The sequence below is a fragment of the Perna viridis genome, chromosome 9, assembly GCF_037379345.1.
Source record: "Perna viridis isolate PV_CMFRI_1.1 ecotype Kerala chromosome 9, ASM3737934v1, whole genome shotgun sequence".
NCBI classification, from domain to species: Eukaryota; Metazoa; Mollusca; class Bivalvia; order Mytilida; family Mytilidae; genus Perna; species Perna viridis.
This window is the reverse complement of record NC_142453.1, coordinates 1,383,705-1,510,970: the sequence shown is the minus strand read 5'-3', so window position 1 is coordinate 1,510,970 and position 127,266 is coordinate 1,383,705. Positions and strand designations below refer to the sequence as shown.

General features: G+C 32.8%; 3 protein-coding genes and 2 long non-coding RNA genes across 12 annotated transcripts; 2 read left to right on the top strand and 3 right to left on the bottom strand.

Annotated features, from left to right (window-relative positions):
- Nucleotides 1–39,618: 39,618 nt before the first annotated feature.
- LOC148606056 (uncharacterized) lies at nucleotides 39,619–46,071 on the bottom strand. 2 transcript variants are annotated; one of them, XM_088546435.1, is made up of 7 exons: nucleotides 45,881–46,069; nucleotides 45,597–45,709; nucleotides 45,116–45,238; nucleotides 44,521–44,624; nucleotides 43,692–43,764; nucleotides 41,422–41,475; nucleotides 39,619–39,801 (listed from the first exon to the last, which is right to left on the bottom strand). In XM_088546435.1, the coding sequence occupies exons 1-6, from the start codon at nucleotides 46,033–46,035 to the stop codon at nucleotides 41,462–41,464; spliced, it is 582 nt and encodes a 193-aa protein (XP_088402561.1). In that variant the 5' UTR covers nucleotides 46,036–46,069; the 3' UTR covers nucleotides 39,619–39,801; nucleotides 41,422–41,461. The 2 variants fall into 2 exon arrangements, with proteins under 2 accessions (XP_088402561.1, XP_088402562.1); XM_088546436.1 differs by lacking the exon at nucleotides 45,116–45,238 and having other exon boundaries at nucleotides 45,881–46,071.
- A 6,065-nt stretch (nucleotides 46,072–52,136) lies between these two features.
- LOC148606055 (uncharacterized) lies at nucleotides 52,137–70,263 on the top strand. 4 transcript variants are annotated; one of them, XM_088544032.1, is made up of 4 exons: nucleotides 52,137–52,594; nucleotides 52,887–53,009; nucleotides 68,287–68,388; nucleotides 69,360–70,263. In XM_088544032.1, the coding sequence occupies exons 1-4, from the start codon at nucleotides 52,387–52,389 to the stop codon at nucleotides 69,377–69,379; spliced, it is 453 nt and encodes a 150-aa protein (XP_088400158.1). In that variant the 5' UTR covers nucleotides 52,137–52,386; the 3' UTR covers nucleotides 69,380–70,263. The 4 variants fall into 4 exon arrangements, 2 of the variants coding, with proteins under 2 accessions (XP_088400158.1, XP_088400157.1); XM_088544031.1 differs by having other exon boundaries at nucleotides 68,287–68,408; XR_015914951.1 differs by lacking the exons at nucleotides 68,287–68,388; nucleotides 69,360–70,263 and adding exons at nucleotides 64,643–64,822; nucleotides 66,531–68,272 and having other exon boundaries at nucleotides 52,137–53,009.
- Nucleotides 70,264–73,796: 3,533 nt separating this feature from the next.
- Nucleotides 73,797–78,331, top strand: LOC148606054 (uncharacterized). Of its 2 annotated transcripts, none has more exons than XM_088544029.1 (8): nucleotides 73,797–73,858; nucleotides 74,517–74,581; nucleotides 75,031–75,348; nucleotides 75,613–75,728; nucleotides 76,060–76,243; nucleotides 76,451–76,543; nucleotides 76,952–77,020; nucleotides 77,469–78,331. In XM_088544029.1, the coding sequence occupies exons 2-8, from the start codon at nucleotides 74,524–74,526 to the stop codon at nucleotides 77,543–77,545; spliced, it is 915 nt and encodes a 304-aa protein (XP_088400155.1). In that variant the 5' UTR covers nucleotides 73,797–73,858; nucleotides 74,517–74,523; the 3' UTR covers nucleotides 77,546–78,331. The 2 variants fall into 2 exon arrangements, with proteins under 2 accessions (XP_088400155.1, XP_088400156.1); XM_088544030.1 differs by lacking the exon at nucleotides 73,797–73,858 and adding an exon at nucleotides 73,876–73,897.
- A 2,822-nt stretch (nucleotides 78,332–81,153) lies between these two features.
- On the bottom strand, nucleotides 81,154–81,906 carry LOC148606053 (uncharacterized). Its single transcript, XR_015914953.1, has 2 exons — nucleotides 81,810–81,906; nucleotides 81,154–81,466 (listed from the first exon to the last, which is right to left on the bottom strand). It is a non-coding gene; the product is annotated as an uncharacterized LOC148606053 (long non-coding RNA).
- A 6,761-nt stretch (nucleotides 81,907–88,667) lies between these two features.
- LOC148606052 (uncharacterized) lies at nucleotides 88,668–100,900 on the bottom strand. Of its 3 annotated transcripts, none has more exons than XR_015915223.1 (3): nucleotides 99,704–100,900; nucleotides 95,310–95,629; nucleotides 88,668–89,191 (listed from the first exon to the last, which is right to left on the bottom strand). It is a non-coding gene; the product is annotated as an uncharacterized LOC148606052 (long non-coding RNA). The 3 variants fall into 3 exon arrangements; XR_015915222.1 differs by lacking the exon at nucleotides 88,668–89,191 and adding an exon at nucleotides 97,088–98,864 and having other exon boundaries at nucleotides 94,095–95,629; XR_015915221.1 differs by lacking the exon at nucleotides 88,668–89,191 and having other exon boundaries at nucleotides 94,095–95,629.
- Between the last annotated feature and the right edge of the window lie 26,366 nt (nucleotides 100,901–127,266).

Below are 127,266 nucleotides of genomic sequence, written 5' to 3'. Positions count from 1 at the left end.
CGTAAAAATTCTGCCGATTATCTTTCAGAAAAAAAGAAGAAAATTGAAAACATACATGCCATAAGTGTACTCTTGGTCGTGGATAATCCCTTTTTGTAATTCGGCACTATAGATATTTTTTTTTGTTTTTACCACCTCCGTCAAAACAGAAAAAAAAATTACTCATGGGCCAAATCCCTAAAACGATTAGGCTGTGGACTGAGTCTATTGTATGTTTAGTCTTTGCATATTTAGTTTTCATTGTATCTGTATGACTTATGTCATTTCAAAAATATCAAATGAAAATAAAAATTCCTACCTACCGACCCTACAAAATTTTAGAATAGTTCTCGAAAACGTAACATTATTTTTTCTGCCTTGGAAATTTCTCGTGAATTGACTGGCATGCACCAATATCAGTCTTACATGCACCGAAAAGTGCTGACTTTATCCCAAAAAAGTATTTTTGCTGGGTCAAAGATTCAGCAAATGCTACTGTAGTCTATACAACGCTGTATATAGCGTGCATATTACAGATTGAATCACCTGTTCGCCGATCGACATTAAATCACGTGATAATGCATTAATTTTCATTCTATAATAGACCCAGGCAGAAGTCGATACATCAAGGTATACTGAATTTCACCAAATTTGTACCAAATAGTACCTAAATGAAGCAAAGCTTGGGTTACATTTCATTTCTTATTCTTCTCAATAATAAGAGGCTAAAATGAGGACCATCTCTAGGTCCACCTTTTTGGCCCCTGAAATTCATCAAAATTCCTAAAAATTACATAATTTCGGCACCATTCATATTGAAATGCTCCTGTTGAAAAACAAGGTAATCAAAGGTTATAACTATATAAATGTATCAAATATCTTTATGTCTGAACAAAAATATAACTAATTTTAAGTTACACTTTAAGGGAAATAACTCTTGACGTAGGATGAATTTTCCAAATTGGAATAAAAAAAATTGAAAAACTACCAAATAGTGCCAATCTTCAAACAAAAATAAAAAAATAGAATTGACGCCTCGTTTTCATTTTCAATAGTTTCTAATTAAAAGATTTAGACTTACTTTTTACATTATATCAATGTTTTATTTGGGTTCTTAGGATTAAGTACTTTTTCGTAAATTTTAAAATTGCACATTTAATAAAAAGGATAAAAAGCACTGAACAAAGAGTTAGCTCCCTTGAAAAGCATATCTTATATAAAATGCAGTTTTATTTATATTAATGCTCATTAGCTGCCTATACGCAAATACGCAGTTGCGTACTTTCGGAAAAAGTAACAAAAATAAAAACACACATTTTAAAGATGAAATAAAGGTTTTACTCACTGGGGGCCTTGAGCGACCCCCCCCCCCCCAAGACCCCTCGCCGTAATTTTGCGTACAAATAAAACAGGCCTATCTACGCCCCTGACCACAATACAAATAAGTTAGCTTACTTAAAACGTTTAAAGTAAATGAAAAAGGGGGAATGGGTTGTTACATGTACACATATACACATGGATGAATTTCAATTTCTACTTAATGCATAACAAGAACATTTGGATTGAAAATAGCTCAAGATTTTATTTCTGTCTTGTTGATAACTCCTCTAAACTTCAGTGAAATTAGGTCTTCTCTCTTTCAAAGGGTAGACAATTTGAATAAAAATGTATTGTAACCATAAGTTTTCACATATATCTTAATTTAAAACTACTTTTCAAGAAATTAGCAAATCTTTCTGCCTAAAACACAACAAACAGTAAAATATAATAACTTACATGAATGTGACTGAATTTTTTTGTATGTATTTTGTTTTTTTTCTTAAATAATCTCATACACGTTCATGTTGTACATGCATTATATATGGCCTGCATCAATAAAGAAGTTTTCACAATTGAAACATTGTTTTTTCCCATTTATAGTAGAGTAACCCTCATTATGAAAATTATTTAGGTTTTTGAGTTGATAAAAATCATACTCCTATTACATGTATTACATGCCATACTACAGACTAGTAATACCTTGAGAATAGCTCACTTATTGGTGGAAATGCAAAATGAAACATTCAAATATGACGAAGAATTTGTGGAAACTTCATTAATTCCATTTATTAGTTTTCTGGGGAGTAGCAAATGAACCGACACACAGAATGATCAATATTTATGTACATGTATACTATGCTTTTCAAAGGGGGGATAATAAAACAGACCTACACTGTCCGTAACGCTGCCTGTTGTTGATGTATTATTTACATTCTAAACTTCCATGTTTAAAGCTGATTTTGCAAGTTTGGATAAATACACAAATATCAATTTTCAAAACTGTTTACATTTTGATTTTAATTTTCTTTCAAGTCACTCATACAAATTCTGTTAGCATATTTTTAGTTACATAATAAATATGAATATACAGTGTAGTATGCTAGTTCACAAATCTCACTCGGTTCTTCATTTTTCTTGGTTTTCATAGACAGTCCCACTCCGTTTGTTTTGGACTTTACTGGAAGTCTCCATCATCTTTAAAAGGGCAATGAGCTAAGAGACTCTTTACTTTCTGCACAAAATCCAATCATTTGGGTAAAATATAGTCTTCCACACTAATCACAGCCATTGATAATTTGTAATAAATAATTTCACAGAATTTGCATACTACCAGAGGTTTCTCTTTCCTCAAATACATGTTCATGTATGTCACATACAGTTTGACATCTTTGTCTGATAAGGGCCCATCCAGTTATGTTTTTGTTTTCTGTGAATTGTAATTACTCTCATTAGATTGATTGTGCATTACATTTGACTGGTTACAGGTTACTGAGTCGGCACTCAGTATTTGCCAACAACTACATATGTACATTGCAACATTAGAAGTGATAGTTGCTCCAGGGTGAAAAAAAGTTTCGACTATCACTGTTTTTTTTTCAAGAGGAAACTACTTTCTGAATGACTTTTCACAGCTAGGTTCTGAGCAACTAAACCTCCATGTTCAGTAATACATTTCTCTTGAGATGTGCATTTCATACATGTAGCTGCATGTCACAGGGTTCTTTTAAAACCTCACACGTATAAACAGTACAATATGGACAATTTGTTCTGAACTTAATACACTTAACTGCATCACATTGATACACATGTTTACTATTAATATGTCTACAGTATTAATAGTAAACACGTGTATCAATGTGATGCAGTTAAGTGTATTAAGTTAAGATTCAGTAAAATACAACTTCTTCTACATTGTATGATAAGGAGGCTATTTTTTATTTAAATGTCTTCTTAATTTATTGACAGATTATAAATAATTCAAGGGATTTTAATGTGGATAACTGCTAGCTATTGTTAACACTGAGATTCATTTTTATATGCATGCATGAGAAGGGTGTAGCATAATGCCCAGTTTGCACCACTCAATGTAGACCCATATTGACATTTTCTCTCATTTATTTTTTATCATTTATGGTTGATATGCTACAGAGTATAATGCAGTGTAGCTTATCATAACAGCTAATTATAATTATATAGTACATGTATAATTAGAACCGAAAAAGATATAAATGTATGGTTTATGTCATGAGAATAAAATAAGTCAAGGGGATATGGACTTATCTTGAACTATTGTGGAATTTTAAATCAGGGACGGATTTAGGCTTGGGCATTGCGGGCATCCGCCCCCCCCCCCACTCAAAATTTGCATGTCTTTGATTCCTGGTTGAAATACACCAGAATATAAAATTGGTAGTTGTGCACTGCTTCTCTGCCTAGCCTGTGCCAATATGAGAGATAGCATTCTAAATGGTTGGCAGGGAAACAGAATAATGAGTTTGACTGCCTACCTGCAGGCTGTGACTACTGTCAGGTCAAGCACCAGGCAAGGTCAGCTTGAATGGTCAAACATTCTCGTCCTGAACTGCATGAAAAAATGGAGGATAATAAATCACAATCGACAAAAACTAGATAGAAATGGACATTATTCAAGTGACAGGTTAATATAAAAAACTAGCTATCAATTTCAATATGCCTTGAAAACACAGGCCCCCATTTCAGACAGAGCCTTGGTCTCTAAGTACTACCACTCTAGGGTGGTAATGGGGTCTGTGCTTTAATATTATGCTTTGTAGCCCACCATGGCATGACCACGTAGAATATAATTTGCTACATTGTACCTAAGACTTTGAAAGACATACCTTTTTAAACTGTAATTAATAGAGGATGACGTCCCCATAATGGTACTCAACAGCAATAGAATCAGATACCGAATACAATGTCCAGTGGACATTATGTCAATGACTTTTGTACCTGGCTCCATTGAGTGTGGTGCTCTGAATAGGTGCAAAATCATAACTACGGCCATTTTAAAAAAAAATATTTAGTAATCTGAATGGTCACAACTAGTAAGTATAAAAATATAATAAATGAGCAATGGCTACATGTTTACAGGTGGGGAATGATACAATTTTTTCAACTTACAAAGTTTTACCAAATTGTGTAATTTGTGAAGAAAAAATAATTGAAGATGATGTAAAGCTGTAAAAAGCATACATTTTTTAAATGTCAATTTACTCTACTTCATGCTCTTACAGGTTACATCTGCCTCTTAGTATAAATGTATTTGTAATTTTTATTTACCAGAATCAACTAGTACAATATGCCAGTGCCCGGCACTGGCGGCAGTGGTTGCACAAGTTCTTCCCTGGTCTGATTTCTGAAGACCGGTCTGCATTTTATTGTTCACTTCCGGGAAATTAAAACACTGTATCGCTATGCAAAAGCTTCTATTTTATGCTTTTCTTAACATTTTTATCCAGTAGAACTAGATATTTGTCATTTTTGTCAGTATTTTATTTCACAAAAAGATATCTTGCTTTTAACATTGAACTAAATGCTATGTTAATGACGAATCTCAATGCATTTGAATGGGAGATGAGGGCCCATTCTCATGAAATCATGGAGTCACGTGACGAGACTTACATACCCTAATTGCAAACTGAAAAATAACAAAGCTTTGGGTGAAAATCAAATTGTGAACGAGTGCATTAAAAGTACCTCCCAATATCTTATGGAAGTGTATGAACTTTTATTCTATGTAATTCTTGATACAGGTATAATGCCAAACTTGGCTTGTTGGCAATATCATTCCAATATATATTGTATAAGAATAAGGATGAGATTGATTACACTAAAAACGTTTGGCCGACCACAATTGTGAGCTGCATTGGCAAACTTTTTACTGCTATTTTGAGCGAACGCCTTAACAATTATTCGGAATATCTTTCATTACTGAAAAAATAACAGGATGGTTTTTCCTAGGGATATTCAGCTGTACATAATTTATTTACACTATATTCATTTTTTGAAACTCTGAAACAGAAAAAAGAGAAATTAAGTTATACTGTGTCTTTGTAGATCTTGAGAAGGCGTTTGATAGTTTGAAGAGATGGGCTATGGCATGAATGTATTATAATCAGTACATGTATCAATGACAAAATGTTCAGTGTTATACAAAATATGTAAACGGATTGTTTATGATAAATGTACACCAGAATATCAGAATATTTCCCCTCGTGAAATTGGAGTTAGACCAAGTGAAAAACCTTTCACCTTTCTTGTTTGCATTGTTATTAAATGATTTAGAAGACTTTATGAACAAGTACGATATCTTAGATTATAACTTCGTTATCAGATGAAATAGAAAATGAATTAAGTTTATTTATGAAAATATTTAAATTGCCATAATCACGCAGATGATACTGTACTTATGACGGAAACACCAAAAGATTAACACAGATGGTTTTCATCAGTATTGTGTAACGTGGAGACTTAAAGTTGATGTAAAGAAAACAAAAGTGTTGTGTTTTTGTAATGTCAGAATAACAAATAATCCAAGATTATTGTTTAATAACAGAAATATTGACATTGTGAATGAGTTTTAGGATACTTCTATCAAGTTTGCAAAAGCAATACAATTGCAAGCAGATAGAGGGCGAAGGGTCATGTAAATTGCAAGCAGATAGAGGGCGAAGGGTCATGTATGAAATTTCTAAAAAGGGGTAAATATCACAATTTATCAAATTGAATCTTCTGTCAATTACAAAATGTAGATATATTTGATAAGACTATAAAACCCATTCTTCTATATGACTCGGAGGTACGGAGCTTTAGTAATATTGACTGTACTGAAAGAGTGCATCTTAAATTTTGTAAAATATTACTGAATTTGAGAATGACAACATAAAATTGTATGGTATACTGTGAACTTGGACGATATCCGCTTATTTTAGATGTGAAGCAGAGAATGATTTCTCATTGGACTAAACTTTTAACAGGAATACAATCAAAGATATGTTCTGTTGTGTATACGTTAATGCACGTTTTGCATTCACAAAATCATCACATTTCCTTAGTTAATTCGTCTAATAAAAGAAGATACTAGGTTGTCATATATATTGATTTTCCAAACATTTGTAAGTGATATACGGCTGAAACTGACAATCAATCTACGTGATCAGTTCCAACGAGAGTGGAACAATGCGATTAATGAAAATTGGAAAGCATTTCAACTTCGACATTTAATGATAAAGATTTTTTGGTTTTGTTGTTATAGATTTTGAACAACAAACCATCGTTTACCTATTGGGCATGATAGATGGACTAACGTTCAAGGAGAATATAGATACTGTACTCTCTGCAATTTGAATGAGATTGGTGAAGAGTTTCACTATATAATGATATGTCCTTTTTTAAATCAATCTAGGAAGATGTTTATTAGCAGGAATGTTTATCAACGTCCCAGTATTATTAATTTCAAATATGCCACGAACCTAAATGATAAACTTGAACTTTTGAGACTACATTTGTATGTAAATTTGTCAGAATTATAAAGAAATATGTTGAGCCTCCTGGTTAACCCTGTTGATAAATTACGTTATTATGTATATAGTTGAAGTACCATTCTGTGTAAGAATGGATGACACATAATTTTTTCTCAATTTGGTCTTATTTTCCTCAAATATATTCAATACATCTAGTTATTTAGATTTATTCTGAAGCATCTGTTACATTGATATTTTTACTGGCTATACAGGGGAAAGGGCCGGACAATTTTCCTGCCATCTTTCCATAGTGCATTTCAACTGAATTTGACCTACCAATTTCTTAAAAAGACAAACTTTATTTCATATTCCTATACTTCATCCATTGCATCCAAAATTTTCAATTATAAAAGGCTATTGCAGAACCTCGACATTGAGGACTTCAAATCTAAACCACCTGACTGTTCTTGCAAAAACTCTCCATTCAAAAATTGTCCTTTCGATCACGTCGTTACGGGAGATTTGTCCATCATCGAAAACGAATCTCTGCGTAGTATTCTTTCTAAAGGTCCCAAGTACCGTGAACCACGCTCCATAAATTGGAATTATAACTTTAAAGTTCTTATGGATGCCGTAGAGGACTACGCAAGAAAATGGATAAAACGAGAACAAGAAGATATTGATTCTCTGTCAGAGTGGTTAAAGGCTGTGAGGTCTTTAATTTGGAAACAAATAAAAGTTTTAAGTAGGTCAATTAGTGCCAATGCTACATCAGTTTCAAAGACCCCGATGTAGCAAAAACATTGTCTACTGTACATGACAAGTATGTTGTACCAGCAGACAAAGCCCAAAACAACATTGTTTTTGTCTGCAAAACGTCTTACATCCAACATTTATTATCAGAGGTAGGCGTAGAAAATAACAGCAGTGCTAAGACCTATACTGCTACCACACTCTCCAAAGAAGAAATTGTGGAAAACCATAAATGTGTGCTATTCTCTTTTGGTCTCTCTACCAAAGACGATGACTGTGATTTACCGTCTATGTACTGGATTCCTAAACTCCGCAAGAATCCATACAAACAACGTTACATAGCTGGATCTGCAAAATGTACCACCAAACTTCTTTCAAAACTTTTAACTTCTATACTCATAACTGTCAAAGAGGGTCTGCAGTCCTACCACAAAATTTGTTACTCCCGTAGTGGTATTAATTCAATGTGGATCCTGAAAAATTCTTTTGGAGACAATCAGTTCAAGACTATTATCAGAATGTAATAGCATTAAAACCTATAATTTTTCAACACTGTACACTTCTATTCCACATACTCAGTTAAAATCCCGACTTAAAAACATTATACATCGTTGTTTTTCCAAAAACGATGGTACACCTAGATACAAATATATAGTTCTTGGTAGGGATTCCTCACACTTTGTAAGAAATAATTCCAAATCATCTTCCAAATATACAGAGGATGTTTACAAAATGTTGGAATTTTTAATCGACAACATATTTGTCCAGTGTGGTGGACGCGTTTCTCAACAAACGGTCGGCATTCCAATGGGAACTAATCGTGCTCCTCTACTTGCTGATCTATTCCTTCACTCTTATGAGGCTGACTTTATAGCTGATCTGATCCGAAAGAAAGAATATCGTTTGGCTAGATCCTTTGATCTCAGTTTTCGCTATATAGATGACGTATTATCTTTAAACAATCCTAATTTTGGGGATTTAATACATCGCATCTACCCAAGAGAACTTGAGATAAAGGATACTACATACACTGTGAAGTAAGCCTCATAACTTGACCTACACTTAGAAATCGGTGGTAAAGGAGAACTATTGACTAAACTTTACGACAAATGTGATGACTTTTCATTCAAAATTGTCAACTGTCTTTTCATTTGTGGCAACATCCCTTCAGTACCTGCGTATGGAGTGTATCACAACTCATACGTTATGACAGAGCTTGCCGAGACTACGCAGACTTTTTGTATCGCGCTAGAATTCTAACAAATAGGCTTCTGGAGCTGGGTTATGTTGCTACAAGATTAAAGTTATCACTACAAAAGTTTCATGGTGGTCATCATGAACTCGTTGATTGTTACGGTGTATCCATCTGCCCCATGAAAACTGATTTGTTCAACGGGTTATAGTTTTCCTTTCCTCTTTCGTCTACCCCGGACTTGACTTTTCATGGGCAACTCGGCGGGTGTTTCTCGAAAAGCTGAGGACGCTTACTCTACCGGTGCACCTGGTCCATGTTCCCAGTTTTTAGTGCAGTCCGAGTTGCTCATTTGCTTTTGTTACTTTGTATGTGTGATTTTAGTTACTTTATGTTCTTTGTTGTGTATGTCTGTTTTCCATGTCTGGTCTTTGTCCCTGGATTACATTCTTTTGATTACCGCTATAACCTTGGTTCCCTTGATTACGCTTACAAACACTTTCCTGTTTGGTGGTTATTTCTGAAGGTTATAAGGTATAAATACTTTACTGAATAAAAATAAAAATATCTGCGTTTTATTTCTTTAAGTGCCACACCTTATATACATTATTTGTCTGATTCTAAAACTACCGAAGTACTTGAATATGTTAGCAGTAATCTCTGTACCTGTACATGGTGGCGATGAAAATAAAGATATATATTTTTATATAGCGTAGCTGGCCGAGGTGTCTAGGGCGCTGGACTTCGTGCAGGCGGTGTTCCCAGCTAGCACAAAAACGTAATAAAAATGTTTCCTTAAAAGACTGAAAACATTTTTCAGAAATGTTTTTAAAACGTAAAAATGTATGGTTGTAGAAATGTTATAACAATATTTTCAACAACCATTCACTATAATGTTATTATAATGTTTTTCAATAACATTTTTTTTTCAAAACAAATTGTATTATGAATATTTTTATGCAAAATTTGCATACACATACAACAGGTTTAACATGAGATAAGAAATTTGTAGAGTTCTCTATGTTTTGTAGATGTAGCAACAAACTAAACGAAATTTCAAAGATAGGTTTTGTCAGTTCACTTATTCATCTTCAGGCATTTCAAGCAGTGTCCATTTCCGTTCTTTGGTTTCCTTCAAACAGGAAGTGGATATCTATGGAACCAAACTTCATACATGTGTTCTATAATTAAAACTTTACTTAAGTTCAGCAAAAACAGAGTTGGATCCAAGAGGGGCCCAGGGACCCCTCATATTTGAAAAAAAAAAGATTTTTTTAGAAAATTAATGATACTACCCATAGTGAGCCCCCTCAAAGGCCATACTTCCCCACCTTTTGGAGTTTCTGGATCCGCTACTGATTTATGTAAAACAGTTATTTTATATTGCGGTCAAATGAATGAACGGATACACGGAAAGACTAACAAATGCCATGAGCACTAGTCATGGTCCAATCAGATTCTCACCTCTATATAAAACTGATCTTGAAAAAAATTAATCATCTTGGTTTATTAGGAATATATAACCATTAGGTATGAGCTTCTTTTGTAATCCTTATTCCCTGCAAAAGAGAGAGATCATGTGTATTTCTTATAAAGAAATAAATTAAAATGACAAGCATTATATATAATCAAAACTGTGAACTTATTAGCTCGATCAAAATCCTCGGAGAGGGTAAAATCCTACAATAAACAACAACAACAAAAACCAAAGAATTTTCAAAAAAGGAAGAAAAAAAACATTCTACATTTTCATCTTTTCGGACCATTATTCTAAAATAGTAAGGGCCAAAATTACTGTCCTGAACGAGCCCGATTTAGATTTTTTTGGACCTGGTTTCGATGACGCAAGATGGCGGACGGGCACTCTGACGAAAGGTAGGTATCTTATACATCTTTCTGAATTGACCTTATGCAGACTTGTAACTGCTTAAAATTTTAACGTACAAATAGCAACTATCTTCAGTATTATTAACAATACTCGTATACGGGCGATAATATATTTAATCTCAGCATAACATCGATTGAAATCTTGGTTAATGTGAAAAAAAAACGAAATCAACCAGAGTGTCGAGCATTCTTTCCATCATTTCATATTATATGCTTATATCTTATTTTTGAATAAAACCGTTGTCTATAATAATTTTATTCAGGCAAAAATCATTCCCGTATAAAAAATTAACAGGTAATTAAATGTAACTGCAGATTTATGGTGTTTACAAAATAGCCAATGACCTGGTTTAGATTAATCAATCATTCAGTGACCTTGAGCACTTTTCATTCGAAAAGCTCCCGGTTTAGATAAAAAAGAGACCCGGTTTAGACCTTCCAGGTTCTGAGGACCCGATTCAAATCATTGAAAACTTTCATTTAGCTGTCTTTACAATGTACTGCAAGTGCGATTGATAGCGAAGAAGCTGATAAACATTTTAATTTTTGTTGTCGTGCCGATTCGGAAAGTACCCCGTCACACTTAAAACACTGAATAGAAATCAACAAAAAATCTATTGTCGTTGTACAGAGTATATATTTCAATCGATGTTCTATGAAGTTAAAAGCATTTTCGTCCGTATACGGGACTCAAGGATAATGGGGTCAACAAATTTTGATTTCAACAAGAAAAAGAAAGGAATGGAGCATACAACCCAGTTGCTCTGTTGGCAGAGCACCTTGCCCCCGGCTAGGTTTCTGAGCTCTATTTAATCGCCTTTTACGACAAGCTTAGCGGTGCTGCAGGCCCAATCTTTTGACACTAGACCTGCACGGGGCATTTGAGAAATTAATGTGTCACACATATGATGATTATTTTGACAGAAGTTACTTTGAAATATATGTATTAAAACCATCAACATAATACTGATTGAAAATTTTAACATTTTTAACAATAATTTTAGACTAATAGGTACATTAAAAGTGTTCGCACACATACACTTTGCAAAAATATGTCATTTTGAAATTGTTAGAAGTTAGTTGATATTGAATTTAAACATTTTTTTTTTATTTTGTGGTACTGGGACTGAATATGTATAGATTTGGAAAAGTGTTTACCTATATCAAATTAGAAATAAAACAAGAATATCCATTTTAAAAATTATTTTAGAAAATTCATTCACAATTTATATATGTAATGGTCTAATAGCCAAAATATAACTTAAAATCATATAAAACAGCAAAGTACTTGAAAAGAGGGGAGAGTAACTCTGAAATAAAGTTGTATAGCAACGGAAAACAATTAAGAAAAATTCCGGATGAAGATACAACTAAATACCGACGTTACGTTATAAACGAAAATAGAAAAACAAGTTCAGACATGCAAAAAACTGATGACGTCATATTTGACGTCCCTGACGACTAGTATAAATACGACGTAAGTAACGTCAAAAATTCATAATTCAAAATTAGATGGGAGAAAGAGGACGTGAAATACGTAGATGCCTAAGAGAAATTATTCGACTGCTTTTGGAAACATACCTAGAAGCAGCAAGAGAGCTAGATACTATAGACGGAAGAGATATGCAGCAAGACGAGCATACTACAGAAAAAAAAGCGTATTACAGAAGGAGATATAGAAGGGGTACGACGGTTACGGTCTCGAAGCCAGACTATATAACTAAATACATAATGGACAAATAGACAACTACAGATCCAACATCAAGGTTTGGTGCATTTATATTCAGATTGAGTCATTGTCATTGCTATGATACATGGAGAAAGATGTATGATCAGTATAGAATTAAAAAAAGTAAAAATATATTTCTATACTCAAAATATAGAACTTGGAAATCAAGATGGATTATTGATGCTAAAAACAGATTATGACGATAATACAGGAATTCAACCAGCTAATTTGATGGCAGATCCAAAAACATGTATATATAGATTAAATGAATAAAGATTTGTAAACAATACATGCTATCCAAGAGCATCAAAAATGTTTATGGAGCAACAAATGATCAACATGGTATACAACCAAGACAAACATGGCTGGATTGTGGATATCCAGGAGTAGTACATTATGGAGTAAAATGGGCAGTAGATAATGAAACACCAGCGAATACAAAAATAACACGGAGATGCATGTACACACTTGAATTTAGAGGACAAAAATGCAGTACATAAAATGTTTGTAAATATATTATTTTAATTTTAATAAAGTTATTAAAATAATTAATTAGTTTATTATTAGTTGGACGACGGATGCAAGGATAGTGGGGTATGCAAATAGTGGACGACGGATGCAAGGATAATATAAATGAATATTAATTGAAATTTAAAATTTATTGAACAAAGAAATATTTAACACAAAATTAATTTTTGTTCATCATCAACCATATAAACAATCCATCTATCATCACTAAGTTTAGTTCTATCAGGTTCAAAGTTGGAGAAGCAGAATACTTTAGGTGGAATGAATTTCTTTCCTCTAGATTCATATTTGGTAGAAAAATATTCTTCCATCCTTTAGCATTTCCAATACACCATAATTAATAGAATCAGGAGTGTCTCTAGTATAGTTAAAGCAAACATGGGATTCATCGTTGTATGCATAGGCAACATGAGCAGTGGAACAATTGGTAAACATAATACCATTCTTATTGTCCTCAATATATCTTCCCAATTCAGTTTTTCCGGTACCTCCAGCTTCAGAATAAACCCATAATATTTGACGATTATTTTGAGTAGGTAGTACATGGTTTAAAACACCTGCTTGCCATCTACGGGGTGTCCAAGTTTCCCAATAGTTAGAGAAATGTTCCTCTTTCTTTTCATTATTGAAATGACTGAAAAATTCCTTAAATTGACGTTGCTGAGTAGGAATGAAGGAACAATATGGATATAAAGTAGGTATCAAACGAGATGTACGTTGAGAATGGAAATATGCTTTGCAAATAACAGAAAGATAGTCCTTATCAATACCATGGCATATACATTTATAGTCTTCTTTAGAAATATATCTAACAGAGTCCTTCAACTTCTTACAACGTTGTATATCAGCTATGCGGCGGGGAAAACGTTCTTTAAACTCTTTAAAAGACATTTTCTTCTTAGTAACAACAACAGCATGAGAATGTTTCTTATTTCCAATTCCAAATTCATTTCCAACACAAACACCAGAAATCCAAGGAGATAATTTCAAATGAAATACTTTTGCAAACCAGTATTTGGTAAAAACTTGAAAAGTTAAGAAAAATAATGTTCGTTTACCTTCACGTTTACGTTTCTTCTTCTTATTCTGATTTTGAGCATTATTCCTATCCCTTACACGGTCTACATAAGCTAAATCACGGGCAGCTCGCTCAGAAACAGCTCGACAAGTCCTATAATGACGTTGAAGATTATCTCTCCTCATTTCTTTATTGCAATATATGCAATTACCACGTAAATGTTGTTGCGCAGGCATAGTGCCTCAAAAGTGAGTCAATTTTAACAGCGGCGGTGTCGGTAATACCAGATACCGCCGCTTTTCAGGCACTACAACGTATATGACGTAATGTAATGGAGATGACTAAATCACAACAATGACGGGTATTTCCGGAAAATAAGGAGAGAGCAACTCTGAAATAAAGATGTACAGCCCATGGAAACGAAAATAAAAACGCCAAAAAATGTCTAAACGGTAAACAATTCCGGAAAATTCCGGAATTGGTACAACTAATAACCAAAAAATAAGTTAAAATCATATCAAAGTGCAACTGACGGATAGGGGAGAGCAACTCTGAAATAAAGATGTACAGCCCATGGAAAAGAAAATAAAAACGCCAAAAATGTACAAACGGAAAACAATTCCGGAAAATTCCGGAATTGCTCCGGCTAAAAACCAAAATATAACTTAAAATCATGTAAAACAGCAAAGTACTTGAGGAAGGGGAGAGCAACTCTGAAATAAAGATGTACAGCCCATGGAAACGAAAATAAAAACGCCAAAAATAATAAACATAAAAATAAGCTCGACAAGTCCTATAATGACGTTGAAGATATATATAAGGGTCTGAAAAATTCCTTAAATTGACGTCGTTGAGTAGGAATGAAGAAACAATATGGATATGAAGTAGGTATCAAACAAGATGTACGTTGAGAATGGAGATATGCTTTACAAATAACAGACAGATAGTCCTTATCAATAACATGGCATATACATTTATAGTCTTCTTTAGAAATACATCTAACAGAGTCCTTCAACTTCTTACAACGTTGTATATCAGCTATGCGGCGGGGAAAACGTTCTTTAAACTCCTTAAAAGACATTTTCTTCTTAGTAACAACAACAGCATGAGAATGTTTCTTATTTCCAATTCCAAATTCATTTCCAACACAAATACCAGAAATCCAAGGAGATAATTTCAAATGAAATACTTTTGCAAACCAGTATTTGGTAAAAACTTGAAAAGTTAAGAAAAATAATGTTCGTTTACCTTCACGTTTACGTTTCTTCTTCTTATTCTGATTTTGAGCATTATTCCTACCCCTTACACGGTCTACATAAGCTAAATCACGGGCAGCTCGCTCAGGAACAGCTCGACAAGTCCTATAATGATGTTGAAGATTATCTGTCCTCATTTCTTTATTGCAATATATGTAATTACCACGTAAATGTTGTTGCGCAGGCATAGTGCCTCAAAAGTGACTCAATTTGAACAACGGCGGTTCCGGAGTGAAGATATGCTTTGCAAATAACAGACAGATAGTCCTTATCAATAACATGGCATATACATCTATAGTCCTCCTTAGAAATACATCTAACAGAGTCCTTCAACATCTTACAACGTTGTAAATCAGCTATGCGGCGGGGAAAACGTTCTTTAAACTCTTTAAAAGACATTTTCTTCTTAGTAACAACAGCAGCATGAGAATTTTTCTTATTTCCAATTCCAAATTCATTTCCAACACAAACACCAGAAATCCAAGGAGATAATTTCAAATGAAATACTTTCGCACACCAGTATTTGGTAAAAACTTGAAAAGTTAAGAAAAATAATGTTCGTTTACCTTCACGTTTACGTTTCTTCTTCTCATTCTGATTTTGAGCATTATTCCTACCCCTTACACGGTCTACATAAGCTAAATCACGGGCAGCTCGCTCAGGAACAGCTCGACAAGTCCTATAATGACGTTGAAGATTATCTCTCCTCATTTCTTTATTGCAATATATGTAATTACCACGTAAATGTTGTTGCGCAGGCATAGTGCCTCAAAAGTGAGTCAATTTTAACAGCGGCGGTTTCGGTAATACTATATACCGCCGCTTTTGAGGCACTACAACGTATATGACGTAATGTAATGGAGATGACTAAATCACAACAATGACGGGTATTTCCGGAAAATAAGGAGAGAGCAACTCTGAAATAAAGATATACAGCCCATGGAAACGAAAATAAAAACGCCAAAAATGTCTAAACGGAAAACAATTCCGGAAAATTCCGGAATTGCTACGACCGAGAACCAAAATATAACTTAAAATGATATAAAAAAAGCAAAGTACTTAAGGAAAGGGGAGAGCAACTATGAAATAAAGATGTACAGCCCATGGAAACGAAAATAAAAACGCCAAAAATAATAAAAATAAAAAAAGCTCGACAAGTCCTAGATGTATATGCCATGGTATTGATAAGGACTATCTCTCTGTTATTTGCAAAGCATACCTCCATTCCGAAACCGCCGCTGTTAAAATTGACTCACTTTTGAGGCACTATGCCTGTGCAACAACATTTACGTGGTAATTGCATATATTGCAATAAAGAAATGAGGAGAGATAATCTTCAACGTCATTATAGGACTTGTCGATCTGTTCCTGAGCGAGCTGCCCGTGATTTAGCTTATGTAGACCGTGTAAGGGGTAGGAATAATGCTCAAAATCAGGATAAGAAGAAACGTAAACGTGAAGGTAAAGGAACATTATTTTTCTTAACTTTCCAAGTTTTTACCAAATACTGGTTTGCAAAAGTACTTCATTTGAAATTATCTCTTTGGATTTCTGGTGTTTGTGTTGGAAATGAATTTAAAATTGGAAATGAGAAACATTCTCATGCTGTTGTTGTTACTAAGAAGAAAATGTCTTTTAAAGAGTTTAAAGAACGTTTTTCCCACCGCATAGCTGATATACAACGTTGTAAGAAGTTGAAGGACTCTGTTAGATGTATTTCTAAAGAGGACTATAGATGTATATGCCATGGTATTGATAAGGACTATCTGTCTGTTATTTGCAAAGCGTATCTCCATTCCGAAATCGCCGTTGTTAAAATTGAGTCACTTTTGAGGCACTATGCCTGCGCAACAACATTTACGTGGTAATTGCATATATTGCAATAAAAAAATGAGGAGAGATAATCTTCAACGTCATTATAGGACTTGTCGATCTGTTCCTGAGCGAGCTGCCCGTGATTTAGCTTATGTAGACCGTGTAAGGGGTAGGAATAATGCTCAAAATCAGAATAAGAAGAAGAAACGTAAACGTGAAGGTAAAGGAACATTATTTTTCTTAACTTTTCAAGTTTTTACCAAATACTGGTTTGCAAAAGTATTTCATTTGAAAGTATCTCCTGTTACTACTACATACTAATACAGATCGTCTATCAATATTTTAAATGAACGGTGATTCCCTATCATTTTCAACATTGGATCATTATACGTTTCTCCTTTAACATATATAATCCAGATTTGAAGAATTCTCTGTATAAAAATACTGAATAATATATATTTTAGACACACAAGCCTTCTTAAGTGCTTATCCGCGTGAATTACAGTAATCTGGCATGTCTGGTCTTAATCCCTGGATTAATTCTTTTGAATCCGCTAGAATGTGGGTTCTCTTGATTACTCTTTGATGAATTCTTGCGTGAATACGTTAAAAAGATAGGTGACCGGCTAGGGGATCATTATGTAAGCACTCTAAAACTTGGTTCATATGAACATGTGGGAAAACATAATGCATACTTTACTTCCTTTTTCCACTTACGATAAGGTGTACCAACAGCAAGAACTAGTCTGTCCCACTGATTCCAGTATGCTTTGTGGAAATTACCAGGTGTGAAATATCATGCCATTTGGGTTTACATACAGTACTCTACTATTCAATTGCATTGCTTATAATAAAATCATTAATTGTTACATTTAGAAGCCATTCTCAAACTGGCCTTTAGGGTTTTAAAAGTTTTACAGCTAGGTAAGTAGTACGCCATGATCTTTTCGGTTGGTGAATGAGCACCATTTATACAATAGTTGAAATGTTTGACTGCCTGTATAATGTCTAATAGTTCTCGTCTCTGTCTCTCTCGTGTATTTGATGATTTCCTATAGTTTTTCAACTGAATGTTCTTTGCCATCATCGCCAATTTGTGTAAGAACTTCAGTAGTAACAGTACCACTGGCATCAGTTGCCAAGATAAATTCCTTTTCAAGAGAATGAGCACTAGATTTGAGGTAAGTGCTTATCTGGGAGAATTTATTACAATGATATAATCTTAGTCCCATTCGAAGATAACATTTTTCTCTTGGGACCTCTGCAGTAACTTTACTAACTTAGCAAAGTCTTTTATGAAGCGCTTATAATATGAGCAAGTTTCTTGTTAGTTTTTTATATCATTCGAACTGGTTGGGGTAGGCCGTTTCTATCGCGGAAACATTTTAAAAATCAGTGGCAATTCCATTACTTTCAACAACATGTCCCAAGAAAGCGAGCTGTTTTTGAAATGAACTTTGCTTTCAGGTGCGACCTTAAGTCTAGCCTGATGGAGAGAATCATAAATTTGAGAGAATATTGCTTGTGGGACCTTTTCATTCGAGTATACCATTTCAATAACTGCTTGTGCAGCTGCTATCTGCAAAGCATTTTGGATGTTTCTCAGACCTTTTTGATAATTTTCTTCCTTTAGAGTGATGTAGTCATTTTGCTCGACCTAAGGAAAATAACGACAGAAAATGTCATTTATACCAACAACACATGTTGAAACAAATAAATGTTATTCAATCTTCCTCATAATTGATTAAGCTCAATGTCAACCCATATTACATAAGATGTTACGCTGATGCAAAGTCTGTACCAAAGTATGTTCAAAATGTCTAAATCTGTCTCTTGTTTTTACTTGTACCTACTCAAAGAATCCGAGTTGTTTTACACCGAATCATGTGTGCCATCTCGGTTATTTTACCCCCGTTTCCGTTAGTTTCGGGTCGTTTCGCCTCTACTTTCACCCTTTGGGTTTATTATATGAAAACAAAAGCTGATAAATTCTTCCACCCTTAATTTGTCAGTTATATTACCTTGTTAAAAGGAAAACAAATCAGTTTTATATGTTGTAAATTACTCGTTTTAAATCATTCTTGTGTAAACAAATATCATTATGCCTTACCGTGAATACCCGATGCCAGGTCAATACAGTTTGACGTATCCCCAGGTGATCTTTGACTTGAACGTATAGCAGAACCTCTCTTGCTTTCCTTCGACGACTTTTCCAGTTAGTTTCTTTTGTTAAGACCAGTGTAACTCTACACGACGTATATTTGGAAGTTTCCCAATAAGCTGGTTCTTGTGTTGTATGTTTAGACTTACTAGTAATTGATAAACCGCGTCTTTGAGACTATCTGCTAATAACACGATCCTAATATCTGTAGCTGATATTGTTTTATCTGTTTATTACACAAAGCGTGTAATTTCGAAGTTATTGCGATTATCGTTACGGACCATTATCTGTAACAACGACCAAGGCCGATAATTTTACATGGATAATCTCCAATGCACAGCATATGCTTTATTTCTATAATAAAACAAATAAATGACTTAATACATAACCTACAGTCATTTAATAAGTATCTACAAACAATACATATTTTTTTCTTTTATTTTGTTTTCAAATTGAGTCATTGAAAACGAAAAATACGTTGATGTTTACTCATTTACGAAGTTTTCGTTTCTGGCACGTGAAAAATAGATTTACATAGTAACATTTTATCAAAGCTGATTTTTAGGAAGTAGTGGTATTGAAAATGGTCGGAAACACTGAATATAAGATATCTTTAGGATATTTACGGCGTTATTCAAGGAATAAGGATGTGCATTTATGTAAATTTTACAAAAACCTTTAACATTTTTTTTTCAATTTTAAGATGGTTTTAAGATGTTTTTGTTTGAAACGGAAGTGGCCACATATCTGCTGACACCAGATATTTTTTTACGCGAGGTGTAACTGACAATTATACACAAAATATTTGAAGCACGAGAGTCAACACGCATGTGACCATTGTTTAAAGAGTGAAAAAACTTTGGACAAACTTTGGTGTTTTCCAGCCTTTTTAACATATTTCCCAATCTCAGCCGCCAAGTTTGAAGGGAATACATGAGCAAATTATTACTATAAATCAATCAAATCAGCTATAAACACATTAAAAGAGCCGAAGAAACAACATAAAATTTTCTTCAAGTAGACTTTGTTTTTGAGGCTAAATTATGCCCCTACCGAACAAACTTCTTTAAAGACAAAAAAGGCACTAAGAACATGCAAGTACATAACTGAAGATATGACTTGTACAAATGTATCCAGACAATATCTGTGAACTGGAAATTGTATGTGTAGTATAAAGGTATAAAGACATCTCTTTTGAATACGAACGTTGTATTGCAAATGATATTCTTACCATTACATGTAGGTGTTTTTCTTGTACACATCTGATAAACTCAGAACCCTTTTTCTAAGTACATATGCATATGTTTCAGAAACCATCGGACATCTTCTACCTATGGATCATCACCTTCATCCCAGTATCTTAGACCTCCAGCTCAATCCAAGCATCTCTTGCAGCGTAAAAAAAAAAAAAAAAAACAGTCTTGGACATCATTTTTGGGGTCTGGTCTAAATAAGCAATCTATAATGATGGTAGGAACTGATATGCACCTGCATTAAGGCATAATTTGGATACTTTACGATTTTCTTAAATGATACCTAAATATTGCATGTCGTCAACTGTGTCCATATTTGAAGCACTTCTAAATTTTCAATTGTCAAATTATTTGCATTATTTGTTATTTTCGCGAAAATCTACCGCTTAGGTGATTTTGACTAGAATGAGTATTTTAGGCAAATTCGTATACGTAAGGTGATAGAAACAGTCTCATTCCCTGCATCTTTTCATTTTTCATGTCAAAACAGTTATTCGATTAGATATACCTTGACTAGTGTGCGAGTTATATGTATCTATGTCTTCAGAAACCGATGTTCTTTGCAGTCTCTGTCCTTTTTTTCACTAGTAACATTGTTTTTTTCAGCCTTTTGACCTGTCATTTGTAAGTATATCGAGACGAACCATTTATCTCAACAAATGGCGCTGAAGTCCGAACACTATTAATTTCTGAATGTAACCAATTTAAATTTGGGTTTATTCGTTCATGGATCGTCATCTGAAGTCAAATTAATATGGCTAGCCTTACACCTCATATTATCTGAGTTTCCCATAAAATAAAAACCTGTGTTTGTGACACGACGTGCAAAAATATATTTTACCTCGCAAAATGGTGCTAAATAACGCCAACAGCTGCATGTGTCATTGACATTGACTCGGTAATCCGGGAATCCCACAGTACTCCCGGAACAACGACCTTCAAAATATGACTTGCATATTGACTTATGAAGTTGTGTGTGATCTTTATTTTTTTCTTTTTGTAATGCAAATCCATAATGGAAGACTACGACTTTATTGATTAATTACCTTTGGAGTAAACTTTATCGCATGTCTTATGGCATCATTACCTGCACTTGCATACTTTTTACTTGTATGCCTAGAAATTAAAGTTCTAAAATGAGTCATTGTTCATGCCCTGTTTAAGCTGATTTGTCTCAACCTATTTTTATTTTAAATTGATGAACTGTCTTGCAACATCTGCCTATAGCTAATGACGTTTTGTTTACACAAACCAAATGGAATTTGGTGTTAAAACATTCTTCACTGGAAGTGAGTTTCATGGAGAAAAGTTCATTGGTCGTATGAGAGCCCATTTATGCAACTGACGATCGAGTTTGAGTATGGCATCATTAAAAAACTGCTTATGCCAGATTATTTTTGCTGTAACGTTACTTTTTGTAGATGCTCAATAATGGTGTTTGGATGCATTTTTTATGACTGCGCTTGATCTCATAACCATCTGCAAAATATGAATGTGCAAATTAGCCGGCATGAAATTTTGGAAACGAGTGTATATTATATGTGTGGCAGTCTCCTATGTGATAATTGTATTGAACAATTTAACATTTTAGTCATTAATTTTAGACTCTCATGGAAATTAAGAGTGCTCGCACTCATACATTTTGCAAATATATAACATTTTTTAAAGAATTTTGACTGAAATATATGTGTGGCAGTCACCTACATGATATTATGAAATTGAAAAAAAATAGCATTTTAGCCATTAATTTCATACTCCGAAAAGTAATAGTCCATATTGATCGGTCTAATCCACAGTGGATATTGATCGTAATAATGCACTACATTCGTATGAAAAGTTTTTTTCATACTAATGGCTGGAGGATGAGTTGTGTACGGAAAATAAAAAAAAAATACATATTTCTTTAATTTGATAGATGACTGACAGAGATGATCCTTGTGTTGCACCATTCAATGAATGTAAATTTCGAAGATTTTAGTCGTATGTGATATTGGTACATTGCATGTTATTTATTTAAGAAAAGCATACGATTAACACGGTAAGAAATAGATGAAATATAAAGAAATAAAACATTCAATTCTTATGATTAAGTTTCGCATGTCTCCCCTATATAATATTATTTCAGTTCAGATATAGATAGAACAAACGACAATACCGTAATCAATAAAAGTAACCCAATTTTTATTTTGGTATGTCATAATTGAATAATTTGAAGATGTGTTCCTACAACTTATGAAACATCACGTGTAAGGAAGATTATCCAATGTTATAAGCGTATTCTAAATGGTAGATGGTAAAGAAAAAACTATTAATAAACTTTACGACAAATCCTATCACTCTTCATTCCTTTTTGTCAACTTTTTTTCCATCTGTGGCAACATCCCTTCAGTACTTGCTTATGGTGGTTAAATATCACAACTCACGTAATGCCTTTGCCAAGTTGCAACCTTTGGGACAGGGTTTTATTGATATATCCGATCGAAATCATAACTACATGTATATAAGTTTCTTGGTCGTCGTCATTAATTCGATGATCATAACGGTGTATGGATCTGCAAAATGAAAATGCATTTGTTCAACGTGTCCTAATTTTCCTTTACTCTTTCGTCTACCATGAACTTGACTTTTTATGAGCAACTTGGAGGCTGTTTTTAGAGAAGCAATAGACGTTTACCCCGCCGATGCACCTAATTCATACACCCAGTTTTTTTTTATTCTCAAACGTTTTTTTTTTCAACTTTTGGAAATTTCCAGATGCACTTTTGCAGACTTGAATTTTTATAAGCAAATCGGCGGTTGTTTTTTAGAAAATCAGAGGACGCTTACCCAACCACTACATCTTGTCCATGCTTCAAGTTTATAGTGGAGTTTCCTTACTTTTGCGTCTTTATACGTATTATTTTCCTTATTTTACTTTCTTTGTTATATGTCTGTGTTCCTTTTCTGGTCTTGGTGCCTGGATTGCATTCTACTGATTTCCACAACAATATTGGTTCCCTTGATTACTTCTTCATAATTTTCTATATCTCAAAGGATATGTACAGTGCGTGACTGCTTTTGTTCACTCTTACAATTCTGATTGATTGAGATTTTATGTATCAAGGATGTTAAAGTTAAAATTTCGTTCTTTTGAGGGATCCACTAACTATTCTTCCTGAACTAATAGTTGTTTTCATTGTCTGCCCTTTATCATGTGAATTCCCCTGCTGTCGCTTGATTGGAAAATGTATAGACATGTCTTTCTGTGATTAAGAGCAAAGTTCAACTTAACAATTAAAACAGTCAAAAGATGATATTTTGAAAGCCTTAAGATAAACTAATAATACTATTAATATATAATTGTGCTTTATTTGTTACAAATATACTTCATTACAAAAATAAATTTATTTTAATCACACCGAAAAGTATTAAGTAAGTATTCATTGATACATATACCCGTTTAGTGTCAATTATATTGACCTGCTTGATCATAAACATAGATATATATTGGAATGTGAAAGAACGCTACATTTTTGTGTATAAATTCTTTTAAAGATACCCGCAGTGACCGGTGCACCTGGTCCATGCTCCCAGTTTTTAGTGGAGTCCGAGTTGCTCATTTGCTTTTGTTATCTTGTATGTATGATTTTAGTTACTTTTTGTTCTATGTTCTGTATGTCTGTTTTCCATGTCTGGGTTTTGTCCCTGTATTACATTCTTTTAATTACCGCTATAACCTTGGTTCTCTTGATTACTCTTTTAAATATGTAATTTGAAATCGTGGTACGCCAATCAATGTTTTATACATACATAATGTCAGGATTGTATTTAATCAAGGGTAACTATCATGAAATCTTAACAATAACAATCCATAGATAGTGTTTATAATTAATTCAACTCAAAGAAGAAAATCAGCAGTGCAGCATTTTAAATACACAGGAAATTATTCAAAAATAAGCAAGGAAAATAAGATTGAAGCAAAAATATAAAGTACACATTCCAAGGACATAGACTAGACAGGGAATCACACACACACACACACACACACACACACACACACACACATTAACAAACATTATAATGCCACATAGTTATGATAGTCATATCATTGTAATATCTTTATTTTGGAATAGATACATATGACAATCATAAAATAATCATTTGTAAACTAAGATATACGATTACCATATCATATTCCATACGTTACACATATGTGGCTCATTTGACTTAGAACGTAATTACTTGGATATGAAAACAAAAGAATGTTGTTAATAATGTAGAATAATGTGAACACATTTTAATGCTTAAATACATATATCAACCTTGTAAATAAAATAATAACAAAAACAAAATAAAATAAATGCACACCGTCCCGGTAAATCGATATTACTACAGGACAGTCATAATTTCTACATGAAACTACATTGCAAGAAATGGTCGAGTATTTCACCTTGATGATTATTGTATCATATTCTTACTAATTACAATATCCTTGTACAATGCTCGTTATTTAATATTTCAAATATCGTTGGGCCTATTCTGACATTTATACATACGTGTACATGAATAACAAACAAACATTACATGCGTTACATTTCATCTTTTCTGAAAAATGTCTTCAAGCATTCAAGAAAATTTAACTTGGTTTGTCTATTACTTCAAAGGTTAGTCATTGAAGATCATGGTCCAACATTCTTGAACTTAACAAAAATATTTGAATTGACGCGTTTGATTTTTCTAACTTTCAATATAACTCGCATTGTTATATTTTTAACGATAATAGGTATGGTGAATATGAACGAGAGACTACAACACAACTGGGATGAAAATATCAGCAAAAGGCCATCCATCGATCTTCAATAAACACCGAAGAAACCCTCTCATCACAGGGCAGGCTTATTTAATATATAAGAGAACTGCGTACTGAAAGATTTTAAAATTTTTAGACTGTCCTATCGAATAAAATACAACTCTGCCCTTGGTAATACGTTACTGACTTAACTTCACATTTTAATAGCATATGTGGTTCGAGAATGCGGAAGGGGGTCGAGTTCTTGAATTGTAAAACTGGTTCTTTGATCTTAAATATCACAAGAATGCTTACATTAACTCCGAACAATAGTTTTAATATTAAAGTAAATTTATGAAATTTATGTTGATAAGGTAATATTGAACACGCACTATTTGATTACCCATAGCCCCATTGCTCATCTTTATGTCTGAATATATATTAAAATTTTAAATGAACATTTCATGGAAACAGATTATTATATTTACAAAGTTAAAGCGGTAATCAAACCTAAAAATATTCACTGTCACATTTAAAAATCATGTGGGTTGCAACACATGATAAACAATTGATTGGAGGTCAATATAAAAATAGTATTATTATCTGGTTATCATATGATTACCAAAAAAAAAAAAAAAAAAAAAAAAAGAAAACCTCAAAACAAAACATTGAAACAAAACAATGTCAATTTAAAACTATGACCATAAAATAACATACTTACAAAAATAAATATTTTTTTTTATAAAAAAAAATTCTATTATCTATTGCGCGCCAAATATTTTTATTGCCTACCCATGTTAAATTATCGTAAAGCTCGGAATTATTTTCTTGGACATATATAGAATTTTAAATATACAAATAAACGTCATAACAATACAAAAAAGACATACAAGAGAATGATAAATAACCCGTATTATAAACCTGAAAGACTGGAACTAAATGTTGAGATCAACGGAACCATCGATATATTTACGACAAACTGGGCACTTTTTGGTGCAATATAAGCACTCTTTACAAGATGCCGCGTGGGAACATGGCAGTAACACTAAACCAACTCTTCTTCGACAACATATCTTGCATGTCAGTCTTAGCTTAAGTCTTTGGTTTTTTTCCTGTAATTCGTTCAATTCTAAAAAAGGTTATAAACTGAATATCATAATAACGAATTTCCTTTCTATAAGTCAGTAAGTTTGTACCATTGTTTGTATTTTCACTTTTACAAATTCATTGGCTGTAAATGAACTGTATATTTGCAGGTGTCGATGTATGCATTGCAGATTTTTCTGAAGGCAAAAATAAACACTACATATTCCGCAACGTTCTTAATAAAATTAGGTATCTCGGTTGTTTTAAATTAACTTTTGATAGAAAGCTTGATTGTTTTACCTCATGTGGGTAGCTTTTTATATGTTCCTGATAAAACATGAAATTTGTAACCTATGAAGTAATATTTAGTACCGTACATGTAATAAACAATTATTGGATGTACACAAAATAATAGCAGACGTAAAGTCGAGAGTGAACAGGCGTTATTATATCATTATATTATGTGAAAGGTTGTAGTGATAATGGTGTATGTCCGTTTATCCGCCGCGTGTTCTTATCTTTACTCTTCTGAAAGTGCTGAATGGCATTGATGAAACTTTCACGGATATTTTATTAAATAATGCATCTCCTATATCTCATTTTGTTTTCTATCTGAATGATTAAATCAATAATGTGGTTTTGTATATTATTTCTGAAGGATGAAAGCGGACGCATCACAGTATTTGTTTGTCTAGTTTTTTCATGTTTAAGAAACATTTTGGTTTACGGAAGTATCCAGTCAGACGGAACAATAGAACATAGACCCAGCTGCCGATTTATGTAAAGAGCCTGTATGAGATAAAATTCCCTTTTATGGGTTATTGGGAAATGGTGAATGGGGGATGAGACAATGGTGCATGACGAATAAGGAATGGGAGGTGTGGCAATAGAGAATGGGGCATTGGGAATGGGGTATATGGATAGGGCAAAGGGGAATGGAGGGGTGGGGGAATAATTCTGATTGGTCAATAAAAAAATAATTGTTCTGCCTTTTTCCGCAAACAATGTACCTATCATAATTCTATGTCAGCAATTTAAGTAGTTTTTTTTTGTTTTAAACGAAGCTTGTTTTAGAGTATTTTTGTAATGATTACAGGTGTGGCAATTCATTATCATTGACATTTTGTTTTATATTTACCTGAAGTATATTTAATCTCTGGTCATTATTGATTAAAAATGTTCGTTTTCATACGATTTCTAAACATATATCATTTTTTGAAAATTTGGATTGAAATAATTTTGTGTCGGAGGCAATCGCATGATTTTAATATCGAAAAATTAAACATATTGAGCAATAATATGAAGACCAATTTAAAAACAAAAAATAAAATATTGATATCCTTTCAATTGGCAATAATATGATATTTGTTGCAACCTGGAAAAGGATAATAATATTGCCATTTTTGAAATTTTAAACAATAATTTTGGACCATTATTGAAAATTAAAATTTTTCGCATCCTTACAATCTGCAGAAATATGTCATTTTTGAGAATTTGATTGATTGATTCGTTTAACGCCCGAGTAGCAATATTTCAGTTGTATTCAGGCGATAAACTTGAAATGGGATGATAAAATGAACATGATATGATGATGAAATGAAACAAGGGACGGGACTGAAGGATAATGGGGTCAACACATTTTGATTTCAACAAGAAAAAGGAAGGAATGGAGCATACAATCCAGTTGATCTGTTGGCAGAGCACCTTGCCCCCGGCTAGGTTTCTGAGCTTTATTTAGTCGCCTTTTACGACAAGCTTAGCGGTGCTGCAGGCCCAATCTTTTGACACTAGGACCTGCACGGGGCATTTGAGAAATTAATGTGTCACACATATGATGATTATTTTGACAGAAGTTACTTTGAAATATATGTATTAAAACCATCAACATAATACTGATTGAAAATTTTAACATTTTTAACAATAATTTTAGACTAATAGGTACGTTAAAAATGTTCGCACACATACACTTTGCAAAAATATGTCATTTTGAAATTGTTTTCCGAAATAAGAGTGTCGCAATCACCAACCGTATACTAATATTGCCATTTTTGATATAATAATTTTTTACCATTATTAAAGTTAAAATTGTTTGCATTCTGACAACCTGCCGAAATATTTCATTTTTGAGATATTGGACTGAAATTAATGTGCCACAGCCACACGTATGATGCTTACATATAGTTTTACAATTTTAACATTTTAAACAATAATGTGAGACCATAACGGTAATTTCAACTGTTCGCACTGATTTAATTTGCAAAAATATATCATTTTCAAGAAGTTAGTTGATATTGAATTTAAACATTTTTTTTATTTTGTGGTACTCGGATTGAATATGTATAGATTTGGAAAAGTGTTTACCTATATCAAATTAGAAATAAAACAAGAATATCCATTTTAAAAAATTATTTTAGAAAATTCATTCACAATTTATATATAAGGGTCTAATAACCAAAATATAACTTAAAATCATATAAAACAGCAAAGTACTTGAGAAAGGGGAGAGCAACTCTGAACTAAAGATGTACAGCCCATGGAAATGAAAATAAAAACGCCAAAAATGTCTAAACGGAAAACAATTTAGGAAAATTCCGGAATAGGTACGACTAATAACCAAAAAATAAAATAAAATTATATCAAAATGCAAAGGACGGAAAGGGGAGAGCAACTCTAAAATTAAGATGTACAGCACATGGAAACGAAAATAAAAACGCCAAAAATGTCTAAACGGAAAACAATTTAGGAAAATTACGTTATAAACGAAAATAGAAAAACATGCTCAGACATGCAAAAAACTGATGACGTCATATTTGACGTCACTGACGACTAGTATAAATACGACGTAAGTAACGTCAAAAATTCATAATTCAAAATTAGATGGGAGAAAGAGAACGTGAAATACGTAGATGCCTAGAGAAATTATTCGACTGCTTTTGGAAATATTCGTACAAGCAGCAAGAGAGCTAGATACTATAGACGGAAGAGATATGCAGCAAGAAGAGCATACTACAGAAAAAAAAGCGTATTGCAGAAGGAGATATAGAAGGGGTACGACGGTTACGGTCTCGAAGCCAGACTATATAACTAAATACATAATGGACAAATAGATGTACAAGCTACAACTACAGATCAAACATCAAGGTTTGGTGCATTTACATTCAGATTGAGTGATTGCAATTGCTATGATAGATGGAAAAAGTAGTATGATCAGTATAGAATTAAAAAAGTAAAAATATATTTCTATACTCAAAATATAGAACTTGGAAATCAAGATGGATTATTGATGCTAAAAACAGATTATGACGATAATACAGGAATTCGACCAGCTAATTTGATGGCAGATCCAAAAACATGTATATCTAGATTAAATGAACAAAGATTTGTAAACAATACATGCTATCCAAGAGCATCAACAAATGTTTATGGAGCAACAAATGATCAACATGGTATATAACCAAGACAAACATGGCTGGATTGTGGATATCCAGGAGTAGTACATTATGGAGTAAAATGGGCAGTAGATAATGAAACACCAGCGAATACAAAAATAACACGGAGATGCATGTACACACTTGAATTTAGAGGACAAAGATGCAGTACATAAAATGTTTGTAAATATATTATTTTAATTTTAATAAAGTTATTAAAATAATTAATTTGTTTATTATTAGTTAGACGACGGATGCAAGGATAGTGGGGTATGCAAATAGTGGACGACGGATGCAAGGATAGTGGGGTATGCTAATAGTGGACGACGGATGCAAGGATAGTATAAATGAATATTAATTGAAATTTAAAATTTATTGAACAAGAAAATATTTAACACAAAATTAATTTTTGTTCATCATCAACCATATAAACAATCCATCTATCATCACTAAGTTTAGTTCTATCAGGTTCAAAGTTGGAGAAGCAGAATCTTTAGGTGGAATGGATTTCTTTCCTCTAGATTCATATTTGGTAGAAAATATTCTTCCATCCTTTAGCATTTCCAATACACCATAATTAATAGAATCAGGAGTGTCTCTAGTATAGTTAAAGCAAACATGGGATTCATCGTTGTATACAAAGGCAACATGAGCAGTGGGACAATTGGTAAACATAATACCATCCTTATTGTCCTCAATATATATTCCTAATTCAGTTTTTCCGGTACTTCCAGCTTCAGAATAAACCCATAAGATTTGACGATTATTTTGAGTAGGTAGTACATGGTTTAAAACACCTGCTTGCCATCTACGGGGTGTCCAAGTTTCCCAATAGTTAGAGAAATGTTCCTCTTTCTTTTCATCATTGAAATGATTGAAAAATTCCTTAAATTGACGTTGTTGAGTAGGAATGAAGGAACAATATGGATATGAAGTAGGTATCAAACGAGATGTACGTTGAGAATGGAGATATGCTTTGCAAATAACAGACAGACAGTCCTTATCAATACCATGGCATATACATCTATAGTCCTCTTTAGAAATATATCTAACAGAGTCCTTCAACTTCTTACAACGTTGTATATCAGCTATGCAGCGGGCAAAAGGTTCTTTAAAATCTTTAAAAGACATTTTCTTCTTAGTAACAACAACAGCATGAGAATGTTTCTTATTTCCAATTCCAAATTCATTTCCAACACAAACATCAGAAATCCAAGGAGATAATTTCAAATGAAATACTTTTGCAAACCAGTATTTGTTAAAACTTGAAAAGTTAAGAAAAATAATTTTCCTTTAATTTCACGTTTACGTTTCTTCTTCTTATTCTGATTTTGAGCATTATTCCTACCCCTTACACGGTCTACATAAGCTAAATCACGGGCAGCTCGCTCAGGAACAGCTCGAAAAGTCCTATAATGACGTTGAAGATTATCTCTCCTCATTACTTTATTGCCATATATGCAACTACCACGTAAATGTTGTTGCCCAGGCATAGTGCCTCAAAAGTGACTCAATTTTAACAGCGGCGGTTACGGTAATACTAGATACCGCCGCTTTTCATGCACTACAACGCATATGACGTAACGTAAAGGAGATGACTAAATTACAACAATGACGGGTATTTCCGGACAATTAAGGGAGAACAACTCTGAAATAAAGATGTACAGCCGATGGAAACGAAAATAAAAAAGCCAAAAATATCTAAACTGAAAACAATTCCGGAAAATTCCGGAATTGGTACAACTAATAACCAAAAAATGAGTTAAAATCATATAAAATTGCAACGGACAGAAAGGGGAAAGCAACTCTGAAATAAAGATGTATAGCCCATTGAAAAGAAAATAAAAACGCCAAAAATGTATAAACGGAAAACAATTCGGAAAATTCCGGAATTGCTACGACTAATAACCAAAATATAACTTAAAATCATATAAATAGCAAAGTACTTGAGGACAGGGGAGAACAACTCTGAAATGAGGATGTAAAGCCCATGGAACCGAAAATAAAAACGCCAAAAATAATAAAAAAAAAAATAGCTCGACAAGTCCTATGATGACGTTGAAGATATATATAAGGGTCTGAAAAATTTCCAACGATGTTAGAACTCTCAATTTGATCCGATGGAGCAGTGTAGAGAATAGAGTCGTCATATTGTGAGACGTTGTATATATATATATATATATATATATATATGTATATAACGTCTTAGAATGTGACGACTATACTCGCCACACTGCTCCATCGGATCAAATTGATACAGGGGAGATAACGTAAACTTATAGAAGGGTCTGAAGAATTCCCAACGATGTTAAAACTGTCAAATTTGCCAAGCAAAGTTTTGGTCGTTCCCTCCGCGGGACTCGAACTCGTACCGCTGTGACATCTATGGCAACACCGCCCTAGACCACCCGGCCAGCTAGGCTACATAAAAAATATAGCTTTCGCTGTCCGGGTCATTCCTCCTCGTAGGATTAATCTCGGGCTGTAACTTAGTACACAATGTATGATAGTACGGGACAGTTAATCTAGGTGTTATTATGTAGGATAGAGGATCAAATTAATGATGCATGTCACAACAAATCAATATTATACAACGTCTCAGAATGCGACGACTCTATTCGCTACACTGCTCCATCGGATCAAATTGAGACAGGGAAGATAACGTAAACTTATAGAAGGGTCTGAAAAATTCCCAACGATGTTAGAACTGTCAATGAGGGAGGAATGACCCGGCCAGCGAAAGCTATATGTTTATATAGCCTAGCTGGCGGAGTGGTCCAGGGCGCTGGACTTAGTGCAGGCGGTGTTGCCATAGATGTCACAGCGGTACGAGTTCGAGTCCCGCGGAGGGAACGACCAAAAATTTGCTTGGCAAATTTGACAGTAAAACATCGTTGGGAATTTTTCAGACCCTTCTATATATATATATATATATATATATATATATATATAACAAAAACACTCAATTTGACATTACAAATAATTTTACAAAAATAATTAAAAAACAATTACGATAACAAGATTGTAGAATTTACAAAGAAAGACAAGTCATGACAAGTGATCATGTCATTTGTTAATCTTTTCGTGTGGCTGTTCATTCATTCTACCCGAATATGCAATAATTGTTTCACATAACTCCGAAAGGTTGGGGAAATATGGCCTTTGAGGGGACTATTGATAGTATCATTAATTTTCTATAAAATCAAATCATTTTTTTTCAAATATGAGTGGGGCCCTGGGATGCTCTTGGGTCCACCTCTATTTTTGATGAACTTCAAGTTTTAATTATAGAACACATGTATGAAGTTTGGTTCTATGGATATCTACTTCCTGTTTGAAGTGTATCCCGGGGAACCAAGGTTATAGGCTAAAAACCACTAATTCCACTTCTCATAGGCTTCTATGCTAATTTCACAATATTCAATGGCTTCTCTGGACTTTACCTTAACTTTAACCTGCAGATGACTATATATCAGCATGATTCTACATATGTCAGCTCACAATCCTCAGAATGGCATGTGGGGTTAGCAGACTTGCAGTGCAGTACTGGTCACCGGAAGTGAAGGGTCTATAAATAGCATGGGAAATCCCAGTGTTTTCACAAGATAGGGGTATATTTAAAAATCATTATGGAGATTAGGCTTCACATCACAAGAAGCAAAATGCACCTATAAAATGTACAGAAATGTTTTTCCTTTCAGAAACTGTTTGAATTTTTTAAATAAGATGAGAACTTTTTTCACAGCACTATGAGGAACAGGGGTAATTTCTGCGTAGGACTATTTTTGCGTACGTTCCAAATGCTCATTGGTTGAATTGGTGGTCTGTAACCTAAAGAGTCACTTTTTGTCTTAGAAAAAATAAATAACTATACAGGTATCTTCCTACACACATACTGAATGCATTTGCAAAGTTTCAGTGAAATGTGACAAGCACTTTTTTAAATATTTAATTTTTAAATATAGGGTAACCAAGTTGTGCGAGCAAAAAAGTGAAAATATTCTACCATACTGAAATGCATTAAATATTTGCAAAGAACTTTTTCTGACTTTTCAAATAAAAAATATCAATCACAACTTGTTTTTTAACAATATTAATGAAGAAATAGTTTTAAAAGTAATCATTTTCTGAGAAATTGGTCTATTTTTAAAAATTTATTTCTGACATGCCTCCCCCTTTTTCTTGATCACATGTCAAAAATCCTAAATCTTTAAATTTTCACAAAAGGTGATATAGTTGGCTTTAAATTTGTAAATACAGTGTTTTCACATTAGAACATGACCAGTAAAGGGCACCTAAAGCAAAAAAAGTGCTCAATAATGGATTTTCCATGTTGCCATAGGGGAATGCTTATATGGCCTTAACCGCAGTAATGAAAGTGAGTTTTTCCTCATTTCTAACCTAATTTTTGCTCAAATCTACACAAAACTTGATTTCAAGTGCTTATTACTACCATATTTAGGTAAATATAGCCCTCAAAGTTTAATATTTGATATTTTTACTAAATTTTCTACACTTTTTACAAGACAGGACATAAAAATCAGCCAAAAAGACCAATTTTCCATAATTTGGACCTATAACTTAAAAAAATGCATATTTTGAAGGATTTTTGTAGTGTATTCCTCTCATGGCAAAGTTAACAAGATCTTCAAGTAGTTTAAAGCTATTTCAAGAAACTTTTCATTTTGCCATGGCTTCAGCTTAAGGCTAAAAACCACTAATTCCACTTCTCATAGGCTTCTATGCTAATTTCACAATATTCAATGGCTTCTCTGGACTTTACCTTAACTTTAACCTGCAGATGACTATATATCAGCATGATTCTACATATGTCAGCTCACAATCCTCAGAATGGCATGTGGGGTTAGCAGACTTGCAGTGCAGTACTGGTCACCGGAAGTGAAGGGTCTATAAATAGCATGGGAAATCCCAGTGTTTTCACAAGATAGGGGTATATTTAAAAATCATTATGGAGATTAGGCTTCACATCACAAGAAGCAAAATGCACCTATAAAATGTACAGAAATGTTTTTCCTTTCAGAAACTGTTTGAATTTTTTAAATAAGATGAGAACTTTTTTCACAGCACTATGAGGAACAGGGGTAATTTCTGCGTAGGACTATTTTTGCGTACGTTCCAAATGCTCATTGGTTGAATTGGTGGTCTGTAACCTAAAAGCAGTAATCGAAAGGAATGTAATCCAGGTACAAAGACCCGACATGAAAAATAGATATACACCATAAAGGACATAAAGTAACTAAACTCATATATACAAAATAACAAAAGCAAATGAGCAACTTAGACTCCACTGAAAACTGGCAGCTGGTGCACCGGTAGGGTAAGTGTCCTCTGCTTTTCTAGAAACACCCGCTGAGTTGCTCATAAGAAGTCCGTGGTAGGCAAAAGAAGAAAGGAAAACTATGACACTTTAAACAATTCAGTTTTCATGGCGCAGATAACATACATTTTAAAGGGGTACAAAGATCTGCTCACCAAATTTCAGCTTTAAAACTCAATCCGTGGTTTTTCAAAGAGCAAGTAAAATCTTGATACAAAACAACATGTGTTAATCTAGCAGACAATAGTATTTCCATGATTGACACATACACATGTTTCAGAAAAAGAAAAACAAATCAAGTAATATGCAATTTACAGTACAGTGCCTATATGGGATGAATTTTCCACTTGCCCATTACCCAATCGCCCCATCCCATATTCCCCATTACCCCATATCCCATTCTCCTTTGTCCCATACCTTATTCCATATAGCCCCATTCCCCATTGCTCCATCCCCCATTGCATCGACTTATTTCCCGTTGTCATATGCCTTTCTCCATTTCGAAAGGAAAAGTAAAGTAAATGTTTTATCAAACACATATAATACATAAGGATGCAAAAGGTTTTGTGGAATCAATATTGAATTTCAAATCTCGCCGGCGAGTTCGAGAATTACCGAAATCACGCGATATTTGCATTGTTTACATGTATTATCGCCACTCCCAGCTGCATCAGAAATAATTATGCCCAATTATTTTAAATCTATAGATATATATGTATAGATTGTGAATGAATTTGATTTCTAAAATTATTCTTAAAAGGTTAAAATTGTCAAGATAAGGCCTTGTTGATTGTTGTCATACAGTATTAGTGTTCAATGTGTTTAATTTGTCAATATCAAAATCATACGAATGTCTCCAACACAAAATTATTTCAGTATGGATTTTCAAAAAATATTTACGTTTAGAAATCGTATAAGCACGAACATTGTCAATCAATAACAAATGTACTTCCGGTCAATATTTGAAAAAAAAATGTCAATGAATAATGAACAGCGACACAATGTAAAAATAAAAAAAAATATTCTAAAACATTCTTGTTTAATAATTATTTCAAATTGCTGTCATAGAATTATGATATGTACGTTGCTTGCAGAAAAAGGCAGAACAATTTTGATTGACCAATAAAAATTATTCCCTCGCCCATTCCAATAGCCCTATTCATCTACCCCATTCCCAATGCCACATTACATATTGTTCCATTCCCCACGGCCCATTGCCCCATACCCCATAAAATGGGAAGTTTATCCCATACAGGTACTGTATATATATAGTCTTTTTCTTCAGTATTTGAATTCTAACTACTGTAGATATGTATATAGTGGCTATACCACTAATCCTGGACATTTTTTTGTTTCAGGAAAGCAAAGAACCGAAATAGATGCTGCTAGAGATGTCTGAAGATGAATAGGCGAACTGACAAAACCTATCTTTCAAATTTTGTTTGTTGCTACAATGTACATCTATAAGATCTTGTTAAACCTGTTGAATGTGTATGCAATTTTTGCATTCAAGTATTCCTAATTTAGATTGTTTTGAACAAGAATGTTATTGCAAAACATTATTATTACATTTTAGTAAATGGTTGTTGTAAACGCTATTATAAAATTTCTGCAACCATATATTTGCACGTTTTTAAAACATTTTTAAAAATGTTTTCAGTCTTTTTAAGTAAACGTTATAATAACATCATAGGGAAACGTTTTTTAAAACGTTATTACAACATTTATGCAACCATATATTTTTACGTTTTAAAATCTTTTCTAAAAAATGTTTTCAGTCTGTTTATCGAAACGTTATATTGACATTGTAGTGAATGGTTATTAAAAAACGTTTATTATAATATTTATTTTTTTTCAGCAAGCATATATTTCTACGTTTTAAAAACATTTCTAAAATGATTTCTGTATTTTTAAGGAAACGTTTCTAAAACATTTTTCTACGTTTTTGTGCTAGCTGTGTAAAATATATAATCCAGGGACAAAAAACATACATGGACAACAGACATACACAACAAAGAACATAAAGTACTAAAATAGCACTTACAAAGTAACAAAAACAAGTAAGCAACTCCGATTCTATTAAAAACTGGGAGCATGGACCAGGTGCATCGGTAGGATAAGCGTCCTCTGCTTTTCTAGAAACACCCACCGAGTTGCACATACAAAATCAACATGATCAAGTTCAGGTAGACGAAAGGAAAATTATGACACGTTGAACAAATCAGTTTTTATGGCGCAGTTAGATACACTTAACGATCCATGATCTATGATGACGACCATATAACTTCTGTCGTGATGATTTCAATATTGTAGGAACATAACCCTGTTTCAGATGCCAGTTAGACGTCTAGTGCGATACAAATATCTGCGTAGTTTCATCAAGCTCTGGCATAACGCATGGCGCTTAAGGGATGGTGTGTAAGATGAACATAACCCTGTTCCAAATGCCTATTTGTTAGAGTTCTAGCGCGATACTAACAGTCTGCGTGTTTTCGGCAAGCTCTGGCATAACGTATGAGTTGTGATATGAACACTTCATACGCAGGTGCTGAAGGGATGTTGACACAGGTGAAAGGAAAGTTGACAATTTTGAATGAAAACTCATCACGTTTGTGATTATGAAACAACTTACATAACATTGTGTCTTTTATCATTTTTTAAAAGTTATTCAATACCTTGAACCCTCTTATACTTTTGGACAATATCACATAAGGGAATTTGGGTTCCAAAAACAAAATGCTTGATGTATGGCTGCAAATATCATGCTACAAGAATTGTTAATTTACTTACAATGTTCCGTATTTTATGGTACGTGTTGCTCGTTCGACGAACGATCATAGTGAAGCGGAACATATTTAGTTGTCTTCCATGCACTATTTCAATTGCACAAATCAGAAAACTAATAGTTTAAACTTGATTGGAATCAACGGGATGTTAAATAGGTTTACATTAAACCTTGCTTGTTTGGTTATCAAACAGAGAAGTAAGTAGATGTCTGACACAATGATTTTGTATTTGTATTGGGTCAGCGTTTATATTTGTTTTCCTAAAACAATGCATAAATATTTTTTTTTAATTCATCGTCGGCCAGTTTTGACTTGAAACATTTATGAGCAATTAAACTTCATTAAGTTCATATGTTTCAACTTCTGACGCTTAAATCATACTTGTGCATATGTACACATGTGAATGAAATCTGGTCATTATCAGGACTCAAAACCCCAATCAAAACATGAGAGAATTGATGAAAATGTTAAAATTCTTGAATTGTTCCTTAATTTGTAATATTGTTTTCAATCGACATGGAACATTTGCCCAACGCTTGGTCAGGTACGTGCTTCATTTTTGTTATCCATTGTCAGCAAATCTAATAATTTAAGATTTATTGTATTTTCTAAATTCTTTCCTACCAAACAATAAGTGTTGATTTACCGACTGTTGTACTACTTTAACACTTGTAAGCATTGTTACTATGCAGCTAAATGTTAAAAAAGGTATTTAATGTAGAAAAAAATTAAAAACAAAAATAATAAACCATGAAAAAAAAAAAAAAAAATACTTGCAACATTGACTCCTAATAAATCGGTAATGGTAAATTCCTATTCTTCACAAAAAACCGTTTGTAACGATAAGCTAATCTTGAACGTGTTCCTTAAGGCAATTTAGAAATAAAAATAAAGCAAGGTCGTGGTTATTTCACCCAGAACGGAAAACCATTTAGAAAAAAGATGCTGCTATTAAAATAAGTGTTACTACTTACCATCAGTATATAATACAATGAATTTTTGCCCAGAGTTGAATACTTGTAATACATATTTTTTCTTTGATCCTTTTAAATTTTCATGTGGAAGATTCATCTTATAAATGGAGGCTGGTTCGTAAAGCATTGAAAGCCTGTCGCTTGTTAGCCCTGCCTAAAACAGCCACTATTTAAGTTTGCACTTATCTCATATTAATTGTTCTGTATTTTTGTATGGACTTTTAATCATACTCATTCATTTTGTCCTATCGTCAAGATTAATTCTCTATGAGAACCAAACCAAAGGAAACAGAAACGTCCAATTTTGAAAGAGAAGTTTTCAAACCCGTTGCCATGGTATTCAATAAAATCAGTTTCACGATTTTGGTAGTAAAGTTTTCCGTATTCTTTTCAACTACATCGTTGACATGAATAATGAAATGAATTAATCGATAAATTTACTCAACATAAGCCTTTTTTTACCTGTTTTATTTCATTATTTATTTTTAATATCTATTTTCTTTCGGAAAAGGGGGGGGGGGTGACTATGAACACCAATATTGTATATTTTTTCCCTAAAATTTAATTAAAAATGTCCAATCACGGTGTAAAAATCAATAGATGAAAAAAAAAAAAAAAAAAATGCTGGTAATTTCTTTTTTTTCAAATGATTGAGGACAAACATTTCACATGTTCCGAAATCTTTTTGTTTTGGTAGTAAAACACATCTACAAGTAAATGGTGAACGACAGGCTTAGCTATTGCATGACGTCATATTCTATAATTTTATAAATCTTAACATACAGAACAGTAGTATATTTGCTTTTTTTAATTTTCATTATATTTATGGTATTTCTTTTCTCAGTCATAAACAATTCCAAAACGTACTTTCTCGTATCATTTATTATTATGCTTCAACAAACATAATATAAAATATTAAAACGCCTGCATAGTTGCAATGGGCACCTGTTATGTTCATTGGGCAGTGTATCCTCCATCCATAAGAAATGATGATCCTGTCGTGTTACTACTTTCATCTGAACACAGAAACACTACCATCGCTGATACCTAGCAAGGAAAGCAAAACCACATCTAACCGTAATTGGTGCCGATAGACTGTGATATGCACACATCTGACGTTCATAATACCTGGAATGGATTGCATGTGTTGCAATCTATGCCATTTATTTTATTTTCTAAATGCTATTATGGCTGAGATTACCATCAATTAAAACAATGCAGAGCTCTTGATTATTTTGTTTCTTTCAAACAAAATAAACTAAAATGTGTATTATTTTTATGTGTTAATTTAATACTGATTCCAGTTCTCACATACCACATAATATATTCCTAATTTTTTCAATGTCTAATTGCCTAATCCACATTACCCATTGCTACCCAAGAAGATGCGTTCAAACTGCTTGAATATTTTTTTTTATTGAAAACGTATTTGTCTAATGCGTTTGACGCGTTTTTCAACAAACGGCCGTCATTCCAATGGAAACAAACTGTACTCCTTGACATGTCCCTTCACTGTTACTAGGCTTACATTATAGCTGATCCAATCTAAAGGAAGGAACATCGTTTAGCAAGATCCTTTGATTTTCAGTTCTGTTTTAAAGATGACGTTTTATCGTTTGACAATCCTAGTTTCGGACGTTATACATCGCATCTACACCAAGGAACTTGAGACAAAGGACACTACAGACAATGTTAATGCAGCTTCATATCTTGACCTACACTTTCAGATTGATGGTAAAGGAAAACTACCCACCAAACTCTACGCAAAACGCGATGAATTTTCATTCCGCAATGTCAACTTTCCTTTCATCTTCGGCTACATTCTTTCGGTATCTGCGTATGAAGTATTCATTTTACAACTCATACATTGTGCCAGAGCGTGCAGAGCTACGCAGACTTTTTGTACCGCGCAAGACTTCTTACAATTAGGCAAATAGAACAGGGTAAATTCCTGCAATATTGATCTCACAACTACAGAAGCTTAACGCTCATCATCATGCACTCGCTAGTGGTTCATCACGGTATAACCATCTGCACCATGGTATTCGATTTGTTAAAAAAGTTTTGGTTTCCCCTTTCGTCTACCTCGGACGTACGGTTTTGTGACCTGCTTGGTGGATGTTCCTTGAAAAGCAGAGAACGCCTTCCCTACCTACGCACAAGATTCATACTCTCGGTTCCTGATGAGGTCTGATTTGCTCATTTTCTTGTGTTGTTATTTTCGTATTATTTTGGTTATCTTATATTCTTTGTTTTTTTTTGTTTGTTTTTGTTTTTTTGTGTGTGTGTTTTCCATGCTCGGTCTTCGTCATCGGACTTTCCCTTTGTTTTCATCTAAAATGTTAATTTTCTTGTTTACCTCTACATATGAATTGGATGGAGCTCTTCCCATACCGAAAAAAGTACCTTCTTCGATTCTAAAGGTAATATCCAACGAGGCAAAGATTAGAAAATTCTTAAACATCTTTTGTAACTTGGTTTTGTTTTGCGGGTTAGGCTTGAAAGATAAAGGGAAATTAACATATTGGTGTGAAATTAAGAAATTAAGTACCTATTTTAGGCTCCTTAAAATATAGACGGCACTTGATCACTCTTGGAAAGTTTTTTTATACAGAACCATAAATTTAAATAATTTGATAGAAATTAAGACTAGTCTATCATACCTACCTGACTACTAATCAATAGTTTCTTGTTTGGATGTAACTTCTCAACCACTGATTCCTAAAATATAATTATTTTACTTACTTTTTTAACTGTTGATAAATTATTATTTTTTTTAAACTTCAGGGATCTCCGACAGTTTAAATCAATTATTTGAGTAGAACATGTTTAATTGACCGTTATTTTTGTCCCTTTAAGTAGGAATTCCTAACCTTAACTATGGCTGATAGAACAAGGGACATGTATTGCATTTAGTATCATTAAACAAGGTATCGGTAATAACTATAAAATGTATCTTTGCGATGTTTGTAGCTTTGACCTTTCGCCTTAAATAACAATGTATATTTGTACAAATCACGTATTACAATGAAATGAATTAAATCGATAAATTTACTCAACATAAGCCTTTTTTTTAACTGTTTTTCATTTCATTATTTATTTTTAATATCTATTTTCTTTCGGGAAAGGGGGGGAATGACTATGAACAACAATATTGTGTATTTTTTCCCTAAAATTTAATTAGAAATGTCCAATCACGGTGTAAAAATCAATAGGTAAAATAAAAAAAAAAAAAATGCTGGTAATTTCTTTTTTTTCAAATGATTGAGGACAAACATTTCACATGTTCCGAAATCTGGTGTTTTGTATTATTGAGTTCATATAAGAACACAAAGTGCTAAAAATTCAGGCGAATATCGTATGTGTTTATGTTTTACGATATATTATCCATTTATGCATGTTGACCTATAGGTTCTTTGTCTCCAGTTTTTTTCTAGTGTCAGAAGTTAATCAAATATATCCAAGCCAATTTACGAATTATAAACATAAATAATAGGATTATAACATTCAACAATGATGCCTTTGTATTAAAGTATAAACTAAGCACCCCATCTACATCGTGGAATAAAGCAATGAAACTCCATATAGTATTACATATAAAATTAATTAGATGTAGGGGTATCAATGATTACTTTGTTACCCACAAAAGTAGTCCCTGAGACGGATTCCTTTAACACCTACCAAGTGTAATCGTACATAAACTCCATCACTCAACCCAATCAAGAAAATAAAAGCAATCTTCTTATTTTTTTTACAAAGCTGAATACATATATATATATATATATATATATATATATATATATATATATATATATATATATATATATATATATATCTTTAACTAACGGTAGACAATGCTAGATAAGTCCATAACCAGAAATGTTAAAGTAATATGAAACTATAAAAGTACCTTGGCTTCATTCAAATCAATGCTCTGCATCTTGCTTACTATTTGAAAGTAATTCGTTGCCACTGTTAACAAAATACCATGTCAATTGATTTTATTATATTTAGTACAATCAATATCGTTGCTTCGTGATAATTTGTGGACAATGAAACAAATGTGTAGATTTTTTTTAATTCATTGACCAACGACCACTTTTTAAAGTTTCAAACAGATGAAAATTGAAACCCGCCAAAAATAATGAAATCACAGTTCCTAATCAAATTTCCGTGTCTATTTCTTTTCTTTATTGTACCGACTCTTTTTCCACATCTTCAGTTTGTACATACACTTATGATTGATTTTGTTGTCTTCAAAGCGTATCCAGATGGTCGCTGTTCACGTTTTAGATACTGCCTTGTATTTTGATGTCTCGAAGATGTCCTTCCGTATATAAGTATCAGTATCTTATTTGCTGATTTATTGCATACATAATTTGCCAACATTCTAATATCTCCTATTTGGTAACAACAGATATTGTGCTCTTTGGTCGCGATAAAAAAATATAAAATAAAATAAAAAAATAAAATTTAGAAAAGGTACTTAGCGATAGTTTAATGTAAGTTCATTAAAAGTTAATGTTACTATGTATCTATAGATGTATTTGATGTTCATGGACACTTTTACAGAGGCATTTTTTCCAATATGAATATCATTTTATGGCTGCACACAGATGAACTAAATATTCGTTATTACTATAACGTAATCATGATAACAAAGAAAAATAAAATAAACACAAATGCAAATACAAAAACATAAACAAAACAAAAACTCAACCAAAAAACAAAATTAATACTATTTTCCAGATGTAAATTTGTAAACCATTTTAATCGTTGTTTATCAAAATCTAGTTTATGAAAATCTGAAAATCATATATTTTGCAATTGTATTTAATTTTCTAATCATAAATGATTTCAAAATGATAATATCTTGCCTGACCTTTTTAATCATTCACAAACTCAAACAATTAACTAAGGATGGTTCTGATAATCACTTTGGGTGTCAACTAAACCGGGACATAGAGCATTCACTGTTATACCATCAGTAGCAACTTCAAGGGCAGTTGCCTGTAACAGAACAAAAGAAATTTGAGTATTTCAAAATATAGCAGTCGACAAAAGAAACAACATTTTGATCAAAAACTTAAGTTTTCAGCTTAGTAGAAAGCAGTACTGAATATGGAAATAATTATATTTTGACGTTTTGCGTGAGACAGTAACAATACAATACGCCTCAGATCTGATCCTATAGGAACAAATACAGGTTGATTAGAACAATTCTGAATTTCCATTTTCGAACTAAGGGGGACTAAAATTAATTTGTTTCGACGATCAGTTTTTCATTAGGTATTATGCTTTGTATCTAAAGGGTGTCTCTGCAACCGTAAAAGACACATCTCGGGGCCTTGACGTTATATCGTCATACGGCGACTAGGCAATCATTTCGTGAGTCTTTGTAACAAGTTCTGATATAGTTATATGTCAATATGCTGTGGTAGAAAAGGTGATAAATATACGACCTACGTCATAGACGTATTACGCTCCTTTACGGTCATTTATGCGACTTCATAGATAAAGTTTACCCAATTTTAACGACGCCACAATAGAAGTTGATCCATAACGGTTGGCATTTCACACAACACATGGACTTCGTCATTTAAGTATAACCTTGGTTCCCTTGATTATTATTTGTAAATCTCAAATCATCTCCGGGCACTGAATGATAGACTAGGACCCATTCTCAGAAATAACAGTTTAATGACAAGACGTTCATAACCTATTGGCGACGATATACCGTTATGTGTATGTGCATTGCATGCCTACCTTGGTTAGTCCAATTAATCCATGTTTTGATGATACGTATGCTGCTAAATCAGTTTTCCCAGTCACACCAAAAATTGATGAAACATTGATAATTCTTCCCCACTCTAAAATTGAAATCAAGGGAAAAAGGAAAAATCTCAACTTTTTGACAATTTTGTTCTCAAGGAGCAGCTGGGAACACTGCAACGATCCATACAAATACAAAAAAAAAGACTGCATGTTCGTAACGCAAATTAAAATAAAAAAATACTCCAATTTTTATCCAAATTATTGCATGTTTCCAATAGAGATAGTGTAGAGGAAATAAAATATAAATTGGGAGAATAGTAAAATTGGTTGCAAAAAAGTCAATTTGTAAGAGAATTATAAGTAAAAGTTAAAATATATATATACATAATTCAAAAAGATAATGCAATAGCATATTTAACAGAAATGCAATGAGGATTCGACGGGGATCTCTTTTTTTTTTCTATTTAGAAATTGGCCGTTTTCTATGGGGAATGACGCGGATGGTTTTTGTTGTAAATTGAAAATTGATATATTCAAAAGGTATACTCATATTGCCATAGATAAAGAATTTGTGATAATCACTCACTCTTTGCCTTCATTCGTGGCAGAAAATGCCGTGTAAGGACAAACGGTGCAGTCAGATTTATTGATATGATCCTGTTCCAGATATCTTCAGTGGTGTCCCCGATGGAAAGTATTTGTCCAATTCCTAAATCAGATTTTGTTGCTTGATTTGGATCAAAAATCGATTAAGTATGCAATTGTCTGTTATGATTAGCAAAAATCAGAAACGTGAGCGGATCTGTGCATATGTTTACAAAATGCTTAAACAAGTTAAAAAAAAATGTATGTTAAATTCTAAAGTTAAATAATAAGTTATATCTCATATCAATACTATAAGTGCATTTTAGGTTACTAATAGGTTGAATTAAAATTAAACGACCTGGATACACCCTTATCATTCAAAATCGATAAAGAATGAACCAAACCCATTGTTTGAGCAATATCAGATGTTCTTGTGTCCATTTACTTATTTCAAAACGTAACGCATGGCTGTGAAATCGTACCTGCATTATTTACAAGAATATCAACACCTTCTGGAAATAAGCGGTCAACTTCAGAACACAGGAGCGTTGTATCTTTGTACAAATCACATTGTATATAGTAAGCAGCAGGACCACTGTAATTAAATACAATCTCAAAAGTATTTTATTCAAAATATTCTGGAGGAAATCAATTGTTCTATATAGATGAAAAGAGAACCGACATACTATTTATAACTTAGTGCACATTTATTCCCTATCTACGATTTTGCGCCATTCATTTTAATCTGAAAACATGTCCAACTTACATTGCATTTGCCTTTTCAATACACAATTTTGCCTCTTCTGATGTCCTTGAGCCGGTCATTACAACACTGCAGCCTCTTTTCAGCAGATCTAATGCAATAGAAAATCCTATGCCACTTGTACTCCCTGTAACAAGAGCAACCTTTCCTTTCATCATGACTGCAGTTTCTGTCGAATTATATCAAGTACAAAATACGTAATCGAAAATTAACAATAGCTGTGTACGTGCCACGTTTGAGATTTGTTGTCTATAAATAAGTTTATACATAATGCAATATTCATGTTACAAAGTATATTTTTTGTCATTTTTCCCGAAATGTTTTTACATATACATAACTATTCTTTTGACGATGTTGTATTTTGCTACTAGATACAACGATACAGTTGATTCATCCGACCCCTGTCTTTTAAACGTCATTTTTAATTAACAGCTATCCGGGCAAATTTGAAGATTCAAAGGAATTTGGTTTACATAGTTAACACTGTTTGTTATAAACATATATTAGTAACTACAACGATAAATACAACTAAACTTACTGTTTAATAAGAAAGAAAAAAATAATCTGATTTGAATACGAAAGACATGATATGACATTAATTAAGCAACGAACATGTATTGTAATTATTTGTTACTATAAAGGTATGCATGTTTATGAATACTTAGTTATTGCACAGAAAACAATGACACGTTGAACAAACAGTGTATCCATGGCGCAGAAATCCCTCTTCCAGAAGCATGTTTGTTGAAATTCTAGCGCAATACAAAAAGTCTGCCTAGTTTTGGGAAGCTCTGGCATTAATTATGAGTTGTGATATGAGCGTCCATACGCAGGTGCTGATGGGATATTGCCACAGGTGAAATAAAATTGACAATTCTGAATGAACAGTTATCACGTTTGTCGTTAAGTTTGGTCAATAGTTTCCCTTTACCATCACAGTGTATATAGTATCCCTTATCTCAAGTTCTTTGGGGTAGATGCGATGTATCAAATCCGCAAAGTTAGAATTGTTTAGAGATAATACGCCATCTATATAGCGGAAACTATCTAGCTAAACGATATTCTTTCTTTCAGAACAGATCAGCTATATAGTTAGCCTCATACACTCTTTGAGACGTTTACGTTTCCCATTTAAGCGTTTGCATCGTTTATTGTGCATTTACACATCGTTTTGCGTTCGTTAAACCACACGATAAACGCACGATAGAAGCGTTCGTTTAAACGCACGCTGGGAGCGTCCGTTTAACCGCACGATAGGAACATTTATTTAAACGCACGATACGAGCGTTCATTTAAATCCACGACAGGAACATTTGTTTATATTTGTACTTTGATTATTTCCGTGATTTAACTGTTATTTTATTCTATTTTTTGCTTTTACTAATTCATATAATTGTATTAATTTTATTTTCTAGTTTTTTTCTGTCTTCATTATATGTCAATAGTATTATTTTTCCTCGTTTGTATATCGTTCGTTTAAACGCACTATATGAGCGTTCGTCTACTGTGCATTTAAGCGCACGCTAGGAGCGTTCGTTTATCGTGCGTTGAAACGCAGGCTGGGAGTGTTCGTTTGTCTTGCGTTTAAACGTACTATAGGAGCATTAGTTTAAACGCACGATAGAAGCGTTCTTTTATCGTGCGTTTGATGAGCGTTTAGCGTGCATTTGGGTATCGTGGGTATGGGAAACCTAAACGTCTCAAAGACTAAGGGTGACGGACATGTCAGCAAGTAAAGGAGCACAATTTGTTCCCATTGGAATGCCGACCACTTGTTGAAAAAAGTGTCTACCAAACTGGGCTAATATTTTGTCGATTAAAGATTTCAGCATTTTGTAAACAACTTCCTCTGTATATTGGGAAGATGATTTGGAATTATTAATTACAAAGTATGAGGAATCTCTACCAAGAACTATATATTTGTACCTAGGTGTACCATCAAAGACCAGACATGGAAAACAGACATACACAACAAAGAACATAATATAAATAGTCATACATACAAAGTAACAAAAGCAAATGAGCAACTAGGACTCCACTAAAAAAATGGAGCATGGACTAGGCGCATCGGTAGAATAAACGCCCTTTGATTGTACTACGCATTTGTATATCAATGTTCCATTTATTTTAGAGTTTCAGTAATGTATGATGCTTTTTGGTCAGGATTTCAAGTGAGCGTGGGGAGTTAACCAACGCAACTTAAGACTTTATCACAGTAATTACATATTGGGGTGCCAGTTATTACATTGTAAAAGATAATACATAAAATGGGATCTTAAATACTTCATCAGGTGTTATTAAATGACTGAATTGCTCAAATGTAATTTAAACAAAATGATGGTAAATTCTGACAATTCAGTCAGTCATGATATAATGATAATAGATTTTTTGCGGACGTCAATAGAAGGTAATTCAGAGACAAAGACCGGACATGGAAAATAGAACGTAAAATGAACAAAGTAATACATACAAAGTAATAAACGTAGCGGAGCAACTCGGACTCAACTAAAATTGTGAACATGGACCAGATGAGCCGGTAGGGTAAACGTCCTTTCATTTTCTAAAAACACTGCCGAGTTACTCAGAAAAAGACAAGTACAGGGTAGACAAAAGAGGACAGGAAAACTATCAAAATCTGAGACAACAACCGGGATAAAAATGTCAGCTCAAGGCCACCGTGGGTTTTCACTGAACGACGAAGAAACCTTCATACCACAAGAAAGGCTGCAGATGGTACAAAAACATCATTATACAAAGATACAGAAAAGTAGTTGCCTCAATGTACTGAAGTAGCACACTAAACTTATGTTGAAAACTAATCAAGACATACAGAAGCCAGAAATTCCTGACTTGAGACAGGTGTAAATAATACGGCGGGGTTACGTACTTTGGCGTGATTAGTACAGTCCCCCATGAAATATAACCACTGTGGCAAATAAATCATATAATTCGCACACCTGAAAATCAGTTTAAAACTGTTTCCTTCTAAAAACAAATATAAAGGAACTGAATTCACACTAATGAACAAACTAAGGACTTCTAGTAGTTAACTTACATGCATACTCCAGACTAGTTTAAACGTACAAAACGTTATGTTCCCATCGTATGTAAAATCAATCCATATTCTTCCCATACGTCGTAGAGTATCATGGTAAATCAATTGACACAAATAAGGTCACAATCCATATCATGCCAAACATCGTTTTTAAACAAAGTGTTATCAACGATAAGGCTTTGAATCTAACTGAAAGTTTTACAAAACTTTATTTTCAACTGCAAACAAATTATTTGATTAATTGATTTGAACAGGATTCTATTTATGGTCGCCATCATGAAATCTTGGATCGTTACTGTGTATCCATCTGCACCATGACAACTGGTTTGTTCAGCGTGTCTCGTGATTTCCTTTCCTCATTTGTCTACTCCGGACTTGACTTTTAATGAGCAATTCGGGGGTGTTTCTAGAAAAAGAAGAACGCTTACACTATCGGTGCATCTGGTACATGCTTCCAATTTTTAGTGTGGTCTGAGTACTTTGTATATATTATTTTAGTTACTTTATATTCTTGTAAAGCATTAATGACTATTAGTCCGATTTCCTAGATAGAGTTAATGGATATTTATTGATGAAACATAAATCATAACATATTTAAATCAAGTCTAAATTTCATACAAATAGAGGCTACGGTCATGTTGTGAATGAATACAGACGCTCTACAAATGCTTTAACATTATTTATAGTGCAATCGTTTTATTTTAACAATGCACTGACCATTTACAACATTTGGGATTCGCGTACCTGCTTATCCTTTATGTACATCCTATTTATTGCATTGACAGTGGCAAAGGAAGAATAGTTGGGACACAAATGTAATAATCAGTAGAAAGATGAGGATTGCAGATCGAAGAACATAATTATACATGCATTGACGAGAAATTAGTGCGTTTCACGAAATCGGCATACATGTAGGAAAAAAAAAACAAAAACAAATCTTTGATTGGTAGTCTTAAATTTGATTATATCAGCAACATATTTTATTAAGTACAATCGATCTGTTCTAACGGACGGTTGGAATGTATATTTTTTTTCAAAGTTGTGTCCCTCTGCATGAAGATTTGTTTCTTAAAACTCCCGTGTCAAAATTCAACACTGATTTAATCAAAAGAAACAAAACCAAACTTGTTTAAGTCTTTTAATGACAGTTTGATCTATTTTCCATTCAATAGTAAAATATTCGGAGATGTAGATACATACAACATGTGCAGTGCATTGACATTCATATAACAGTCATTTCTTACGAAGCTATAATACAGTTCTGTAAACTGTAAAATTACATTTCGCTTTTTTTAAGGGATGTAACGCCAAAATAAAACTGTGAATAATTACTTCGAAGAACATTATGCCATAATTTGTGGAGCGTTCGCGAATTTGAGCCTTTGTTAAGTAAAATGTTCATATCATTTAACATAGATGGTGGTTAATACATGTCATATATTTACCATTTTACTGTCAATAGTGATTTCATATACAATATTGTCTAGAGACTAACATTCAATAACATGTCTTCTCCGCGCTCGAATAACCGCCCTCAAGGAAGTACCTGGACATGTTCCATGTTCTGACATGAAACGTCGCTGTAGAGTTTACACGTCTACCTCAAACGATGATTCTCTGAAAGATGAATCTCATTTAGTCTCTGAAATTGTCAACAAGGCGACAAGATTATCAAGACAAATTTGATGAATTTTATCAAATTTATAACGTAAACTGTTAATATTGAGATGATATACTAGGAAATCGTTAAGATGTTTTTTTTCTGGTATTTCTAAGTTCATCAAACGTATCATTTTGCTCCGCTTGTGATGTTGAAAATTCAATATTCACTTCATATATTTCAGAAGTTTCAAAAAAAGTGTCAGTTAAATTAAATGTATCGCAATCAATGCATATCCAAGGTTCAGATGAAGGTTTACTTAAAGCTGTAAAATCAGATGGTGTAATATTGGCGCATTTGATGTGCCACAAATAGCACCATGATACTGATCTATGCTATTCTGCGACTGCTATTTTACAATGACCACAGGGGTTTTAACTGGTCCAGGGTTAAGTAAACTGTCTCAGATTATGAGAAGAAAAATCATATAAGACCTCTGTTTAAACTCTAAAGGTATGGAAAGTGGTAAAGATCTACTATGTTTTAGGGTGTAGACAATTATACTGCAGATGTCAACATCTTGGTCGTTGGTATAAAGGACACAGAGGGATGAAATCGATGTATTACAGTTGATAGATAAAGATACAGGTTTATGTGCATAGGCTGAAACCTCAAATGGTTTATTTTAACCGTTCTGTGTTTGCACTTTTGAACATTAAGTAAGTATTTAGATATACCGCTAATATGACACCGAACGTTTATAAATTGGCAAGTAGCCGCTCCTTAACCAAGTTTAGGATCGTTAAAAAAGCAGAATCAAAGTAAATGTTTGAAAATTCTTGATTTTACTTATATGCGTTCTCCCATATGGTATACATATTTCTGACCATAGTAGTTCCGAGTTGAGCGAGTTTTTTTTTGTTTTTTGTTTTGTTTTGTTTCGTTTTGTTTTTTTTTTTTTTTTGGGGGGGGGGGGTGGTGTGCGCACAATGTTCAATGCGTTTCATATGGATATCGTGTGTTTTGCATGTGTGTTCGGCGTGCTAGTGTGGGTGGAATTTTGAAATATATACGCTTCAGGAGGTCTAACAAATAGCAATTAGTGCGGGTGAATATAGTATACAACCATTAAGGGAGTTCATTCACAATGTCATACGTGTATGACAAACCTGTTGTATCGATTGTTTATGCGTTTTTATTCTAGGAAAAGAAAAAAAATAATTTTTTTTGTTTTTTTGTTTTTGTTTTTTGTTTTTTGTTTTTCGTAATACGTTTTATTCACTCACATGTATTTAACGCTGCATCATATGAAACACGCATACGTTAACACAATACACGCTAAAATGAAAATGCTAAACGTTTTAGGAGGTATACTACATGTAGTAAGTACAAATAGTGCAAATAGAAAACGAATGTTTCAGTACATTCACGTACATATTTATGTAATTCTACATTATGTTTAAAATTCGTGCACTTAACCACTCTACCTATTTTCTGAACGCGAATCTATACGTATCACATAAAGGTATTGTAAGTGATCTGTTATATCCGATTACGTAATTTGTACGTGACAGATGCTAACAGATACTTCAGCAATGATGAAATGAAAGGTTGCTCTTGTTACAGGGAGCACAGGTGGCATAGGATTGTCTATAGCATTAGATCTGCTTAAAAGAGGCTGCAGTGTCGTAATGACCGGTTCAAGGAGAGCAGACGAGGCAAACTTTTCTATTGAAAAAGCGAAAGAAATGCGAGTTGGACATTATTTTAGATTATAATGAAGGACGTGAGTTCGTAGATCGGGGAAAAATTATTTCGAACAAAACGTTAAATGTGCACTAAGTTATAAATATTATGTCGATTCTTTTTCATCTATTCAGAGCAATTAATTGTCTTCAAAATAATTTGAATACAACAGTTTTGAGATTATATCTAATTACAGTGGCACTGCTACTTACTATATACTATATACTATGTGATTTGTGCAAAGATGCAGTGCTCCTGTGTTCTGAAGTTGACCGCTTATTTCCAGAAGGTGTTGATATTCTTGTAAATAATGCAGGTAGGATTTCAAAGACATGAAGAACATTTTGAAACAAGTAAATCGACGCAAGGATTTTTTTATATAGACCAAGCTATAGGTTTGGCTCATTCTATATCGATTTTTAATAACTAGGGAATTACCATGCCGTTTATGTTTTAAGCCAACCTTTTAATCAAAAAGCACTTATAGTATTGATATGAGCTATTACTAAACTTTAGAATTGAGCAGACATTTTTTTAAAGAAATTCACTTGTATAAGTGTTATGTTAACATATGGACAAACTCACGCACGTTTCGGAATTTGATTTAGGAATTGGAGAAGCATTTTCCATTGGGGACACCACTGATGATTACTGGAACAGAGTCATAGCAATAAATCTTACCGCACCGTTTGTCCTTACACGCCATTTCCTGCCACAAATGAAGGCAAAGAGTGAGTGTTTGTCATGAATACCTTAACTATTGCAATATGAGTATACCTTTTGAATATACAAATGTCCAATTTACCACATTTACCACCCAACCCATTCCCTATAGAGAATTGTCCATTTCTGACAGAAAAAAGGTCATCCGAGTCGAGTTCCCTTTGCATTGTTTTTTTCTTTTTTTTCTTTCTTTTTTTTTTTCTTAACATATTATTGCATGATTATGTTCATTCATCTTATATATTTATTTTTAACTTTTTAAAAGGTGATGGTAAATGAATTAATTCACGATTGTGTTAAGGAGAAATGTCATAAATTATCATATTGTCATCAAAGAAAACGAGCTACTTTTTAATTCATCTTAAGACATGCAATTTCGTCGATCTTCATATTTTAAGTATACAAGTATACACATAAAAATGTGTTACGTGATCAAGCCTTGGCTGAACAACATAAATGTCAAAAGTGCAATGGGAAGATGACAAAATTTTACATCCAAATTTTAATGGTAGGTCAATGATTATGCATGTTTTTAAAAAAAGTGCTGCGGGAAGTAAAATAATGGCTCGTAATTTGCGATGAGATATGTTTGTGTTTCCTTGTATTTCAACGAATATATAAATGCTACCGATAGATAACTTCCCGCAGCAGTTTTCAGGTAAAAATAAAATATGCTCGTTGAAATGTTTGTTTGTTTGTTTGGTGGGGTTTAACGTCCGAGCAGCAATATTTCAGCTATATTCAGACGATGAATATGAAATTGATGATAAAATGAACATGAAACGATGACGAAATGAAAAAGGGATGGGACACAAGGACAACGGGGCCGACAAATTTTGATTGCCACTGGAAATAAGGTGAGGTGGGTAGGGTCGGGCAATTTAGCCTCCTGTGGCGGAGCCCTATGGTTCCTACTCCGAAAGAATACCACGGTAGGGTTCTTTAACGTGCGAGGAACGTGGCACCTTTACCAACACGGTGCATCACTTTGGTTTGCGGTCAGATTTTCCGTATTATAGCCTGACAGCCCCAGCATGTAACACGCTAGAGGTACCCCAATTTCACCACCTGGAGCACACATCCCAATTATTCTGTGGGCAGAGCGCCCTAGCCCCCTGCTAGGGTTCTGAGCACTATTTAGTCGCCTCTTACGAGTAGCTTAGCGCTGCTGCAGGCCTATTCTTTTAACAGCCGGACCTGCATAAGTAAACCAACATAGCGCATGCCACGTGTGAATAACCGATTTAGTTGTGATAGAATAATACGCTTTGAGGTCCTTATAATTTGAGAAATAAAAACATTATGCATTGAATAATGTAGTTAGTTATTATATAATTTGCAGAAATTTCTATATCCTATGTTAAAGATGTTTGCTTTTTCTTCTGAACAAAAATGGTTACCCCCATTACGTAAATATTTGTATTAAAAAGATGCTAGGGCTAAGTGTTTCTCATATAAAATGTTTGTACATGAACATACTTAAAGGTCTGTTTTAACGTTCATAGTTAACACATGTATGATTAACTGGAAGGATCATGCTTCTTCAGATCTTCCCAGTTTGCAACTTGCAAGATTACACAAGATAAGGTGTGATCTGATTTTATGACCGAACACATTTTGAACTTGTATTGTAATCAAAATTCCTTGCAAAATATTTAGGACATGAATTATGTTATTTTTAACATTTTTTTTTCAAAATAATCATGTATACCTAATAATACAAAGTGTTAGCACAATTATAGAAAGTTATGTAACATTGATCACTGTACCTGTCTTGTAGGATATGATTCCATTAACACCTCCATCCAGTCATTGGAATACAGTTAAAACACAATTGGACACAAAACTTTAAATTGCTCATTCTATTGAACACATATAAGTACTTGTATTTCACTAATACATCCAATTTCAATATACATGTATAATGTACAATGAGTTATGGCAAGTAAATGCTTCCTTCTGTTTACAAACAGTTCTTGAAATCAAAATTGAATCCTGCATCTAAGTTCCGGTGAATATGTTTTCATAAATAAAAAGTCTAAAATTTCTTGTTACTATCAGTTCAAACTGCTGAAGTTCTATTCTAACTCGAGGTTCCGTACTGCCACTAAAGTGATAAAAATATTAACCATAAGTAAGGTTGTCCTGCTGTCTATGGGTTTGAAGCTTGGATTAGGGAAATATCTCTATTAAGTCAGTAAAATTCAAATTAGCATATCTGTAATGCAATTAAATTACTGGTCAGTCATGTAAAGATCCACGCGTACGACCACGCTGGTTAAAATGACTATGTCATTGTATATTATTAAAAGGAAAGCAATATTTCCATCCCAGGTTTGACAGTGTTTGTTTAAAAGAAGTACTTTACAAGTTGATTGAAGCAACAGGTATATAAAGAAGATTATTTCAATAGTCATATACTAGTATCAATTCACAAATTTGCGCTCGGGTTGTAATATGTTTATCATTTCAATACACACTTCGGCAAATGGAGATTTTTGAAACCCTGATCATGACAGTTGCTAGATGTATGTTAGTAGGTCAGTGATGAATTAACCCCGACCTAGTCGGTCCCGCACATACTTTCAACTGTCTTTTACCAAAACAAAGAGAATTTAAGATTCAACTTACCCAAACTTTGAGAATTGACGTCAAAATCAATACAAAAAATGATTTTAGTTTCGTTATGTTGCGTTTCATTATAAAGATGAGCGTTTATTCAATCGTTAATCCTGAGAACTGATGACTATATTTAATACTAAAAATATTCTTATGTGCTATTTACCAAGATTTTGGTTACTTCCGGAAAATTCTTTTTTATCCCAAATGAAAACGTCATGTATTGTGTGATTGATCAGACGACAACCAGATGTACAAGAAAACTTCTGAACATACCTGCGTTATAGTTCTTTTACAAATTAAAATTGTTTTACAGCAAATTTCCATAATCTCCAAATCTAAACCTCAGTCCCCCATACACTATCACTTTTGTAAACCCACACTTTATTGGATAAAAAAAAAACAACAACCAAATAGTTGATTTAAATTATTTGCATTACGAATGTGCAGTGTTTTTGTACGTATCCGTGGATCGTTATGGTGTTCCTTTCTGCTCCAAGAGAACAAAATTGTCAAAGTGTCAGAGTTGAGTTTTATCCTTTGTCCCTTGATTATTATTTTAGATTGGGGAAGAATTGTCAATATTTCATCAATTTATGGTGAATTAACATACCGGTTAAACAAAAAAAAACAAAAAAAAAAACAAAACAAAAAAAAACAAAAACAAAAACAAAAACAAAACAAAAGAAAAAAACAAAAAACAAAAACAAAAACAATTTTAAGCATGTTACGTTATCATTCAATATCCATTCATTGTTGTCTATTAGTTTGTCAGTAATTTTTTTTATTGCTATGCAATATATTGTTACTGCAACGGTCCTATATTCTAGGTCACCCGCCCACTTTAGGAGAAAAAATTGTGATAAAAAAATATGTTTCATTTTTTTGCCAAATAAATAACTGAAATATAAAGCCTGTGAATCGGCCATTGATATTTTGCGGTTGACATCATTTTCGGTCCGCTGAATTTGTAACTCCGCCTTCTTAAAATTCCATACGAGAATTACCATTGTCAACTTGTTCTTTCATGGCCGTCTTCATCACTCGCAACATCTAATTTACATAATTTCTTTCCTATTTTCTTCGAGAAAAAACGTAGATCAATCAAAACGACTTGCGCCAAGATCGGAACATTTTGGGTCATTTCGATCACAAAGTGTCCGTTCGATGTCCGCACTGTGTAAGTTGTCTTACCATACCCTTATGGATGCTTAACTATCATATAGAAGCAACTAAGAAAATGGGGAAATGTTCACAGAGTTCGGTTGAAATAATTTGACTGAAAATTACGAAATAAAAAGGTAACCATTTGTTTACATTAGTCTGATTTGACCTCCTTTTGTTTTTTTTTTTTTTTTTTTGGGGGGGGGATATTTATCTGTTAACCTGATCGTGAATGCTTTTCTGTGGCAGTCATATCTCAATTTCTTTTTTCAGTTAACTCATACATTGAAGCACGATCGCAATTTCACGTTTACATGGTCTGTAGTTTTAGTAGTCGTGTTACAATGTCCGGAACTTGCAAACTGACTTACTGAGACACGCGAAATCACTAGAGAGTAGAGTGGAAACTCCTTTGTCTTATTTCAAGAATCATTAACACGAATATATATAGCTCTCATAAGTGCATGCAGTTTGTGATATATACGTTTTCTTGTTATATACATGTATGTTAATCATATTTTTTTTATGTTATTCAGAATAATGTGAATTTACCAAAAGAAGACCCATGAGATCCTTAGTAGAACTGATTTAAAAAAAAAAAAAAAAAAACATGTCACATAGTATTGGGGATATATAAGGAAAATATCATAACTTTTTCCAACAACGATATAATTAGTTCATAATTAACTTAACATACATTTATACATGTAAGTAAGTACATTTGTAAATACAGATACATGTGATATTTAATTAAGGGGGTTTTAACGTCCTTGACTACCCTGTCGGGTCTCGGGCGGATGGATGTGATATTTATGTATTAACGATTAACCTGTCTATTTAATGCTCTCTCAAATTTTAAGAATACACGATCAGGAAAAGGATTTTTTGGTTTGAAATTTTAAAATGAAAATATATTTATATGAGTTTCTACAAGGAGTGTATATATGTGTGATATGAAGTCCCTGTTTTCTAGTAGCACATTCTGTTTTATTTAAAACTTACCGAATGAAGGGTATTTAAACATCCTTGACTTTAAAAAAAAAATAAATTAGCCCTTTTAATGAAGAATATTAATACTTCCTAATCAGGGACTCCCTCTAATATACAATTCCTGTTTCATCAAACCTCAATCATTTCAGACACATGCATGATATGTAGTTGAACAAGTGCTACATCAGTAATACTATCCTGTTAATATTGAATTTCACTCTTTATTGTTTAATTTACATTGCTATTGCTGGATTTCTACTTTTTGTATAAAATGTCATTAGAACGTTCACATGTACATTTTTTTATATTTATGGTCCGATTTTGTAATGGTCCATTTTCGTTTTGGTCCGAATTTATCCTGTCACCACTGAAATAAGTGTTGATGAATATTAAGAACAAAAATGTATAGGTATTACCATTATGAAATTTAAAGGTCATAGATCTAAAATGAAAATGATGGTACTGTAAGAGCTTGGATTAGTAATTATTTGAACCCATGATTGCATGTTAAAATCTGTGACCTGTGAAATATTATTTAGATTATATGATATGATTTCAACATAGAAGTGTATCTTAGTAAATGATTTGGTACTAAGAAGCATTTATATTATGTAACTTCTAATCAGTACTATAATAAAGGATAGTGATTAATAACTAATGACTTTTTTTATAGGTTGTATATCCCTGTTCAAACTTTGGAGTTACATGTGCATTTATGTCTAAGTCTGTATTATGTATCTTTAGTTATAAATTAGATTTGATAGCCAAAACAATGCGTTTAGTTCCCAGGCCATAAAAGGACACCAAAACGATATTAAATTGGCGACAAGGATGGTGATTTTCTCTATAAAAAACAAATTGAAGATGAGGATAAAATTCCAATAGAACTTCTAGTGAAGATTAAATTCTGATATATACGTGATAAGATTAAATTCTGATATATTCGTGATAGTATTAAATTCCGATTTCACATAAAAACAATGGCTGGACATTTGGACTTGCATGCACCAGAACCGTTCAAAGTTATTGGTGAAACCAATCTTGCGAAATCCTTGGAACAGTATTTAAAACGGTTCGAGTATTACGTAAAAGCAACCGGAGTGTCTAAAGAAGAACAGAAAAGAGTTATGTTACTACATATAGCTGGAAATGAAGTTCAAGACATTTTCGAAACATTTACCGATCCGGGAACTAAATATGATCAAGTTGTTACGGCACTGAACAAATATTTTGAACCAAAGAAACATATACAGTTTCAGCGAAATATGTCCAGGAAAGCTAAGCAACACGACAGAGAAACAATAGATAATTTTATTGTGAGACTTTCAAAACTCTGTATCTCTTATGACTTTAGGCCAGACCAACCTGATGATATGATTCGAGACCAAATTGTTGATGGGTGTAAATCAACCGAATTAAGAAGGAAGCTACTAGCAGCGCAAGATCTAACCTTAGAAAAAGTTCAGAGACTTGGCAGAACATTTGAATTAGCTGTAACACACTCCGAGAAGATGGAAAATAGCAACAAACCCGAGCCGTGTAAATCCAGAAATAAACAAAATCAGACAAAAACCGAAGCAATTCAAACCTCGAGGTGCTCCGAAATCGTATCCGGAAAACAACAGGAAAAGATTGTCACACGCAACTGCTCAATGTTACAGATGTGAAAATACGGGACATCACGGAAGAGATTGCAGATTATCTCGAAATAATGTACATGTCGTAAATGTGGAAAAATCGGAGATTTTGCAAAAATGTGCAAGACAAAATCAACAAAAAATGTGTTCACGCAATTCAGGACGAAGAATTTGAAATATTTACATTGTATGGAAAAACAATGCTGTCGTTCCGTTTTCTATTGAAGGTTAAGTCGATTTTCTCATTGATTCAAGGGTTTCTATCAACGTAACAGACAGAAAAACATTTGAGAAGTTAAAGGCATCAAAATCTCGAGTTCAGAAATGTGCAATATATTGCCCTACGGTACCAAAACACCATTAGAAATGTTTGTCAAGATTAAATTGAGCATGACTATCAAAGATAACAGGCATGGTGTAGAATTTCACATAATTAACGGAGATGGTAGGCCGTTAATTGGCTATAAAACTGCTACTGGTTTAGGAGTGCTCCACATCGAAATGTTAAATAGTGTCACACGATGATCAGTTCATTTGAAGACAGATTCGTAGGTCTGGGTATCAAAAAAACCTGTTGCTCAGCCAGTACAAAAAATTCCGTTTAAAATGAGAAATCAAGTAGAAATAAAAATAAAAGAATTGGAGAATTCCGACGTAATAGAGAAAATCAGTGGTCCGACACCATCGGTTTCAGGCTTGGTAGTAGTGCCTAAGAAAAACAATGAAGTCCGTCTGTGCGTAGACATGAGACAAGCAAACGTAGCTGTTCAGAGAGAACGTTTTCCGATTCCAAATATAGAGGATGCTCTGCAACAAATGAATGGATCTGCGATATTTTCTCGACTAGATCAATCTTTTCATCAGATAGAATTAGAAGAATAGTAACGTTATATCACCACATTCGTATGTCACAAAGGCCTGTACAGATACAAGAGACTAATGTTTGGAATTAATTCTGCACTCGAGTTACACCAACGTGTTATTGAGCAGACAATATCAGACATGCCAGGTTTTAAATATATTACCGACGATATAATTATCTATGCGCAAAACCAAGAAGAACATGATAAAACACTTCGTGCATTGCTTACCCGACTCCGTGGAAAGATTCTAACCTTGAACCGAGGCAAATGCGAGTTCAACAAAACCCAATTGAAATTCATGAGACATTTATTATCAAAGGATGGTGGCCAACCTGATTCAAACAAGATCGAAGCAGTGCGTAATTTCGATATGTCAACTACACCAGTGTCAAATCTTTCTTGGGATTAGTTAATTTTTGTGCTAAATATATTCTAAATTTCGCAACAATTGCAGAACCGCTTCGCAAGTTGACAAGAAAAGAAGTTGAATGGCACTGGACTGCCGAACAACAAACAGCATTTGAAACACTAAAACAATTACTCACAAGTGCCGAAGTAATCGCATACTACAACCAAAATACCGAAACAAGTATCATCGTGGATGCGTCTCCTTTTGGTATAGGAGCGATCTGAACACAAAAGCAAACCAATTGTGACTATAGGCCAGTGGCCTACGCAAGTCGAACATTAAGGCCGGTCGAAAGAAGGTATTCACAAACAGAGCGTGAGGCTCTAGGAGTTTACTGGGGAATCCGTCGTTTCAATGTGTATTTGTATTGAATGGATTTTACCATATTTACTGACCACAAACTTTTAGAACGAATGTTTACCGCAGCACATGAAGCGCCGCCACGCATTCAAAAATGGGCTCTAAACCTACAAAATCACAGGTTCACAGTGAAATACCGACCCGGATATTTAAATGCAGCTGATATATTGTCACGTTCGCCAATGAAAGGCAGTGTAGGAGATGATAGTAATGAAACAGAACATTACGTTAATTATATTGCAGTCAGTGTATGTCCGAAAGCGATGACTTTGAAAGAAATTGAAAATGCATCCGCACGAGAAAAAAACAATGAATCAAATTCGAAATTGTATTGCGAAAAACAAGTGGTCTAAACAAGGACAGATGAAACCATTTTATCTTGTCCGCAAAGAACTAACAGTGCAGGACTCTATAATCCTCAAAGGGGCAAAAGTAGTGATCCCAAGTAAGCAGCGAAAACACGTTGTTAGTCTTGCTCACGAATCGCATCAGGGAGTAGTTAACACAAAGCAGTAACTACGTGAAAAAAAGTTTGGTGGCCACATATTGACTCCGATGTAGAATCAATGATTCAAAGTTGCCATGCGTGCCAGTTATTATCAAATCCGCCTCGACAGCCAACTGTTACATTATCAGAGTTACCTGACGGTCCTTGGGAAAAATTAGCTATCGACTTAAGCGGTCCGTATTCAAACAACGAATATATGTTAGTAGTTATCGATTATTATTCAAGATTTCCAGAGGATGACATTATCAAATCTATTTCGAGTGCTACAATCATTAACAAATTGCGCCGAATATTCTCAGTCCATGGATTATGTGCAGAAATAGTTTCTGATAATGGCAGTCAATTTGTGTCGGACGAATTTAAAGCGTTTCTTAATGATAATGGTATAGAACACACCCGTGTCACACCGTATTGACCACGTGCTAATGGTCTTGTAGAGAATTTCAATAAGACTTTAAAGAAAACTATACGCGCCGCATGTGCTGAAGGAAAAAAAAACTGGCATGACGAATTGTACAATTCCCTATTATTGTACCGTGCAACACCTCATTCAACGACTGGATATGCTCCCGCATCTTTACTATTTAACAGAACTGTAAAGATCATATTACTTTGCTTGATCAACAACAATGTGCCCAATAGACTGACAGAACGAGATGGTAAAAAGAAAGTTGCCGAGAAACACTATGCCGATGAGACAAAACCAAAGAACTACCAGATATTTCGTGGGGTACAAAATGTAATTCTTACAAAGGGAGGTGGAGATAAACTTTCGGCAAAGTTTGAAAATAAAGTGTACCAAGTTATAAAGCAAAGTGGAACAAGTGTCCATGTGAGGTCAGATAACTGTCAAACTTTCTATAGAAACGTCTCGCATGTCAGACCGTATTACGGACAATTTACAACAGACAAAATCGGGACGACTATTCCGTTAATGATCGACCACCAAGAGATAAGAAGAAACCTCGACGATTTAATGACTTCGTGTCCGCTTAATGGACAGTGCACTGGGACTTGAACAAATGTTTAGTATTAGTTTCGTTGTGTGTAAGGAGAAGAGTCATAGATTTATGGGCTCATTTAGATAATTAAAATGTCTTTAACTGGAATGATATGTTTACAGTTTCATGGTTGATGAATATTTTGCTATTGACATTGACAATAAAATTAATTATTTTTCTATAGTAAAGTTTTAATTCAAAAACAAAGGAGAGATGTAATGTATTAAAATAAGCCAATAGTGTGAAAGATGGGCGGAGTTTATTTTGCATGCTACACGTGCATTTATGTCTAAGTCTGTATTATGTATCTTTAGCTATAGATTAGATTTGATAGCCAAAATAATGTTTTTAGTTCCCAGGCCATAAAATAACACCAAAACGATATTATATATACAAAAGAACTCCCCTCATAAATATCATTAATTTCTTAACAAATATTAAATATGTGAAGAGGGAATTGTACATTCTGTACGAAATGGTCAGAATTGTGAACAGAAGGTTGATAAAAAACGCAGGAAAATGGTAAGGAATTTAATCAGCCTGACAATTTTCTTTATTTGAAATCCCCCCCTTTTAAAGGAAAAGAGGGTCTTGTATAAAATCTGTTATTTTAAGTTTATAGTTGTTCGAAAACAAGCTGGCAGATTTTGAAAATAAATATTTTGGACTATACATCGTAGAAAATATTTAAATAGCCTGATCTCAGTCACTCAGATACTTTAGACAGTGAAATGGAAATTAACACAAGTAATCTTACCCCAGTGGGATTGATATATATTTTCTGACCCCCAAAATTTCAACAGTTAAAAACATTCAGATCCACAAAGTTTGTCAGCCTCTTCCACCTAGTCAAATCGTCGCCCCCTGAATCTACGGAACCAGTGTTGTGGGATATGTCATGAAAGGGATGTGATTGGGTGGATTTTATGAACAAGCTGTTCTGTTTTTTTTTATCAAAAAAAAATCAATCCTCATAAGACATAACATTGTATTAATTACTCATTGAATAGCTGATCACAATGTGTAATCGGCTTATAAGGAAGACCAGAAATGCTTGTTCGTCAATTCTTGATGTTTACGTCCTTTACCTCTACTGTAGTAGCTAATATACAACTAAAAAATAACGTAGTTTCCGAAAATAATATTCGCTGTCAATATCAGCTGATCAGCGTCTGTTTGCAGTAGCCCCTTTGCACGGAAAACACCGTCTAGAATGTCATTGTGACCTAAGTTAGGTTTTTCGCCTGTGACGTCCGGGAAAAAATGACCGTCATCTTGCAATGCAAACACGGCATGGAAACATTACAAACGCTCTATAATTTTTAATCGCCGATCTACATCGTGGTATTGAGGTTGCCAATCGCCCTGGGTTCGGGATTATGGAATTTATTTGCGTAAGGTCAGTCATTTTTCAAAAATATCAAAATTTGGTGTCGCTGGTTTCAAGTGACCCAGGGTATAGACTTAGTGCTTAACAATCGGATTTTCTGGCGGAAAACAAAAGAATGTAATCTAGGAACAAATAACATAAAATAACCAAAAGAAAGAGTAATCGAGGTAACCAAGATTCTAAATCCAAAGAATGTAATCCAGGGACAAAGACTACACGTGGAAAACAGCAAAAAACAACAAAGAACATAAAGCAAAAAAAGTAATTAAGCAAATCGAACTCCATTAAAAACTGGGAGTATGGACTAGGTGCACCGGTAGGATAAGCGTCCTTTGCTTGTCTTGAAACAATCGCCGAGTTTCTCAAAAAATGTCAACTCCGGGGTAGATGAAAGAAGAAATGACACGTTGAACAAATCAATTTTCATGTTGCAAATGGATACAACGTAACGATCGACGAGTTCACGAACACAGTCCATGTAACAAAAGTAAACGAGCAACTCGGACTCCGTTGACCTAAGACCTAAGAGCTTAAACAAGAGCATGAGTCCTATGCTTTTCTACAAACAGCCGAGTTGCTCATAAAAAGTCAAGTGCAAGATAGACGAAAGATAAATATATACTGATGTATATTACGTGAAGATCCATATGTTAATGATGAAGACCATAAAACTTTATAAGTGATAATTTCAATCTTGTAGCGATATAACCCTGTTCCAGAAGCCTAATTGTAAGAAGTCTAGCACGATATAAAAGTTAAGGAAGCTCTAGCAAAACATATATGGAAACTCCATACGCAGGTGTTAAAGGAATGTGGCCACAGATGAAAGGACAGTTGACAATAAGGAATGACACAATCATTGCGATTGTCGAAACGTTTGGTCAGTAGTCAAAATCGTATTTTTGTAATGTTTATTATTTGTAAGTAGGTAATGACATCATAATAATTATTCTTCTATAATGACGTCATTAAGTACGAATATAATAATTCATTTCAGAATTTACGTGATACTGAAAATTAAATATTACCATCCATAGAATTAGTCAAATAAAATGTAATTGACAATACGATAGTGTTAGAATGGTAAAAGAAAGATTTCTAAAGATACGATAACGTTAAGTTTAAGTTAGCATTCAACCATCTTAAATTTACAGTATGATTATTTCCTTCGTGAACATTCTATTCGTTTTGTTTTGTGTGCGTTATGTATGTGTAGGTTCCTCCGCCTAATTGTTGCTTCCTTTTCCATGTACATCAGTGTAAACATGTAGGAGTCGAAATATCGAAATATAGTGCCCGAAAAGTGAACAAAGAAAAAAAAAAGGCAAAACTGTATTCTGTAGAGTTTGTAGTCATATCCTTTCTACGACTTTTCAACATCACTATACCATTTATGCAAGACATTTGGAGGGGATTATTTTTAACATGTATTTTAATATCTAATTCATTCAAAACGTATTGGTTGTCCCGTATTTAGCTTAGTCCCATTCCATGTACGGTTAATATTAGACCCTTATTGTACATGTTTTACATATTCATTTATTGAACATGTTTGTTATAAAGGAAACCAAACATAAAATATATGGAAAAATGAATGATATCAATTATCGAATACTGAATTTTTGTTTTTAAAAGGTATTGATGCCATTCATTGGAATACAATTTTTCAATCATTATCTTTCGTTCACATGCATATCCAGAGATCGCTTTGCTGTATAGCATAGAAGTTATACAACTCTTACAGTAAGAGTGGTGAAATGAATTACGTTTGAAAGTTATTGTTGTTGCAGTGGAGAAATAAAGAATAATTCGAAGGAATTCTGGCATTTAACAAATGTGTTTATATCAATGAAGGCGATTGTAAGATTAGTCTATGCTGTGGTTTGATTTAATAAACATCGATTCATTCAGATGTACACAGTTCATCTTAGAACAGCTGATTACATTTGGAGGAAATAGTTTTTCACAAAGTCATCAACGTACAATGTCAATCACTTAAAAAATGTAACCCCTTTACATACACAATATAGGTATCCGAATATCTGGTCCCAGTAGAGTGAAACGGTTAGTACATTGAATAAGTAGTTGTGTTATCTCAATAGAATTTACATTATATTTTTTTGGTTATGGACGAACAACAAATTATGGTGGTAGCAATAGATTTCGGAGTTCCGGTGTAGGTTGTGCCTTTTCCTACGCATACCCTTGGATACAAATACACTTGTATGGACTGATAGTAATAATGATATCTCGAAAGTTCCATGTTTTATATTGTTTGATCCCGGCCTTCAAAATGTAGTTGTACGTAGCCGTTGAAAACAACGTGGTATGCAAAAAATAATGTTGAATTCGTTTAAAAATGAAATGTGGATACGAAATATAAAAGTATGTTTTGATTAATCATCACATGTATATGTTGTTCAATGTGTATGGATTTTGTCTTCGCTATTATAAGTAAAATTAAGATAAATGCTTTAATTAAAATCTTCTGTTTATCATCAATTTGATGGCAACATCAAAGCTGTACGGTATATGCATGATAGGTGTACTTTATTGTGTAATATTATGTCATTTTTAAATTGTACCAGGACGTTCGTCAAGATTTTGAACTATATGATGTATGTGGCAAAACGATGTCAGCGAAGAAAGTGTTTTCAGCTGTAATCATATGTATGAAAGGTACTTTACTCAAACAAATCGAACAACGTGACCTTGGCAGTATTGACGGCATGGAGCACTATGTCATCACTGAGCCTGCTATCTCGAATGATTCATATAAACAGTTTATGAGGAAAGCCGTCGAGAAGCTATGTTATACATTAAGTAGCGGCAGTAAAATTCACAAGTTTCGGTTAGATTTAAAAAGAAAACAAATAATAGGATATGTATAATTTATGAAAATACATATCATATAAAGAAACTTAACGATTGCATTACTCATATATAAACGAGTGGGGTTTATATGATTCTTACAGTCATAATATGCATTATTCCGTCAGCCTCATATTTTGACCTACAATTAGAAATCGATGGTAAAGGAAAACTATTGACCAAACTTTACGACAAACGTGATGACTTTTCACTCAGAATTTTCAACTTTCTTTTCATCTGTAGCAACATCCTTTCAGCTCCTGCGTATGGAGTGTTCATATCAAAACTCATACGTTATGCCAGAGCTTGCCGAAACTACGCAGACGTTTTGTATCGCGCTAGAACTCTAACAAATAGGCCTCTGGAACAGGGTTATGTTGCTACAAGATTGAAGTCATCACTACAGAAGTTTTATGGTCGTCATCATGAACTCGTGGATTGTTATGATGTATCCATCAGCACCATGAAAATAGATTTATTCAACGGGTCAAGGTTTTCCTTTCCTCGTTTGTCTACCCCGGACTTGACTTTGTATGAGCAACTCGGCGGGTGTTTCTAGAAAAGCAAAGGAAGCTTACCCTACCAGTGCACTTGGTCCATGCTCCCAGTTGTAGTGGAGTCCGAGTTGCTCATTTACTTTTGTTACTTTCTATGTATGATCTTATTTACTTTATGTTCTTTGTTGTATATGTCTGTTTTCCATGTCTGGTCTTTGTCCCTGGATTACATTCTTTTACCGCTATAACCTTGGTTCCCTTGATTACTCTTTCAAAACCATATTGAAATATCAACCTAATGACAAACAGATTTGTTTTGCGAATCAGTAGACAAGAAAACCAATATTTGATTTACAAAGAACTACCATAAAGTAAATTATGTTTTCTATGGACTTGTTATAATGGCAAACATATATGGAGACATCAGATTCAATCGGATGAAAAATTTTTATTTGAAAATCTGCCTTGTTAAATTATAGGGGATTGTTTTTAAATGATCGAGTAACTTGAAAAAAAAAGTTTTACAAAACTCCTTCCCCCTTTCCCCTCACTTTCGAAAAAATCGACAACACTCCGACATTAAATCTTAACCCTTAAGGGCATCTCTAGCAAAATCCTTTTTGGTTTTAGCCAGTCAGATCAATTCGAACAGATACCGGAAAGTATTACAGTTTTCCACAGATAGTGGGAACATTTTGCACACATTATGTGACGTAAACAAAATTCAGACGCAACTGCAAATTGCAAATTCCAAACAAAAAAATATTAACTTTCCTATTTTAGAAAAGCTATGCTTTCCAAAGCGAAGATACATGCACGTACATCCCGTTATTCCCGAACTTTTTAAAAAACGTCATATTCACTTCTTTTAATAAATAAAACAGTAGAAAAGGACTCGAAAACTATCAGAAATGATCAATGTATCTTTAACTGAAACGTAATTTTACCCCATATATTTTTATTTGTTTGATTTAAGGAAGCGACGAACTTTCTCTGGAAGGACAGTCACTTGCTATTACTTCCGGGATACGATGGGTTTTCGTCAGTATATTGTGGAACCTTAAGAAAAATTTAGATGGTACATATAATAACCGTAAAGTAAGCTATAATAACAAGCCAGTTTGTAAAAGAGTCACATCGGTATTTTCTTATACATGGATATTTTAAGTGCCTATAAAGTTTTCAAAAAATGATAATCTTGTAACCATCGTAACTTTCTCAATGTTTCCGTTTTTTTTTCAACAACAGAGCATTATATTATTTCATTTTTCATCATTTTGAGTTAGCAGTTGAAACAGTTACTGTCGAAGGGTACAAAAGACTATTAAATCGATTTTAAACTGCAATGCCAAAATTTATCCCGTCAAGGCCGCCATCAAATTTTTATGTTTTATACATGCATTTTTATTAAGGTGTTAACATTGATTGCTTACCACAAAATATGTTTTCAATTAACAGTTTGGGTTAAATAACATTCCCAAACTTTATATTTTCGCTTCTTTTGACATGGTAACCATATTCAACGTCACATTTTCCAAGGATGGAAAATAACATGTCTTAGATGCTCGTTTGTTACAGTGCTGAGATCATATTTCACGACCTTGAAGCGAAAACACTACTGTATGTGTGTAGTTGTTTGTAAATGCAAATTAAAATTCACTGAAATAGCGTTAAAATAATATAAAAATTACCATTTTAAAAAGACTCATGCCGAAGTTATCAAATTATTTCATTTCAATATGCATGGCAACAGGGCAGTTGAAAATTATATGGAATGACCTTACTTTCAGAAACGTGAAATAAAGTTACCATGGCAATGGCCTTTAACAAGTATATCTTTTTTTCCAAATAAGCATGCCATGATGACTTTGTACATTGGCACTTGTCAATATTGGATGTTTTTGTTCCCATTTGCCTTTGTTTTTGTTCTCAAAATTTCTCTTTGCTCTTGACAATGAGAAAAAAGTTAAGAAATATGATTAAAAGGACATACAAATACAAAGAACAACTAATATGAATGTGTACATATTTAAAAATGTTTTGTTTTAGACAGGAATTGTCGGCGATAGGCTATCATTGGTTTAGAAACCAGAAGCAGACTCCATTTATGCCATGAATTGTCCCGTCGAAAAGTTTAAAGATCAAACAAAAAAGTTGTATTACAAGTATTCAACACTGGATGGAAATTAATTGTATTAGATGCTTGCTGTGAATCGAAATTGTAACACTTATCTTAATACCAGCATCTTTTCCTGTTCCTGCTGAAATGATCATGACCTTGTTTTGTGACTAAATTACCTTAAGAATATGTTTAAGATTAGATTTTAGTTAAAAAGGTGTCTTACAAACACTGATTTGTAAAGGGTAGAATGTTGCCATTTGTGTTTTGTTAGTTTATTTGGCATTGGGGACGTTTGTTTTTATTTCGTTGATTATTTTTTTCTTACATTCGATATTTTGTCTTTAAATACAACAAAATGCCAGTTTTATATATTGTAAATTTTAATATGCTGTATACATGTTGCAAGGAGAAACCTCCCATCAGCAGCATTAAAATCAAATGTGTAGGAAGATCATAATCAAAATATTAGTTGTATACAAAAAGCAGTCATAACCAAAACTATCAAAAGAGGAAGCCAGATCCATAACAAAGAGGTTCTACCAAATGCAATACAAGGAATGAAGCCTCGGTGTTTTATGTATTTTAAAATATGGAATACTGTAACGTATGGATGAATAATAAGAAGGTTTATAGGCGTTAAAGTAGTATAACAGTTGAATTATTATTTTTCGGTAGTGAGGAATTTAGAAAATTAAATCTTAAATTATTTGAACTGGTGACAAAAGATAACAAAAATGTGGCACATATCTGACTAAGCACAGGAAAAATTTGTCTGTTGTATGAAAACAATACCACAACTAAAGGGAAAAAATAAAAAAAAATGTAACATTATCATCATTTCCTTCATCTTTTGGTTGAGGTTTTCCCTTAGGTTGTCATAATTTCATTTACATTCAAATGTGTACATGTACACATGTATGATGTACTAATGATAGTATACTCCGATACAAAACCGTTGTGACATCCATCCACTGTGTTTTGATAACCAAATAAGCAAGCTACATGTACAAGTTTTCTGAATTATACAATGGAAAGAGTGCATCGAAGACGACCAGATATGCTCCGCATTACTACAATCGGTATAACGTTCATCTGACGAACAACAAATACCACAAAACACTTGACATGGTCAAATTCTTGAAGCTTGATATTTAAGATCATCCATTAAGAATTGTGTAACCCAAAATTGCTCTTTAGGTATTGATAGGACACACTAAATGTATTTTTTAGATGGATATGACATCTGTTATTCTTTTTCAAACACAAACTTAATATCGATTTCTTCCTTTTGGTCTAATTTGTTGTTGTTCTTTATTTATTTATATTTTTATTTATTTTTTAAATTTTTTATTTCTTTTAAATTTCTTTTCAAAACAAATAAAAATAATCAGACATTTTTATTTAACTTACTCCACTTATTGCACATTGTGAAAAAAAGAATCTTTAAATAAATACAAACACTGAACACCCGTAACAAAATATCAAAACATTGGCATTAGCGCTCCAACATTGCGATGGAACAACAGCGATAAACACTGGGCGAAGCTTGTTATGCCTATGTGTTAGCTCATATTGGACGACTCGGACAAATTAAAAAGATATATGTATCCAAAAAATATTACAGACTCAGTTAAGAGATTAAGATGTATGAAGCAAAACATTGTGACCTATCCTGACAATTAATGCGCTAGTTCTTAATTTCTAAACTCTGGGAAATATTATACAGAATGATTTAAAAAAAAAAACAAAAACAAAAACAAAAACAAAAAAAAACAAAAAAACAAAAAAACAAAAAAAAAAAACAAAAAACAAAAAAACAAAAAAAAAACAAAAACAACTGCATTTTATTGGGCTTTAATGTTATTTCGCTAAACATATGCGTTTTGTTTTTTTTTGTAATGTAGGGGGAACTATTGGCATTTCAACTCAAGAAATTTCAAGAAAAGGAGAACTTTCAAGCTTGCAGATATCCGTAGTTCAGTTCCGTGTACATTTTTCGAGTTCACAATACATTCGACTGGTAAAAATCTGTGTTAGATGATTAGTCTAAGTCAGTACCACGACAATAAAAAGAGACAAGTTAATAATGAAGCCAACCCTGTCATTATCGCTTTTGGCGCCCAAATTGCAAACATCGGAAATCAAACAAATTTAAACAAATTTCGCTAACCGAACGCTGCTCGGATGTCTCTGCTATCATGATGGATGGTGGATTATCGGAGGGGAGATTTAACAGGATGCAATAAAGATCAAATTCAAGGAAACTAATATCGACGTATATATATATATATATATATCCCTGTTGATGGCGAATTATCTGTTTTAGAAGGATCAGTTATGTATGGACACAATTCCCAAATTATGGCATCTAGAACTTGTTCCTACACGTTTGCAGTATATTTAAATGTACCTTTTGACTCCAAGTGTCATTCACCAGAAAATTAGTTAATTGCGATGGCGAGCTTTAATGCGGAGATATTAGGTATATAAAGACGAAGAAGTAAACTTAGTCGGTGAAACATATTACATTCCTTAGTCACATAGTAAACGACATCTTCATATAAATAATAAGTTTTTCAGGAGCACCCAGAAATACCCATTTTACAGAACCGATGAAGGTTGTCGTAAGCATGCTAGTTCATGTTCCTATAAGCGGTAAATGGCCAATTTGTGTAAGTGGCAAAGTAGAACTTGAAATAGCGGGAACTGAAATGATAGGGACATACATAAACAACGAGATACAAGAGAGTACCAGCATTCGATTTGAGTGCCTGCCAAAATGCAAGACAAAACTGAGAGGAAAAGACTCTTTGACCCACTAGACTCTCTGGATATTGACCTTGATATCGATGTTTTAAAGAAGTCGGTATTTTCATGTTGTTTTCTAATTGAGTAGAGTACTAAATTATTTCAATTTTCATAAATGTGTGGATCATTGTGTGCGCCAAGGTTAAGATGAAATAATAATAATATACAAGTAAAAACTACAGAAAACTACTTTGTATACAATAGGAAAATCCACCCTCTTTTCTGCAGAAACACTATATTTTTTTAATTCAATATGGATATCAGAAATACAATTTTTAAAGCAGCGTATGAAACGTGCTTTCTTATAACTCTGGTCCTTATTGCATACTAGAGTGTTTCGGTTATTTATATTGATATATATATTCCAGAATTCAACAAAATATGAACAAACTTTATTTAAACATAATTAAAGACATGCTTTTGAATTATGAAAGATCATTAATATTTCATCGATACTTGTTAAGTCGGTCACCCAGAATATTCGTCATATTCATCACTAAAGCGTACAATGGGACTGAAAATGTTAATAGGAAAAAAAAAAAACAAACAAAAAATCATAGTATACGATGACCATTAAATGTTTTCTTTGAATTCTTGGATCTATAGTAGTACGCATATTCGTTTTAACAAATGTTGGCTATTGTTAAATTTCAAAAACAATGTTTCTATTCCTGTTAAAAAGCATCTTTGTGTTAATAAGACAACTTAAACAAGAATATAAAATATGTAACTTATTTAATAGATGCTGCTGTCAAATAATTAGGATGCTTTTTTTCTAGTTGTTTTTCTACCAGTAAATATTAGCCACATGTTTCGAGTAGCTAATTTTCTTTGTTAAAAATTGTTTTGTGACCAGAGACAGTGATGATTGAATAATCCAGCTCAATGCCATGAAACAATTTACAAATTCACGGTGGGTTTTTCATTTACCGCCTAATTAGCATTATACCTTCCGCCAAATTTAACATCCGTTAAACTACCTGTAAAATGGTACACAATTATTAGTGGATTCCGAGTGCTCATTTGCTTTTGTTACTTTGTATGTATGATTTTAGTTACTTGATGTTCTTTGTTGTATATGTCTGTTTTTTTTCCGAAATAAACACCATTGTTGATGAGGTTTAGCCGATCACTTTTCAGTTCATCATAGAAATCTAATACAAACCTGACATAGATCATGAAATTTGAGACTTGAAATAGTAATTTGCTGATTACAGCGGGTTTATAAAAATCAATAAAACGTAGCTGAAAGAATAATCAAAGAAACCAACATCTGCATGGAACGATAATCAAATAATATTATCTGAGGACTACACGGTAAAAAAAAATGTTTTGTTATAATATTTTTTTAGCAAAACGCGCAGATACATGTTGAAAATACTGTATTTAGTTTATTTAGTTTGAATGCATAGACCAGCTTTCAAACAATTCATTGTTTAGTTCCTCTAATCAGTTTAATAAATTTGAAATCTTAGCCTTCCTGTTTGCAGAACAATATTTACGTAAGAAAAGTTATGTAATGTATAGGGGATTCCCTGTATAGATAAACCTTATATATAACTTCATTTTCAGATGCATATATATCAATCATAACACAGTACGCCTACCATCATAGAAGGTTAGTTTAAATCGTTTCCTTCAATCGTATTTGACAATGGTAGATATTTTTAAAGTTAACATGCGATTTTAAATAATTTAAAAAGTATACCTAAGATAGCGTTATAATTCTTTGTCTAATAAATTGATAAAAATTGAAGCTTGGACAGTATTTGTCTTTGTAATGGGGATATGGTGGACTTTTGGAGGGTTCGAATAATGTATGACATGATTTTAGTGAGCTGCATCATGCATAAAAAGTGATCAAAATTATTTCTGTAGTCTTGATAAGCATTAGTCATTGACAATATATACTGGTCCATAATCAAAATTAACTATAAAAGTTGAGTTATCCTGTTAGTTTACAAACCTTTGTTAACGTAAGGACACATATTTAAAATGTGCATTTATATTAACAATAAGAATAGAATGCAATGATCTACGTTTACAATTATTCTTATACAATGTGCAATCTTTGGCAACGATATTTACATGAATTTATAATGTTTTATGTTCTTATTCCTAAACGGTTTACACTAAAAAAATCATATTAATATATATACATCCTTCATGTTAATACTAAACAAAATACTCTGTTATCATTACATTAAAACTCGTTTAAAACTTACAAAACGTTTATACTTTAATTAGATGTTGATTTTTGATATTCCATTTTACAGGAAAAAAATGAAGAACAACCTGTGGATAGTAACAACGTGTCTGCATGTATTACTGGTCTCAGCAAGTAAGTATCTTTGTAAGTCTATATTTGAAAAGGGAAATGTAGCATTTTCAGCTTTATCTGCAACATAATAAGAGATAAAATTGGGTTGTCCTTATTTAACGATATTATCTTTTTCAATTCTCATATCATTGAATGCAATCTAAAATCAATATTATTATTATTTGATATTTATATAATTATTTAAACAAAATGTTCAATTGTTCATGGGAACTTTGCCCCAACTTATCTTGGTAGTAGTCTAATTGAACTGTTTTGTTTTCTCCAAAAATATCATGTGACCCCAAAGTGCCTTTTAACATTTGTATAATGAATGATTAAATGAACCACAAATTGCAATAGCGGGATGTAACTTTCAAATAATGCTTAAAAAACATAAAATGAATAATAATATATTTACAACTAGCATCATACCTCACGTTATGTATTTATGCTATACGTATTTATCATAGATAAACCCTCGATTTCATGGCAACTTGAAACAAAGCCCGTAATATTGGGCCAAGACATTGTACTAATATGTGTGGCAACAGAGTGCTTCCATGAAACAACAAAACACTGGATGGGAGGTCCCAATTATTCTACACTGGCTTTCAATGGAACTTCGAAATCCGAAAAATATAGAATGTCTGACACAGCTTCCGACGACGGTTCCTTCTCTTTAACAATCCAAAATGTAACCCTTGCCGATTTAGCCTCTAATTACACGTGTACTTGTGGGATGAAGTGCTTTGATAGTAAAATAAATATCAGCTATTCGGAAATTGTTGGTAAGAAATATTTTATTTTGAGTATATTATTTTATGAGATCAAATAAGGTCAAATATTTGGGGTCCACTTTATATAACCTCAAATACAATTAAGTGATAATTTTTATTTTACGATAGAATGCGATACATTATCTAAAAGTAAACTACAATTATTTATTGACTCAACAGAACAAGAGGTAGCCTTAGACGTGACTTTGTGAAGATCAAACTATTACGTGTAATACTGCTGTTTACACTGACGCTTTTTTAAAATTTTTATTCCAGTATTACCTTCCAAAGACATGGTGAAATATCACATTGAAGAGCTGGATAATGTCTTAGAATTAAATTTCACGTTAGAAAATGTTTCACCACCACCAAATTGTATTGTTATCTTTCAGGTAAAGGTCCATTTACGTTCGTTCATGTCTTTCTTGTTACAAAGAGGATGATCGTTTATTTCGATAATATTTCAATATTATGACACGCAAGGCATTATTTTGATTCAAATACACTATCGTTCAAAAATGTATGGTATGATACATTGTTTAACCTGTAAAACAGTAAACAGAATGTTATTTAACACAGGTAACAGATAACAGATTCATAAAGTAAAAAGACCTATGTGATTAAATTTCAGTTTGATACAAAGGGAAATAAAAAAAGCAAACATCATTCTTAACAAATATTTTTATTGAGATAATCAAATCGTATTTTACCTAATTTATAAAGGACCAACATATAGAAACAGACGTTACAGAAGAAAGTTTCAGCAACGATATAATGAAAGATATAAAATACAGAATTCGTGTTGCCATTTCTAAAGAAGGATATCATAGATTACAAGTAGAATGTCGATCAGCCGGGCACGATGTTTTAGTAATTGACAAAGTCATTGAATGTAAAATTGAACAAGGTATCAAATTAGTATATACGACTATGTATAATTATGATGTGTTAATGATATACTGATGTGTTCAAGTGTAACTCTTCTTGAAAAACGTAGACAAGAGATGCATTCAAATATTAACATGTTAACTTGAAAAGGAGAGAAAATGACGCTTTGGATATTCACGAAACATTAACTTCTGTATCTTGATGCATGTATTGTTATTTGTTTTAGGCTTTTCTAGTTTGCCATTTGTTATTGGAGGATGTATTGGAGTACTTGGATTACTGATCAGTGTGGCTTTGTTTACTTATTGTGTTAAGAGTGGTACGCCCTAAATTAATTACTTTAAAATGACATATTCATGTTGTATGTATAAAAAAATAAGAATGTGAATATTTGGCAAAGGGGAAAACCACAAAATCTTAAAATAAACTTTACCATATGCACAAAATTAAAAAAAGTCAGTTGGCAATGGAAGAAAAACAACGCTATTCATAGGTATTTATAGATATGAGCGTTACCAATAAAATATTGACTTTTCCAAGGATTCGAAATTTTGTTCTTGTTTTTACATTTTTACTTATTTAAAACATCTGAATTCGAATAATGACCATTTGAGCTTTCTTATTTTCAATGCAACGATTTATAATGAATAAAAAGTCGGACATGGGATTTTATTTCATCGAATTACTGTTCATGTTTATTCCAAAGTATTCAAATTGTATTTTTCAGCAAAATATAGAACCATTTTAAAAAACAGAAACGACATTCCATGTGCAGGAAATTTTTCGGAAGGGACATGTAAGTTAAACATCGTTTGTTTTTCCTTATCGACCTTGAACATCACATTTGTTATTATAAAAATCTCATCATTTGTAAATATTTTTTGTTATAGCTACACATGTATTCATATTCATATAGTCATTTAAAGTCAATTATTATTAAAAAGGGGATATTAGGGCGTAAAAAAGCTCAAACACCCCCCCCCCCCATTTTAAAAGAGTTTTATGTTTAGTTTTAAGAAGAAGAAAAACAATATGTTTATCGTTAGATAGCTTGTATTAACTTGGGCGGAAAGAGCAGGGTATATTAAAAACAGTGAGTCCACAAGAGTAATCGGACATGATTATATAAATTAAATTTGCAAATATATTTGTTATGTCTGCTCTGTGTTCGTCTTATCTATATACTGAATTGTTAAGTGGACAATTAGGCACCTAGATCTGATTCTGTTTTTTTTAAATTCTAGATATCTCCACAACATCCACGAAGAATTATGGTTATAAATATGATATTCAGACGAGAAAACAACTTCTGCCTTCTTGAATTAAAGCAAACAACTCTGTGCTATAGTCGACAGTTCAAATGGTAACCGCCATAAGTGGTTCATCTGAAACACCAGACTGCTTTTCGGTGCAGTAATTTGATTAACTGAATGTTTATAAAGATCAATGTCAGTCCTTAGAATCTATGTGGTCACAATCAACAAAGAGACAATGTTTGGAAGTCGTATGAGTATATGGTTAATATTATATCATATAATGTTTATTTTACATGATGTAACGAGAATGAATATGGTGAATAGGATGAACAATGTCATTTCAAGGCCACTTTTGAGGCTTCCAAAAACGTCGGGTAAAACTTCACAACACAGGAAGGCCCAAAACAATATATCTTATGTATACAATCTGTTTTTTTTTTGTATACTTTGATGATATACATATATTGGAAAAAAAACCAATTTGTTTAAAATCTGTCTAAACCACGTTTCAAAGTTCGTTTTGAAATTATTTTTGATGAAACGTTATCATTGGTAGAGTGGTAGACCTAGTTTCTTTTTAGACTGTTTAGACACTTCTGTATATATTCCTTAAATTAAAATCATCTCACTATCTACTAGTCCCACAAATAGTGTCCAGTGTGTTCAATCTGTTTTACAAAAACATAACGGTGTTATGACAGCCCAATTTGTGTAAGAATGACGTTTTGTGAAATTTGCGCAAAATAAAGATATGAATGACATATTTTACATCAATGTAACAATTTTATTTCTGTATTTGTTTATGTACAGGTTATATTTTATAACTGAAATAAAGATCGTTGTATTACTCACTTGTATTTAACTGATATTTTGAATGGACATAGGACTTTTTTACTGGTACTCACTAATTGTCTCCGAAATGACTGTTTTATATATATTTTTAGGCATATTTTATCTATGAACAGCAAATAAAACTAGTATGTCAATTGATTGTTTAACACTAGAAAGGTCTTTCCCTTGCAAACGTTCTCTTTGTAATATACACGTACATACGTTTAGTTTGATACATAATATGCTAACCTTCTACAGCAGATTGTTTTTTTTTCACTTGGTGACCCTGTCAAATGCAATCGTCGAGATTTTAATCATGATATTTGTAAGGAAACTTTATGACCTTTCATTGGATATACAACCCTTCATTCTGTGGATCTAATCATTTTGCACTTATTAACCCCAACTGGTTTTTTTTGCATACAACAAAACTGAATTTTTGATTTACAGGTTATGATATTTAATTTGATATGCAGCAACCTTACTATATAAAAATATTTTAGCTTTTACACGCGTTTACTACACCCAACTTTTTTTTTTCTTCTTTTTTTTTCGGGGCAATACATCGATATTTCGGATGTTCGCCTTAAGACCTTTCATTTGATATGCGACAACCTTACCCTCTAAGAACTTAAAATGTTTGCACTTAATGACCCTACTCTTCGAACGTGTAAGACATATCGGGGTTGAAACTTGATTTTAAAAAATGTGCTCATTTAGGCCTACTGGAATATATTGAATATTGGATTTTGCAAAATTTCACCAAATAAATTATTTTGAGAAGATATAAACAATTAACCTAGATTGTAGCAGAAATCACAACAATGCGATCCAATTAAAGGAAAAGACATGGCAACAGACATACACATACACGGGATAGAGAGATTGACATAAAATCAATGACACGTTGAACAACAAATCAGTTATCATGGTGCAGATAGATACACCAAAACGATCAACGAGTTCATTATGACAACCATAAAACCTCTAAAGTGATGAATTCAATCTTGCAGCAGCATAAACTTGTACCAAAAGCCTAATTGTAAGAAGTATAGCGTTGTTGAAAAGGTCTGCGTAGTTTCGGCAAGCTCTGGCATAAGGTATGAATGCCCATACGCAGGTGCTGAATGATTATAGCCACAGATGAAAGAAAATTAACAATACGGTATGAAAAGTCATTCCCTTTGTCGTATAGGTTATCAAAAGTTTTAATTCGTAATCGATCTCTAAGTGTTGGTCAAGATCCTTATCTCAAATTCAATAATTTCAAGTTAAAAATATATTCATACATGTACTAGTATTAAAAATACCGAGTTGAGGTCAAAAGATTACAATTGAGAGCCTTATACTTGTTTCCTAGGTAACAAGGTCATCTTTGTGTTACAAAATGAAATATATACATAAAAAACAGGTGAAGGAAAACAAAAGAACCACAACAACAACAACAGTGCAACATTTCACAGACGGATTGTGTCAGAAAAAAATAGATTTTCGACCATATTACAAAACGGCTTCTTCTTCTTTTTTCGCTTTTTTCTTCTTTTTATCCTTTGTACTTTTTTCTACGTTTTTGTTTCTTTCTGTAGATGTTTTGTTTGTTTTGTTTTGTCTTGTTTTTGTTTTTTGTTTTTGTTTTTGGATTTTAGTTTCTCTTACTTTTATTTTTCATCATATTTAAGATGCTAACAATCAATAATATTTTAACGAGATAGCCATACTGACAATCTGACTTTCTAAATCAAGGAAGTTTCGAAAAAACAAAGAAAGTAGTATAATGTTCGTACTAACTTTGTCTATTGCAATTTAAAAAAAAAGAAACCTATTTGCTTAGGCGGTGAATTGTCTCTACCATGCCAAGGTATTATAAAGTGGGTAAAACAAGTGTCACAACAGCTGTTAATATGGTCTCAAGAACTAATCAGACTTTTTAAGACATTTTTATGAATTAGTGCTTTTAAATGAAAAAAAAAAAAAAAACAAACAAATTATTATAAAGTACCTAACAATTATGACAAAACAACAGAAGACATTGAAAGATTTGTTACTTTTGTCTATCGTTAATATCGTTAACCACCTGAAAAGAATTATTTGCATAATGCATGCAAGCATGTGTCAGTTTCAAAACAATGACTTAAACAAACGTAAGTATTTAAATGATCGAAGATCATTTCAACCTCTCATATTGCAGACAGTTTCGATAGTATGTACACAAAAATTAAATTATACATTTGATAGGTAGAATGAGGTTCTTGATGATTGTTGTATGTACGTTCTTTTTAGTTTTTATTTTTAATTATTTATTTATTTATTTTGTATTAAAATATATATATCATCAGGATGCCGTTACTTATTAGAGCTTTATGAATTTTAAATCGAAATAAAATGAGGTAACATAAAATCGCAATAAGATAACGGTTTCCGTCTCCTAAGTTATTTTTTTAATATATTTGAACTAATACGTACCTTTTACTTTGAATATTTAGACAGTTTATAAATCTTATTCTGAGTATAAATGTCGTGAAAATTTTTGACACGTCAAATTAAAAGGTCCCCTTTTTAATGTAATAAAATGAAGACATGAATTGACGACAGTTGGATACTTTGAACTTCTTGGTATATATTTGTATTTTGTAGATTCACAAATAACCTCAATTTTAAGATAGAATAGAATGTGATTTATATGTCCTCATTGTGTGTCAAAACAACGTCATAACGTGTTATATTTACATCATATGACTGATTTGGATACACTATGTCAACAAAAAAAGTTGATTTGGTCAAACGTGATAAAACTTTTCTGATGTATGTTGTCTAAAAGTTCAAAATATGATATCAAACAAGGTTTGATCAAACAATAAATAATATTGACATTTGATAGTCTACAATACTCAAACAAAGCTTGCTGGAGCAATTATGTACATCATAGGCTCAATAAAGTATTGATAATTTTCAGCCCTGTACCAGTCAGTCATATCTTTTTTTTCGAGATCTGGTATTGAAGATTTAATATATCTAGTAAAATAACATCTAATAAAATTTAAAAAGTCATAACGGCATCTTGTGCTGATAAATGGTTTATGTCTTGGTTTCCTCGCCGATCTACCCAACATCAAGGATCAAACAGTGAAACTAGTCAAAACCAAACTCAGATAAACCTGAAATACGCCAACACTTTGAACATTAGATACTTGCTCTCTTTTGGTGAATCAAATGCACCGTAGAATATGATGGAATATATACGTTTATCAGTTTGTTTTTTTCTGGATTCATTGGTGCCTTTTCACGACGACTAGTTCTCTTGGCCATCTATTCCACATTTGCTATTAGATTTGATTGACAGTAATTCATAGTGGGCTCTTACCTTATTTGTATTGCTCAATGAAATTTCGTTTTTATTTTCGATATAATTACAAAAAATAGTACTTTGCACATAGAGGTTTCTTATGCCTGTATAGCATTAGTCATACTTTATAAGTAATGTGGTTGTAATAAACAAACCTATGAACTTGATGACAAAAACACATTTGGTTTTGTGAAAGAGAATCGTCTTCTTTATACTCTATATTTATATCAGCATATCATATCATATCTAGCCATCAGTTGATCTTTGATCTTCCGGGTGTAATGCACTCTTCAAATGTTATAATGTATGCATACGTGAGGTTTTTTTTTAAATTACTGTGAATTTGTATAATAATTAATCCCCAAAATCACTTACTGAATACATGTACTTCAAGACATTAGTAAATAGCTTATTGACCAAATTAAAGATAATTTAACTCAAGGGCAAGTGTTGTGTATTATTTTATGGTAAAAAAACTTTTAGAGACATGAACCATGAATGGCATTTGGTTCGGTTTTTTTTTTTTTTTTTTTTTTTTTTTTTTGGTTATAGAAAAGGACAAACAAATAATTTTGACACATTGTGCATTTATTTACATAAAGTTTACTTTTTTCAATAATGACCTTGCGAAAATAACGAATTTATTGTTGTAAAAAAACAAAATGGTGACTAACGACTAGTGTATAATACGCATGTACGACTTAATGAAACATACATATATTGTTTGAAAATACCAATTTGCACCAACCTTCCGTTGATGTTTTTTTTCCATACGTTTGTTACGTAAGTGCTGAACGTGCTCATGACAAAAGCAAGTAACTAAATAAAACAACTACAATGGGGACAAAATGAAACTAACATTTTTTTTAATGTAACATAAAATCTTTTTACATGAGTTTTATTTTGTATCGTCCATTAAGAAAGCTCGATATTTTGATATGTGACGACCCACATGTCTACGAAAACTAGGAACTTTATTATAACCACTACAGAACGAAAACATTCTAATTGGTGCGCTCCATTGACACTCTGTCTATTAAATTGTTATGATAAACCACATATTTTTTGTTATATCATTTGAAAGATTTAATATTTACGTTCTTTTTAATATTATTCAAAATAGTACGTTCCGTTTTTATATTTAAGGAGTATTTAAATATTGTTAGAAGTTTTAAATACTGCGAACCTGGATAACACTTGTCATTTAAAGGTCAAAATTGTTTTAATAAAACAAAAATAAAAGAAGTTAGGACAGTGACAGTTTCTATTTATTTCCTCATTTGGGCCAGGTGTGAAAATGTTATAAAGTATCCATTCTTGCTTCCTTACTACAAGTTAATTTCCGAAAATGATGCTAGTACAGTTATAACTAGGTAAATACGAGGATCATCAGTTGTTACTTATCTGTTTGATTTATCTTTAAACTTATTTATAAGTTTCATAAAAAAATCAATACCCCGGAAGCTCTAAATGGTTTATTGTAATCAAGGGAACCAAAAATTAAGTTGAAATCAAGAAATTGTAATCCAGGTACAAAACCCAAACGTAGAAAACAGACGCACTCAACAAAGAATATAAAATGAAAAATAATACATACCAAATAACAAAAGTAAATGAGTACCTCGGACTCCAGTAAAAATTGGGAGCATTAAAGAGCATTTGAAAAGAAAAAGAAATTGATAGGAATTGATAATTGCTCTACATGACCTTAACATGAACACAAAACAGAGACGATCTACCTACACAATGTATGGAGCAGGGCAAACTTTGGAATTAAAAGATTTGCATTTAAAAGAAAAACAAACTGATGCATGCTAAATTATAACGTGATACATCTATGTGAATATCATTTGGATTGTCAACCATATTTCTCGATGGTAAACAAAAAATTGCAAACTTGGTATGTTAGAAAAGGATGTTTTACCCAACCATGTGCATGATGATCATCACGTGTCAAAATAATGTGTTATAGGTAATAGGGTAGTGGACATTATGGAATATAATTTAAAACACAGGCAACATGGTAGCTCCTGGAATATCGGCAAAAATACAAGAGCGTTAGTACTGATTCAAATAAATAGCCTAAATCTGAATACATAAAACCGAGACGATCTACCTGTATATAATAGGGTACACTTACAAAAACGGTATTTAATACTTGGAAAAAGAGCACTTCGTACTTATGATTATATGAAAACATATCAACTCATGCGTCATACCACTGTTTACCTTCAATACACTGACTATCTGTACCGTGCTCGGTTTCTTTCGATTTGGTTACTAGTCTACGGTTATGTTGCTACCACAGTATAGTAATCACAACGTTAGTTGTTATGTTAATCAATATGAAGCACGTACTGTTATGGTGTATCAGTCTCTGTCCAATAATAACTGGTCTGTTTAAGGATAATATCAAACTTCCTTTGTGATGATTTTGATACTTAATGTCAGCAAATGTTAAGTGTGACAACATTGATAGTTTTTATTACGTCAAACAGGTGGAAATCCCAAATCAAGCAAGGATTTATTAAACAAAAAAAACTGACATCTGGTAGTCAATAATAATAGTCTATTGAAGAAGAATTGGAAGTTTTGTCGACTTCATAGAACCCTAAAGTTCAAATTTACAATAGAATGATAGAAGAAAAGTGAGAAATATACCTTTAATGAATGAATTTGCACTGCATTTCGTATAATTTAAACCTTGTATTACTCACACCTAATATAAAGAAATGAATGTCGATTCTTCATTTCAGATAATGTTTTGAATAAAACTTAAAAGGAAAGACCTGACAATTTGTTTATTTTTACAGAGAATAACACTTAATCATAATATATTTGGTGTACCTGTTTATCTTTCATTCGATAGAAGATTCTCATAACCTTAACCTAAAACAACTTTCCTAAGACTAAAAACAACTGACAGTCTGATTTCAGTCCGAAAAGACTCATAAAAAACTGGAACTTATTAGTTACACGAAGGGTATTTGAAATGGTCGAGTAGTAGTGCAACAAAAAAATATGCGACTCAGTCAACAGACAAGTGACCCTAGGTAAACTTCGACAAGCAGCGACAATATAATTAAGATATGTACCAAATCTATCTTTGGCTTATAATGGTGTCCTCCTACAGGTTAAAAATGTTTGTTTTTTGAAAAAAAAAGATTTATAAGAACACAGTACAATAAATCCCTGCTAGGTGAAATATAGGAGATTATACATGTAACTCTGATAATAGCCATTATTACAATCTTACATTTAGGCACAACTATTCTATTGCTAAACAACCCTCTGCCGCTCTGATAATACAACTGGACTCTATGTTCAATACAAAACAAAAAAAAAAAAGAAATTGAGGGTTGCTTTGAACAAACCAAGCTCATTCAAAATTGACGTAACAAAAATGTTCCAATTAAATGAACAGAGTTTCATATATAATTAAAATTTGGCACACATGATGAATTTCACATTAACAGTATGAGTATTTTAGACTAGAACTGCAAGGATACACAAATCTTGCGAAAATGTTAATCAGCATTTTGATTTTTTTTCAACGGACATGCAACATCAGTCATCGCTTTTATAGCTTGACATATTGAGGACACCAATAGTGCTTTTAGCATAATTGTTATAACCCATTTAATTAACACGTACTTTGCAATAAAAGGCTGCCAAAATTAGCGTTGATTCGATTAAAAACATAGAGAAAACACTCTTGGTAATCATTAATAGTTTTCTATGTTTAAAATTGACTCTAAGATATTGAAAATCACAACATAGGCTAAACTGCACTATTACAATACAAAATATATCAGTTTTATATATTGTAAATTTCGATATGCGGTACACATTTGTCAATGAGTAACCTCTCATCAGCAGCATTGAAATATAATAATGTAGGAAGATCATTATCAAAATATTAATTGTGAACAAGAAGTACTCAGAACCAGAATTATCGAAAAAGGAAGTTAAATCCACATCACCGATAGGTTCAACCATATGCAGTGCAAGGAATGAAGCCTCAGTGTTTTGCGTATTTTCAAATTTGGGAGACTGCGAGATTTCATAAATAGGATAGATAAAATATGATATAATTCGGATTCAGACAAGTCAGACCACTGGGTTGTATATATTGTAAGTTTCCATGAGCAAAAATAAGAATGTAAATATAAAGCCTAGTTTAATATAAGATCAACAACCATTAAATCAATGCGACAAAGCCAACCTTTATATACTTCCCCTAAATAAAAACTCGTTAAAGAGTGATAGCAAACAAAAGTTCCCTTAGTTCAATTGGTAGCATGTATCTTGTCGTAGTATTTATATATATAATAAGCCAAACTGGTGTTTGAATGCCTACTATCTCCCTCTCTATGCTTGACCACTAATCATGTGTATATGTATTGAAAAGTTACATTCATCTCGTATAACCTTTAACACCTAGGTACAATGTCATGGCTGAACTGATTGATAAGACTAATGCAGGAATCATGTTATTGTTTAAAGATTAATCAAGGGAACCAAGGTTATAGCGGTTTTCAGAAGGATCTAGGGACAAAGACCAGACATGGAAAACAGAGTATAAATATGCTTTGTTTTCTTAAAAAAACAAGTATAATAAGAGTCTCTGCATGCATGACTTTTCTATACATCAACGAAAACACAAACATACTATACTCGGCGTCACATAAATAATATACTGTTAAAATTTGAATAAAAATATTTTCTACGACTTTATTGACACATATCGTCGTTTAAATTGTCTTAAATGACTTGCTGATTCGTTTAGCCAAACGGCCTCTCCCTAAACAAGTCGCTTATTAGCTTAAATCATGCGTAACAAATCCTTACGGGAAAATCCCATACTAATATCCGCCATGTTGGTTTCTACGGGACGATTTGTTTACAAACGAAGTTCGTAAGTTCCCGTCGATCTCCGGTGACAATCGTCTGCTTGATCAACTTCTCGGTATTGTACGTTGTTCCCGTAAAATAAATCCGAGATATCCGAAATAACGCCGAAATGCATTCTGGGTTCTTCGGTTTTTGGACAAACCATTTAAACGTAAGCAACATCTCCTAGCACCCGATCACTGTAAACGTGGCCGACTTTTTACAATGTAAATATTGGCACCGAGAATTAAAATCTGACCGGAATTTAACGATTCAATGTTTAGGGAGAAGCCGTTTGGCTAAACGAATGAGCAAGTCATTTAAGACAATTTAAACGACGGTAGGTGTTAATAAAGTCGTAGAAAATATTTTTATTCAAATTTTAACAGTATGTTAATTATGTGACGCTGAGTATAATGAATGAAAAGAGACGATCATTGTATCATGTTGGTCTTTTTCCTTGCTATAGATGTCATACTATGATTATGGCCATTTTAATTGCAATTTTATCCTAGTTCATTTGCATTCACCTTTCTCCACCTTGTAAATGTACATTAAAAGAGAAGAGAAATAGATTAGACCTTATTTTAACATTACTAGTAGTGTAAGATTTAAATACTTTTTATATTCTTTTAATTCAATTTTTATCCCGAAAAATTCGAAAGAATTTCTGGAGACAATTAGTGAAAGACTATTATCAGAATAAAATAGCATTAAAACTTATGATTTGTCAACACGTTATACTTCTATTACCCATATTCAGTTAAAATCCCGAGTTAAACAACATTATACATCACAGTTTTTTTCCCAAAAAGATGGTACACCTAGATACAAATATATAGTTCTTGGGTACAGATTCCTCATACTTTGTAAGACATAATTCCAAAGCATCTTCCAAATATACAGAGGAAAATGTTAACAAACGGTGGAATTTTCAATTGACAACATATATATCCAGTCTGTCGGCATTCCAATTGGAACAAATTGTTTTCCTTTGCTTGCCGACCTATTCCTGCACTCTTATGAGGCTGACTATATAGCTGATCTTATCCAAAAAAAGGATTTCGTTTAGCGAGATCATTTTATCTCAGTTTCCGCTGTATAGATGACGTACAATCCTTAATCAATCCTAATTTCGGGATTTGATACATTGCATCTACCCCAAAGAACTCGATATAAAGATACTACATACACTGTGAGGTCAGCCTCGTATCTTGACCCTCGCTTAGAAATCGATGGTATAGGAAAACTATTGACCACACTTTACAAGAAACATGATGACTTTTCATTCAAAATTGTCAACCTTCCTTTTATATGTGGCAACATCCATTCAGCACCTGCGTATGGAGTGTTAATGTCAGAATTCATACGCTATACCATAGATTGCCGAAACAACGCTTTTTTTTTATCGCGCTAATATTCTAAAAAAAGGCGTCTGGATCAGAGTTATAATGCAACAAGATTGAAGTCATCACTGCAGAAGTTTTATGGTCGCCATCATGAACTCATGGATCGTTATCGGCATGCATCTACGCCATGAGAACTTATTTATTCAACGCGTCATAGTTTTCCTTTCCTCGTTTGTCTACCCCGTACTTGACATTTTATGAGGAACTCGGTGGGTGTTTCTAGAAAAGCAGAGGACGCTTACTCTACCGGTGGACCTGGTCCATTTTTCCAGTCCGAGTTGCTCATTTGCTTTTGTTACTTTTTGTGTATGATTTTAGTTACTTCATGTTCTTTGTTGTGTAAGTCTGTTTTCCATGTCTGGTCTGTGTTCTTGGATTACATGCTTTTGAATACCGCTATAACATTGGTCCCCTTGATTATTCTTGTAGAAATATGATATGTAAGTTTATTTATTTTGTGTTCTACCATTATTAAGTTCTACGTTATATATTTTATATCGTTGTGATGTTGCTAGACCTGAATGCAATAGAGTACAAAAAATATGTTATCCTACAAATAATGAGTCATTAGTCATTGTTCCTTTAAAAAAGTAAAGATAACTTTAACAAGTCATCTAATATATTCTCAGTATATCCAATTTTCAGAAAACCTTTCGTCATAAAACGAGAAGGTATCATTACAATTGTTTCTATGACATCCTCCTGAAAATCTCGAATTGAATTACATTTGACCTTGAAGTTAAGTACAAATCGGTTAATCAAGATATCATTATACCATAAATTATATCACGGGAGCCGTCGGATGAAATCCTCTTGATACACGACTGTAAAAATTAAAACAATATATTTCAAAGACCAATTGTGATAAAGAATCAGGGGTTATCTAAGGCATATATGAAAGTATTATAGCAACAAGTCCAATCAATTACAGTCTACATCTTTTATGTAGATTTATTTTAAGTCAATTTAATTACACCTAATATAAGAATCCTAGATTTTGATTGGTTAAGAATGCGCATAAACTATGTCTTTGTTTTACATCCTTTGCCATGGTATTTTAAAAATATATATGCTATTTTCACCCATGCAAGCCAAATATCTCCAAATTTCATCCGAAAATTTCAAATGTCTTTCGTCGCCTTGTATATCACCTGTGATAAAACGAAAGTGAAACAAGTATCTGTCAAACAACCATGACTAGGATGGTGCACCATAGATGAAATAGTCTTGGTTGCCTGAAACATAAAGAAAAACGGTGAAGTTTCAAAATAAATAACATATCTTTATATAGTGAAATAAGTACCTTTATTATGGAATGTTTTGTATCACGCTAGACTTCTTACAATTAGGCTTCTATAAAACGGCTATGTTGCTACAAGATTGAAATCATCATTACAGAAGTGTTATGATCGTTGTGGTGTATCCATTTACACTGTGGAAATTGATTTGTTCCGCTGGTCATTGTTTTTCTTTTCTCTTTAGTCAACCCAAAACCTGCATTTTTATGAGTATCTCAGCAGAGCACGTTTACACCACCGGTGCACCTGGTTTATGTTTTAAGTTCTAGTAGAGTCCGAGGAGTTGCTACTTGTGTTACTTTGTATTATTTCGGTTATTTATTGTTCTTTCTTGTATCTGTCTGTTCTCCATGTGTGGTATTTGTCCCTGAATTACATTCATTTGGTCCCCGCTAGAATCATCGTGCTTTTGATCACTATGTAGAACAAAGTATTTATCTCACAACAACAATTTCATTTCTGAAGTCAAATTACAATGCACATTGATATTCATCAAAAAATGTAAATAAACTTTAGTAAAAGCAACATTTGGCAATATAATTTGTTTGTTTGTGACTTGTACCATTCATTTATAACAGACCATATTTGCAATTCATATATCACAATTGTAATTGCTTTTTATTTAATAGTACAGTAACAACAACATAATACCGGTATGATATAATAATGTGAAATTAGTCTTTTCATACAATTACATAAAACACAAATCAATATACATGTAAGATCTGCAAGTTTTAGAAAAATAAAATGTTCTTTGAAATACATATTGAAATGTCTGAAATACTAAAGAGGTGGGTCAAATATGGAAACAATATTCAAGTTTTACAGCTGTCAATGAATTTGATATCAGAGAAGAAACTAGAAATCGTTGAGACGGAATCCATTTCTGTAGCCAACACCCCCAGTCTCTGGGCAATTATGTATGAAATGGATTTGGAAAAAGCTTTCCAAAACAATTTTGTTTAGTTTATAATGAAGCACTCATATTCAGTAGAAATATTTACCAGCTGAAAAAGAAGTATGAAATCAAAAATATTCCAAACACAGGTTTTCACTGAAAAAAAAAAGGAATTTGATCTAGAGGTCAAATTTAAATGACATAGGCCACTATCCATGGTATATTACCCATATTCTTTAGATGATTTACCAAAAACCAAATATTAGAAGCCCAAATTGAAGAACAAAAAATTACAGACTGGACACGAGTTTGTCACTGAAAAAAAAAAAAACAACAAAAGTTTCACTTTGAGGTCAATGTGCAAAGTCAAAGGCCACTATCCATGGTGGTGCATGCCAAACATACTTTATGTAATCTACTTGCATGCCAAAAATCAGAAGCCGACATCCAAAGACAAAAAAGTTGCAGCCCAGGCACGAATTTGTTACCGAAAAAAAAGAGACAAAACAGGAATTTGATTTTGAGATCAAAGGTCGAGGCCGCTATCAGTGGTATGCGACGCATTATATGTATGTGTTCTACCAAAATATCAAATGCTAATTTCGAAAGACAGAAAAAAAGTTAAAGCTGCACAATGCACAGCATTTTATTCAGTAAATGGTGAGTCTGTCCTAAATAAATGGGGTGCATAGAGATAAATTACATCAAGTGAATTTTATATCTGGTTTATCTAGGTTGATTTGATATACTGAATCTTGCTATCATATACATGTATGTGGATTTTTGGCCTGGTTTTAAAATAATGTACGATTGGGGGTATTTATTTTTCCTGCTCTACCCTGAACTTGACTTTTTATTTGAAACTCAGATATGATTTGTCCTTAATGATATACACTAGAGTTTGAAAAAGTAATCCATGGAATAAAGGTTATAGCAAAATCAAAAGAATGTAATCTTAATCATTAAAATAAATTTACAATGGTTGAAAATATCATGTAAGATTACAAAATGACAGTTAACATAGTTAGCGTAATGATAAAATCATGTAACGGAGCACAAACAATTAGCTGTGTCATAAAAGTTTTAAAAGATTAATTTCAAGTTCTTTAGTGAATCACCCTTTACAATATTGTAAGCTTTGCACGGTTGTATATCGAGCGTTGACAATGTTCTGGTAATGTCTGCGGTTTGCGGTTATTACCGTAAGCCAGTGTTTGTATACATAATCCGTTAAACTTTATATCCTAAGTGATCACTTTCAATAAATCAATAAACACCAATTCAACAGGTTTAAATTACTACATAAATTATATGGATAGAACGTATATGTTGTTCGTACTTCCAAACATTTTCGATTCGATATAAATGGACCTCTAATTCGAGTTGAATTAATATGTGCCAGCAGAGTATCCCGTTGATATAAAGACTTTCGTCAATTATTTTATTTAATTTGATACCCACAACACGTGGATTGAAAATGAATGAATTTGATAATTAACTGATTTGTGAAGCATCACATTGTCTTATTTTCTAGGTTCCCTTATTTTTGGCCTATACTTATGACATGTAAGTCTCGGAATGATTATGCCCGCTTTTAGTTTCAAGTAACATCTAACACTTTTCTTGTTTTCTTATTTCTTACACAAGGATGTAACCTAAACAATTTACCGATTAATCTGATCAATATTTAGTCTACGATACAACAAAAGCTAAGCGGAAAAAAAAACTTTATTAAATTTTAATTTAATTATATTTTATTTACAGTAATGCATAGCAGGCCCGTACCGTATTTTTATTGCTCAACGCAATTTCGTTTTTTTTTCTGTATAATCACAAAGAATAGAACGTTGCATATAGAGTTTACTGGAATATTTATTCTTATGCTTTTATAGCATTAGTCATACTATATTAGTTATCTGGTTGTAATGTACAAACCTATGAATTTGATACCAAAAACACAGTTGTTTTGGTGAAAGAGAACCTTCCCCCCTGCATAGTCTATATTTATAATGTCTTATCATATCACATCTAACTATGAGTCATTCTTTAATCTTCCTTGTGTAATGCACTTTTAAAATGTTTAATTGTATGCATATGTGAGGTACTTTTTAAAGTGGATCTTTGTTAAAGTGAATTTTTATAATAATTAATCGCCAAAATCAATTACTTAAAAAATGTAAATACTTCAAGCACAATATTCAATAAGTTAGTGACCAAATTGAAGATGGTAAAACTCAAACGCAATTTTTGTGTATTATTTTTATATCTAGCAAATCTAATTGTAAAACAAAAACTTCTAAAAGCATGAAGCATGAATATCATTTGCTTATTTTTGTTCTCTTTCTTTGTTGGGATATAGAAAAGGACAAGGAAATATTTTTTACACATCATACATTTATTCACATAAGGATTACTTCTGTTAATATTTACCTTGTAAAAATACCGTTTCATGCTGTCAAAACAAATGATGACTAACGACTAATGTATTAATATGCAGTTGTGTCATACAGATAGTGGTTAGAAAATACTTTTACCATTTTGTACCAACCTTCCGTTGATGTTTCCCTTACATTTGATTTTTGCTTGTTTGTTGTTTGTTGGGGTTTAACGTCCGAGCAGCAATATTTCAGCTATATTCAGACGATGAACATGAAACGGGTGATAAACTGAACATGAAATGATGATGAAATGAAATACGGGATGGGACACAAGGACAGTAGGGTCGACAAATTTTGATTGTCATTAGAAAAAGGGAGGGATGGGTAAAGTCGGGCAATTTAGCCTCCTGTGGCGGAGCGCAAAGGTTCCTACTCCTATCGAATACCACAGCAGGGTTCTTTAACGTGCGAGGAACGTGGCATCTTTCCCAACACGGTGCACCACTATGGTTTGCGGTCAGGTTTTCCGTATTATAGCCTGACAACCCCAGCATGTAACACGCCAGGGGTACCCCATTCCACTACCTGGGGCACACATCCCAGTTGCTCTGTCGGCAGAGCACTATTTAGTCGCCTTTTATGACAAGCTTAGCGCTGCTGCAGGCCTATTCTTTTAACACCCGGACCTGCACTGGGCTCCTTACATTTGATACGTAACTAGTAACTAAATTAAAAGATCTACCATGGCGAACAAAATGAAACTAACGAAGTTTTTTTTTTTTAAATTACAATTTGTGTCGTCAAGTAAAAAACTCAAAAGGTGTCTTTGATATGTGTCGAAAAAAAAAAAAAAAACAGCAGATGAAGAACTTTTTGTTGCGGCTCAATGTTAATACACAACTAAAGCAATTCCCCTAGGTCATAAGAGGTTTTCGCGCGTATGCAAAACGTTGTAAAATCTTAATATAGAAATAATTATCTATTTTTTGGTGTTTATATCATACACATGTATTATCTAATATTTTACAGTCTTCAGGATACCATAGGAATCGAACTGACCTATCTTGCCACTGACAAGAATTTTATCCGACGGTTAATAAACAAATAAATGTTACGAAAGTTTCTTCCGAATACGATATTTAATACCTGGCAAAAGAGCATTTCACACTTATGATTATATAAAAAACTAATAAGTGTTAGGACCTTTAACACAACTCATGCGTCATACCAGAATTGGCAAAAAAAAGCCTGGATCATTTGATTTCCAAAATGAATATCTCTAGCGATTTTAAACAACGTCAAAGCCTCTAAATTGAACGTTCTTTGTGAGGATGTTGATACTAAATATCAACAAAGAGGTTAAGTGTGTCAAAATTAAAGGGTTTTATGACGTCAAATAGGTGGAAATCATATATTTAACAAGGATTAATAAAACAATAAAACAATTGATATCTGATTGCTTGTAATAATAGTCCATTCAAGAAGAATCATAGTTCTGTAGTCTTTATAGAACCATACCACGCACAAAGCAAGTTCAAATTTGCAATAAAATGATAGACGAAAAGTGAGATATATCCATTTAATGATGAATTTGCGCTGCTTTTTGTATACAATTTAAATCATGTATTACTGACACCTAAAAAAAAGAAATGAATGTAAATTCTTCATTTCAGATAATGTTTTGAATAAAACTTAATAGAAAAACTTGATAATGTGTTTATATTCCAGAACATAGCACTTAATCATAATATATTTGGTGTACATTTTTATTCTTCAAGATACTCATAACGTTTACCCAAAACATTTTTTCCTATGACTAAAGAACAATTGGCGGTATGATTTCAGTCCGACAAGACATATTATAAACTCAACAAAAAGACTTAGAACAGTCTTATTCCTTACGCGAAAGGTATTTGCAATGGACAAGTAGTTGTGCAACAACAAAAAAAAAAAAAAAAAAAAAGAAATGCGACAACTCGGTCAACTGACAAGTCACCTTAGGTAAACTACGACATGTAAATATAATTAAGATTTGTGCAAAACCTTTCTTCGGCTTATCATGTTGCTCTCCTACCGATTAAAAATGTTTAAATTTGAAAAAAAAATTATGTGGGACTCGAACTCGTACCGCTGTGACATCTATAGCAACACCGCCTGCACTAATCCAGCGCCCTAGACCACTCGGCCAGCTAGGCTATAAAATATAGCTTTCGCTGGCCGGGTCATTCCTCCTCGTAGGATTAATCTAGGGCTGTAACTTAGTACACGATGTGACATCACAGCGGTATGAGTTCGAGTCCCGCGGAGGGAACGACCAAAAATTTGCTTCGCAAATTTGACAGTTCTAACATCGTTGGGAATTTTACAGACCCCTCTATAAGTTAACGTTATCTTCCCTGTATCAATTTGATCCGATGGAGCAGTGTAGCGAATAGAGTCGTCACATTCTGAGACGTTTTATAATATTGATTTTTTGTGACATGCATCATTAATTTGATCCTCGATCCTACATTATAACACCTAGATGAACTGTCCCGTATTACCATACAACGTGTACTAAGTTACATCCCTAGATTAATCCTACGAGGAGGAATCACCCGGCCAGCGAAAGCTATATTTTATATAGCTTAGCTGGCCGAGTGGTCTAGGGCGCTGGACTTTGTGCAGGCGGTGTTGCCATAGATGTCACAGCGGTACGAGTTCGAGTCCCGCGGAGGGAACGACTTTAAATTTGCATAGCAAATTTGACAGTTCTAACATCTTTGGGAGTTTTTCAGACCTTTCTATACGTTTTCATATCTTCCCTGTATCAATTTGATCCGATGGAGCAGTGTAGCAAATAGAGTCGTCATATTCTGAGACGTTATATATATATATATATATATATATATTGTTTGTGCTGCATCGATACCCATTAAGTTTGCTGGTTGGCAGTTCCTTTTGAACTTTCAACTTCAATATTTGGATGAGAAGCTTACTCCATTCAAATTATGTATATGAGCTATTTTTGTATTAACTAGCCTTTGTCGTTATTACTGCTTGATAGCCTGCGTTGAATCTGTTGATATGTAATGTTGCCCCTAGATGACAGTTGTCGCTCTGAAAATACAATTGAACTCTGTGTCAATAAATAAAAAAGAAACTGAGGGAAGCTTTGACCCAGCCAAGCTGATATGCAACATCAGTCATCGCTTTCATAGCTTTATGTATAAGGTTACCACATGCATTTAACATAATTGTTGTAACCTATTCAATAAGCACGTACTTTTCAAATAAATGGCGTTTGAAATGAACTTTTAAGATATTGTAAATTGCATGGACAATCACAACAAAGGCCAATATATAATCTCAAGAACAAGATACACAACTTCCCAAATGCATTCTTCACCAAAACAACACATTAAATTATTTTGTACAATTCTGTATATCTTTATGCATTTAATCATACTGAGAAACCCAATTCATACTAAGCAGAGGAACACTTCTTAAGGTGCCCATTTATGCAAGTTCAACACATATCAAACTTCTGTCACATCTTTTCCATCATTTTAGCTGACAAATTTTCTGTGTAATTTTCATGGAATTAAAACAAACTACATGTAGTAAATGCATGTATATGTACATCTTGTTTTAATGTACATTTGTATCTTACAAGTTAACAAGTTAATGACTGTATATAGTCAAAACCTATAACATCTTTGTAAACACGAACACATGACATTAATAAATATATTGAAATAACTACATTTGAACTAAGTAAAACATCTGTACACAATATTTACATGAACACAATATTCAATAATAAAAAAACATAAAACATAATTTGGCAATCTAAGGGCTACTCGTAGAAAACAAACTTATTATATAAATAAGTATCTGGGGGAACCCATGGGGGATACATGAAATATATAAAAACGAAAATACAAGTGAACTCAAAATTGAAAGAAAACAAAAGTGCATTGTATCTGGGGGGTGGCAGCAGATACTGTATAAATTTTGTCTAATCTTAGTACCTGGGAGAGCCCAGCAGACACACCTAAAGCCTTATCTTAGTACCTGGGGGGAGCCCAGCAGACACGCCAACATATATTAGTACCTGGGGGAAGCCCGGCTGGCACGCCTATATCCTAAACCTTAGTGTCTTGGGGAGTCCAGCAGACACGCCTACAATCTTATCTTAGTACCTGGGTAGGCACACCAATTGACGTTTGGAAGCTGTGGACTAGATATATGGGGAAGCCCGGCAGATGCCACAACTGATTTCTAAACATTGAAAAAAATTAAGGAAGTAAAAGATAACCTGGAGGAGCCCAGCAGGTTTACACCATAAAAACATTTGTGCATTCTGAATTGGGGATTATAATTCCAGAAAAAAATGGAATTGAAAACGCCAACAGGAGTATTACAAGTGCCCCTAAGAAGATTGCCTCACTATTTATATGCATTGTACATTTAAATGTAGGTACTGTAACCCACTATAGTCAACAATAAACATCAGATGGTAATATTCATTTGATTCGTTCATGTATAATTGTATCTACTGAAGTCCTCATGTACCTAGTATAACAGTTTGATGACCATCGACTTAAGGTTTGAATCAAATGATCTTCGATTCCCGCAGCTGCAGCAGTAGTAGCTTCCCCTATACGAAAAGGAATGACAACTGCATTTAGAATCATCAATACCTAATGAAGATAGTGCATGTCTAAACAGTCAATAAACGTGTTTCTAATCAATGGTGCTCCTTTACAGTCTATAAAAAATAGCTGAAGAACTAACTGCATTTGTGTCCTCCTAAGTTCAATGAAATGTTTCAGACATTGTACAAGTTATATACTTTCAGATTCAAAATATGAATATTCACACCCTGTCTGAAGGATCAGTCTTGAGGTTTTCAAATTCAAAACATAGTAAGACCTTTTTTATATCAGAAGTAATATCTCGCATTAGTTATTATGATCCATTTACTGGTAACAGTACATTTCCCGTAATGTTAAAGCAAAAAAAGGCTAATTGAAAAAGTTCTAACATCATAGAGACTAGAAAAGGGGACACAACCCTTTTTAAATAATTCATAAATCTCTGACAAAATAGATAAGAGTTCCAAGACGTCTTTTCTTTAAAGCTAAATCAGAACCTTGAATTCTTTTGATACCTCTCAATATACATTCTAACCGATCATTCTACTTGAGTGGATCTTTTCTATCTTTTCTTAAGTTAAAAAGCCTAACTCCAGATAGATAAATCTTAATAGTGGCTAATTTTAGATCTAAGGCTTGATAAAAAAAAAAAAAATAATAACTCTTCGTCTGTAGTAGGCGGGTCTCCTGGTTGGTTAGCCATACTATACAAGGCGACAAATTGGCAGGAAAGTTCAAAACCAGTCTTATAAGCTGTTGCTGTATTTTTACTAAAAGAAGTGTTCCATAAACGTTCCTTCACATCATAAAATCTTTCCACTGAATACAAGGTGTTTGAAATTGAACTGCCCATGGTGCTGCAAAACTGTCGAAACTTTGCGGTCTTATTTATAATCGCTACTATAGACATGTTGTCGCAATGAAACATAGTTTTATGCCTAGACAAAGTACTACCGCACAAGGCTATAGCCATAGCTATGGGATATAACTCAAGTAAGGCCATAGAACCTTCTTTGTTGTGCAAAATCTGTGAATGAAACCTTCCTTGAAACCACACGGTACCATAAATACCCCAAACGCACAGTCTGTAGCATCAGTGAATAAATGCAAATCAGATGATTATAATTTAGAAAGAAGGAAAGGCCATTCCATCCAGACAGGTATTTCTGCCACATTTGTACATGTATATCCAATGTATATTCTTTGGTAAGATAAACGTGATGATGTAGTTTTTTTTTTACATTTGTGAAAGCTTATTTAGATATGAAATAAATGAATGTCTAGGATAAATAACTCTGCATGTAAAATTGAGATGACCCAATATACCGAGTAATTGTCTCTTTGTACATGATTTAAAAGTCAGAAATTTCTATATGTTTTCACCAATCCTTCCGATTTTTCCCCTGAGTAACCTAGCTTCCATGTATTACATATCTAATACCAAACCTAAATATTCCAAACAATGAGTCATTCCAGCAGTCTTATTGGGTGTAATTGGAATGTTCAACTTCCTGAATAACAAGGTTAATATTGCCATACTTCTATCAGCTTCATAATTTTGTGGGTCAATTGTGAGAAAGTCATCTAACAAATGTAAACTGTTCACTTTGAATACATTCTCAGCTATCTAGCATATTGCAAGAGGTATTTGGTCAAATATTTTCGTACTTAACCGACTACCGAATACGACTAATCTAAAATAAAAAAAATGATATTAATCCTCCCAATGAATACAATGGAATGGCCGTAAATGTTCTGCTATTGGCACTAATTGAATGCATCAGAACTATTGGTTTTGCATAGCCCACTACCTTTCCCACATTTTTAAATAATATGGATGACAAAGTCTTTTGGAATATTTCCCTTCGACAATGCCTATTGGATTAATGTAGTGTAAGTAGTACGGTATATTAATAGATAGATAATAGATGAAACCGTAGTCTAGTTCCGACTGAATACATTTGAAGTGATATCTTGTTGTCGTCTAGCTGATAACAAATTTTTTACATAAATGAAGGAAGACGGTAATGGAGAAATACCAATATCAAAGCCATATTTTAGACCTATCACTAAATTTTGCACAAATTCCTATCAGGATGGTTGCATAATAGTTTTTGAAAATTGTATATATTTAAAGCAGTAGACACTGGGCCTTTGTGTCTAAGGTTTGAATGACACTATGGGAGCTATCAATTTTTTCGAATGAATACAATGTGATTTCCCTTGTTCTGCTTTCTTACATATAGCACATACATGTAAATTGTTACATTTTGATCGAATACATCCTTTCTCTGCATTAAAGTCATTGCTGATTTCTAAACCAGAATAAGTAATCCTAGGTCTCCCCTAAGCATCGGTATCCCTGTTGTCATTTAAAAATTTGTTAGAATCTCTATACATTGGCTGGGTAATCCTAGAAAAAATAGCATTCCTAACATTGTTAGGGCAAAAGGCCACTGAATGATTTATACTCTGACAATTTAAACAAGTGATTAGCTTCATATTGGCAAAATTTTATAGAATAATGTTATACCCGACAGACCCGTCTACTGGCAATCCTTGATATTGAGGTGGGCTGCAGCACTAGCAATAAAAAGCTTACGGAACTCATAAAAGCCATCATCAACATACCGGCTTGCCATTTCTATAAAGTCTCTTTCATAAAGATTAAGTTCAGCATGTCTATGCGGGAAAACCTCACTCATTAATAATCCTGTATATCCCGAAAACGTTAACAAATTCTGCTATTGACAATTGTTTAATTTAGCCTGGGGTAGGACGTTCATTGTTTTTTCCTCAGAGTGACTAAAATGTGGTATGAGCAATGTTGCCAAATAAACATCCTTACCTTCTAGTACACTTTTGCGTAACAGAGGTGATACTGTGTCCAAAAAAGGCAAGGATTCCTTTTCAAAGCCAAACTTAATTTTGACGAATGTATTAGAATTTATGTACTGTGTCTGTTGGTAAGATATAAATTTTCAGTAAAGTTAAGATTCAAATATATTCTGTTAAGTATTGTGTCTTCTTGGAGTTTTTCGGCAACCCCAGAGCTGTAAAGTCATGTTTGTCCTTAGCTCTCTCCCCGCCTGGTCTGTTCTTCCTGTAGCTGCTAAAACGTGTCTGGTACCTTTTAACGTTTGAATGTCATTCGTAACATAGCTCATGTCCTTCTTTAATGCGTTGACGTTGGCTGATAATTCTCCAATTACAGTGAGAAGTTTAATGTTTATATTATTATTCTTTTCATGCACTACTGGAAGTTCCGTTTCGGCCATGATTATCTCAGCTGTTCCATCTTTCGGCTTCACAGGTTTAGTTTCAGCCGTTCCAATATCTGGCTCTTTAGCTGTTACGGTTACCTCCCGTGTATTATCATATGATTTATACAATGAAACCAAGTGGGATCTGCGCGCGTTCCCAGGAAACTTATTCCAAGTTTGAAAGTTCAGTATAAAGCTGATCAGCAGTCCAATTTTCTAGTAAATTATACGGTAAATACGATGCACATTGCCACCCCTTCGGAGGCATAGTTCGTTTGTTGTAATAAAAATACTACGTGATTTACGTAACACATGCTATGAATAGATGCACAAAATAATAGTAAAACGGCTTTTGAAGTCCAGTAAATATGAGGTTTGGAAAGCTACCTTCCATCAAGTGAAATTCACTGAAATTTGTTTGGGGTCCAACCTCCTCAGCCTAAAAATTACCATGACATCATGCATAGATCATGTGACTTGTGCATGTCTATCTAAATATAATTGTGAACTTAGGGGAACCAGGAAGGAGAGAACAAACGTATATAAACCTACATTAAACATGTACATCCAAACTATTGTATTACAATACCAAATAAACTAGTTTTATGTATTGTAAATTTCGATATGCTTTACACGTATTTCAAGGAGAAACCTCTTATCAGCATTATTAAAATCAAATATGTAGGAAGATCATTATCAAAATATTAATTGTACTCAAAACCACGACTTTCAAAAGAAGCCACATCCATCAACGAGAGGTTTCACCATATGCAGTGCAAGGAATGAAGGCTCTGTGTTGTTCGTATTTTAAAATTTGGAATACTACAATATTTCCTAAATAAGATAGATAAAATATGATATGATTTGGATTCAGACAAGTCTGACTATTTGGCTGGTTAATACCCTCGGGGACCTCAGGTTCACCAGCAGCGGTATCGGTTCAGCGGTTCTTAAATACAAAATATAGCTGTATTATATATTGTAAATTTCGATATGCTGTACACTTGTTTCAAGAATAAACCTCTCATCAACAAAATAAATATGTAAATATCAAGTCTAGTTTTATTCTAAGATCAGCCACCATTAAATCATTGTGAAAAAAAAAAAGCAACCCTTATAAATGAGTAATCAAGGGAACCAAGATTATAGCGTAATCAAAAGAATGTATTCTAGGGACAAAGACCAGACCTGGAAAACAGACACACACAACAAATAACATAAAGTAACTAAAATCATACATACGAAGTAACTAAAGTAAATGAGCAACTCGGACTCCACTAAAACCTAGGAGCATGGACCAGATGCATCGGTAGGGGAAGCGTCCTCTGCTTTACTAGAAACACTCGCCGAGTTGCTCATAAAAAGACAAGTCCGGGGTACACAAACGAGGAAAGGAAAACTATGACCCGTTGAATAAATCAGTTTTCATGGTGTTGATGAATAAATTTAAACTCGTTAAAGAGTGATACACGTAGCAACAAAACGTTCCATGAGTTCAAAGGATAATATATATCTTGTCGTAGTAATATCATATTTCAATAAGCCAAATTGGTGTTTGAATCCCCACTATCTCCTTCTTTGTGCTTGACCACTTATCATGTGTATATATGTGTTGTCATTTTACATCCATCTGGTATTCAACGTATAGCTATCGTCACGAGGATCGTTACGATGTATTCATTTGCGCTATGAAAATTGATCTCTTCAACTTGTCATTTTTTTCCTTTCCTCTTTAGTCAACCCTGCACCTGCATTTTGTATGATCAACTCAGTGAGTGTTTCTAAAAATGCAGAAGACTTATTCACCACCGGTGCACCTGGTTCATGCTCCCAGTTTTTAGTAGAGTCCGAGGAGATGACACTCTACTTGTGTTACCTTAAATGTATTATTTTGGTTATTTTATGTTCTTTCTTGTATCTGTCCGTTTTCAATTTCTGGTATTTGTCACTGAATTGCATTATTTTGATCTCTACTAGAATCTTGGTTGTCTAGTTCACTATTTACAAGGTAGTTTGTATTTATGTGCTTGTGCTGAATTTTGCTGGAAAAAAGTAATGAATCGCAAGATTAACCAAGATAGCCATGATAGAAATATGTTGTGTTGTAAAATTCGTTCATCTGAAAAAGTCGAATGATTATTTTGGTCTACTATGCCTCACGATTTATTGCCAGATACAGAAAGATTCCTTATTTCACACTGATTGTATTGATGTTTTACACAAGAAATGTATACATCTTTCCCAAAGAGTTAAGTCGATCACATTGAAAGACGACAGGATTGGAACATCATGATATTTGAAATTGCTTACAGTGTTTTGGTAATTGGCGAACTAAAAAAAATATTGTTTAAAAAACGCAAATTGCATGTATCACAAGTACGTGATCACCTATAATTTATAATCGATGTTAAAAATAAACTTGTAGTTTGTAGGTGCTTCCCAGTTGTACTTGAATGATAATGACCGAAATTATTGCTAAATACGTCTAGTTTTAATATAATAGTTCAAATAAAACTTCAAAAAAACACAACAACAAAACAAATACTCTATAACGAAAGTTAAAAAGAAGTAACATTTTCCAATATACATTGAAACGGCATGGCGTTTTATATATTTAATGATATATAATGATGTGACACAGGCTAAATGGAAACAAAAGTACTTTCAATATTATCACCAACACAAGACCTTTGAAGGATACATGAAAGAAATATTATTCGACAAAACTAGTTCAACAAAACAAAACTAAAACTTTCTCCAAGAGCAAAGTAAACGAAAGCGCTTACTTGCACTTCGGTGACCTTGAACTAACTTTTTTTCTTGTTTTCTTTTAATTGAAACCACCATTATTGCATCTAAGGTCAAGTCAATTTAACAGGATGCACATCAACTATGTTTACAATAATAGCAGAATGGAATACTAACACTCAGTAAACTGAAAGCAAACGATTCAATCATTGACGTACCTATCTTTGTTTTTTTACCATGATTTAATCGTTTTACACCAGGAATCTGTTATAAATTAGAAGTTATAAAAATGTATTTGTGATATTTCATCTGTATTGAGTTAGTTAATATAGCTGGTGCCAATCCATTCTATTCTGAAAAAAAAAAAAAAAAAAAAAAAAATTCAATAGCCAATGTTTTGTTTTTTCCATAAATATTTAAGCATATTTGTTTTATTGATAAGTCTTCATATGTTGACTATAATCTGAAAATACCAGTTTCAATGATCTTTCCTGTATTTGTTCAATCATAATTGTGTTCCCTGCTGAACAGAAGTGCACGACAGTTGACACAAATTTAAAACAAATTGACTGTATACATGCATATTATTTACTTTGATCCAGTTAATCAAATCGTTGCTCTCTGCCGGAAGGACATTTATAATTCCATTATAGTCTAGTGAGTGAAATGACAATGTATTACCATCGTCCTTGCATTATAAATCCCTTTTTTTTGTTGAAAGAGAAAATCTCATTTATGAATACATTAAAGAGAAAAAAATTCTAAAATCGAACCTTGCGATACTTCTTTTTGAAATTTTGCCCAGCTCTTAATCCAAGTGCAAATGCGTATTTGTTGTTTACGCACTGACAAATATGATAATTAAAGGTAAGTATCTTTTTTTTTATCTAAACCATATGTTGATCACTTACAAATTCCATGCGGCAGGCAGTTAAATCTTTGTGTTACATATTTGTTATTATTTAAACCTTTGTGCTACATATTTGTTATTATTTTACCCTTTGTGCTACATATTTGTTATTATATATAACCTGTCTATTCTTCAGGAAATGTACATCAAAGTTATCAAAATGGCCTCAAAGAAAGTAGAAAACTTCATTGATAATACAGGTCGTTAATTATGTTTTGCGAATGGATTATTTCTCTTACATAATGGTGTCACGTAAGCTTCTTTTAATTTACTTGGAAAAAAAAAAATTTCGTTTGGATAATTTACAAGTTTTGATATCGCTGGTACAAATGAAAATTTTCCACAGTTCATAAGTTTGACAAATTCTGTTAACTGCTTTTGACTTTTGTACATAGAACTCAATAACCTTTGACAATATGTCTTTATTTCATTGAAAAATATGTAGACGAAGACATTAAAAAACCAAAATTATACATATTAGTGTAATGAATATTAAGTATTCATAACGCAATCAAATACAATGGTTGTTGATATATTGAAAAAAAGAATGTTTTGTCATGCAACAAATGTTGAAATATCATTTAATTATCATTAAATATACAGAGGAAGATGTTTACAAAATGCCGGAATTTTTAATTGACAACATCTTTGTCCAGTGTTTCTAGGTCTGATCGACGTCTGCCTTTAAATGTTGTTCGAATCCTTGTACCTTTTGCTTTCCTTTCGCTCGCTTCTTAGATGTAAATTAGCAGTACATACAAGAATTACTAAAGATTCTGGTTTTAACTGTCATGTATTGTTAAATACAATCAGACATTAAAAGAATATTATTTGGTAGTTGGTTATTTTTTATTTATTTTTTTTTTCAAATATTTACTTTTAATTAGACACATTAGTGTAATAAACATGAATACGCTGAAAAACGCTCTCAAGCATGTAGTGTAGCTAACTTTAATTATTAGTCATCGTGAATTATGAATTGGAAATGTAAAGGTAGCTTTAATACACACGCACTCATCTGATGTTTTCCAAATGTGTAGCCAATTTTTAGAAAGTCTCTTATTATGAAACAAATATGAATCATCAGGCGGTTTGAATTAGAATGCGAAATACTGGCCTTGATATTAGCAAAACTCCCAAGTCTTGTGAATAATGTGAATTAGTCAAAATCGAATATAATCACCTAAACGTGTGAAAAGTTTGATGAACCGAATAAGACATTACATATATATACAAAAGATAAATTGTAGGAAAACTAAATATGATTCGAAAAAGGGTAACAACAAAATTAACGAAAACTGTTCCGATCCATAACCAAGTCAAATCCAAAATAAATCTGACTAAATAAATATTACATCACTGGAGAAGCTGATACCTCAATTGTCTTGACTTGTTACAGGCATTTCAAAACAAAACGGTGGGTTAAATTTAGGTTATACAGCGCGCAAAACCTCCCTCTCTCTTCCAATGCGGCGTGAATATGACGGTGGCGATGAAATATCATTGGCATGTTTTAATTTCATAACCGGTAAATCTATGGTCATACCAGTACCAAGTATTAACAAAAAACAATCATTATGCATTTGTTTAGTAGAACCTGAGTTTCTTTCAACCTAGGACTGATATGCGTAAAACAAGTGTGGTAAAAGACCTTTTCTAATGTTCTTTTATTGTTTATAATATAAGTATATACAGTTTTACCAATAACATGCTCAATAACCAAAAATTTGCAGAAAAAAAAATAAGCTAGTCATCGGACTTATTTCACATGTATCCAGTTTTCATAAAGTCCGAATTTCACCATACTGACGTGTCTTAGATTCACAAACACGTCAATAGGTGTTTAGATATAATAATAATAAGATATGTATGCGATTGTCTGCCCTGTGATCACATTACGGAATGCAACACATTTTGGCATTTTTGTGCAAAAGAGCGTAAATGATTGACGGTGTCATTTTGGAAAGGAAGAACGTTAAGCATTTTTCTTTACTTTTGTAAATACCTTAATGATTGTTAAGGTATTTGAAAATATTCAAGTAATTTCCACAGTTTCAATAAATCAAATATCTTAATTGGAGGTCCACTGCATTCTACTACCCCAGTCAGTCAGTAAACAAAAGAGTTGTCTCCTTTAGTTCAAAATTAAAATAAAGCGAAATCAAAGTCGGGAATATGAAAAAAAAAATATTACTGAAAATCAGAAAAGCAAATTCTTAAAATGTGAATTGATCCGTCTCTAATACATCGGTTTTTTTAAACACACGGATATCTTTTGCCAATAAAATTTGATGAAAATAACATGTTTCTTCACAGAGTTCAGTCAATGACAGCGATCACACCAAACGACGAGAGGAACATTAAAATGCTTTAATGTTTGTGATCGGCAAAGAAATATATGTATGATTTAAAACGTAGAAATACTTATCAAGGTATTATGTCCAGTAAAATCAGTTTTATACTAAATTGGATCATTATGTTTATTTAATACTCTAGAGTACATGTTCTTAATGTATTCATTCAAATATACATGTAACTAGTTCTTTTATAATACAAAAGGTTAAAAACCTATGAAACAATTACATTGTCCAGGATATTTTTTTCTAGGCCATAACGTAGTATTTTTTTTTTATTCAATTTAATATAATACAGAATGACCCCGCAGAGTAGTTAAAGTACTTTCGTTGAGGTTTCTACAAGAGGAGATAACTCTGTCATGACGTCATTTCTTAGCTCTAGAAACGTCGACGCCATTGCCTTCGCGTCAATCATATCGAGGTGTTTTTTTCAATATTGTCCGGGTCTTTGTTATTCAGATTATGGTTGTAGATTTTAATTTTGCAATCATATTAATGTTTCTTCATTTGTCTTGTTCATTTCTGAGGGATTTCTTGTTTATTGTTTGTACTTGCGTATTGAGTGTTCATATCACAACTCATAGGTTATGCCAGAGCTTGCCGAAACTACGTAAACGCAGACTTTTGTATCGCGCTAGACTTCTAACAAATAGTCTACTGGAAGGTTATGTTGCTACAAGATTGAAGTCATCATTACAAAAGTTTTATGGTCGTCATCATGAACACTAAAATCGTTACGGTGTATCCATTTACGCCATGAAAACTTATTTGCTCAACATGTCATTGTTTTTCTTTTCTCTTTCGTCTACCTCAGACTTGACTTTTTTATGAGCAACTCGGCGGGTAATTCTAGAAATGCAGTGGACGCATTTGTTTTAATTCTGATATCAATTTTCCTCAATATGTGTACGGAGTTGTCATATCAAAACTCATGCGTTATGCCAGAACTTGCCGTATCTACGTAGACATTTTATATCGCCCTAGACATCTTACAATTAGGCTTCAGGAACAGGGTTATGTTGTTACAACATCAAAGTCATCACTACAGTAGTTTTATGATCGTCATCGCTAACTCGTGGATCGTCACAACTACAATCCAACATTTTGTAGACATAAACCGATTTCGACCCTATTTACAAAAATATTAAATTGCACGTTTGATTTGTTTTGTATCTATCTTTTCGATTTTTGTGGACTTCTGTATATAGATTGTATGTTCGTTCTGTCAAGTTTTTATTGTAACTCTGTTATTTATTTAATTTGTATTAAAAACATATAATTACGATGCAATTTAAAATGCTATGAACTTTGTTACTTATGACAGCTTTATGAATTCGATTTTACAAAACGGGGTTTATACTTTGAAATAATAAAAATAGTATAAAAGAAGAATTATTCAATAAACGAAGGTAAAAACAAGAAACATAAAAACGCAAATAATGAACGGTTTCCGTCTCTCAAGATCACTTTTATAACATTTAAAATAATGCGTCCCTTTTACTTTGAATATTTGTCTGTTTTTAAATCTAATTTTGAGTTTTAAATGTCGTCAAGTTTTAGATACGTGACACTTAATGGTCCTCATTCTTTTAATGTATCAAAATGTAAAGGTATATTGAAGAAAGACAGTGGCACACTTTGAACCTAATGGTATATATCTGTATTTTGGTAAATCAAGAACCATTATCAATTTAAGACGTACAATTATGTGACAAAAAGTTAATTTGGTCAAAATTGATCAACTTATCTGCTATATGACTTCTAAAAGCTCAAAATATGATATCAACCAGGTAGTTTTATTTTGTTTGGTAAAGTCTCTTTAGAAAACCGAAAATAATTTCATTTCGAAATAGTAATCGAGGGAACCAAGGTTATAGTGGTAATCAAAAGAAGATATGAAAAAGAACAATTTTGAAATTTATAAAATAAAACTAATAACCCACGTGCCGCATACAAAAGGAATATTATGCTTAAACAGCAGAGTTGATTTTCAAGCCAATATTCACAGCCTAGTTCCTGTACATGTACACCTTTCATTATGCAGTTGTTGAAAGGAGTAACAGCAGCATTTGAACCCTGGCTTAGAAAGCTCAAAAATAAATGACGTGCATGAAATGGTACCTTTAAACATCTTAACTTATCACCAAAGTTTGAAAGAAACAGATCCCCTGACAAAATAAAATTTGGACCCTCTCAGTCTTTGTCGTTACGAATTTGACATGATCATATAAGTTTCGATTTTGACGTCCTATTAAACAAGTCGTTACAGTCGTTGGAAGTTAATTGCATCCACCTAATTACTTGTATCTATCTATTTATGTATGTATATATATTTTTTTTCATTTATATATTTATTTGTTTATTCATTTTTTATATTATACAATGTATTCTTAATGTTACAAAAAATAAAGATATAAAAATACAATACGGGAAACAATCAATGATAATGTTATTTGGTGGTTTATCAATGAACTGTCATTCAACATTCAAAGCATTGAAAAGAACCTCAAACACTTTAGTATCGTGGAAAGATATCCTAAGAGATAGGGTATTCAAATATGATAAAGTTATACATGATTTCACAGCAAACTGACAAGGCATTTAACTTCTTAATGCATAAAGTGTAATTGTTACATTATTGTATAATGATGCCTTACAAAAGACATTTTTCAGTGAGAAAGTCGTCAGGTGTCTTACAACACCTCTAATTCACAGATTCGTGTAGGTCATATTTAGTATATCAGAGAAATTGTTGCCGAATATGTTTCATCACTTGATTTTTTACTTTTAAAGATATCATAGGTTCATATGTATTAGCAATGCGTTGTGATAACTGACAGATAAGGGACTTCTTTCGTATAAGAGACTACTTATATAATTCTTTCCCATATTGATAATCATAAATAATTGACATGTCTAATGCCTTATATTATTCTGTATAAAAGTCGTTTCAAAATCTATGCTTTATTCGTGTTAATTTCGATGCATATCAAATAATGAAAATGAACTTCATTTTTTTTCGGTTTACTCTGACAAAGGACAAATGTGCTATTTAGGTGTTCAAATGCAACCATAACGTAAATATCAGTCTTTACGAGTGAAAATTACTCTGATGATTTACAAGAAAGTGCAACAATTAGTTTTTTGTTTTGTTTTGGTTTTTTTATTTTGTGGTTAGTAATTATTTGTACAAACAACTTGAATACGATAATTGTTCTAGAGAATTTCATGAAATTGAATTAAGACAGGGTTGATGGCTGAAAATGTATACAACTATTCTATATGGAGTCGATGGAAGTACGTGTATGAGATATACTTATATTTATAAACAAATCGTGCAGAGACATTTTGTTTCATCAAATTATCCGCAAAATGAGCCGTCGCTATTTGTACTAAATTTATTTTATGCACGAATTTACACCTTATTTAATCACAGATAATTACAAAATAAACTTTGTTAATTTAACAATTAACACACAATTAACAAACAAAAGGTTTAAGTATCATTGTTAAACATATTTTAAAAGATACATCGCATGTCAAGATATAATCATTAAACCTTCCTGGTTTTTGGAAATCGATAGGTACTTCTTGACTATAAATATTGAAAAAAGTTTTTGGTAGCTAATCATAATATAGGCCAACTTATTATAAAACCAAATAAGAATATATATATGTAGTACATCTGACACCAATCAATAATAAACATTGCGATAGAACTATGCAACCTACACTTTCCTTATAAGTAATTATTAAAAAGTAATTCGAAGTAAATGAAAACAACCAAACACAGCCTAAGCTAAATTTCATATTTTGTCGTATTTATTACAATATTTTAATGTGTCATACTTTTTCGATGTATTGAAAATGATCGGGCGTTTGTCTTTAACATTTGGCTAAATTAGTTTGGTTAAATTGCTAGATATGACCAATGTTGCATATTGCTATGCTTCTATATACTCATAAATATATATTTCATTGAAAATGTCCAATTATAACCATATTTTCTGTGATCTGTTTTTAAGTAAGTTTAGGGAAAACCCGTACAAAATAAATAAAAGGGTTGGTATTTTAATCTGTTTTCTAGATCTGATCGTGGTCCGCTTTAAGTGTTGTTCAAATACTTGTACCTTTTGCTTTTCTTTTCGCTCGCATGTTTATGTAAATTAGCAGTACATATAAGAAATATTCTGCTTTTAACTGTCATGTATTGTTAAATACAATCAGACATTAAAAGAATATTATTTGGTAGTTTGTTATTTTTTTCCATATATTTACTTTTAATTAGGACCCTGTCATCAACACATTTTTGTAATGAACATGAATACACTGAAAAAACGCTCTCAAGCGTGTAGTGTAGCTAACTTTTATTATTAGTCATCGTGAATTATGAATTGGAAATGTAAGGTAGTTTTAATACACATGCACTCGTCTGGTGTATTCCAAATATGTAGCCAATTTTCAGAAAGTCTCTTATCATGAAACAAAAATGAATCATCAGGCAGGTTTGAATTAGAATGCGAAATACTGGCCTTGATATTAGCAAAAATCCCAAGTCTTTACATTTTGATAATGTGAATTAGTCTAAATCGAACATAATCACCTAAACGTGTGAAAAGTTTGATGAACTGAATAAGACATTACATGTATATACAAAAGATAAATTGTAGGAAAACTAAATATGATTCGAAAAAAGGTAACAACAAAATTAACGAAAACTGTTTCGATCCATAACCAACTAAAATCACTGGAGAAGCTGGTACCTGAATTGTCCTGACTTGTTACAGGCATTTCAAGACAAAATGGTGGGTTATACAGCGCGCCAAACCTCCCTCCGTCTTCCATTGCGGCGGGAATATGACGGTGGCGATGAATTATCATTGACATGTTTTAATTTCATAACCGGTAAATCTATGGTCATATATGTACAAAGTACTTGAATACACTGAAAAACGCTCTCAAGCGTGTAGTGTTGCTAACTTTAATTATTAGTCATCGTGAATTATGAATTAAATATGTAAAGGTAGTTTTAATATACACGCACTCGTGTGATGTATTCCAAATATGTAGCCAATTTTCAGAAAAGTATTTTATCATGAAACAAAAATGAATCATCAGACGGTTTGAGTTAGAATGCAAAATGCCATTCTTGATATTAGCAAACATTCTAAGTCTTTGCATTTGGAATAATCTGAATTGGTCAAAATCGAAAATAATCACCTAAACGTGTGAAAAGTGCGGTAAATTGAAGAAAACAGATTGCATGTACATGTATATACAAAAGCTAAACGAAAACAGTTGCGACCCATAGCCAAGTCAGGTCATAAATAAATCTGACAAAATATGTATTACATCATCGGCGAAGTTGGTACCTCAATTGTCCTGACTTTTATAGGTCTAGGGGTGTAATAAAGTGTATAGGATATAGGTCTTGTGGTGTGATATAGGGTATGTTATACAGGTATAGGGGTATGATATAGAATATGCAATATAGGGTAAACGATATAAGGTTAAAACAAACAGCTTAAATTCATAAACAAAAGGGTATATTATTATATAAATATATAATATGTTTTGTTAATAAAGTATACATATAGAAAAAAATAGTTGACTCTTACGTGAGACGTATTTCATTTCCAACGATGGCTGTCAGTAATCTTTTTTGTGGGTGTATATGATTTCTAAGACTTTGATTATTAACGATATATTATACCATATATGATTAAAAGGACGTCAAAAGTTACTTTTACAAGCTGATATTACATATAATTTGATTAGAATGTATCATTTGAAATCATTTTGCATCATAAAAATTCGTTCATTCCATTTTGACAATTCCCCTTTTATTGTCTTGCCATGCAAATTTGAGCATTAATACGTGTCTTTTTTCTCTATTTCAAGGGAATCAAAGTAACAATGCAGTGTTGCAATTGGAGTTTCTCATATTTTTCTTCTCAGGTCAAATTTCAAACACTCAGATCATATAAAATTAGATATTTGAGGAAAACATAGTGTACGACTAACTGTTTTATGAAGCTTAGGATTCGAATTAAGTCTTGCACTGCCTTCCAAAGACAATATTCAAAAAATATGTTGTTAACATCAGCCGTATCATAAAGATCATTTCTTGCTACAAGATTGAAGTCATCACTACAGAAGTTTTATGGTCGTTTTAATGAACTCGTGGATCGTTATGGTTTATCCATCAGCGCCATGGCAACTGATTTATTCAACGGGTCATAGTTTTCCTTCCCTCATTTGTCTACCCCGGACTTGACTTTTATGAGCAACTCGGCGGGTGTTTTCTAGAAAAGCAGAGGACGCTTACCCTACCGGTGCACCTGGTCCATGCTCCCAATGTTTAGTGAAGTCCGCGTTGCTCATTTACTTTTGTTATTTTGTATGTATGATTTTAGTTACTTTATGTTCTTTGTTGTGTGTGTCTGTTTTCCATGTCTGGTCTTTGTCCCTTGATTACATTCCTTTGATTACCGCTATAACCTTGGTTCCCTTGATTACTATTTCGATTGAAAGGTTCTTTCTGTTATTAATGATAATTAAAATATTGGCTAAACGCTAAAAAGGAGGTTAACTTTCCCTTTGAAAACAATAACAATAACTCTCAAAGAATCAAACTGTAATTTTGACTAAAAGAGGAGTTGTGCATGACTTATCATACGAAGCATTGCAACAAGGATTGAAAAAGGTTTATTCATACAATTGGGCCCTTATGTGTGGTTATGAAGAATTTAATGATGTAAACAAATCGCAAAATTAATGTAAAGCCTCCCAATGTACTGCAGTAAGGAGTCTACATAACACGTTGCCAAAATATATATCTATCCCTTGTAGTCTTTTATATATAAAAGTCTAATGAATTGTACAACGATACCGATAAAGATGGTGATACACTGCGATAAAATATACAATGAGCAAAATTTTAAGTCAACAAATGACCTTCCTCAGTGCCGTAAATAAACTGAGTGTGTATGGAAATAAATGGTCTGCGAACAGATCTCACTACCTAATCAGGTGAATACCTGTGACGTATAAAATGTTATCGACAGTAACAAAGATCTTGAACATTGTGTTATAGACACACGTTGTATGTTGATCTTGAATACTGAACAATAAAACTAAAAATATTTACGAATACCGTTATGAGAAACTATACAAAATAGGAAGAACTTTATGTTTGTTTTGTTATTACCGTGTGGGTGTAAAACACGGAGTTCTTTTATCCAAAATCCTTCCGCTTTACTCTGTGTAGATCGCTCCTGATCGTGTTTTGTTCCACGATGAAGATTGTCATTTTGTTGCAATCACCGAGGCAGTGGTTAGGTAATCTGAAGTGTTGACTCACTGGGAGAAAAGGCTTTTTTGGTAGGGCGCTCCTGTGTCCGTTCAAGCGCTTGTGAAATACCATATATTATGTAGTATTGGTGACTTGACTACCCTGGTCTAAAATACGGTCGGCGAAAACTTTAAACGACGTGTCTACAATATAATTTTATTATACCTCAAAGATGCTAGTTATCACAAATAATTGTCTTCCGAGGATAACATACTGTTTATGGATGATGATAAAGTATGAAATAGGCCGACGGACTCAAAGGACTACAAATAGCTCACATGAACGAACGGTTCGATAACAAAAGTGTATACAAACAATACAACGCCAAAGCGCTGTATTTAGGGTAAACACTTAAGTTGAAGCTAGTTAAGTGCCTTTTGTATGAGCTATTTATATACAAGAAATAATCAAAAAAGTATGATGTATTCGATTACGAATTGTTAATTAGGACGAAGTTATTAAATCACCCCTTTGATGAAGAGTAATCAAGGGAACCAAGGTTATAGCGGTAATCAAAAGAAAATAATCCAGGGACAAAGACCAGACATGAAAAACAGACATACACAACAAAGAACATAAAGTAATTAAACTCATACATACAAAGTAACATAAGCAAACGCGAACTCCACTAAAAACTGGGAGCATGGACCAGGTGCACCGGAAAGGTAATCGTCCTCTGCTGTTGTAGAAACATCCGCCATGTTGCTCATAAAGATTCAAATCCGGGGTAGACAAACGAGGAAAGGAAAACTATGACCCGGTGAATAATTCAGTTTCCATTGTGCAGATTGGCACACCATAAAGATCCACGAGTTCATGATGACGACCAAAAACTTCTGTAGTGATGACTGCAATTTTGTAGCAACATAACCCTGTTCCAGAAACCTATTTGTTAGAGTTTAAGCGCGATACAAAAAGTCTGCGTAGTTTCGGCAAGCTCTGGCATTACGTATGAGTTGTGATATGAACACTTCATACGCAGGTGTTGAAGGCGTGTTACCATAGATGAAAATAAATTGACAATTTTGAATGAAATGTCATCACGTTTGTCGTAAAGTTTGGTCAGAAGTTTTCCCTTACCACCCATTTCTAAGTGTAGACAAAAGTATGAGGCTAACTTCAGAGTGTCTGTAGAATCCTTTATTGCAAATTCTTTGGGGAAGATCCGATGTATCACATCCCCGAAATTAGGATTGTTTCAGGACAATACGTCATCTGTATAGCGGAAATTGAGATTAAAGGATCTAGTTAAAATATATTCTTTCTTTCAGATCAGATCAGCTATAAAGTCAGCCTAATAAGAGTGAAGGAATAGGTCAGCAAATAAAGGAGCACAATTTGTTCCCATTGGAATGCCGGTTTTTTTTTAAAAACACGTCCACCATACAGGACAAACGTGTTGTCGATTAAAAAATCAAGCATTTTGTAAACATCTTCCTCTGTATATTTGGAAGATGATTTGGAATTATTGCTTACAAAGTATGAGGAATCTCTACCAAGAACTATATATTTGTATTTAGGTGTGTCATTCTTTTAATTTTTTTTTTATTTTTTAGTTTATTTTGTTTTTTGTTTTTTGTTTTGTTTTTTGTTTGTTTGTTTGTTTTTTTTTTCGAGAATAAATAAGAAGCGCGTTTTGTTACTTCCTTACAATTGTCGTTACAAAATTGAATTATTGATTTACGGTATATATCTTCAAACGATGATCTACTTATTTGAAACAGACTAAAATGAATTCACACATCACTTTGGGAATTCTTTTGGCATAAATTATCAATCTTTTGTTTGTTACTCAGCTTAAGGTACAATATGCTGGAAGTGTTCATTACAGGAACTACAAAAGGCACCAACATAGCTAGGTAACTTAACAAGAAAACAGTAGCAATACATTTGGTACCAATAGGGTGAAATCTTCGGTGTAGAAACAAAATACAAAAAAAAAAAAAAAAAAAAAAAAATGCCAAAACAACAAATAAATGAATAAGCATTTAAAATAACTAAGATATTACATACAAAAAAAAAATAATTGCAATATATATATCAGGAATGAAATGAGGCTCGGAAGATGCTCTGTAATGCAAAAAATGCATCGCTGTTTTGTGTTGGGTGGATGTTTCTGATTAAGGTTTAACGACGAGTGAGTTTTTCTTAGACCTTCCGCCTTAATACCTTGGTAAAAAAACCTTAATATTTTAAACAACACGATCAAAAGAGAGCATATTGTTAAAATATCATCTTCGCTTTAGACAAAGATAGGTAAATATGCTTGTTGCAATTAAAATTGTAAACCCAATTCTCAGCTGCACTTCTACGTCATTTCCTGAATCTTTTCTTTACAAATGTGTAATTAATACACATTTGAGAACGTATCGTCAACTTAAAAGTATGAGTGTGTAGACAAATCATCTATAGGAGGTTGTACTAATATTTAGGTTTATAAACTTTAAACTTGTGAATACTTCCATTTTAGTGCCAATGTTTAAAACTTGAGCAATGATGAATTCGTCCTTTATTTTTATTTATTTATTTATTTATTGTTTTTTTTTTGCCGTCAAAATATCAAGTTGTTACTAAATATGAGTTTTCATTCTGTATCGCTATATATCTATGATGTGTATTTACTTTTAATAGTGCAAAAAAATCACCTCTGATCATTTGTAATGAAGTTTTAAGTCTAATGTGGCGCACTTGTAAAGCTCTTTAAACCACACATGTGGATACAAAGATAATCACAGTCGTCTTTTATCTGGCGTCATAGATATATTTTCCTCAAATTTACCATCGTCACAACATAGTATAGCCCTGAAACACTCTTAGTTTGATGGAATAGATATACTGTGTCTTCTCAAAATATAAAGAAACAAGTCTGATTAGAATCGAAGTCACTAATGATTATGTCAAACCATAAGAACAAAAATTATAGAATGGAATTTTGGTGATTTATTTCTTTTTAGTACATTGTTTATGTACATTTTATTTGGCAAGGAACATCGTACTAATCATTAGTTTGTTAGTATAGGATATTCCTCACCTGTTATTGATAAGAAGTCCTTGACTCTTGAATGATCTTTTGAGTGGTATATTGTATCACATAATAAACGACCGCTATAAATGACGTTTTATTACACAATGTAGAGTGATAAGAGACCTCCGCCCTATGTTTATTCACTTTGAAAATTGTCTGCATATCGTTTTTCAATGCATTGTTGACGGGTAATATGTTTTATGAATGATTACAATATAACTCTCTGAACAATAATCATTGTTAACAAATATAACTATATCCTTGAAATATGCCTTAAAAAGAATAGCTTATGCGGGTGACAATTTCTTTATGAATAGGGGTATCACATTTTTATGGTCTTAATTTGTGTCTTCAGATTTAACGGAATGAAAAATGTATGTATTGCGGTGTATCTGTCATATTTTTCCTTTCCTCTTTCGTCTACCCCGAATTTGACTTTTTTATCACCTCTTTGGGTATTTCTATAAAAAGCAGAGGACGCTAACCTTACCTCTGCACATAGTCCAAGTTCACATTTGTTAGTGGAGTCATTTACTTTTGTTACTTCGTATGTATTGTTTAAGTTACTTTATGTTCTTTGTTGTGTTCGTCTGTTTTTTATTTCTGATCTTTGACCATGAGAGACTGAGGAGTATGAAAATGAATTTTGAACTTGCAAAATTCAATCGACTTTATTATTAAATTCCTTTGATATGTATAGTTTACTACAAATAAATGGCACAAACAAAAATACAGATGAAAAGATATCACTTTTATTTAAAGTGATAAGTGGTACCCACCCATATCATTTCCTATATCCATTCAATTGTACGACATATGTATTGTTTTTTTTCTTTTTTTTTTTAATTGTTTTTAGATAATTGACATCATCTGAATTTACCTTGTAGGATTATAAACTATGACATACTTATGTACGTAAATGAAAGCATTATGTTTGATCTGTAATAAACAAATTTGTGCGTAGAGGGGTAAATAAGCAAAAATAATTTTCTTGTTTTTCCTCACATGATCCTTTTATCTTTGACAGGCAGAAGTTTTTGTGAAAGAAGACATTGAAAAAAATGTCAATTGTGTATTTTCTTTCTAAAAGACTTTACTGAAACCTCCTTGTCATCGATGGCTGGAATTGGCCGTGCGTAGTATCGGAAAATCTTGCGTTATAACACAAAACATATTTTTTAAGCTTAGGCTACCATTTACGGATATCTTATTATAACATTTCATGTTTATCCTACCGGTGCACCTGTTCCATGCTCCCAGTTTTTAGTGGAGTCCGAGTTGCTCATTTGCTTTTGTTACTTTGTATGTATGGTTTTAGTTACTTTATGTTGTTGTTACTTACGTTGTTGTGTATGTCTGTTTTCCATGTCTGATCTTTGTCCCTGGATTGCATTTTTTTTTATTACCGCTTTAACCTTGGTTCTTTTGATTACTCTTTCTAAGGGAAATCGAAATCAAGATAATAGACGTACGCTTTTCCTAGAATTCTTTATAGACACTCAAGGTAATATTTGTTGATATTTAGCAAAACTAATTGACACAAATATATAGTTTAATCTTAATAATTGATAATACTAAAAAGAGAGACAACTGTTGAAATAGCAATACAATTTGATAGCAAATCATAATTATGCCTTTACGGAATGTATATCTGATAAATCAAAATGTAGAGATAGTTGATAATTAAACATTAATACCTAGATCAATTACATTTGAAAAGGAATTTTCATATCTGCTATCAAAGAAAAACCTAAATGTAGATTTAGTAAGTAAATATTCGAAAAACGAAAGTATATCTTAATTTCTACGTGAAGTTGATAAACTGTTCGTGCATAAACTAAAACTAAGACTTCAAACAAATGTGTGTCCAAAGTTTGGAACATTGCGTAACTTACCCATATGCACATTTTGTGGAATCATTTTCTTTTCTTTCTTTGTCGGAAATTCACATTCAAGTTTCATACATTTAGTCTTACAGAAATGTCCTACGTACATTATGTACGCGAGAATACAAAAGAACTTTGATATATTACGACAAAACTATACTATTTATTGCTTACTTCACAATATATCTTATATTGTTTGTCAGCCAGTATTATCTTGGATCAAACAATTAATGTGTAAAAAAAACATTATATGATACGAATATAGGAATCGAGTACTTTAATTTAATGGGGCTGTATTTCAATATTAACAACGTTTGCAAAATTCATAGTGATTGTGTTACATTTGAACTACATGTATTTTCTTTCGGGACCTAATAAACAGTTCGAGTCCACTTCCTTATATAAAATGGCCGCGTTACCTCAGTTCACAAACAACACCATTCCATTTAATAAAGTGTGGGATTACTAAGAATTTAACTCGCTTTGTAAAATAATTTCTTCAGTAACAAAGACGACAATTTCGAGTACTTAAGTGAACCGTCATAAAAAATCATTATCTTTTTTCACATTATATAGGAGTGATAATGTCTGCGTTTTGATGTTATCATCGTAAATCAATATCTGTTTACCATTTCACTTAATGTTATGAATTTCAGATAACCAGGAAGTGTGAACGCTTATCTTAACATGTTCAAGTTATTAAAATTCAGGACATTTTGCGATTAAGTAATTTGGTTTAAATATATTCAATTTTAATAATTTTGATTAGTAAAATGCGCTTTAACTCGGAATTGAATACAATACACATGAAAGTTTTTAACATTGGTATCAAGACTTTTTATTTTACCAATAATTACATGTATTATATAGCATGCATAATTTTAGTAATAAGTAATACATAAAAACTACAATATTTACATGTAGTACATTTGAAAGCATTATTTATATTTTGTCTATGTTTGAGCCAGTGATAAATGAAAGTGCACTTGTGTTTAAATTACATTGTTTTTTTTTTAAATGTATGCTATAACATCTTCTCAATTCAACCAATACCTTTTCTGAATAATCAAATTAATCAAGATAATAGGGATGATCAGATAAAGCAATAAAGCAGAGGCTAAATAGAATGTTAAGTAGTAACTAAATGTTTTGTTCTGTGTAAGATGACTGTACTTAAGAAAGTGTATTTCAAATTTATATTTGCATACTTTGGAGTGATCACAACCCTCCCCCTTTAAAATTTGGCCATTGTGGAAAACATATTACAGAATTACACACACCTAACAGTCATTTCAAATAAGTCTTAGTCCCTTGATACATCAGAAATATAGAAACTGAATATAAATTACTCAAATGTACAAATTAAGGACTATTAGCAGTTAACTGACATGCCATCCCAGACCAGTTTAAAACCGCAAAAAAGTCAAAGTCGTATGTAAGGTCATTCCATGCGGGGTTTAGAACCACGGTATATCGTAAGTCATACAATAAAGATACAACCCATATCATGCCAAAATTGTATTTAGATATAGTGTTTTAATTTGTATGTAATGACCCTATAAACGAATCAATGTTAATATCAATGTTAATACCCGGCTAGGGTTCTGAGCAAGGCTTAAGATGACACTTGTTTTTTGCAGAATTTTGGATTTTAAGGGAAAATTTCGTACGATCCTTTGGAGGTGAGTTCATACCTAGAATCCCAAAGTACAGCCAATAATAGAAAAGTACAGAAACATTGTTAGAATTATAATCAAAATTAGCATTTTGTCACATAGTTAATTTTCCTATGCATAGTATGTAAGCAAGAATACAAACGCAAAATAAATCTAGCTTATTATTTATGTGTGAAATTTTGATGTTTCTGTTTTTTATGGTACTGATGATGCAAGTTTAGCATTTTTAATGTTGTGTGAAACAGTAATTTACGATGGTTGTAACTGTCATGAATGATTATGAATGTAATAGACGACAGGTGATGATCAGCAGAAATAATATGTTTTCGAAAAGTATTTAAATGTTAATTTCAAGTTATATTATGAAATATCAATGGGTGATTGTATACTGTCCGCTTGACATAGTGACCTTTGCTGTAACTTTCAGAAAATCGACAGGTAAAAATGATATTCTTAAAGATAACATCGTGATGATCAGCAGAAAAATATAATATGTTTTCGAAAAGTATTTAAATGTTAATTTCAAGTTATATTATTAAATACCAATGGGTGATTGTATACTATCAGCTTGACATAGTGACCTTTGCTGTAACTTTCAGAAAATCGGCAAGTATGAAAAGTAAAGTTATTTAGGGTAAACATTATTTGTTGTTAATAATTCCAACCTCAATACGTAAGATTTGCAAAAGGGCTCTAAATATAAATAACATTCGTTGGAAGGCTTTTCTTTTTGTATTATGTTTCTTTTATTTTATAGATTATTAATACTTCATTTTGGCATTAAAAATACACAAAAACTAAATAGTTGGAACATGTAGTTTATAAAGTATTTATTATGATTCGTTTATTTTAACCAAGTGTTCAAAGAAATTTTACATATCTTTATACTGCAAAGAAATTTTAAACGAATTATAACGTTTATACATTATAAAACAACGTTTTGTATTCGAATCGGACAACATCCTGGAAACTTCAAAATATTGTTACTTTTGTGATGTCACATTAGAAAGTTATAATGGTATGCATTTTGACTGCTCAAATATAATGGTTACAGTATAGAAGAGTAGTCAAGGGAACCAGGATTCATAGCAGTAATCAAAGAGATGTAATCCAGGGACAAAGACCAGACACGGAAAACAGACATACACAACAAAGAAAATAAAGCAACTAAATCATAATACAAAGTAACAAAAGTAAATAAGCAACTTGGACTCCACTAAACACTGGGATCATGGACCATGGTAGGGTGAGTGTCCTCTGCTTTTCTAGAAACACACGCCGAGTTTTTCATAAAAAGTCAAGAAAGTTGACAATTTTGAACTAAAAGTCATCACGTTTGTCGAAAAGTTTGGTCAATAGTTTTCCTTTAACGTCGCTTTCTAAGTGTAGGTCAAGATATGAGGCTGACCTCACAGTGACATTAGTATCCTTTATCTCCAGTTCTTTGATGTAGATGCGATGTTTCTTTGTTACTTTACTATAACATTGGTTCCCTTGATTACTCTTTCAAATCCCCGAAATTAGAATTGTTTAAAGATAATACGTCATCTATATAGCGGAAACTAAGATTAAATGATCTAGTTAAACAAAATGCTTTCTCTCGGACCAGACCAGCTATAAAAACAGTCGCATGAGAATGAAGAAGTAATCAAGGGAACCAAGGTTATAGCGGTAATGCAAAGAATGCAATCCAGGGACAAAGACCAAACATGGAAAACAGACATACACAACAATGAACATAAAGTAACTAAAATATACATAAAAAGTAACAAAGCAAATTAGCAACTTGGACTCCACTAAAAACTGGGAGCATGGGTGCACCGATAGAGTATGCATCCTCTGCATTTCTAGAAACACCTGCCGAGTTGGTAATAAAAAGTCAAGTCCGGGGTAGACAAACGAAAGAATGTCATCCAGGGACAAAGACCAAACAACATGGAATTTACCATATATATATATATAGCAATTCATATAGATTTCTACGTTTATTATTGGATAAAAAAGTTGATTATTCTGGTATATCATTCTTCCTCCAAGTAACACCACCCTTACTCAGCAAGTTCAGGCGGTGGTATACTCAAGATGATATACTTGAGTATACATGTACCATCCTGAACAAAATTACCAATCTCTTAAATGAGAAACTGTTTTTACTTTTTTTCCGTTTCGTTTTACATTTTTCTTCATACTTCGGCCAATTAAAAACATCGGAAGATGATTTGTTAAAAACAGAAATCAAGGTGTAAATTAAGGGAAAAAAAGCACAAACAACGATTGTGCATTAAGGAAAGAGATTGGTACACCAGTTTCTTCAAATAACTGTGCATCATCTCATTTACGGAATTCTTCAAACACAAACTTAATGATATTCTATGGCATCCCTTTATGGAATCTATACTCTATTTATTGATATCATCGAAAAAATTATTGATGTAAAATGCATATTTGATATTTTAGTTATTTTACTCGTTTGGTTTTATCACTTCATTATTGTTCCACTGAGTTTCAGTTTTATCAAAGAGGATACTGTACAAATATTTTGATATAATGTACTTCTTTTTATGCACACCAATTAAATTGATATACACATAACAATGTAAGTGAATGAAATATGAAAAGATTTATCACACTTATCACACTTTACTTTTCTTCTATTTTTTTTCCGAAATCCATACATGAAGGCGACATGTCGGAGGATTTACTTACTTTTAAAGTCCAAATATCGACAATGGCATTGACATATTATGACAACTTCTGATGACCTGATATTGGGCAGAACTGTAACAATATACTTATTTACTATTGACTTCTAACGAATGCAGTACGTTATATATGGACCTGTCAATCTAACGCATTGACTGAGTAAAAGTCCTTAATTTATATAAAACATATGTATATAATGTATTCGACGGATAGTAATTACGGAACGGAACGGTTTATATCCGGAGTATTTCGTAAATATACATTTCCAAAATGTAAATAGTAGCATAGCATCAATATAGTTGAAAATAGAATCAACGCTTCGTGTACTTAAAATATCCTTTGTATCACGTCAACATAATAACTATGCATTGAACAAAGAAGACTGTTACACCATATGTAATATATACATATATGGCCGTTTCAATATGGATATGACAGAGGCTAAATGACAAAAAAAAAGAAGTTTCAATATTTTCACCAACAAGATACATGTAAACGATACATGAAATAGATATCATTCGACAATACCGGTTCGACAAAACAAAACTAAAATATTTACTTATATTTTAATAAAAGAAAACGCTAAATAGCACTTCCGATGACCCTGAAAAGTAACTTTTTATGTCTTTTTTTCTCAATTGAAACCACCGTTATTGTTTTCAAGGTCATGTCAATTCCCGGACTGGAAGCCAACGATTCGATCATTGACAACCACATTGTACCTGGCAGAAAGATATGTTATTCTAACTCTACTTGAACTTAAGCTTGAAATTTCAACTCACTGTATGTATTCAATTTGTTTCAATATGTCATAAATCCAAAAGTATGTATATATAATCCCTCATAAAAGTAATGACTTTCAAAATGTGTTGTAACATGCAAAGAATAACTAATGGCTCTAGAATCCCTGGATCACTAACCTAGTCAAATGGAGTCTTTTTTTGGCCTTCTAATGATGGACTCCTGACCCTACTGTACTATTGTCACAAAAATCAAGTAAACATGTATTTGTCCTTATTTAATGTTTGTTTAATTGGTCAATGAAATGTTAAATCAATAGTTATATACTACCGAAAATTATTTGGTTTAAAAGATTTTTTTAATTAAATACTATATGATGACCTTTTTGAATTTTAATTCACGACTTTGTACTAGTGCTTGTGGAATGAAAATGATAGTGATACCAAAGGAGCATGATGTGGTATATACAAGCTGTACTCTTTAAAGCATTGGTAAATGATAGACTAGTATAAAGAACTTTAACGACAGCTGAATCGACATTTTACTTACCGTAGCGGTTTGGTGTCTATTATTGATATTGGCATTTTTTCTGCGCATCAGCAACGTTTGTAGATGCCCTGAAACAAGAACGAATCGACATCGTTCTGTCGCAATGGACAAGTTTCGGAAATAACCTATGCAGTTCTGTATTGATTGTTTCAACTTTCAATGATGTCGCACTGTATGTTATTTTTTTTTGTTTCTCATAGTCCCATTAGTACAAACATTCATGATATCAGACAATATCGACGTATTATCGGCATAATAAATGACATTACACCTCCACTTGCAAAATAATAAGTATATGATGATAGGATAGACTCTTCTTTTTCCGTCTGTACTTCGATATTCCGTTCTTCCTTTACGCAGCAAAACACCATTTTTTATCTGCTACTCTTTTTTTCCTCTTTCAAACCTAATGGAATATTATGTAACTTTTTACAGAATATATAGCCGACCCGTGAAAAAAAACAAAAAAAAAAACAAAAAAAACAAAAAAACGAAAAAACAAAACAAAACAAAAATAAACTTACAATCAGTCATCGATGACCGATCAGTTTCCGATCAGTCATTGATCCGTCAAACCAATCCATGAAGCCGGTGATCGCTTCAAGTGACCACAGAGCGGTCAATATATTTAACGGTTTCCGGTGTTTTGTTTGTCAATTTTACACATATTTACATAATGCAATACATTTAAATATATTTAAACATTAATGTATACTTTTATTTTACATTTGGTTTATTCACAGATCATCCGTCTTTTTTTACATAACAAAACTGTGATTAGATCGGTTACCGGTCACCGGTCATCGATCCGTCAAACCACTCCATGAATCAGTTAAAGGACTGTATTCCCCACTTGCGGAGCTCGGGATACAGCCATATTTTATCCTGTTTTTGCAGAGTTACCTCCCGTAAGAGCAGGTATAATTTCAAAGTCTCTGTAATCGATGTTTGGATTCGGGTGCAGAAAAATGAGGTAACTCGAATGAAAATGGAATCCCCAGCAGACAAACACAACGGTGTAGCTAAAATTTACAGGGTGTTCCATTTTTTTGGTAGGTTACATAAGGATGATTTTCATTTGTATCCCGGATAAAAAAGGTTAGCCAGTCATCGGACCTATTACACATGTATCCAGTTTTCATAAATTTCAAATTTCTATATATTGACATGTCTAACATTCACAAACACGTAAATGGGTGTTTATAAAAAAAAATATGTATGCAATTTTCTGCCCTGTGATGCTATAACATCTTAAAATGTTTTTTATCACAATACGGGATGCAAGCCATTTAAGCAAGTTATTGAAAAAAAAACGTAAATGATTGGCAGTGTCATTGTGGAAAGGGAAAACATTAAACATTTTCTTTACTTCGTTAAATACTTTAATGATTTATAGGTTATTTGAAAATATTTCTAGTAGTTACTATAGATTCAATAAATCAAATATTTTAATTGGAGGTCTACTGCATACCCCTGCTTCAATCAGAAGATAATTCACAGAGTTGCTTCATTTAGTTCAGAATATAAACAAACAAAACAAACGAAGTCACAGACGGAATTAAAAAAAAAATACTACTTGAATTGAGAAAAGAAAACTCTTTAAATCTGAATTGATCCGTCTATAATACCTCCTTCTTTTTTCAAATAACCCATATATTTTGCTAATAAATATTGATGAAAATAACATTTTTTTTCCACATAGTTCGAAGAGAAGAGACGGAATACGTATCGCAGGTATTATGCCATGCGAAATCAGTTTTATAGTAAGTTGGATCATTATGTTTAATACTGTAGAGTAGGGACTAGGTAGTTCGCAAACAAAAATGTCATATGTGCATGTACGTAATCACCTATAATAATAAATTTGTAAATTGAAGGTGTTTTCTAGTTGTACTTGAAGTGCAATTACCGACATAATTTATGATGTACATTTTCTACTATACATGATAGATATGTTCTCGTAGCAGCAGACAAAGCCCAAAACAACATTGTTTTTGTCTGCAGAACGTTTTACATCCAATGTTTATTATCAGAGGTAGACGTAGAAGGTAGTAGCACTGATAAGACCTACACTGCTACCACACTCTCCAAAGAAGATATTGTGGAAAACCATAAATCTCTGCTATCCTCTTTTGGTCTCTCTACAAAGGACGAGCATTGTGATTTCTCATCTATGTACTTGATTTCTAAACTCCCAAAGAATCCATACAAACAACGTTTTATAGCTGGATCTGCAAAATGTACCATCAAACCTCTTTCAAAACTTTTAACTTTTATACTCACAACTGTCAAAGAGCATCTGCAGTCCTACCACAACATTTGTTACTCCCGTAGTGATATCAATTCAATGTGGATCCTGAAAAATTCGAAAGATCTTGTGGAAATATTTAGTTCGAGACTATTAACTGAAAGAGTAATCAAGGGAATCAAGGTTATAGCGGTAATCAAAAGAATGTCATCCAGGGACAAAGACCAGAGATGGAAAACAGACATACACAACAAAGAACATAAAGTAACTAAAATCATACATACAAAGTAACAAAAGTAAATGAGCAACTCGGACTCCACTAAAAACTGGGAGCGTGGACCAGGTGCACCGGTAGGGTAAACGTCCTCTGCTTTTCTAAAAGATGGCGTAAACTTTGAACAGAATAGATTTGTGTTTTGTACTATATAATTAATAACTCATTAAGGAACTCTACCTGTGTTGGAAATTAAAACGGAAAAAAATCCAGAGCAAACAAGCTTTTTTGTGTTTCTGCGTTCAACCTTATCTCATTAGTTGTTCATGCGTGAATGCAGACTACAGGCCATTCGATTAATACAATTTAAATATTTCAAATCGAAGAGATCCGTATACCGAACGTAGATATGGTATAACGCT

Bases quoted from the DNA above. Each gene is read 5' to 3' on its own strand.
- LOC148606056 (XM_088546435.1), bottom strand. From the start codon at position 46,035: ATGATGAAAGGAAAGGTTGCTCTTGTTACAGGGAGTACAAGTGGCATA. The intron at 45,239-45,596 runs GTACGATTTCAC...AATCTGATTTAG, and splicing joins TATTCTTGTAAATAATGCAG to GAATTGGACAAATACTTTCC. The intron at 43,765-44,520 runs GTAGGCATGCAA...GTTCTGTTACAG, and splicing joins GATTAATTGGACTAACCAAG to GCAACTGCCCTTGAAGTTGC.
- LOC148606055 (XM_088544031.1), top strand. From the start codon at position 52,387: ATGTCGATTCTTTTTCATCTATTCAGAGCAATTAATTGTCTTCAAAAT. The intron at 53,010-68,286 runs GTGAGTGTTTGT...GTTTGATTTAAG, and splicing joins GCCACAAATGAAGGCAAAGA to GAAGCGACGAACTTTCTCTG. The intron at 68,409-69,359 runs GTAAGCTATAAT...GTTTTGTTTTAG, and splicing joins GTACATATAATAACCGTAAA to ACAGGAATTGTCGGCGATAG.
- LOC148606054 (XM_088544029.1), top strand. From the start codon at position 74,524: ATGAAGAACAACCTGTGGATAGTAACAACGTGTCTGCATGTATTACTG. The intron at 74,582-75,030 runs GTAAGTATCTTT...TATTTATCATAG, and splicing joins TGTATTACTGGTCTCAGCAA to ATAAACCCTCGATTTCATGG. The intron at 75,729-76,059 runs GTAAAGGTCCAT...TAATTTATAAAG, and splicing joins ATTGTATTGTTATCTTTCAG to GACCAACATATAGAAACAGA.